A 115,470-nucleotide genomic window follows, 5' to 3' on the forward strand; every position below is an offset into this window, starting at 1 on the left:
AGAAGTGGACTCATAGGGCATTCTTACTAATTGCTACATTAACATGCTTTGCCAGGGTTGCAATTCTGTCTACATTTGGTAAAATTGCCACAAACCAGATCGCAAACAAGATAAGAGCTTAACACAGATAATAAGAGAAGAATAGAAAGTATGAAGAAAAATATTAAGGGTAAGGAGTCCCGGAGTAGCTTATTTTTGCTTTTAATGAGATTAATGATCATCTTCCTTTCTTAAAATGAACTCTGGTTCTACAAAGTCAATGATCAGGCAAAATATTCTCCTCAAATTGGTGCCAAGGCTGTGTGTGTGTGTGTGTTTGTGTGTGTGTGTGTGTGTGTGCATGCGCGCGCATGTGTGTGTGTGTGTTCCTTGGCATTCTCTGGTTCACATCTTTCCTTATACATTTAACTAGCTCCAATTAGCTTGGGTAAAATTCCAGCCACTGAGAGAGCTTATGGTCAATACCTAAGGGATTATAGTCAACATTTTTAAATACAGACTGTGAAGCTATTGTATCAGACAAAATTGCAGGCTATTATTCAAGAATCAAAGCAAAAAGTGATTGGTATTCTGTAGTACAGAAGCAAGAAAAAACAAAATCTCCACCTTATTTATCAGTGCATCGTTTGGAAGGGCAACTGAACAGTAAAACATATATTTGTAACACAGGAACCATATTATTCCCCAGGAGACATTCCTTTCGGGGGAAATATTGGGCTAAATCAATAGAACTTTCCCAACATGGTTGCCCTAAGTGATAGTTGAATAAGTATGATGAAAATTACAATCCAAAGTTTTATAAAGCAATAAGTCAATGGTAAAAATTACCAAAATCAAATATTAATTGAATATGTGTATCAAATGTATATGATCACCCATCTCATTCAAGATGACTTTGGGAGGTATACAATAAAACCAAGTATTAAAACAGAATATAAAATCAGTTAAAATGATTAAGTGGTTAGCACATGGGTGTCAAACTCATGGCATCATGTTGCCATCACATGACATTTCATGTTTTTTTCCCCTTTGTGGAGCTGGGGTGGGCGTGGCCTGCATGTGACGCATCTGGTTTGATAACTCTGGGTTAGAACAAGTTTAAAAAAAAGACTGCAAAGAGTTAATTACAATTTGATATATGGTGCAACTTACACACAGGCTCTCTGTTACCATAGGACCCCCAGTCCTGATTAAAAAAAATATTTAGAATCCTGGTGGTGCAGTGGTTAGAATACAATATTGCAGGAAAACTCTACCCAAAGCTTGGAGTTTGATCTTGACTGGCTCAAGGTAGACTCAGCCTTCCATTTTTCTGAGGTCAGTAAAATGAGGACTCAGATTGTAGGGGGCAATATGCTGACTCTGTAAACTGCTTAGAGAGTGCCGAAAAGCACTAATAAGCAGTATATAGGTTTAAGTGATATTGTTATTGTTGTTGCTTTACAAAAGGCGAGGGATAACTTCAACTCCATCAAAGGGGATGCTGTTTGGGTGGGGGGAAACCAGTGTGGTTGTAAAACAGAGGAGGTTAATCTCCTGGGACATATTAGATGGAATTCCTTAACTTATATTTCTTGTTTATAGGTCAAAGTTATTTTTAAAAAGTAACTTCTTAGCAGATAGCATCCATAACATGCCTGTCCTGCTGGACCTGAATAGATGGGTAAGAGTAAATGGCGAGAGACAGTCACTCAGATAATCTGGCCTCATGCCACTTAGGGCATTAAAATTAAAAACTAGCACCTTAAATTGTACCTGGAAGCAAACTGGTAACTAATGTAGCTCAGAGAACCAAAGTATCTTTTCTTCTAGAAACACCTATAAGTGTCCATGCTGCTGCATTTTTCACTGGCAGAAGTTTCCTTATACTATTCAAAGACAGTTCCATGTAGCGTGCATTACAGTAGTTTATTTGAGATAAGGCCAGGGCATGTGTAACTGTGAGTAGAGTGTCACAATCCAGGAATGGGCGCAACTGATGCACAACACAAAGTTGCACAAAGGCCTTCCTGGCCATGACTATTCCTTGGGCAAGTGTCATGAGTCTAGATTAGAAGGACCCACAGATTGCATACTGGGTCTGTTTGGGGCAATACAATCCTATCCAGTACCAATGATGGTAGAATCCCAGAATCAGAAAGTTCTTGTCATCTGAAAATGATCAGATCCACGTAGAATCCAAGCTAACTACTTTATTGTATTCTGCCTATAATACAAGAATCTCTTCAGTCTGCTTGCCTTCCCTTGAGAACAGGTAGATAAAATTTCATGGAACTTAAGAAGGGTTTGTCCTGGATCTCTTCCATCTGCACAACAATTTGAAGCTGAATCCCTGCTTGATTCCTCCTCCCACCTGCCTGGGTATTTCCCACCAGCCCTAAAAATCAAAAGTCACAGTTTTACTAGCTTTCAGCTGAAGCCTGTTGTTCCTGACTGAAAGGGGTCCAAATAATTCACTTCCTCCAGAATTCCTTGAAGCTACTGTATGACCAACCTACTTCCATATCCCCCTAGGGTAGCATAAGCTAACCAGGAAGGGCATGGGTCTAAAGAGCAGGGAGTTATGCTCACAGTCACAAGGATCCTCTCCTTTTCCTCAGGCCAAATAGGTTCAAATTGTTCCTATATAACTGGATAAGACTGTGCTCCGGATATCTTCATGGGACTTGCTCCAAAGCTGGGATTGGGAACAAATTTGAACAATTTTGCCCAACAGGCACTCTGAAAATTCTTCCATGTGGCCTTGTAAGGAAATCTCCCAGTTCCACACTCATGCTCAAAAAGGCTCAGGTCACTTGGAACAATGGGTAACAATCCATTGATGCAATAAGCCGTAGAAAATGTTGTCGCTTCACCACCCTAACTGCTACAAGGCAGACCTTAATAGCAGCTCTCACATGTGTTCAGTTAAGTTCATCCTTCATTGACTTCCAGCAACACTCTAGATATCTCTTCCCAGTTTCATACTCACTTCTGTAAATCACAGAGCGTGCCAGCATGCACAGGAAGGGAGAGATCCCATGGGTACAATTCAGTGGTGGGTTTCAAATTTGTTTAGAACAACTTCTGTAGGTGTGGCCAGCTTTGTGGGAGTGGCTTGCTGGCCATGTGACCGGGCGGGAGTGGCTTGCCAACCATGTGACCGGGTGGGCATGGCCAACTTGTAAAATGTGGTGAAACTCACTTAACAACGTTCTTGCTTAGCAACCAAAATGTTGGCTCAGAAACTCTGGCATTAGAAGCACGCAAGTCTTAAACTGTCAAGTTACAAGACCCTTGCACCCCTAAATCTTTAGAAAAAAACCTCCAGGGATGTTCAAACTTGATAGCTTTAAGACTTGTGAACTTCAACTCCCAGAATTCCTCCTCCAGTCATGTTGGCTCAGGAACTCTGGCATTGAAGTGTGCAAGTCTTAAAGCTGTCAAATTACAAGACCCTTGCACCCCTAACCCTTTAGGAAAAAAACCCCAGAGTGGGTGTTCAAACTTCACAGCTTTAAGACTTGTGCACTTCAACTCCCAGAATTTCTCCTCTCACTCTTCATCTTGATGATGTGCAGACGGGCGGGGGGAGGGAGCTGGAACTGGTTCTAAACGGCACTGTAGATTTGTGGAACCTCTTCTATAGAAGTGGTTAGAACTGGCAGGAACCCACCCCTGGTACAATCTGATCTAAGGCCACAGCCACCCTCTTGTTCCAAGTGATGACTAAAGGCCTTTGCCAGACCATGCGGCAGACTATCAGGAACAACCCCAATTTGCCTCTGGAAACTTTGCAGCTCCATCAGTTCCTGAGGGTGGACCAATTAATAATGTTATTAGATGCAGCACACAATTTCTTCTATTCTACCTTGAACGAAAACCAGATACTCCTGCTTTTTTCAGCCTCAGCCTGTAAGGAAGCGGACAATGCTAACACATATGCTTTTACTAGTGACAGTATAGAAACTCCATCACCACCAAATCAATACTGACTTTTCTAAGGCAGCAATTTGTTGCTACGGAACTGATGGATGGTTTGCCCTATTAAAAACTATGACCTAAACAAGAATAGCATCTGAAACAAAATGCCTGTATATGTTTTAAAATAATTGTTGCAATCCCAGTTTGGTTTTTAATGCAGAACCTAATGAATTTCCCAAAAATAACTGGAATGAAAAAATGCTCTTGTTCTAATAAATAAAACAGATAGCAACAAAATAAGTGGGGGGGGACTCTGCACCTGTTCTATATCCAATCCAATTTGAACCTCTTTAAAAAAAATCCTACTCTTCATTGGGATTCTTAAACAAGCATGGAAAGAATCATAACTGCAGGTTGTTTTCAGCCGCAGACTTGTTCATTCATTCATCTCCTATTCTAAGATTAATATAATGGTTCAAGTCATGATCCTGGTTCCTGATTTTTTATGAATAGGTGGAGAGATTTATGGAAGGAACATTTCGGCGCATGGTACAGTACACATAAAGCCAGAAACATGGCACAGCATTATTCATTTAAACAGTGTATTTCAAAAAGTCAGTGTTTCAAGAACCTGAATCCAAGAAGCTGTTTGGCAAATTGGCAAGACAAAACAGTTTTATGATTTGCACAAAGTTACACTCCGTTGTAAATCCAATATATATGAGAAACCTTTTAGTGAGTGAACTAATAGGCCTTATGTATTATTGTTATGTTCACTGAGAGGAGCAGGCATAAAAGAAAGAATGAAACAAAACAGAGTAAAAGAGCAAACGATACTATCTTAAATACATCTTTTAATTTAGGTATGCACTTTTAAGAATGTGAATACCACTGTGAAGGGGGGGATTCCTAGGAACATAGAAGCAAGAAGGATGAATTGTTTAATAGTTTTTTCAACAACTTGGCTTGGATCTTAAAAATCTTTCAAAACCAGTATTAGCTGGAACATCCATCATCACAGCTAGTGGCCTATTTTTGCTCGATGCAGTCTCAGGGTGATTTTTCTTAGGAACACAAGGGAGGAAAGAATGAAATTTCTTTCAAGTAATATTCACCCTCTCCAGCTGATGTTATCTGCATTAAAATGCTTTTGCTATGCAAGGATTCATTATCCATCTCAGCTACTTTGCAATTAATATCTCCGCTAATCTAAATATTATTTGGATTTTCATTTTTGAACCTTTTTCTAGTTGTAGGAAATGAAAAGAATGCAATGAAGAGAAGGGAGAAAGGGAAATGTGGTCTAAATCAGGGATCTCCAACCTTGGCAGAGTTAAGCCTTGGCAGACTTCAACTCCCAGAACTCCCCAACCAGCAAAGCTGGGAGAATTCTGAGAGTTGAAAGGAAGGGAAGGAAAGGAAGGGGAGTTGAAAGAAAAAGAAGAAGGGGGGAATTCTGGGAGTTGAAGTCCGCCAGGCTTAAAGACACCAAGGTTGGAGATTGGTCTAGATTGATATGGAGCAAAAGAAAAAGAAGAACATTGATAAGCAGCTTCAAGGTCAACCATTATGCTGGTTTGAGATGAGAACAGCTGTACTGGCAGGTGCTTAGTGGAAGCCAGACTGAGGAAGGCAGATGTATAAGTAGTCCTTGACTTACAATTGGCTGCCATACAGCACAAAGTTATGGCAGACCCCAAAAATGTGACTTAGGACCCAGATCCAAAGTTCCGACGCCCAAGTTTCCTCCTTAGTCATGTGACCGAATTTAGGGCACACAGCAACATGACCACATTTAGGGCTGTTTGCAGCATCATGTGGTTATGTGACCATGTTTTATGCCAGCTTTGCCAAATAAAAACAAACCCTGGAACTTATTTCCAGTTTTGGCAAAACGGCGCCCACAGCCAAACATCGGTTCAGTTAATGATTGCAGCAGTTGCTTAACAGCCATTACAAAAAAAAGCCATAAAATTGGGTCAAGCCTCAGGACAATCATCATGACACATGACCATAATGATCCAGGTCTGTTACATTCATATGTCAAGGACTATCTGTAATGAGATCTAGGAAAGAAAGAAAAAGGATTCAAATGCAAGGCAAAGCACGTAAGATTTATTATAATGAAAAATTCTATGGAACAGAGAGAAAGAGGTATTTGTAGAAGGTATTTGCTGTATAAAGGGAAAAAATCCCCAAGGTGCATTTTTAAAAACACCAATAAATGCATAATAGCCAGTGCTCAGTAATGTGTGCATTTACATATTAATGAGATGTTAATCAGAATTATGTTTCAATAGCTTTTCTGGTTATATGAACCCAATAATTTGATTCGCTTTCACTTTGCCAAAACCACCTTCCCTTTTTTTCTTAAGCAATACAATACAATACCAGAGTTGGAAGGGACCTTCGAGGTCTTCTAGTCCAACCCCCTGCCTAGGCAGGAAACTCTATACTGTTTCAGACAAATGGCTATCCAACATCTTCTTAAAGACTTCCAGTGTTGGGGCATTCACAACTTCTGGAGGCAAGTTGTTCCACTGATTAATTGTTTAACTGTTAGGAAATTTCTCCTCAGTTCTAAGTTGCTTCTCTCCTTGATTAGTTTCCACCCATTGCTTCTTGTTCTACCCTCAGGTGCCTTGGAGAATAGTTTGACTCCCTCTTCTTTGTGGCAACCCCTGAGATATTGGAACACTGCTATCATGTCTCCCCTAGTCCTTCTTTTCATCATACTAGACATACCCAGTTCCTGCAACTGTTCTTCATATGTTTTAGTCTCTGGTCCCCTAATCATCTTTGTTGTTCTTCTTTGCACTCTTTCTAGAGTCTCCACATCTTTTCTACATCATGGCGACCAAAACTGAATGCAGCAATACCATTGCTTTATTTTCATTTCAGGCTACTTTGGCCCGTCTGTTATAACAGATGATTAAGTTCTGCCCGAGAAAACAAGATGGTTGTATTTTAGTGGCAGCTTGTGTTGTTTTGGATAGATTTCCCAGTATACCCAGAGGTACTTACCTGTCTAGTTTAATTATAAGACCCATAATTTTGAGAGTTTCTAGGCTGCTAGAAATATAAGAAATCTGCAGAATGTTGTGAATTTGGTTTTCTTTTAATAAATATTCGATTAAAATTCTGTGTTCCACTGGTCGCAGGGGAGAGATGTATGCAGTGCATATTAAAGGCAAGGAGCCAAAAACACAAATATGAAGAGATTTTTTAATTTTTCAAAAAAAAAAGAATTTTAATGCAAACCTGTTTGTTTAAAGGGCTGTCTGCACATTTACAATGTTTGGAGTTTATTTTCAAGCCCAATCTCACTTCCCTCTCTTATTGTTTACTCCATTCACCTTGCTGCAATGTTAATAAAATGTAACAGGACTGAAATGACTGTACTATATAACTGAACCACCAGTGGTCATAACGTTTCATCCATACTGATCCAGGTTGAATGCTCTATAGAATAATTTATATTTTGCACGCTGCTGTTTTACTTCCATGTCCTACTGTCATAACACAAAGTCTTAAATTCCTGGAATATTGTAATGATACCTGGAAAATACCTTTGAAGACAGGAGGAAGAGATGCAGGCTAATCAATGATCAGACAAGCAACAGCTGAATCCAAAGAAGGAATGTGAAGATGTACTTGCAATAATCTGTTAATGTAACTTTATAATAAATAAAGATAGAGCAAGTACTTCTAGGTGTGCTTTTTGTATAGACTACCATGCAAAGCTAACAGATCTTGATCTTTATCATCTTATACTTCAACCCAATTTATCCAGATTTCATCCATTCCCTACATATATTTTCAATCCACCAATGCATTAGCCAAGCATTCAAAATTTTATTTATTTATGAAATTTATTTGTTGCCCATTTTATATCCAATGACACTGGCCAGCTTAAAAGAGAAGCATTAAAATATTTAAAAACATTAAAATTATCAATCATAGAAACACAGAAGATAAAATGATTAACAAATAAAAGCCTTAACACCAAATGACAACGGAGGAATCTGGACATATTGGGAGAGAAGGGCGATTAAATTTTAATTAGTCAACCACCTCCAGTATGAATTTCCACCATTGGGTCTCCAAGTCACCTGACAGATCCAGGTCTTAAGACTCTTATGAAAGGTCAGGAGGGTGGGAGCCAATCTCACCTCAGGGGATAAGATGTTCCAGAGGGCAGGAGCCACAGCAGAGAAGGCTCTTCTCCTGGATCTGCCAGTTGAAATTGCAGGCTCTACAGTGTACTGCCTCTGGCAGCACAGGTGAGGCAGGCCAGTACCATCAGAGTGAGATGGTTCTTCAAGTAACTTGGATCCATGCCATGCAGGGCTTAAAGGTGATGACCAACACTCTGATTTGTCCTTGGAAGCAAACCGGCAACCAGTGCAGCTCACAAAGCAGTGGTGTAACACAATCCACTCTAGGGGCCCTAAGAACTGCATGCACCACTGCACTCTGCACTAGCTGTAGCTTCCAAATGCTCTACATGGGGCTATCAAGGATAGCCCCATGTAGAGCACATTGCAATAGTCCAACTGTGAGATGACTAGGGCTTGAGTGAACAAGCACATAAATATCAAATATAGCTCTGCATGTGTGTGAAATGTATTCATAATACAGAGAATCCTACGGCCATCAGTTCCAATTACTACTTGATGCAGGAATCCAAAACAGCCTGCAAGAGAGCACACATTACCTTTCTGGGTACTCAGTTCCATCTTCAAATTGCTCTTGTAGAATTTTTTACTCTAATATTCAGGTTGATATCTGCCTTCCTATAAAGTCAGACTATTATTTTATGTCCTTCTACATGACAGCTTTTTAAATATTTAAAGGATTTTATCATATTACTTCTCAATCTTCTCCTCTAAACCTAAACAATTTGAGTACCTCCAATCTCTAGTTTCTAGTCTCCCAATCATCTTGTTACCCTTTCTCTTGTACTTGAGCTTGAGCCCTTCTTAAAATATAATGTCCAGAATTATACTCAGTAAAGAAATTTGACTGATACAGAACAAAAATAAATATTTTATCTTTGCTCTGTGAGAGACTTCAAATATATATCTATAGAACACCGTTGTTCTGCACTGATCAGTTTTTGAAAATGAGTTTTCTATATTACAGGGTTATCATGCATACAACAAATGCCTTCATTTTAAAAATGCATTTTTGTTTATCATTACTTAAGTTATTTCTTTTTATTTTTGTGATATCACCACCTTTTCACACAAATTATATGATTTTCATACTTCAGAAAGCATGATGCAACTGACATAAATTTCTGTTCTGAGCCCCCCCCCTTCTCCGTCCATGAACGAAAGCCAAAACAGACGTACGAAAGAATGTTTTAATCAGTCCAGACTCTTGTTGGCTGCAAGCCCAAAATAAACAAAGAGATAATCGCTCTGGCAAAAAGTCCTATAAACAAACACAGCACTGCAAACAGGCTTCTTCCAGCAAACCTACTTCTCCAAGTTGGTTTCTCTGAATCATGAACGTGAACGAGAACGTTGACTCCTGCAACCAGGGCGTAGCACAAACAGTCCCTTTTATAATCAGGAGAGGATCTTAATCAGCATCAGCTGCTCGTAATCACCTCCTGTAGTTACTCCGTTGTTCTTTATGCTGAGTAGCCCTGTGCCTGCGTGCATCCTGAAACAACTCCCAAATGTTTTCCTGAACACTCTGATCCAATGCTCTGCCACCACCTGGTGGCCAACCAGTCTCTCCTCGCCCTGCTCAGAGTCGACACCCTGTCCAGGGTCCTCCACCTCCTCCAAGGCCGACTCATAACACCCCTCACTGTCGGAGTCTGGCAGTAGCTCCAATGGCTCCTGCCGGGCCACAACAAATTTCATAGTTGCGTAATTTGTCCAATGACATCATGATACACATGCCATCATTTCAATATCAGTGTAGTTGTTGTAAATACCTACAGTAATGTCACACTTTGTTCTCTTGGAATATCAACCTAGCCAAGCCAACTAGACTTTGAATTAGGTAGACTCAAGTGTGTTAATTGTAAGAATGAGTGGAAGGTCAGAGAGTAAACAAGAAGTTGTATAGAAGTTGTAAATTTGCATTTGATTCTACAGGTCTGAGTCTTTAGAAAAAAGGAACAAATATTACCGGAGGTGTCATAAAGACTCTTTTTACAAATCCTTAGCATGATCCTGAATGTTACTAATGTACAAAGTGTCTCACTTTCCTGTTGCAGTAATGAAAGAAAACTCCACTTGATACCACTGAATCACTTGCAAAGTATGTAAATCCAGCTGATGTGAGCTGTTTTTTCTTTTCTCTAAAAGGAACGGAGAGCACTCTGAGCATTTTCATATGAAAAACTATGTTAGTTGGAAAGCAGTTGCTGACCTTTGCTATTTCCGAACATTGGTTGTGTTGGAAAGCTGGGCTGATTTATTTCTTAGTAGCTGCAGCTCATGTCAAGCAACAACCAAATCTATTTTTGTTGTTGTTTGAGATGCTCTCTGGACCTTCTTCAAAATGCTGTAAAGTATATGGGGAGTGAAAACACTGGCAGTGGTTGGAAGTGCTTGCTGTCTTTGGGAAAAACAACAAACTTTTCAACATGTCCAATTTCCGGAAAAACAAAATGCAGTCATTTTCTAACTCTAGCTCATGGATGCCCAACATTTTGGCTTATCTGGGCTACGTTGACTGAAAAGGAACAGTCTTTGGTCACATAACACAGTAATAAAATAATAAAACATAATATGGTTTTATAATATAAAATCACATAATCATGCTAAAAGTTTACAATCTTACAGGATTTCATTACAAGCTGTCCAGGGCCGTATGCAGCCCATGGCCCGTGGGTAGGACCTCCCCCCACCCTTTGATTAGTAGGTTTCAAGAATAGAATTCAATGATAATTTAAACAAAAAAATTCCAAAAACAAACAAACCTCAAACTCTAATATTTGCAAACCTTTTGAATATGGGGAGAGACAGGAACTGCATCATTAATTATTATTAGGGGTTGCAAACTAAAAGAAAAGTAAGTTTTTCATCTACATTTGCATAAATATTTTGCTTGGCTGCTTTATAGGAATGAAGATACAACAGCAATCATTTTGAGATTGAAAAGCTGTTATGAATATTGCAGCAATAAGACAGAATAAATACTTTTAAAATTAAACAACTTGCCTTTAATTCCAAGACCCAACTATTAAAATTTAACATCATTAGATTAAATTTCTATTATTAAGATAAATGAAATAATACCATTAACTGTATCTTTTCTATTTTTACAAGCAAATAGTAAAATGGGCACATTGGAGATGTGTTCACAGAATTCTAGTTATTACTCAGGGCTAGTTGTAGCAGTTTCTTCATATATTTATATGTCTTATACACAAATGTCATCTAGCTTTAAATGAATAATGAACTCAATCATTATTCTGCCTGGGAAATGGTATTCAGAGCATTTTCCTTAGTATGGATGCAAAACATTCAACAAAGCATGCTTCTCATCTTATTTCATCAAAGCCCCCCAGTCCTACACAACTGATGCACCTGGTTGTTTGATTTGATTGGCTTAAAACCAAGCCTTAGATATTTTCTTTCTGAATTAAGTTGTTTTGCCCAAAAGAAGTAACAGAATATGGTTTGCATGGAAATAAAACATAGAAAACCAAAGAAACTCTATGGAGGTATCTACTAGAGCAGTGTTTTTCAACCTTTTTTGTGCAAAGGCACACTTTTTTCATGAAAAAAATCACGAGGCACACCACCATTAGAAAATGTTAAAAAAATTTAACTCTGTGCCTATATTGACTATATATAAAGTGTTTTTCCCACGGCACACCTTATACTATGTCACGGCACACTAGTGTGCCGCGGCACAGTGGTTGAAAAACACTGCACTAGAGGATAAGATTACCAGATGAGAAGGCATTAGGGAAGAAGTGTCTTCCATGCATGGTTCTGGAAATGATGACACAGCTCCAAGAAAGTCTGGTCATCAATAGTATTGAAAAAGGGCACATATATTCAGAAGCACAAACCAAAGAAGACATGAAATAGTCAAAATGAAAAGCAAGTGTTGTGCATTGGATGTTTATGGAGTAAGAAAACTTAGGTAGACTGGAATTGAACTATTTTAAATCAGATGTTACCTGATATGCAATTTAGGGAATGAATATATTGTATATGAACAAAGGATGACCACACGCAAGAGTAGATATTTTAAAAAAGAACATCACTAAATATGTGCTTCATTATAGCCTGATAAATGCCAAGTGTGTGTACTTTCTATAAACACATTGCAAGAATTCTATAATAAACTGCACAAAATGTTAGATGCAACATCAAGAAAGGACGCCGTATTATAGATGATTGAATTGCAGAAACTGGAAACATTAAAAGAGTCTGAGTCACATTAAGATTTAAACTGAATAAATACAATGATGCAGGAGATAATTAACAGAGTTTTATGAAGAGAATTCTTTATTGCCAACACCTGTTTCAAGCAACATAAATGCAGATTCTATATCTGGACATCACTGGATGGACAATGTTGGAATAAACTGGAGTATAACAGGAAACAGAGGAGGGAATAATCCAAACCAGGGGTGGGTTGCTGCCAGTGTTACTGCTGGTTTGCTTCATGCATGCTTTGCTTGTACATACACAGTTGCCTGAAGATTGTTCTGCCCATGCGCAGAACATTATAAAATGACTAAAAAACATGCCAGCAATGGCATGGGCAACTGGGAAACCAGTTTGGGGGCAGGTCAGCTGTCATCCCTACCTGTTCAGCAACCCAGTTCCAATTTCTACTACCTGTTCACCTGAACTGGTGCAAATCGGTAGCAACCCACCTCTGATCCACTGTTCCCTCTAAGGTGCGTGCGTGCGCGGCCGCGCACATGGAAAGAAATCCCCGCGCAGAAGTTTCTAACTGCCGCGCAGAGATTTCTACCAAAGCAAACGTGGGGAAGTCCTTTGCAGGCGGCTAGAACTGGCCTCCCGCAAAGGACCTCCCCAGTCTTGTTTTGATGAGCCGCCAGTCCTCTTGCTTCTTCTCCTTCACCGGCAAAGCTCCCGCTGGCTTCCCGGCCCATGGCAGTGGTGCCACTCCCTCCACGCGGAGCCCCTGAGCTGGCTCCCGCGTTATCCCTCCCCCTTCCTCCTCTGCTGTGCTTTTGAGGCCGCGGGAGCTAGTAGGAAAGCGGCGGAGGTGGAGGCGGCGGCAAGGGTAATATATTTATTACATTTATATTCCACATTATATATTTGTATTGTTATTTTAGTGTATATTGTCAATTTCGATAGATATTATATTGATATATCAATACTGATTTTAATCATACTAAATAACAATTACTGCTATTATTTATCAGCATTAAATATTTATAGTTTTTGATATTGAGTTAATCATATTTTAGAATAATAGCATTATCTTTTAATAGAATAATTGGCAAAATCTAATTCAAATGTGATGGGTTCCAAAGGAATGTGAGAGGACAGGTTGCCTGCAAAATGCCAGGACCCAGGCTGTTGGTGCCATGTCTCTCTCTAGCCAGTCTAACAATCTAAAAGCTAAGCAGAGAGCCTTTTTTTTTTCAGGGTGAGCGGAAAAGTATAGTCTTTGAGTGGCACTTTTCATGCCTGGCATTCATCAGGCTGAAACCTCGCTAGCAATCGGCGCTTGACGCTTGGTATGTTGCGCAAATGTCCAGCAGACGTGACAGCAGTTCAAACTGTGGCTCTCTTAGGTGCTCAGGCATGAAACTGTGCCGCTCAAACACTATACTTTTCCGCTCACACTGAAAAAAAATTAGAGGGAACATTGCTCTGATCCAATCGAATCAGCCAGGACATTTACAAGTGTAGGTGTCAATATGATTAGCAATTGTCAAAGACATAAATCAGAAAACTCAAGAAAATAGGTGTGCACAGTATATATGACTTATGAAATATAGAATACAAAATAAGCATCCAAACAGACTCAGTATGCTTAGCTTATAAAGGAAAATCTAAATTGCTCTGGAAAGAAAAAAATCTCATCATGAAAAGCAAATCGGGAAAAAATATTTTCAGGATTTTAAGGAAAAAATACCCAAGTAACTTGCAGAACAATTCTTCATTAGAATTTGGGCAAAAGGGAATATGAAAATTCTTGGGCAAATATAAGAATATATACTGAGTTGTAAAGATAAGTAAGCACAAGGAAAGATATATCAATCAATGTTACAAACAACAGAAACCAGAAAAAGAAAATGAGACATGTTTTAAAGAAGATTAAAGAAATCAGAGGAAAAATGTAAAGTTAAGATAGAAATACTCAAGAGTTTTCACAGAAGAGATCTGAGAGTACACAGAAACCTTTTACAAAATGACAGATACATTTGTGGAATAAAATATATTCCTGAATCAACACCAGTCAAACACTTAGAATAAAAAACAATATACCCGCTATCACACAGGAAAGCAGTTAAAATACAAATTGAAGACTTCAAACAGGAAAAAAGAGGCAGTTAAAGTACTAATAGCTGTATGTCAACAAATATGAAACAGGTTTATGGCCCCTAAGATTGGGAAAGCTTGTTACAAATACCTTTACAAAAGAAGGCAAATGCAAGCAAAAGTGTAAATTACCAATACATTACATTAATTGTTCATGCAAGAAAAATTTTAATTGTGAGAAGTTACTTATGGGCATGTCTGATCTAAGTGGTGTCTCCTGGTCATGTTAGATCCAGCAGGAGAGGCATGTTCCAGGTCCTATTCACAAAACAGTGTCATCCAGCACAGGACAGCCCTCTCAGTCCTGCGAGAATATTATCAGAATACCCTTGGGAAAATCATTCCCCTTAAAATCAGATTTATCCTCATCAGAATAACAGAATTGGAAGGGACCTTGTAGGTCATCTAGTCCAATCCCCCCCACCCAAGCAGGAGATTCTACACCATTTCTGACAGTCCAGTCGCTTCTTGAAAGCTTCCAGTGAGGAAACTCCCACAACTTCTGAAGGCAAAGTGTTCCATTAGTTGATAGTTCTCACTGTCAGAAAATTTTTCCTTATTTCTAGGTTGAATCTCTTCTTGATCAGTTTCCATTCATTATTCCTTCTCTGGCTTTCAGGTGCTTTGGAAAATAGGTTGATCCCTCCTCTCTGTGACAGTCCCTCAAGTATTGGAATAATGCTATAATGTCTCCCCAGGTCCTTCTCTTCACCAGACTAGCCATGCCCAGTTCTTATAACCATTCTTCATATGTTTTAGCCTCCAATTCCCTAATCATCTTTGTTGCTCTTCTCTTTCTAGACATCTTTTTTATAGTGTGGTGACCAAAATTGGATGCAGTATTCTAGGTGTGATCTTACTAAGGCTTTATAGAGTGGTATTAGTACCTCACTAAAGAAGGAGGGAGAAAGAAGGAGAATACAGGGAGGTTTTCTATCTTTGCTTCGTTGACTGTAGCAAGGCCTTTCAACATGTGACTATGCCTGCCAAATGGAATACATTAAGACTAAAGGATGTGCCAGAACTTCTGAAGTTTCCTCTGAAAAATGTTTACAAGAACTAAATTTGCAAAAATGGATTCAGAATACAGAAGAGAATAAACTCAGCTTTGTAAATCACCTAATCCAACCCACTGCCCAGCATATAAAGTCAACAAACCATGCCCTACAAGAAAAACTTCAGCAAGGAAGAATCCATTACTAGTCTGGGCAATCTGTTCAGTCCTTGACAGCTCTTATTCTCAGAAAATTCTTCCTACTATTTAGAATAGAATAGAATAGAATAGAATAGAATAGAATAGAATAGAATAGAATAGAATAGAATAGAATAGAATAGAATAGAATAGAATAGAATAGAATAGAATAGAATAGAATAGAATTCTTTTTTGGCCAAGTGTGATTGGACACACAAGGAATTTGTCTTTGGTGCATATGCTCTCAGTGTACATAAAAAAAGTTATTTAACCTATTTAACCTAAATGCCCTTTATTTTAATTTCTATCCACGGGTATTTGTCTTCCTCTTGATTGCTAAACAGAGCAGGTCCTTTGCATCTGATACACTTTTAGGAATTTGTAGACCACTATCATATCACCTCCTTTGCAAAATAAACATGCCCAGTTCTTTTAAACATTGTTCATATAGTTTGATCTTTAAACCCCTTAATGTTCTGGTAACTCTCCTCTGAATCTAATTTAGCTTCCCCATATCCATAAAAAGAAATTATAAACTAAAAAAAAATATGTGCATGGGTTATGAAAAAAGACAAAGAAATACAGCTAAATTGTTTACATTAACACAATGTTTCTCACCTTTGGTAATATGAAGATGTGTGGACTTCAACTTGCAGTTTCACAGAAACTACTTTGTGCAAGGCAGCCATGATATTGTTACCAACACTACCCCTGGCAAGTTGAGAAACACTGCATAACACCATTCTCTACAAATCACCATACCACTTATTTTCAAGATCCACTCCTTATACCATCAAATAATGGTCTTGTTCTCCCATACAGAACTTTTTTGTTACATTTGTTGTATTTGTGCTGATAAATAAATAAAGGGAGACTAGTATAGATCTATTTCAAGCTATTTAGCTCTCATCAGCTAGCCATACCCTTACTGGGATTTGAACCTGGGCTATATTACATATTAGGCAAACATCTTAGCCATTAGGCCACAGGCTCTTATCCATTATCAGCCAAGCCAGGGTGAAAGGTATCTGTTAGATTTCACAACCACCGGTATGCCCAAATATGGGAGGAAAATCACTACTTCCATTCTCTGTCCTTCGGCTCGTCACAATAGACCATCCAGGCAGAAACCCAATATTTTTACTGTTGCCTTTTTTTTTTGTTACATTTGTTGTATTTGTACTGATAAATAAATAAAGGGAGACTAGTATAGATCTATTTCAAGCTATTTAGCTCTCATCAGCTAGCCATACCCTTACTGGGATTGAACCTGGGCTATATTACATATTAGGCAGACATCTTTATATATATATATGTATGTATGTATGTATGTATGTATGTATGTATGTATGTATGTATGTATGTATGTATGTATGTATATACATACACATGATGTACATATACATCATATATACATATATATACATATATATACATATATATACATATATATACATATATATACATATATACATATATATATATGAATGATGTATGTATGTATGTATTTGGGAGCAACACAAAGGAATGTTTCTCACGATCTAATCACATTTGAAAAATTATTTTGCAGGCTATATAAAACTTACAATGTATCGTAATGATTACCCCGTGTTCCACAATTTAAAGGACAGCCGACCACAATAGTAGCACTTCATAATTACAGCTTGGCAAAAGAATATCCCACAAGACCTCTAAAATCTTTCCAATTTTAAGAGCCACCAACGGGACTCTGGGGGGAATCGGGAGAAGACGCCAACTAAATAATAACAAAAACTATAACAAAAATGCACACGCACACACTCCGATGGGCTTTGTAATGGTTTTATTTTCAAGCGACTTAAATGCAAAAAGAAGGTGGGGGGAAGGCTACATAACATCAACGATCGGCTAACACACCCAGCAGAGTTACAAACGCCTTTCTCAAATCTTGATGTTTCTGTGGGATAGCCAGAAAACCAAGCCGTGGCCACGCCCCCTCGAACACAGAGGGGCCCGGGCAAAATAGAAAGGGCAGCGCCGCCCGTGACAAAGATGGCTGCGGCGGTTGTCAAGCCTAGGCTTACCGCACCCGACGGGATCCTACGTCAGCGCTTGGCGTCCGAAAAGACCCGACCAAGAGAGGAACGCCGTCGTCCACATGAGCCAACTCGGACCGCGCGGAGGGAGGAAAATGGTTGATAAAGCGGAGGGTTTGAGCATAGCTCAGCAGGTGAGGAGGACGGCACACTGCCTTGGCAACTAGACGACGACCCCGGGGAGGCACGGAACAAAGATGGAGGACTTGCCTGAGGCCTCATTAAGGGGTCAATGAGGGGAGGTGGTGAATTGTGCACCCAAAGGCCTGAAAGGACAACAAAGGTCGGGGCCCCGTGAGAAGGAGCTGTGGGGTATTGGGTGTAAAGGTGTGTAAGAGCTGAGGAAACCTGCCACAACTCACCCTGCCACATTACCCAATCTTTCTTGAAAGCTGAAATCAAATGTCATGATTGAAATGAAGTGTTTGAATAACAACGAAATGTATGTGATTTTTCTCCCCCATATTTTATCTTCCCTACTTTTTAAAGAAAGAAAAGTATGGAGTATAAAACAAATTTGACCCTTTGGATAACCCAGCTTGATATGTCAAATTTACAGCAGTAGTTCCAGGCTCTTTTTTAAAAAAAGAAATATTTTCCTTTTTAAGAAGCATTTATCTGAAATGGTGTAGGCAGGGTTTCCGGCCCGAGGATGGGGATGAACTAGAAGACCTCCAAAGTCCCTTCCAACTCTGTTATTCTGTTCTTATTCGTCTCTTTATAGATGAACAGATTGAAGAATAACGGAATTTTCACACACACACACATCCTTTGGGAAGGGTGAGTTAAAACAAAAAACAAGAAGACTAATGCAAGACTCCTCCTTCTGGACTCAGCCAGCAAAACACACTTAACTCATTCACACTGCAACTCATGCCAACGAAAGTAAGCCAAGTAGTATAGGGTAGCGTCTAATAACTTCCTATTTCATCTGCCATTTGAAATACTGATGGAGGTATGACCTTCATTTTGAAATGGACAATTCTTTTTTAAATAACACATTCAAAACAGTTTCTAAAAAAGTGTGCAACACAATAAAAACAGTTTAAAGCCATAATATGAATGAAAAATAAAACAAGCCAGCACAGATACTTGGAAGATAAAACAAGGATTCCATTTATTATCCCAACAGGAATAGGTAATTAATCAATTTTATGAAATTAGATTGCCTAACCTGTGGCTTCCTGTGACTGGATTTTGGCTCACCTTATCCCCAGCCAGGATAACCATTTGCCATGCTTGTATTTGAACAATACTTAGAAGACCATTTAATTTCTCCATACTGTGGTCACTATAAATTGGAGATTATAATTCAGTGCACTGGCTTCGATTTAAACTTAATGGGGCTTATTTTTGTTTAAACAAAACATTAGAAAAGATATAACATCCTTATTAGTTTGTGATCTTCTGAAATTTGTTTCCTGCACTACTGTATTACTTTAATTGATGGTGTTAAAGTAGGAGAATACAACATTGTCTTGGTAAAAATTGCAGAGTGTAGGAATTAGCAATCATTTTGGGTGGGAATCAAGAAATCCTAATTAGTTCTGATAATGATGCAATGTTACCTATTGGACATACTGAGCAACTCACTTTGGAAAAATGGCAAATGAATTCCTCTAATCTGCATGTGATGAACCCAAAGAGGATCATAATTGATGTTTGCATAGTATTGATATCAGAATAAACTATTTGGTTTCAGATTGTAGCAGGGGAGCAGTATCTTTTTTTATTACTTCTTCCATACTAAGCATTTCTGAAAATCATCAAAAAAATAATTAGGTCCTTTCTATCTGATCTCCCAGTTGTTTATTTCTATTCTATAAGTAGCATTATAGTCTATTTTGCCATTTTGGGATAGTAAAATAGGGATTAAATATGTTAGCCTATGGGAATTAGCATGGCTTGTAAAATTATTTCATTAGTTACCATTTTTGTATAAATTTATATTTTTTCAGTTTAAAAAAATAAAGTTTAGGTTAGAACCCATGCATATATTACTCTCTTTTTTGTTATAATAATGAGCATGCAATTTTACTATTTTTTTGTTTGGTCTGAGAAGATTATTTGATTATAGAACTTTATATGGGGGCATATAGGAGGAGAATTGACAAGAGCTTCCTCAGCATTCTTCCTCAGCTACTTAAACCATTTGCTTTTATTTCCATATTTCCTCTGTATACTCAAATGTTAAATGTCTATGCGTGTCTGAGACAAGGATGGAAATAAAATGTGGGTTCCTATGCATTATTTCTTGTGTGGAGGTAGTGTCAATATCAAAATATGTGGGGCTCTCTGTTAACTTTTTTTTCCTTGCTATGTTTGTTTTGATCACCATTTCTTCCTCCCAATGTTGGCTTAGAATTCAGGGTGTACAAAAGGTTTTGTAAATCAGATGATTCTGCTTTTTCCACAATTCCAGCAACCATTCCCACTATTGACACTTACAGTTTCAGGAGTCAACTCACTGTCATTCCTATACTGTGTTGTAAAACCTTCACCTGGCTGCTGCATTTCTTTTGAGCTTTTAAAAACTTGCCTCAATGAGAGGCAGTGATATGTTGATTTAATCAAAAGAACTTGCTGATCTGAGCAGAGCTACCAAATGTTCACAAATGGGAAATCCTGGAATGAAAATGTAAGGTTTCAAACTTCACTAATGAAAGTGACACAGCCTGTTTTGCAGTAGCTTTAGTTCTCAATAATACCGGCAAATGTTTTCCTTTGTTGCATAGAAATCTTGTTTAAATCATTGTACAAACTGTTTTTTATGAAATGTTTCCATCACCAGTATCCTGCCGATACAATAATATGAATTCTAATTCCTAGAGCAGTTTGCACCTACTAGTAAAAAGTATGTCTATATGAACAATTTATTAAACACACCATAAATATTAAGAGTGGAATCTGTATAAACAAATAGCTTTTAGGAATCTGAACATGTCTAATCAATTCCCAATGAACTATCAGAGTAATTTTTAGTTCATGCATCCAGAAAATTATATCTCACAGCAATCCCAGAATCATCATTCCTCCTAATAGCAAACTTGATAGCTTCATTGAATTAGAATGTTGGTTTGAAATGTACAAAAATAAATCTTTTTTAAACAGCAGCCTAACCAACAGCCAACCTTTTCCAATTTAATGTTGTCAGTATGTTTGAGCTACAGTTTTCATCATTCCTAGACACCACGTTCAGTGGTTAGGAACGATGGCAGATGATACCTTGGAAAAACATCTTCCAATGTAATGGAATTATGAAAGTTGTAGCCACATCATTCCTGAAATCAATCTAATGGGACTATGTAGTATCCCTGATTAAATTCAGAAGAGGAGTTTTGGAATATGCAGAAGCACAAATGGAACACCTTTCTACAACTCATTAAAAGAGCTGTATCTTTTTTATGAATTGTGGGGATGCAGTAATAATTTATTCACCCATAAATTATTCTTCAACTAATGTATTCATCAAGGTATCATTTGATGTCTACATCAGAGGGATTCTTCTGCTTTCAAGGGACTCCCACTCACTCTTTAATACCAGTGTATGTTTGCACTGACCTAAAAAAATACATTACTTTTTTCCTTGGTAATGTTGTCCAGTTGTAGTGGACATCAGCTTTTATAAAACCCAAACCACTACATACTGTATATTAGCCCTACTGATGGCAATCTGATGGTACATCAATGTGAAGGGTGCCAATTTGGCATCATTAATTCAAATTATGCTGTTATTTAGACAAAAGTTTAAGATTTTTTTGAAAAGTTATGATCCCTATTTTCTCATTAACAATACTTTGGAGAAAGGTATTACTAAATACAATGAAATGTATATCAGTGAAACAAAAATATGAATAATACAACTGGAAATGAGCTGTTATATGTTGGCAATATAGCATTTTGACTCAAAATACATGATTGTTTTGGTGTCTTCTACTGAGAGTAACATTTAACAATTTTCCCTATAATTATTAGACCTACCAAGGCCTCTTTTGAGTACAGAAGTACATCACACATTTCTCAGTAGATGGTTTCAATTAAACAAATAAAGAGAAGACAAAAAAAATCTAAATTTGAAGCAGGAATCCATTTTCCTCCCTGCTTTTACTTCTGTTTTTTGTGAGCCCCCACCCCAGTTATCCTTTTGCTGAATTTTAAATTGTTGCCTTCTTAGGAAAGTTCTTTTGTACTCTAAATAAACTCTCTGTGTGTTGAACGTCTACATAAATAGTAATAACTGACATTCTCAATTTTTGCCACAATTTCCCTATAAACATGAACATGTTTATTTCAAATGTTTATACTGATTTTTATGGCTATACTGTAAGATACTATCTTTATGAAAAATACTTCACCACAGTCATAAAGTCAACTAGATATTGAAGTATTGTAACATTATTCACATGATGTGGATAAGAGAAGGTTAAATAAGCATCTCAAATAAACTCCCTGATGGAATTGATCAAGCATTTAAACCTGAGTGGACTAAATTTAACTCCAAACATACCTGGGCTAGACAATCAATTCCCCGTATTGTATGAACTACTTACTAGAGGGTTGACAGCCCCTTCCAATAACTTTGACTAGAAAAAAGTTGTGAACAGGAGGACTAAGTCCTCCACCTCAGTGGTTGTTGTTTTCATTTCTGCTTTTTCCAATAGCAACATAGGGAAAAAGTGAAATAGAGGGGCAGGAAACAGAGTGTATTCACCAACCTCAATTTAGACAGCACTGATGTCCCTAGGGGAAAACTTCTTTTTCATGATCTGAGACGAATAAGAATGACTAGGATATCCACAATTATTTCCTGCTCCAACACAAATATGAGTAAATTCTGGTATATTATTGCGTGTTTCAATTCTCCAGTACTTTAGAAGAGAGTAAACATATTAATTTATGTCATGTAATTATTGTGTGATTATCACATTTTATGTACATAGTCAAATTAACATGCATTGTGTCCTATGGAACGTCTCGCCTGTCATTGATCCAATCTAAAATTGCTGTCCTTCAACAAAGAAATTATACATTCCTGATTCTTTCCCAAGATATTTTCCTTTAGTGTTAAATGTATGTGATTGTCATTACAGGATTTCTCCTATTGTCCTAACAAAAAGTAATACATTTGAATGAAATACATTAATGTTTTCTTATAAATGAATGACAGTATAGAGAACTAAATTTTCATTATCCTGGACAGATAACTTATTTTATATATGCTTACGTTTCACAATTCCATAGGAAAGGCAAAGCTATGTTTTCAGTAAAAAAAAAATCTTCCTTTTCCAAGGAACTGGTTTAATAATACATTGTATATCTGATGTATTGGTGTATAAGTTACAAAGGTATATGTTAGAGGGGATTTTTTATTTTTATTTTTTATTTTGGTGCATTCAAGTCAGTCTTGACTCCTGGTGACTGCCTGAACAAGTCCCTGCAGGTTTCTGGGTAAGACTTTACATATGGTTTGTTATTGCCTCTTTCCCAGGACTGTGACAGAATGACTAGTCCAAGAGCGCTCAGTTAGCTTTGTACCTGAAGTGGAAATAGAATTCACTGTCTCTGTTTCTAGCCTGATATTTTAACCTCTACACCACGGGTGTCAAACCCCACCCAACCCAACCCAGTTTTTTCCTCTACTGGCTTTGGATAGATCCTTTAATTGTCTTAATTTTATATGAAAGCAAATTCTTCACATTAGTCTTTGTCTATAGATAGTGATCATTTGTTTATTTAATGTACTAGCAAAATCCTATAACCAATGAAAATACACATTCATAAAAGACATCAAAACAAATGGCTAAAACAGCCCAGCATAACAGAAGTAAGAATAAAATCCCAATAGTAATATATAGTTACTTGATAGTGCCAACCCAGCATTGCCAACATCAGCTTACAAAGACACTGCTTTGACAGCTTTATGGCAAGCTATCGTAGTTCATGCTAGTCTGACTTCTGGTGAAAGGCTATCCACACAGAGTGACCAACACAGAATATCATTTCTAACTCCCCACTCATAGTTTGGGTATCCTCAGCATTCTAACCACAAATGAAGTGGATAGGTTGGTTTTGCCTGAAATGTAAGTTCTCATTTAATGACCATAATTGGGGCTGGCAGTTCTATTGGTAATAATAGTGATCACTAAGTGGGAAATCATGGGGTCTGTGCTTTCCATTTCTCCACTTTCCTAAACCTTTCAAATGTTCACCCTGGCACTGGAATAATTAGTATGGGATTAATCTTTGTATTTACATTCATTGGCGAGGAAGGGATTACAAAAGAGTAAGTAGACATACAGTGGAGAATGCACTGGCTTTGGCAGCCTGTGCAAACAGCTGATGTATTCCCCATTGTGTGCCTGCTTTTTAACTTATCATTCCTTCCTCTCCAGTCTCTGTTCTTCAGAAAGGGGGAATAGGAAACAAGCAATCCTTCCTGTGCCTGACCCAGTTTTTTCCTCTTTTATCATATTCCCAAGAGCAAAGAGATAGAACAAGGGATGACCATTGTGTGCCTGATTCCTCCTATAATCTCTTCCTCTCCAATCTCTTTGCTCTGCAAAGGGGAAAAATAATGAGTCAGGCACAGGACAATACATAGTGACCGTAATGATTAAATTGTTCCCAGAAGCCTATTGTGTTCCATGGCTGTAATGGCTCTCATACACCATTCAATTCAATGGTGAAGAAAGTAAGGTTATACATTTAGACAAGAAAAAGCAAATGCACAGGAATACTATAGGTGGTAACTGGTTCAATAGTAATTGTGAGAGGGATCTTGGAATCCTAGTGGACAATCACTTAAACATGAGCCAGCAGTGTGCTGCAGCTGCCAAAAAAGCCAACACAGTTCTAGGTTGCATTAACAGAAGGATAGAATCAAGATTACATGAAGTGTTACTACCAATCTGTAATGACTTGGTAAGGCTACATTTGGAATACTGCATCCAGTTTTGGTCTCCACTATATAAAAAAGATGTTGAGAGTCTAGAAAGTATATAGAGAAGAGCAACAAAGAGGATTAGGGGACGGGGGGGGGGGGGCTAAAAGAATAGGATTGCCAACCTGATCACCAACGTCTGATGATAGATATGGCACAAGAAGAAGAAGAAGGGCTACAAGTTATATAAAATGGTTGCTGGAATTCGGTATGTCTAGTTTAATGAAAAGAAGGAGGAGGGGAGACATGATAGAAGTGTTTCACTATCTAAGGGGTTGCCATAAAAAAGAGGGAGGCAAGCTATTCTCCAAGCACCTGAGGGTAGGACAAGAAGCAATGGATGGAAACTAATCAAGGAGAGAAGCAACGTAGAACTAAGGAAAAATTTCCTAACAGAACAATTAATCAGTGGAATGAATTACCTCCAGAAGTTGTGAGTGCTCCAACACTGGACGTTTTTTAAGAAGAAATTGGACAACCATTTGTTTAAAATGGCAAACCTATGGCTCTCTCTGCAGGCACATGAGTCACCCCAGCTCAGTTCTACCGTTCATGCATGTGCACCTCCCACTGGCCAGCTGATTTTGGGGTCTCTGCCATGCATGGGGGGGCGCCCGGGGGCATCACGTGCGCATGTATGGGGGGGGCGCATGGGGGGTGCTTTGCATTATGGGTGTGTTCGCACAAACGCATGCTTTTGGCACTCAGCGCCAAAAAGGTTAGACATCACTGGTATAGTGTTTCCTGCCTGAGCAGGGGGTTAGGCTACAAGACCTCCAGAGTCCTTTCCAACTCTCTTATTCTGTTTTACCAGCATGTGGGCAGCTGCACTCTGCACCAATTGCAGCTTCCAAGAAGCCTTCAAATGTACTATTTTGTATTTTTATATATTTATTTGTATCCCACCTTTATTTTTAAAAATAACTGAGACATATCCAACACACTTTCCTCTTTCTATTTTCCCCACAAGAACAACCTTGTGAGGTGGATTGGGCTGAGAGAGAGTGACTAGTGCATAGTCATCAGCTAGGTTTCATGGCGAAGGTATCCCCGGGTAGAGCACATTGCAGTGGTCTGGCCTAGTGATGGGAGGGGGTGGGGGTCAAATATGTTTAAGTGAGATATAGAAATGTGACAAATGTTGTTCCTTCTCACTTTATCTTGTGCCTTTCCGACATCCAAGCAATTCATACATTGTGATAGACTTGTTAACAATGGGAACATGAGGGAAAGCTGCCAGAAAAGGACATGGGCAAATATACCTAAGAGAAAAGCAGTTTAATTTCTCTTTTCAGAGGGTCAGAAGGTATGTAGCCTCATTATTTAATACCTTTAGATGTCAGAAAATGTGTGATGTAACTAAATGTCAGGTTCTTCATTAAAGAACGCATAAAAGCAGGAGAGGTTGCAATTTATTTTATTTTTTTATTGCTTTTAAAATGCTGACAGAGAAATGGGAAGAAACCCACAAAGATAAAAATACATGCATTGTCAAAGAAAACAAAGTGTTTTTAAGTGAAAAAAAGACAAAAGAAAAAAAATATCATTTTAGCTGTAAATAGTTACAATTCTGCACATGGTTATCTAATGCATTTAGTCAAGCACATATCTATTTCTAATGCATTTATATAGTCATATATTAACCTGTATTTTGCATAACTGAGTCCCATATTTTATTATATTTTATATTCCATACAAAGTCTACATCTATAGGCAAACACAATCAATCCATTGGGTGAATGGGGCCATAGATTTATCTTTCCAGTCTTGCAATAACAATATTTTTAGTTGTGGTAAGGGCATAAATCCATTTACATTTTCTAGTTGTCAAATTCCATGTTCTAGATACATAGTCCAGGGGATATTATCATCTGAACATTTTAGCTTTTGTCACACAATTCTATTTATATAATTTAATACTTTGTCCCAGAACTTGGTAATAAAAATGTGGTTTAGATAAGCATTAGCCTCAGAAAGCAAGACAAGAAGCAATGGCTGAAAACTAAGGACAGAAGCAACCTAGAACTAAGGAGAAATTTCCTGACAGTAAGAATAATCAACCAGGAGAATGGCTTGCCTTCAGAAGTTGTAGGTACTCCATCTCCAGAGCTTTTAAGAAGAGACTGGACAGCCATTTGTCTAAAATGTTATAGGGTCTTCTGCTTGAGCAGGGGATTGAACTAGAAGACCTCCAAGGTCCCTTCCAACTCTGTTATTCTGTTATCTCCAAGAGAATGCTGTTTTTAACAGTCCTTTTTTGTATAAATGTAATGGAATCCAGTAAATTCTAAATTTTGGGGGGTATAAGTCTTAATTTGAAGTCCATTTACACTGTTGTTATAGAAATTAAAACACCCATTTTCTAGGCAATATGGGAACTTATAATTATTTATTTCATTTATTAATATCTCAATATCAAATTGGTTTATTGATATAAATATATATAGAAACTAATGGTGTTTTTTTTAGTTTTAATTATTTAATAGATTGTTCACGTTCTCAGAAGCTGAAAATGCTGCTGCTCCAAACAATATTGTTAACAAAAAAGTAAAAAAAAATCAATTTCATTGTCTTATCAATTGTTACAAAGTTAATTTCCTTGCTTCTAATCAATTTTTCCATGTCAAAATTTTTCCTAATTTTTAAAATTTGTCCCTTAAAGTCAATTTAGCATGACCAAAAAATATTGAATCTTTTTTATTAGGCATTACATTCTATAGTTCTGATTAGTTTAAGAAAAGGGTTAGAATTTTTTTATATTGCAGAATTTTAATGGTGTAAGCTGCCTAAAGTCATCATGGATTGAGTGGCCATATAAATTTATTTAATAAATAATGTAGTGACACTAATATTAAAATCTTTATCACTATCACCATAAGGTAGGATGATAATTAGCACACTTGAGTATGATCCTTATCTACTTTTGGTACAATTCTAATATAAGCCATTTTAAATGCCAGTAATAAAATTCCCTTATCAAATATCACTTCATTTACTTGATAGTTTTGGAAAAGTTTTTCTTAAAATCTTTTCATGGCCTTTGTGCAAGGAACAGTGCTTTTTATTAATTAATTAGAAAGTTATTTATTTTGGAATCTCAAAATATTTGAGCACACATTCATATCATTCCTCAGTTGTGATGTGAGATTATTGGTCTTTTTACCAGAGATAGTATAAATTAATATCAGCATTAAGTGTACAAAGTACATCTCTTGGGGCTGTGAATTTTTTTCTGCTTTTTTGGTCCAGCTTATCTTTTGGGGCAATTGTCTCAAGATCCCTCAAGGGAATCCAAATTTCAGAAGTGGTCATTGTATCTGAACACATGTCTAAATACTTATTTCAAAAAAGTCCGTGGCGCTACTGCATTTATTCTGAATACTAATAGATAGAGCAATAGCAATATAGCAATAGCAGTAGACTTATATACCGCTTCATAGGCCTTTCAGGCCTCTCTAAGCGGTTTACAGAGAGTCAGCATATTGCCCCCAACAATCTGGGTCCTCATTTTACCCACCTCGGAAGGATGGAAGGCTGAGTCAACCCTGAGCCGGTGAGATTTGAACCGCTGACCTGCTGATCTAGCAGTAGCCTGCAGTGCTGCTTTTAACCACTGCGCCACCTTGGCTCTTAGAGATATACTAATTGGATGAGGTGTAAGCAGTAAATAGTATTCTATTCTCCATTCCCTTCAGCAGATTCTGGAGAAAAAAAAGTGGTAAAATGAGAAGGGATTTGCTAATCAGAATATTTCCATGTCTCATGACTGAGGTTGGGCCCTTCTGGAAGCCAAGTGTAGGGTTCAGCAAAACATGCAGCTGAAGAAAACAGTGACATTGCTAGGACTTTGAACTTGGAGAGAAGAACTGTGTGTCTGGGGATCATTAGACTTGTAGTCTACTAGAGGGTGTCAATTTAAGAAAAAAACATTCCTCTTTTCTTTGGATCTCCTCCTAAGTAGCTCTTACAGATGATGGGAATTAAGTACATATTAAATTAAATCCATATGAATTCTCATAATAGTCACAGAAATAGCATGTATCTGAGAACAACATCTGTTCTCAGAACAGGAGAATTTGTGGCAACATGGTCAAATTTGTGCAGAAGGGGTTTTTAAAGATCTATTAGATATGATGACACTCAGTTCTGGTTGCTAAGCAGCAAGAACAGCAGGAGTAGTTCTTTCCCTTATGTTTGTGTGCTTTCCATAAGTATTTGATCATTTGGGCAAGAAGGATGCTGGACTAGCTGAACCTTTGGTATTATCCTGAATAATTATTCTTTGTAGTCTATTTGCCTTTTGCAGCAAAAGCAAAGGCTAGTGGCACCTTGAAGATTTCTGCTCCTTCCATTATTGTTGTTAAATACCAGTACTTTACATAATAGCATTTCAACTGATGTATTTTGTCACTAGCTGTTAGATTACAAGGAAAGACAGTATTTTTTTTCATAGCAGCCTGCTTTTCTTGGCATAAATTAGTCCCCCACCTCTGTTTTTCTCTCCTGTCCCTTGCCTGAGGCTAACTTTGCTTTCTTTCCCACAGCAGAGTGTGAGAATTGCTAATTAGCCCAGAATTAACCCATAAAGTGATTAACCAGGGATCAGTAGAATTGATTTCCAAATATTACCTGTGGAAGGGATATGTGCTATGGTAGAAAAGGTCTGGCAGTGGTCCCAATTCCATGTATCTCATCAGGCTAATGGAAGAGGCTGACCAGGTGAACAATCACACTTTCCCTTGACTTCTGGGCGCATGGGTGATTCACTGTATGCAGTGAAAGGGGGAATTGGAAAGGAAGCCGGCATGGATTTGTCAGCCATTTTTATTATCTTCTCATCATGCCAAGTGCCCTTTCTAATCCTCCTGCAGGGGAAGGGACTAGTTTCTGGAGAAAGAACATGCCTGTATTCTGTGCAGAGCACAGAACTAAATAAAGAAAGGGAAAGAGCAAAACATTTGTCTGAGTGTGTGCATTCTGCATGGCTAGATGGACAGTAGTTTGAAAGTCGATATTCTTCTAGCCAGCAAAGACCATATTCTTTGTACCCAGAATTACAAAAATAGTGGTTTTACCTTGAGCTCCAAACCAGTGAGAATCCCTAGAGCCCTTTTCCCTTTGGCGTGACTTCTGTTCTGAAACGTCCTTTCCCTCTTCAAAACCTTGATTACCTATGCTGCCTGCTTCAGCTGTTCCTCTCCCTCTCTTGTCTTTCCACTTTACTGAAAAATAAATTAGCAGACTAATTAGATGACTATCTTAAGCAGCCAGCAGTTGCTTCCTGCCACAACTCCAGCTGAATACAAGATGATCACAGCAGTTAAAAGTATCCACTTGAGACTTAGAATTGCCCAAGTTAATTTGCCTGCTCCACCTGGGGCAACTCCCTGGGCCTCTTCCAATGTCATCTTTTTATTTTGAAGACATGGTTGCCTGAAGTTGTAAAAAAGTAGTAAAGGCAGTACAGGTGATGTCTTATTTCAGTGGGGAAAAAAGTCCAAGCAGTTGAACAGAAAAGTATATCAACATTCACAGGTTGGTCCACCTGTATGTTATTTAATGAATATGATTATATTCCATACATATATGTTGTAACATTTACATTAACGATAACATAGGAGTTTTCTTATTAATTATTTCCTTGTAGGAAAATATGCACATATTATCAGCTTCAAGAAGCAGAAGTATTTATTTTGCTGCAAAAATTGTGGACTGAGAAGCTGAATGCACAAATTGTTCTGAGTGTTTTAATCCCCAAACATCTGGAGAGCAGAAGTGAAAAACTGATGGAGATCCAGATGTGCATCCATATCAGCTATGCATTATTTTATGCTTTAATACTCTTAGCCAGATTGAGACTTATCTGAAAGGATAGCTTTCTTTGTTTCCGTAACTGGAGGTACACATTATATAAAGTAGTCCTTGGACTGCAAATATTCTTTTTGGCTCTGTGATTTGGCCTTTAGATTTGATTTCCAAATTTAAGATAGCACATGTAGGTGGCCCTTGACTTGCCACCATTTAGCAACTGTTCAAGTTAACGATGGTGCCGAAGGAATGATTTACAACCAATCCTCGCATTTATGACTGCCACAACTTCCTTATGATCATCTGATCAAAATATGGGCACTTGGCAACCAGCATGAATGTACAATAGTTGCAGTCACGTGATCACCATTTGCAATCCAGTTTTCGTCAAGTAAAGTCAGTAGAGAAGCCATATCCACTTAACAACTGTGCAATTCACTTAATAACCATGGTCAAAAAAGGTGATAAAATTGGGCTCAATCCACTTAATCATCTCACAACAAAGGAAGTTCTATTCCTAGTTGTAGTTTAAGTCAAGGACTACATGTATGTAGCTTTCCTGAAAAGATTACTGAACTTATACCACTTTCTCTAATTATATTGTTTGTTTCCATAGCTAATGACAACAGGAACTCAGCAATAAGAACTCTACATAAGGTTGCTGGAAGACTGAAAAATCCTTTTCTCCCTTCCTCTCATTCCTAGCAATTTAGCCTTCATTAGGTAGCTCAGGACTAATAATGTGTGATCTTTCTTAATTAATTTCTATGCCTAGTTTCTATATTCTTTGATTCACAATTTCTGTAAAAGCCTTGTCATTAGTCAAATAAATTATGATTCATGAGGAATTGGACTAAATGATTATTGGAGAGGCATCCACTACTCAAATTTGAACTACCTGATAATTTAGTCAAAAGAAATTTGTTCAGTTGCTGGTATATAAAACTAAACCTGGAGAACTGGGCAGTTTAGCCCCAGTTTAATTCTATTTGAAATTTGGCCTAAATTTAATTTTAGTTTTGAAAGCCTATTCCTGGATTCAGTGACTCTTGGAATGTTTAATTTCAGAGGTTGAAATCTTAACATTGATACTGGATTGATCCCAATCTGACTTTGCAGTCATGAAGTTCCACAAAAAAACCAATTTAACTTATTTAAATACTGCTAGTCTTCCATTATGACCATTTGAGACCAGAATTTCTTGTTGATAAGAGGAGTTAATGAGTCATGCCCAATTTTATGACCTATTGCCATGGTTAAGCGGATCACTGCTGTTAAGTGAATCTTGTGATCATTAAGCAAATCTGGTTTCCCCATTGTCTTTGCTTGTCAGACCTGGGAAGATCACAAATGAGAATCAAATGACCACGGGATGCTACAACTGTCAAATACATGCAGATTGCCAAACCCACAAATTTTGATGATAGTTGCGATGCTGTGATGGTCGTAAGTGCGAAGAATGGTTGTAGATCTCTTTTTTGAGAACTGTTGTAACTTCAAACAGTAATTAAATGAATGGTTGTAAGTCGAGGACTACCAGTAACCACTATTTTTGTTTCTACATTTCCCCATCTGTGAAAATCAGATGTGTTTCTAGAATGTTTCACAGAATGTATGTATGTATGAATGAATGAGTGAGTGTGTGTGTGTGTGTGTGTGTGTGTGTGTGTATTTGTTTTTGTAGATTGTCACAGGTGTAGGTATGTTGGTCTTGTTGTATTCGGGTCTTTTCCCGTGTAAGATTGAGATTGTCTTGACAACGTTTCGGTGAGGTCTCACTCGCCATCTTCAGGCTGGTGTTTTCGGCTTCGTGTTTGGGTGAGTAAAGCGTGGTCGGAGCTGCCGTCTTTTTATGCTCTGACCATCCTTTATTCACACAAACACGAAGCCGGAAAACCCAAAATTAGAAATTACATTTGGTCCAGACATTTCCCCCCATAAATAAATACCCAGGCAACGCCAGATTATCAGCTACTTTTTCATAAAATTACTCCACACAGATCAACTTAACAATAAACATTGGAAGTGCAGTTTGACATAGAGGTGGTGGAATGGAAGGTCATGGGCTCATTCAATATTCTCTGCCTTATTGGTAAGAGTGATAGTTTCAATCCAGAAGCTTTGTCTGTTTTGCTCAAAAACTTTGCAGGTCGCAAGAAATGTAATTGCAGCAGATCCTCCAGCTAAAATGCAAGGTATGCACACTCTGGTCAAGTGCTGCTGCTTAAGAGAATGGGCATCGATGAAATATCTTGTCATACCTGCTTGTCTAATGTATTTCAGGTAGAGAGCCTAGAAGACAAGTTGATGTTTTGCAGGCAAGCTTTGGAAGAGGTGGATTTTAAGCTACGCAGAGAAGAACTAACATCTGCACGAAGGTACTAGTAGAACTTGTCTTGGGTCTAACCATGCATCTGTAACTCTTGCAGTATGTTGGTTTGATTATTGTGTGCTATTCTGGATCAAGCAGAGATAAAAATGAGCTTCCAATTTCTTTTTAAAAGGAGTATATTGAATATAGAGGAAGAGGCAGAAATACTTCATTGAATTCTTCTTAGTGGGAGAAAGTTCATTTAAATGTTTCTGTGGAAATTGATTTTATTATGACTGGACACTTCACAGGTTGGATAAAAACTTTACACAGCACTGTATTATATCCCACATGTTCCTAATGCATGATTTCTGCTCTGTTTGTCCATAAGGCCGTTTTTTGCCCTCCGGAGGCTTCCCTGAAGTTCGGGACCGGACTTCCGGTTTCCTCATAGGACCATTTTTCACCCTCCAGAGCCTTCTGAAGGCTTCCCTGAAGGCTCCGGAGGTCGAAAATCAGCCCTATGGACAAACCGGAAATCACTTCCGGTTTGCTAGTAGGGGCGGTTTTTGCCCTCCAGAGCCTTCAGGGAAGCCTCCTGAAGGCTCCAGAGGGCAAAAAGCGGACCTACAGTTTGGGAATGGTGACTTCCAGTTTGTCCATAGGGCCGATTTTCCATCTCTGGAGCCTTCAGGGGCCTTCAGGAGGCTTCCCTGAAGGCTCCGGAGGGCAAAAACCAGCCCTACGAGCAAATCAGAAGTCATCATTCTTGAACTTCCAGGTTCCCATTTTCTGCCCTCCAGGCTTCAGGGAAGCTCTGGAGGGCGTCCGGGGGGGGGGGAGGCTCTTTTTGCCCTCCCCAGGCTCCTAGAAAGTCTCTGGAGCCTGGGGAGGGTGAAAAAATTGTGGCAAAAGCGGGGTGGGGTCACTGGTTGCACGCATGCATGCGGAGGGGGGGTCGCATACATAGCATTATGGGTGTGGCACACCAGCGCACGACCCCTCCCCCTCCCATGTGCTTCCCCCGCTTTTGGCACAGCAGCCAAAAAAGGTTTGCCATCACTGATATAAGGTACCTAGAGATTGCTTATTGGGGCTCCTATTTTCTACCATGTCTGTAACCTTCCTCTGAACCTGTGCCAATTAATTTACAATATATCTGACCTAAAGTACCCCAAACTGAACAAATGCTTCATTGAAGTTTGTGCTAGCATAGAATAAAGTGGGGCTGCTACTTCTAAGAAGAAAAGCTATAAAAGTAAATTAATTGGTCCTAAGTAATTTTAGAGATTTAAAGTCCTGTCAGTCCAAGCAGAAGCTATTCTGTTTGTAGTTATTCCCTTTTTATTATACCAGTAGCATCTTGTCACCTCAGAGTCACTTTCTGTGTCGTTTCTTATATCAGGGTGAGGAAACAGCTGCTGGCACTGTGGGCTTTCTCTCCACAAAGTATTAACATTAAAGGATGTGACATGATGAAATTGCCCATTATCATTCAAATCTCAGGACAGATTATGGCTTTTGGCAGTAGCAAACATTGAAAGGTAGCTGCACCATGATGAAATTTTCTGTGGGATTGGACTGAAGGCTTTATTCTGCTGTCGGCTTTCCTGATTGTGGGAAAGTTACAGAATTAATCTTCTGTTTATGTTCCTCAGCAATTTTATTCAGGGGCATTTGGTAATACTGATGAAAACAGTACACAGCCATCACAAATCATTTAATCCTCCTATGACACCCACTTCAGGAGGCATATGGACTACAAAATTGGGGTTCCATTTCATTCTAATTCTCAAATTACTCTTCATCTCAATATTTTTTTATATATATATTAGACACTCAGTAATTCTAGAATTGTCTGAATTTCTCTGCTTTGTTTCTTCAGCTGCACTTCCCAATATAACTTTATCCTGCACTTCACCCTCAATTCACTCTCTAATCTAGTTTGGCACCATTTTCACTCTGGCTCTTGTTTTGTTCTCTAGGGACAAACTGTATTGTGCTTACCGCCTTTCCTTTCCTAGTATAGTATACTAGAGAGCTTACTTGGAACTGGCAAACAAATAGCTAGCGCATATTTATTTCCCGCTATATCAGTGCTGCTGTGTTTTCTGTGTTGTAATGGAGCTGTTGCTAGAGATACTACTTTCAGATGCTTTGTTTTGTTCTCATGCTTTAAACTATGGATTAATTTTCCGCTAACAATATAAATCTTGGATTTATTCCTTCTTTTTTTAAAAATTGAGTTTTTTTACTTAGCTACAAGTTTTATAAAAATGAACCAGCATTAAAATATGTGCAGCATTTCACCAACATGCACAAAAATTTCAGGTTGAATGTTTCATGATGTAAAAGCAGCCAAGAGTTTTATGAGAGAACAGGACCAAAATTTTTCTTTAAGAGAATTTCATTGTCCCATTTCCAATGTTTTGTAACAACTCTTTTAAGGAGATGATATAGCAAATACTGTAACAATTCAAAAATCAATTATGTCACTTCCAAATCAGAGAAGGAATCATAAGACTGATTTTTTTTTAAAAAAAATGTGTGCAGGAAAATTAACATAGCAAAATGCAAGCATCTTCAGAGGAACACTTAGTCATATGACCACCTTTCAGAAAACTGAAGTAATATAACTAGATTGTCATCTCATCTGCCATTATAGAAGCTAACTACGGTATATCTTTGTGGGCCAGAAACCTTTATTTTTTTACTAAATATCTGTCTTTCCCACTTCCTTACAGAGAATCACTGGAAAAAGAGAAAAACATGCTAGAAACCAAGGCCGAAATTTATGGTAAGACATACTAGTATATGCAGTACATTTTCCTATTATGGTGTTCTTCGGGTAGCTTAGATGTCGCCCACCAGAATTCCCAGGCAAGAATTGCTGGAGGATACCACGTTTGGGAAGGAATTAAGGTAATTTCCTCTGAAACTAACAAAAAAAAAAATCATTCTCATTGCCTGAGATGGAAACGAGAGGTTTTTTTTTAAAAAAAAAATAGTACTATTATAAATGTGTTTTTTAAAAGTTTACAAATTCCTTGATACATTAGAAATCTCACCCTTTGTGACAGTGGTCATATATCTGCCTGTCTACACTTCTGTATAGTTAAATTTTCAAAAAAGAACTGCAAGTAAATAAAAACTACAATCCAGAAAGGTGCAGAAGAGACTGTTAAAATGATTTTTTTTACACATTTGGAAAGTTCAAGAGGTCCCTCCATTTAATTTGTAGGTGCAGAGGCAGATAAGGAAGTTTGTCAGCATATATAGCACAAGTCAGTGAAGAAGCGAGAGAAGACAGCTTGTGGTTTCTGCCTGTTGTAGCAGAAAACAGCTGTAACTGAAATACCTATGTAATCTCTGATGTTCACTGGCCGTGCTGTGTGTCACTTCATTAAGAGGAGATTCTTGATCTAGGACAGGACTGTCAAACTGGTGGTCCGTAGGCCGGATGGGTCATGCACAGGCCACCCCCACCCTGGCTCCGCAAAGGCAAAAAAGTCACGATAAGTCACGTGATGCAATCGAGTTTGACACCCATGGTCAAGGACCTTTTCTACACCATTGCTCCACTTATGAGGCTCCCTTGCCAAGAAACTCAAGCTTATTTTAATCTAGGCACAGTGTAAGTCTGTTTTATTTACAATGAGCCATTATAAGTGTTAAAAGACAAGAGCATCAATGGAGTTGTTTAAAAATGGGTTTATTACATTTTAAATTTGATTATCTTTCTGTCCAGGGCAATGTACAAAACAATTAAAGAATATTTAAATAAATATAAATAATATGCATGTCTCCTAATCTAGAAGATTGACTTCTCGGGACTACTTAGATTGATACATGCAGTGATTTCTTTAGCATTTGGATTTCTTTAAAGAGAGAACACTACGTTTTGTGCCCCAGTAGCAGAATTTGGAGATCATCTGTTCTTATTTGTTTACATGCAATATTTGTATACTAGTGAGTCTCTATGGACTTTCAAAGGCTTACAAGAATACATAGACAATTTATAATCACTAAAAGCAAGATACAAAATCTGTCCCAGTATTCCAACCAAATGATCACCATTTGTTTGAAAATCTTCAGTAATGTTACTTAAAATTACTTAATAAAACATCTCCATAAAGACTCTGTTTTTACTGTGCTTCTAAATATAATCAGGGAGAATGCCATCCGTATCTCTGTGGTTAGAGTGTTTCATAGGAATGGGACATAATACTGATAAACACCATGCTCTTGCCCTCTCCACATCTTATGTGGTGGGGGGAGGGGAGTGGGCCCTCCCCAAACCACATCCCAGCTCAAAACAAATGTATCTGAAGGCCCTGCAGGTGGTAAGCCAGAAAAATCTGCAGGGGTTAAAACCAACACTTTGAAGCATATTGGAGCCATTGTAGTGCTCACAAAAACCTCAATGCTTCTATACGCAGCACTGAAAGCTGTCATCCAGCAGCATGTGAGATTTGCATTTTGCATCAATTACAGCTTCCAGGTGGCCTTCAAAAGCAGCTCTAAGCAGCATTAAACTGTAGAGGTGATAATAGCCTCCAGATATTGCCTGCCTACACCTCATGCTCCAGAAAGAACTGGCACACCAGCTATAGCAGGGAAAAGTCCCCTCATCTCCACCTATGTATCTGATAAAGTGCTACATAAATAAAATGGGCCAAGCACTTTATAATATTTCCCAATACTTCTTACTGCTGTCTGAATAGGTATAAACCCTCCTACTATAGATTTGAAAATGACCACACTACTGAAATTAAATGGTACTTGGATATTAAGTGTTATGATATTAGAAACAGGTGCTTTTTATCTGTCTCGTTTATTTGGTTCTTCCTTTTTTTACATTGCTACAGGGCAATGCATTTCTGAGTACTTGTGCAGGACAAATGTAATTTGACACTTCAATATCTGAAATAATGTGTGCCACCAAATGTACTTGACCTCTTCTGCAGTGAGGTGATTTTAGTTCCATATCAGAAATAAGTACATGTGCTCTAAAAATACAAGTGAATTGTTGATTTTAATAAAGCTTTCTACAAGTTAAGGACATTAACCTATCTTGAGAAAACAGGCTATAGACTATCTTCAGAAGCTAAATTAAGTTAACTGCAAAAAAATAATCTTACATTGGGTCTTTATACTAAAGGGAGTACAAAATAGTCTTTTTTTTTAAATATAGTTTTTATTAAACACTATTACCTTTAAAAACAGAAAGAAAAATACAACAACATAAGAAAAGACAAAACATACATAACAATATAAAGTAAATATACAGCCTTTTGTATTGGCATTCATTAGTTATACATTTTTTTAAGCGTAGAACATACAGATACAAATACAATTTTAAACATACAACCCCCCCTCCCCTTCCCCCCCCCCCGCGGTGACAGTCATTCACAGCCCAACTTTTTTCTTTCCTTCCTCATTGTTAGGTCTCTAAGCCACATCTTCTCATTGCAAAGTTCAGGGATCTATTACAATACCCATGTTCACTTTTAACTTTCCCCATTTTAAGTCCCTGCTGTTCTCCTTGTCGCCCACATATACCATAAGTTCCAGCTAAGATAATGTTCCGTTTCTCCTTTGTCCCTCAGCCAACCCGTCATTCTATCCATTTCTGCACATTCATAGATCTTTTTAATTATAGCATCTTCCAACGGTATGGTAGTGGATTTCCAAAATTGTGCATAGGTTATTCTTGCGGCCACAATTATATGTAGGCTCAAATGCCATATTGAACTACTTATGTTTTCTGGTTTAATGCTTAGTAGAAGGTTCTCGGGTCTCCATTCCATGTTTGCTCCGGTAACCTCTTTTAGCCATTTTTTAATCCTTTTCCAATATTTCGTGGCCTCAGTACAGGACCACCAAATATGGTAGAATGTGCCATCCTTTCTTCCACATTTCCAACACAATGGAGATAACCCAGGGAACATCTTGGCTAACCTCGTTGGGGGAAAGTGCCACCTATAAACCATCTTGTATATGTTTTCTTTGAATGCTGTAGATATTGTAAGTTTAATGGTCTTACTCCATAGATCCCACCATTTGCCCATTTCAATTTCATAGCCAAGGTTTCTCTCCCATGCTATTAGAAGGCTTTTGTCCATCTCTTCATTAGCATCTTGGCAGGTCAAAAATTGGTAAATCTTCGATAACATTTTCTTGTCTCCACCAAACAAAATCTTATCTAGCCCCTGAGGGTTTGGGTAGATCCCAAAATGTATCACTTTTAAACCTGTTTCTAACCTGTAAATATTCCCACCATTCCAAATTCCTGCCCTGCTGCTCTAATTCCATCTTTGTTTTCATGTTGCCATCTTCTGTCATGATATCTTTATATGTTATGTTTCTTGTCCAATTAAATACACAGGGATGTGTTAAGGCCTCTAATGGTGCCAACCAGCACGGAACCCTAAGATAGTATTTTTTCCTCATCTTTTCCCAGACCCCCATCAAAGTCTTCCGAATATAATGTCCCATGAAATACCTATGGGGGGTGTCTCTTTCTTGCCAGAGGGAGGCATGCCATCCCTGAGGGAGGTCATGTCCCTTTATAGCCAATAGGCGCCTTCTACTCAACATCACCCAATCTTTCACTCATGTCATGATTGCTGCGTTATAGTATGCTTCCCAGTTGGGTACTCCGAAGCCTCCCAGTTCTCTACATTTTTGCAATATTTGGGCTTTGATTCGTGCTTTCTTGCCTTGCCATATAAATTGAGTCACTATTGTCTCCAAAGATTTTTAAAAAAAATTATCCAATTTAATTGGTGCCGTTTGAAACAGAAACAAAAATTTTGGTAATACATATGTCTTGACTGTCGCAATCCTGCCCATCAGAGACAGTTGTTTGCCACTCCAATTATTCATATCTTTAGATACCTGCTGTAGCAATTTCATATAGTTATCTACCTTGATAGAGGAACATCTCTCCGTGAGCCAAATTCCCAAGTATTGTACTTTGTGGGCCATGTTGATCCCTAACAGGCTTTGTACTTCCCTTTTCTGGTTCAGAGTCATATTCTTAATTAACAGTTTTGTCTTCTCTTTGTTTATACGTAGCCCCGCTATCCTACCGTACTCCTCTATTTTACGTAAAAGTTGTATCCCAGAAGCCATAGGATCCTCCAGGATAAAAACAAGGTCATCAGCGAAAGCCTGGACCTTAAATTCCTGAGCTTTAGCTCGTAACCCTTTAATTTGTGCGTCACTTCTCACTATTCTAAGAAGGGGTTCTAATGTGAGGATGAACAGTAGGGGGGATAATGGGCATCCTTGTCTTGTGCCTTTACCAATCTCAAATAGTCTTATTGTATCTTGGCACTTCTTTTGTCCAATAAAGGGAAATGGTTGTTTAGAGATACTTTTGGGGAGACTGGTTTGTACAGGATACACTTCTATCAACTTGATTTGTCCAGTATAAAGAGCTATAAATAGAAGCAGTAATGAGTCTTCCCAATTCTGGATGCCCCGTGGTGAGAAGATGCTTGCACTTACGTTAGGTTCTGCATAAAACATTAAAAAGCATAACTAGAGTAGCCTCCTACTCTAAAGCCTCCTGATAAAATAAGAGCATGACTCTTCCAAAATTGTGTTCATGTTTTCATTTGGGGAAGACTTCAGATAAAAAGGAAGTCATTAGGGTAAAGGTTTTTGGTTGAAGAGAAGCTATCTTTTACAAGTTGTGGCTTCCCAGATGGGTAAATGTAATTTAGTGCATTCGTCATCATTGGTACGTTGTGTGGCATTGTTGAGAGCTCTACTTCAGTTGCATCGGGAGAGCTGTGGGTTCCCAGCTCCTGGCTAAACTAAAATTTTAGTTTGTATCAAGACTACATCTTAAAATCTCCTGCCCCAGAAAGGAACACAATATCGTAGGATCAAGAGGTGATTGGAGACAGAGTTGAGTAATTGGCTGCGACAGCAGCAAGCGGTACAAAGATAAAGTCAATACAGCCTAATTGGGAAGAAACAGAAAAGTCTCAGAACTCCTGGAAAGGAATTCACAGTCAGTAGTTGCTGTGAAGAATCAAAATATCTCCCTTCTCCCAAAGTGTCTGTAGCAGGAAATTATCAAAGAACAGCATTAGAGTCCAGAATTCAGTTCAAAGGCATTCACAGGGAAGAGCGCTGACACAAGGCATCATCATGCCAGTGATGATGATTATTATTATTGTTGTTGTTGTTGTTGTTGTTGTTGTTGTTATTTTGCATTTCAGAAGGGCACAGACTAGTTAACATTGCCTACAGCTGGAAAGAATAATTGAAAAGTTAAACCGTTTTTTAAAACTTGTGTGGGTGTAAGCATACAGGAGCACACAGACTGTATTGGTCAGATGTTTATCATTGTAAATCAGCAAAGTTAATTGTAAAACACATTGCTAATTGAGCAACAGCTGCATTTTTCCAGTGATCAAGATTTGAAGATTAGGCAAAGCAAAATGAGTTTGTCCTGTTTAAAAAAAAAAAAAAAAGAGGCAACAAATTCATTTCCAGACCTACTTTTTTTTTTCTTTTTTTCTTCTCCTCCATAGATGCAGCACTGGGCTACTACCTTTGACAGAGTAAATACTGCCTTAATTCTTGCTTTTCTTTGCTGTATGGAAAGGTCCTAAAGCATAATTGTGTTTTCCTACTATCTGTCCTTGGCTATTTAGGTTGTACTGCCACCTGCTGGACTATCGAAAAATTCAGTATATTTTTCACGTTCTGTATTTGGAAATGTTTTTCAATACATAAGATTACATCTTAGAATCTAAAGTAGCACCTATATTTGTAAATGTCTGTAGCGGCCATGAAAATTAATTAGTTATTAAAAATCTAAATTACAAAATCTGGGGCATTTTAACTGAGTCATCTTATGTAAGATTTTAAGATATTGCTGGTCATTAGCAATATGTAGGATATTGCTGGTCGTTAGCAATATTTTCTAGGACCCAATTAACTTTCAAGATTTTCTATTAGTTCCACTACTATCTGAAATCTTTTTATACTATTCTTCCGTATATTCATGGTTGTTTGCATCTGTCTACAGTACAATTTTGTCATATTTATATTTTATCATGCTTTCATATCTATATAAAAGCTTCCTTGGATTTCTGTAAATTTCCAAAATAAATATTTAATCTTTCCTATGCAGTTATTTACTTTCTTTGCACTGCTTGTTTTATGGGTAACTTTGTCTCTTTTTGCTCATCTGTGGAACTTAGTACTTAGAAAGGCAAATAGCCCTGGTCCTTGCTGAAGCTACTCGGTTAACAGCAAATATATACTGTATGAAGACTTGTTTTTTAAAACCCTAAGAAAATTAATAACCTTGCTACAATATCATCTAGGTTTGGGATTGGATTTTTTCCCCTAACAAAATATTTGCAATATTTTCATGCCCACAATCAATATTACATTGCCAAAGAGTCAGCATTCAAAAGCTTCGGAGAACAAGGAGAAAGTATCCCATAATAAATCTAGAGCTGCCATTCAGCCAAGGGCTAGAGACCTTTTGCCCATGTTTTAATGCACTGAGCTCCTCTCACTAAAGCTGCCTCCTTTAGGGAGCTGGCAAATATAAAGGGACATCTGCCTGAGCTGTTATATTAACACCCAAGACTTCCCATTAAAATCATACTCCTCTGGCAGTCCCAGGTTGAACCGCACTGACCTTTTCTGCCACTGCAGTCAGTAACAATGATTCTGTTGTCAAATAAGCCATCCCCAAACTCTGACCTCTCCCAGAAATTACAAAAGCACTGAAATGGGCTCTGAATGGGCTTGATTGCTGTATAGCAGCAGAAAATAGATATATGAAAACGGTATAGTGCAAAAGTTGAATAGCCTTTGACTTCATTTTAAAGTAGCTTTTTTATTACATTTGTATGTCACCATTCTTCTGAGGAACTCCGAACATACAGAATGGAATCTAGCACCATTACTATAAAATGGGATTTCTTTTCCCCTGTGGCAAGTCCTCATAACCTAGATTATATAGATCAGCCTGCAGAATTCAGTCAACCACCTCCCTACAATAATTCCTTTTGAAGCAAGATTTTTTTTTCTACTCAAGATGCTTTGTGGCACGTAGGGTAAAATGCTTATGTATGAATGAGGTCAGATCAAAAAATCATGTTTAATTGTTAGGAAGGAATCTCATGCTATTCTATTGGTAACCTTAAAACTCTTGACTCAAAGGTTTAAGTGCTTTAAATTTGAGGGGGGGGTACTTTAATCATTTGTTATACTTTATTCTACTCCCATCCCCTAAGTTGCTGCCCTTAAAAATATATTTTAACCATTTGAAATTTCAACCCTGTGAATATTATGTAAAGATATATTCTCTGTAAATCAGAGTAATCCTACCATCAAATGTCTTCTTTAAATCATGTAAGGGCTTAAATTAAAATGCATTTTATGTTCTTTTTTAAAAAAAATTCTCCTCTCTATTTAATCTTAAAAGCATTAAGCAGAAGCCACAAGTTTTGTCAGTATTCCAGCTTTAATTATATAAAGATACTTTGAACATCTTGAGATTTCCTTTCATGAAATACAGTTGATTAACCTTGTTCATCTTTTGAGAGCAGTGTGTAAGATACCAGTCAAACAGTACATACAAAGTAAATTAAAAGCTCAACAGTATTTAGAATAAGACTCCTAGATTTCATGCTGAGCCCTATTCAGGTTGTTATGAGTCAAGTGCCATGGAAAATTTACCCATGTGCAAAATACATGACAGAAAAAGAAAAGTATAATAAGAAATTATACTACAGAAAAAGAATAGAATATTAATGATACTCCAAAGACAAGTGAAACTTGTTACTTAAGAAATGTTAAAATGCCCTTTGTTCTACAACTGCAACTGATGAGGTAATTTATCTCTTTCCCACTCTTCCCCCACCCCACCAAATCATGCCTCTTTTACTGTCCTGCTATATGGTACTTAAGAAACACCTAAAATCCTAATGCTATCGGTTTAGTAATACTGCAAAAGGCTTACGACAGAGAACCTTAATATTTAAAACAAATTAAATTTTATTTTGAGAAGTCTATAGTGTCTTTACAATGTGATGTTTTTTTTTTTTTTTTTGTCTTTCCAGAGAAAGAGCTCAAAATGCTTCGTCATGAGAATCGGAAGACTGTAGCGCTTTCAGCAGCCATCATACTCTTAGTGTTTGTTATTTACACCTGCTGGACCATGTAATATTTAGGTGCTGAAATCTAATGACTACTGTAGACCCTGATGATTCTACCTCCCTTCCCAAATTGTGCCAAGGGTAAGATCAGCTTTCCATACCAACATGCTCTGCAACGTAGACCATCTTAGCGTAGTCTTCCAAAAGAACTTCAGTAGAAAATTAACCAAGGACAAAAGGCAGGGTTAGTTGGACCTTCCAGCTGATGGCTAGGTAACGGGATTGTGAGGGCAGGTTAGTTGCACCCCGATTGTAGAATTGCCTTCACAGAGGCTGAGCTGGGGTCACTGCATTTTTTAAATGGCAGGCAATATATCTTTATATAGGCTTCTATGTCTTTCATTAAGTCCTTTTAATCATGTTTAAAATGTTTTTAATTGATAGATTGTTTTGTGAGCCAATTGACTACTTTTATCAAACTCTATTAATTTTTTAAGGGAAGAAGTTACTGTATAGTTTTGCCTTCTTTGAAAAAAATGTCAATCCAAGTGATTATTAATATTTGCATTTTGAACTAAAATAAAATGCAGAAATTTAAAAATAAATGTGCTTCCCTTTTTTCCTTTTCATTTTCCTCGGTCAGGTCTCCCATCAATTCTTTTATCAGGAACGCTTTGTAATTCTCCTTCCTTTCCTGACTTTTAAGTTTTTCACCATGCTAGAGTTAATTGGCTTGACATTTTCCTGACTGCAACAATGCCTCAAGTTCAGTACCTATTAGCAATACCTATTAGCACCTCCGTTGTTGAAGGAAGAAGGCATTCTAATGCTGTCAAGCTGCTTTGTTTTGCTTTGGAAATACACTCATGGTTCCTTTTAGTTTCTGCTTCAAATATGCACTCAAGCCTCATTCATTTTGTTTTCTACTTTGGCAATATAACCATGGCTCCCTCCTTTTGTATCTGTGATTCAATTACATCTCTCTGTCCAAAAAAGTATATAAATCACCTTTCAACTTTGCTGTTTTCAGTAAGAAAACAAATTCTGTTCTTACTTCCTTGCAAATAAATAAATTGCCCATGTGTGTCTGTTTTAAATCCTTTTTCTTTAACATAATGTAAATGTTAGGACTGCATTTTAGAAATGACTTGCTTCAAAGTGATCTGAGCACTTCTCTATACATTAAAGCAGCCTATTTTTCAGTCTCCTGCCTAAACCTAAAAAAGATATCACAACCTTTGGAGTCATCAATTCATCAGAAGTGACTATCACTCTTCAAGCAGCCTCCCCAACAATGTAATTTAGCATTTTGAAGGTAAAATTCCATTTTGCCTAAATATCAGTTGCACAAAGCGAAAGAACTATTTCAAAAAGTCTGTTAACACTAGCAAAGTACCCCTGCTTGAAGTGTTAAAGAAGCTGCCCTACTCTTCAATTACTCTGCATGCATGCCCAAGTGGTTGTATATAAGCAGACCTTCAGATGGCTTTTGAAGGAGCCATGTGGAGCCATGTGAGGCTTCCAAAAGATGTGGTAATTCAAAGCTTTGAGGAGAATTACTTTGCTTATAGTAGAGTGGACATTTATTTCAAACCTATATATATCCTAACCATATACTCCCAATGTGCACAAAAATAAAACAATTTTGTTCAATTTTGTAAGAAAATCCTTGGGACAATTCAATGAACATCTGTCTCTTTTCTGCAATCACTTAACAAATTATAAAGCTAGGTAGGAAAACTATGTTGATGTATTTATGGTATATATTGTAAATTAAAAAATGGCATATTTCACAAAATATGAGTTCTATCCAAAACAGCCCTTTTTCTATACAGTCTTCTGTCAACTACATTTCCTAAAATCTGACTACTACGGATTGGACATATTCTAGTGATGTTACACAGAAGCAGCCAGTTTTCTGATGGGGTTTTGGCTCTATAAGGGAAACACATATTTTTTGCCCCAAATTTAAAACAGTTTTAAAATAGTTTTTCCGTTTCCTCTGAATGTTATCCCCAGATCCACCCTATGAAGCAGGTTACTCTGAAACAGTGGCAGACCTAAAATCACTCCGTGAGCTCCAGAGTCAAGTGGTGACAGTAGTTGTTCTTCCTCAGCCCGGAATGTATCACAAAGAGCTGGAATGTTTATGCCAAAAAGAAAACACATTTTTAAATTATAAGGATTGTATTGGCAATGCAAAGAATGGACAAGAAATCATCACAACTGATACATGAGTTCAGAGAACACATACTGTAAACATTTCTTTCAGCAAGACATTTTACCTCCTTCACAGACCAGTAAGAGAACAAACAAGAACAAGTTGAACTATCCACTGATCAAATCTTTCTAATTTTCTCTTTGTACTCTTGACATTTGGGCTCTGAATCAACATGAAGTCGTTTTTTTCAGGACTGGTATAAATTTTGTTTTAAGGTTTCTAGGCACACACTCTCTTAATATTTTTAAATCCCTTAAATAGTTTCCCTAGGAGAAAGCCACAAAACAGGGCCTCTAGTTACAGCCAAAGTGAATTAAATCAAGGCAGATAAGTTGTGTACCACTGACTTACTCATATACAAGCGTATCTACCAATCACTCTTTAATAACAGAAACTAAAATCAATCTTGCAATGAAATCTTCCTTCTGAAATATTCTAACTTGTGATGAATTTAACTAGAAATATAATCTGAAAAATTGACAACATGTTGTATTTAAAGCAAAATGACTCTTTGACCTATTGGTTACATAATGATAGTCAGGTAAAAAGTGACAAAGTTTCTTATCAAATTATTTTAAAACCAACGCTATGAACTGTAGATGTCAGAGATTATTTAATCATTGTCACTTCCTATTGCAAATAAACACTCAATTTGCTGTTTTACCCTCTAGCCTGCTCAGGCAAACAATTGTATTGTATGGGAAAGCAATTTATTTTGAAACATTCTTGCCAAAAGAATCTTAAAAGCTACATCTTTGTTTTGGAACTCTCAGAGAGATTTAGCAAATCTCAGAACTGAATCTCCAATATTAAGTGCTTTTGTATACTTCAGCGTTTGAGAGAAATGGGGAGCTTTAAACTTCCATTCTTCCCAATATTTTTTCAATAGAGGAATCTAGAAATAAGATGGTATGAGATGTTGGCAATTAAACTACATAGCTGCTATTGCTAAAGTGCAATATTAACCTATACTATTCTTGAACTGGCTCTGAAAGCTAGAACTACTTCTTTTAGCCAAGATTAAGATTTACTGGCAATGTGCAAACATTTCTGAATTCAAAATATTGTGAGTTCAATACAGTAGTTTCAAACATTCTAAGTGTTCTGAAACATCCCATTGTAAGTATAAAACTATTTCAAACTTGAACAAAATTGTTTTCAGACTTAAACAGTTCCAGTAAGAACCACCATTCTAAACTTAGAACAATTCTTTCAATCACAAAACATCTTGAATTCAAATATTTTGCTCATTTCTACAGTATGTAGAATTTAAAATTTCTCCTGTGCTAGTCAACTTTAATGGAGATAAAATCTATATAGAAACTTCTGCTTTCCCACATCAAATCCATTTTTGACCATTTTCTTTAGGAGCTGAGACCTGGCTGATGCCTTCACTTACAGGAGAGTCGTATTTCTTTTAAGACACAACCTAGGCAACACTCTCAATTACAAAATCAATATCTTCTTGCCAATGTGTGCAAAGTTTCAGTTTTAAACTTCTGAAGGCCAAAAGAAGATTCTTTCTTTAGAAGTATGCAGCTCTTTCACGGGATCTAATTTATATAGTTCCTCTAAAGCCAATTCTCTAAATTGCAAATCTCCTTTACTTTCTGAAGGGAAAGTACTGGGTATAGAATTCAGAGAGGAAAATACTTGGACTGCCATATTTGAAGGTGGAGCGTGAGAAAAAGCATAATATATTCACTTGCATAGAAGCATGAAAGTCCAACTTTGTACCTAAATTACTAATTCAAAAACTTTAGCTGTCTGGTTCCTTCCTGCTAAGACCTGAACTCTCAAAAACCTCTAGGCTGCATTCACAAGCCAAATTACAAAAACCAAGTACACTTCTCAGTGGATTCACAGAGAAAGGAACAAGAAAGATTATTAAAAGTATATTCATTTTTCTGTCCTTTAGTTTTGTCAAAAGTTGTCTGGCCTTCCATTTTACAAAATGTCACGTGTTCAATGCATCCTCTTCTTTTGTTGCCTACTAGTAGAGCCCAGTTGTCCGGAGGAGGGGGGAAGCCCTAGAAGATCCAGTGATGATCCATTCAGAAGAACGTGCACTGCTCTAGTCTTAATGTGGCCAGGAAGCAGGTACTTATATACTGCACGGTTTCCAATCCAAAGCTTTCTCTTATTTCTCTTGGACCGAATCCTTATCATCCAATCGAACCACTTTGAAAAGTATTTTTCTCTGTGGCTCCCTGCTGACTATTCCACACCTGGGTCATTCCCCATACCCTAAGATGTGACGAGAGAGTAATCACAGGGTGAAATGTTGTCTGATGAAGGATAGAACAGTTTCTTTCGATAGTTTCTCTGAATCTTCTTTTTTCTGAGAGTCGTGCATTTTGATACCATCATCCCATTCCCAGAAGAGGCGACCAAAGTAACAAATGCTGCATGCAAAAAAGATACAAAAGAGTGTAAATATTTGGCCCGACTGATGCATTCATTTCAATGATAGATTTATAGTCATCCTTTCCAGCATGAAAGGTGGTATACGGCACCATCCAATTTTTCCTAGAAACAACTATAAGCAACGGGTTAGGCCGAAAGATCATGAATGGCATGCAGTCACCACTGGAACCTTCATAGCTATGGGTGTCCCTGGTCCTAAACTAACAGAATACCATCGACACTGATTGTAGGTATAAGGACTCCCAATCATGAACATTTCTAATTTCTCAAAAGTATCAGGGCAAATGTATGTGCCTGAGCCAAGTAATCATGGACTGTACCAGGTTAAATCAGAGAGACGCATTCTTGCAGGGCCTATTGACAAAAACTTTAAAGAAAATATAAGCATAATTATTTAATGAGTATTATGAGAATTGGCTCACTTACAGTACTATTGTTTTCATAAGCACAGCAATACCTATCACGATAAGCTAAGTATGATGCAGCAGGGGGCCTGAAATATAAAAATGCTCATCTGAAACCCGAGGTTCTGATACAAAAGAATTTAACATTTATATCACACTAAGGCTCTTTTTATAGGCCTTTGGCATGGTGTACATTTATTTTCAAAAAGAAACAAATTATATATGCTTAATGGTATCTAGCCATACTAATAAAGGAAGCTTAGGGTTAATATGAGGGGTCTTTGGTGCTGAGCTTGCTTGTTTTCTTGCAGACGTTTCATTACCCAAACTAGATAACATCATCAATGCTAGTGACTGATGATGTTACCTAGTTTGAGTAATGAATCGTCTGCAAAAATACAAGCAAACTCAGGGAGCACCAAGGACCCTTCATATCTACCCATTTGTAAATCTGACAAAATATGAAGAGTAGAAATTCTGTCTATAACTTCACAAATTAAATTATTTCTTATTCTGACGTTCAGTTAGTCTGCTAAATTTTTATTATTAAGACCAAGACAATCCCTAAACTTAATCAACATGTTCCTAAAAGGCTATAATGGATTAATGATAGTAAAGGAAAAGAAAGAAGGATGGGAGAGACAGAATTATGGATTATTCATATTTTTATTGTTTGTTTTTTAAACCTGAATACATACAAATATATAGAAGAGAATAGTCTCCAAAATAAAGGAAACAGTACTCTGAGGAATTTATTAAACTCTCACTTCTTCAGCCTTTATGGACACAGCAACCAACTCTAAAAACCAGGGGCAGGGAGACGAACCAGTATGGTTAGGAACTACGTTAGGTTGCATTACCTACAGCAGGGCCATTCCAGCATCTCCATTCTAGATAGCCTGATTGACCCCATTAAGGGAAAAGATTAGGTAATTAAAATCCTAATCAATGTCTACATGTATATATGTTTGTTTTTATACATTTCCAGATGTATTCTTCTGTCGCAGGGTCAGCATGTCAAGAGTGAAACGTTTCATTTCAGCTTGCCATCAGAATTGGGGGGGAGGGATTGCTTTAGAATGGATTAGTTTACAAAAGTGAAACCTATGATTCCGCTGAAGACCATGAGTGCCTTAAACCTTTTCAAGGACATCATGACGGGTGGAGTTGAAGCACACAGTTCCCATAACAAAATGAATAGCAATAGCAATAGCAGTAGACTTATATACCGCTTCATAGGCCTTTCAGGCCTCTCTAAGCGGTTTACAGAGAGTCAGCATATTGCCCCCAACAATCTGGGTCCTCATTTTACCCACCTCGGAAGGATGGAAGGCTGAGTCAACCCTGAGCCGGTGAGATTTGAACCGCTGACCTGCTGATCTAGCAGTAGCCTGCAGTGCTGCTTTTAACCACTGCGCCACCTTGGCTCTTATGAACTTGTTTACATGGACTATATGAGAACTTGGGGGTTTGGCTGGGGAAATTATCATTTAATTCTGGTGTCTGGGAACCTCAGAGTGAGTTTTGCTTTGACATTATCATGCAGTGTATTCAATAAACAGTAAGATTTTCAGAAACTGAATGGAAGTTTTATTTGGATTCTTGAGCTGGATGGTGACACTTACATACCTCCTATTGTTTCACACAATTACATTGACTTAATTTATTTTGTGGCATTAGCTTTACATTTCCCCAATGATAGTCCATAGTTAGCAAGGAGGGAGAGGAAATCTGCCAAGAACTGCAGTGGAAATGTCTATTTTAAGCTGGATTTGTAGACTTGCAGCATTAGAAGTCAGTATCTGATCAAAGATGGAGAATTTTTTGTCTTTACTCCAGCGCCTTAATTAAATGTCTAACTTCACCTAGATCAAATATTCTGCAGAATCAGAAGGACTGCTATTGCAAAGGCACCCAAACCTAGACATAGAAGATAAAATACCAAAAACTATTTTATTTGTATATCATGTCAGAAATAGATGGATGGGATGACAGTCCAAAATAGAAATCGAGAATTTTAAAGCACCTGGCAAGGGAAATGAAGTAAACTCCCAAGAATATATAAAAATGGATTACATAGAAAGATCTGACAAAATAAATGCAGTAGGAACCATAGCAATTTTCTAGATAAAAGAAACTCTGTAAATTCAGAACTTTTTATAGAATTGTGTGCTCATATAGGCACACCTGTTCCTTATTCTTACTGAACAAGTACTCCAGAGCTCAGATTCGCTTCTTGATTTGAGACTGCTGACAAATTGATAAAAACCAAGCACTTCCAGCAAGAAATGTAAAAGCAATTACTGGCATTTAATATTCAGTCTATTTAGTTACAGTATTTTAAGAGATTGATTATTGGACTCGAAACATTGTGTCAAGAACATATATCAGTGTCTAATTATAAACACACTAAAGCTCACATGGTAATGCAATGCATCCATTACTAAAACCACACTCAGAATAGTTCCAGGGCTCAAGAAGCTTCCTTCTACTAGTGAAGTATTGTCCGGAAAAGTATTTGGTGTGATGATAAAAGAAGAAAGTTTGCACAAAATATTATTTACTGTTCTTAGAGAGCAAAGAAAAGAAGCTCAAAGGGTTCACATTATCTGCCAAAAACCATCACTGAAAGAGGAGGAAAACTAGAAACAAATCACGGAGATCACAAATCTTGGCAGTCTTGGATGCGAGAACTATATTTCACCTTCATTAAAAGGAGAAACCAAAGAATAATATATTTACTATGCTATCCATCCATCCATCCAGTTACCCCTTTAAATGTTCCCCCCCCCAACTATTCTTTTAATTTAAAAAATGGGAAGCTGCAATGCTGCAAAGATAAGCATTAATCTTTAGGATCATGTTTCTTGAAAAAGTGCATCTGAATCTGCAAAAAAGAGGGATGGCTGCAGCTCACTTCTGTTTGAAATCACACTCATCTACACACTTTCTACACAGCAGAAAGCATGATGGAAACCTAGAAGTGATAGCAGGAAACAAGATGGTAAATAAATGAAAATTTTGTGAATATCCATAACCATGATGGCAACCTATCTCCGCTCCCACCCGAAATAATAGCAGTTTTAGAAGTGCGCCCTTACCATGTTCTCAAAATTTCAAAAGTGCAAATATCAACTAATTTCCTGTGCCTGGTTGAATGACAAAGATTGGTAAGGAATAGATGAGAAAACTTACAAATTAGGCACTAATAAAATTGTTTAAACTATTTTGAGAAAATTGAGAAAACAATTGTTCTAAAATTCTTACAGAAATTCACGTGAGAGATTCGGAGAAAACCCTGAAGTTACAGAGTGAGAAAATGGAAGAAAGATAATAGAGAAAAATAGAGAAAGTTTCATCAGAAAGTTATGAATGAGAAAAGCATCTCTGAGAAATAAATCTGTACATCTCTAGCTGACAGGAAAAAGAAAATCCAGCCTTCTTTTATGGCATAAAAGCAGAGGGAAGTGAACAGTTGAGCACATTTCTTACAGAAAGCAGCTGCAAATGTAAAGGAAGTCCACAAGATCAAAGACTCTCATCTCAAAAGAATTTCAGGCAAGTAAATCAAAACAAGATTTTTTTTTTCAAAAATACAAAACAGAAAGATTGTGAAGCTGACTGAAGGCTACAAGAAACTCCACAAATTTAAGATCATAAAGCATTAGGTTGGTTGTTGGAATGTTCACATCTTTGTTTCTTCCTTGACTGATAGAATTGTGTCCTGGTTGAATTCCTCTGAAGTACTGATCAGAGGAAGGGGTTTTTCTAAAAAAAAAAAATCTCCCAATAAAATAATGAATTAAATTTAATCAAGTAGAAAGACATCCCATATCCATTTCCAAAATACAGACTGAACAAGGCAATCTGCAAAATATATTTATGTGCAAGCTGTAAAGCAATCTGTACTTCACATGTTGCTTACAAGTATCTTTAATGTGTCATCAGATGCAGAAAGTCATTTACAACTACAAAAAAAGCTCAGACATCCAAGATGGTGCTTTGATAAAAGGAAGAATAATTGTAAAGGCATAAGAAAGAATTAAGGAAAGAGCTATGAGTTAAAATATAATGTAAGCTCATTATACAGTAAATTACAAACAAATTCAAATGGAGTTTATTTATAAATGATATAAAGAGTTTAACTGAAAAACAGTTGATGCAAATGCAAATAGCAAATGCAATAAGTGGTATAATATATAACAAACTAGCATCTGGACCTATAAACCAAAGTGATTTGCTACAGCTCAATTAAGACATTAGAAATGAGCAATAATGAACTGTCTTCTTACTTCTCTCTTAAAGTCTGAGGACTTCAAATTCACAACTCACTCTCTTTGACCCGCAGGTTAGACTGCAGGACCCAGCGTAGAAAAACCCTTTTGCTTGGAATAATGAATTAATAATTCATGTCTCTATAATCCTTTAAAAGGATGAAAGCTGACAAGAATCAGGATCCAAGTAGATACCTGTGCTGGAATCTAAAATATCTCACCAGGGCTTATCAGACTAAACAAATTCGGTTGGTAAGGAATGCAATGCCTTAGAAAGTGCATTGATTCAGAATTGTCTCATAGGTTTTTATTTGCTTTCTTTTTTTTTAGAAATTAGTATAAACTTTACAAAACAGAAGGGAAAATAAATAAAAAGTTCTAAGGTGATACTGCATCTAGCTTTCTCCTCGTGGATAAATTGCTACTATTTGCAAATTCAATACTCACTGAAATGGTGCTACAGACTCTGGAGGCAGTTCGTACGTGGCAAGCCGTGTTGCCTTATTGTAGAAAAACTTTCTGTTAGAGGTTTTGCTGAATGCCATCGTCCAGGGGTCTTTGAAGAAAACCAAGAAGTTGGAATCAAAAAATGAAAGAAGAGAAAGAAACACATCCAAATTTCTAACTGTACTGTTCCTTTGTACCATTCTCAGCAAACGACTTAACATATAAACTATTGTTTGGCTAAAACAGCATAAGAACATCAAAATAGAAAAATAGGTAATTTCCGTAGAACAGCAACCACACAATAATCACAGTACAGTACTTCATTTTTTAAAATTCATAAGCAACCCTGCTTTGAACTAAAAGGTTGTGAGGTGGTTTTGTGCCTGTTACTAATGATGGCTGGCAAGGAGCACAAATAGCATATGAAGAAGCTAATTACAGCAAATATATTTCAGCAGTTTAAAGTTCTTTTCAAGAAAATAAACAGAAGAATCCAAGAAGCTCTCCCTTGGCCTCTAAAATTTTCTATGCATTTTCTACCACCTGAGGTAGGAAGAAAAGAGATTAAAATATAATAAGGGGGCAACAAATCAAGAAGGAAATTCATGTTTGTTTTTTCTCATTCTACAAAGCAAAAATAATAATTGTCCTTACTTAATTTTCTCAACATTGCGCGCGCGCGCACACACACACACACACACACACGGACATTGACCCAACTACAGTGCTCAAATTCCAGGCCTCAGGCTAGACTATTATATCAGACTTCGCATGAGTAGAAATTGATTTACCGCTGACAGTCCGAACAATGTACAATCCAAAAGGTACAAAATGCCTGTCATCACGACCAGTGTAGGATAGCCGTGGGATTCCACCTGAACTCTTGATAACCTTCATTTCTAACCTAAGTTAACAAACATGTGAAGAGAAAGAGAGAAAGAATAAGAATGAGAAACAATCAGTATCTTTGCATAAACTGTAAGAATCACATAAGCTCTGACAGTCAATATGATTTGGTAGCAGGTAAAGAGGACTTGGACAAAGAAATCTAGTTTAAATTCTTGTTCAATACAAATTCAGGGTCGGCCAAATCAATTCAATACCTTAGCTCTCTATCACAAATAGTGATTTATCTCAGACAGATGCTGTAAAGATGAAGAAATCATAAGGTGGTTGGGGCCACAATTTTTGGATGAAGCTTGGTACCCTTTTTTTAAAAAAGATAGATTCTACTTTCCTCCAAGTATTGGAGTCTTGTTCCTAACATTATGATGCATTTTCCAAGTTCATCATGAAACCCTTTGATAAAACATGGGTTCTGGTTATGTATTCTGAAGCCTCAAGAACTGCAGAGCTAATAGAAATCCCAGCATCCATCCATAATTTGAAGTGTGAATTTTGAGTAATGAACATTGGCATACCTGGAGGGTCTTTCTCTGTGCGCTGCGGGAGAGTCCAAGCATGGGTTTAATTAATCTGGTTGCCCAAGGACTGAGGTCAAATTCTTTGGCCATGCCTCCTGTTCCTCCTTAAGGCCAGTTTTTTAACGATCCCTGGAACTGGAAGGTGCGATGAGATGGCGTGGAGATCGTCTGGTGGTCCTGAACCCTGTGCCTGCATGAGCCTTTGGGGCTGCTACCACTGAGCCTTGCCCTTGCCTGCCATCCTGCTCCTCCCTTTGGCCTTGTCCCTGATGTTGGTCCTTGGCGGGCCAGAACTATCATGTCCTGAAGGCCCCGGCTGCTCCGATGTGGTGGTAGGCATCTGTAGGCCGGATGGATTAGCCAGTTGAAGCCCTTTCACAGTAGCCAAGGGGGAAAAGCACTCCCGCTGGGAAACACCGCCCAAGCATGCCGCAGGGGTAAAAACACCGCCGCATGGTTCCTGCAGCCTCGGCAGCCGCGTGGTCACTCTTTGCCTTACTGGCGCCGCTGCGGAAGGTAGTGGCTGCGCGGCAATATCCGGTGGAGAGGTAGAGGATCTGGAGAATGACTACGCCAAAACAACACAGCCAAAACAACACAGCGGCCAAAACAACACAGCCACCCGGAAACAAAAATTTAAAGTGTGGGTGGTAGTGGCGCTGCCGGTGACCCAGACAATGCCCACACACCAGTGATCCTCCAGGAGACGAGCCACGCAGAGAGGCGTTGCCAACAAAAGGGCGCGAAGCGGAGGCTTACCATTGGCCACCGCGCGCAGAGGGAGGATGAATCCAAAATGGCGGCCGCAGCCACGCTAGCTGAAAAGGGAAAAAAGGATCCCGAGCTGGCTATTTTAAAACTCTGAGCAGGGGAAGCTGTCCGCAGCACCAGACACCTGCTGCGACCCCTCAGCTAGTCAAACCTCCGCCCTTAAGATATGGAGGCAATCACACACACCCTAACAGCTCACTCCTCCCGCTCTCACCTCCATAGCTCAAACCAATTGAAAAAAAAATACAAAGAAAATAACAATGTAAAACAATAAATCTGTGCTCAATTTGGAGAGTCCAAGCTGAATTAAATCAAAAGAGCTGGACCTCACTTAAATTCATCCTGAATGGACCAGACTGAATTAAAAAACTAACCTTGAGGAACAGAAGGCGTGGCCAAAGAAATTGAACTCAGTCCTTGGACAACCAGACTAATTTAACCCATGCTTGGACTCTCCAAGCAGCACACAGGAGAAATAACTTTCTCATCCATTTCCAGAGATTAGTAGAACCTTGAGGCCGTTACATTCATTGGAGATTGGGGGAATGCCTGCAAAGGCTTTGAATAAGGGTATTGAGGGACTCAGAATATTATAAAGTATAATAAACATAAAAACTGTGAGAGGAACTAAGGTCAAATTCTTCCATGAATCTCTGCCATAAAAGAAATTCATAGCTTACAAGAGGTAAAGTGATGAGGAATGTTGATGAATGGTATTTTATCCCTACGTATGACTGCATCAGTGGTGGGATTCAATTTTTTTTACTACCGGTTCTGTGGGCATGGTTTGGTGGGTGTGACATGGCATGGTTTGGTGGACATGGCTTGGTGGGTATGGCAGGAGAAGGATACTGTAAAATCTCCATTCCCTCCCCACTCTAGGGGAAGGTTACTGCAAAATCCCCATTTCCTCCTGATCAGCTGGGACTGAGGCAGAGAATAGATGGGGGTGGGGCCAGTCAGAGGTGGTATTTACCGGTTCTCCGAACTACTCAAAATTTCCACTACCAGTTCTCCAGAACTGGTCAGAACCTGCTAAATACCACCTCTGGACTGCATCCAGATTAAACTGATTTTTTTTTTAAAAACCAGACATTTTTTCCAATAGATAAGTATCTATTCCACTCTTGTTTTAGGCAAAAGTGACATCATCATACCACTCTGTGATTGTTTTTTTAACCCTATTGATTTGGCAACAAGGAATAAACGATTTTCCTTCCAATACACACTCTATACGGTTTCTTTTATTCTGGCAGGCTGGCCAATCAAACCTTAATAATACTGCTTTCCCAAACAGTACCAGAATTCTGAGTTTTCAATCTGAAAATTAAATTACATTTTTAAAAAAAATTCTGAGGACTTACCTCAGAAAGATCTTTTCCATATCCTCTAGCCTGTACACTTCCTTCACTCTGTGGGGAAAAAAATCAGTAAGCTAGATAAGTAAGCTCCAACCTTTAACTGTCTCTAGACTTCCTATAGCCCCCTTCTAGACAGAGTTGGGAACAAGCTATGGAACTTTTGCTGAATATTTGTAATACCTTGCCCTTTAAGCATATGATGATCCCACAAAAAAGGAAAAACTGCAGCCTTCATGATTAAAGAGAAAATATTGAAAAAGACTAAAAAAACAATATATAGTAAACCACAAAGAGTAACTGCACATGGTTTTTAAATATTTTTTCATTAAATCAAGATCATTATAGAATTGAATCTATAGATCTAAACATTTCTGGATGCAACAACACCAATTCAGTTGGTAATTCCAGATAGCAAAGTCTTTCTGCTGAGCATGAAACAAATTGTTATAAATTGTTGCTAAACAGAAAAATGCAGAATTATTCGTGTACAGAAAATTAAAACTGGCTTTTTGAAATTCTGTTCCAGCAAGTATTGTACAGTGTATGCTAAAAATCACAACCTAGGCTTGCTTTTGGGGGAGATGCTTTATGGTCAGTGGGGACTACAAGTGCCTTGACACATCATTGTAATGTCCTTGGCAAAGATTTTTCGGAAGTAGTTTTCACTGCCTGCTTCCAGGGGTTGAGAGAGATGGACTGATCCAAGGTCACACAGCTGGCTTTGTGTCTAAGGTGGGACTAGAACTCACCCAGTTTCAAGCCTGATGTTTTAACCACTACACCAAATATGCTTTCTTTAAAAAGCTTTACTTGATATAATCTGCTCTTCTAAGAGCTGCTTCTAAGGCGGCTCTTAGTGATGAACAGGCTGTGGTCTCCATTTAGCCTTCCTCTTTGCCATGGAATTTATATAGACCGTCTTCAGTCTCTCTTCCAGTTTATTCCCAATGTGAAAAAGTCCTCCCAAAGTGAACTGAAAAAGCTTTCTCAGCAGGCCAACCCCACCTCTACCCTTCGTCATTGTCCAACGGCAATAGAACATGTCAAAACTCTATTCATTATACTTCATCCTCATAACCTCAAAGCCAAGAAGAATCCAAGAGGACTTGTTCACCTGATGGGACTCATATCTGGGCGGCTAGGTTTAGAGACAGCTTTCACAAACTTTTCTGCCAACTGAATTCTGCAATCAGAAAGAGAGATTTATACATGGTACGATATTGGAAATGACAATTAGTAGAACTTATATAAGATTTTTCTGCAGTGTCTGCTGCGCAGATATTCCCAAAACAAACATAAAAAAATGATTGGATTTAATAATTCAGGCCTCTTCTGAAGAAAAAGTGATTAGTTGTTACCTAGTCTTCTTTCCTACAGGCATCTCTCCTTTGATAAAGTGGACAAAAAGAAAACACAAAGGTCTGCTTCTAATATTGATCTGAAGAACGGTCTTCAACAGTGCAGATGAAAAGTTAAAAGGAGCTCCACTATCCCACAAAAATATTTATGTAAAGATCTATCCAAACTCTACTTACCGCTGATTGAAATGCTGCTCTCTAACATTACTGCCATTCAGCACCAAAGCGTCCAGGATGTGGATGGCGTTGATTTTTCGCTGGGCTTTGCCCTAGAAAGAAAGGAAATTAGGAACATCTCAAAGTGCTATTCCTTGTAAAAAATGTGCATATCTGCATATAGTGGTAGTCCTCATGAGTGACCACAGTTTATTTATTAAATGTATATGCTGCACCTCTCACTTTTTTAAGCAACCGTAGGTGGCTGAATCTAAAATTTAGTCTGTTTCAATTTGGACCAATATCAGATTTTCAGCCAGAGGGATGGAGAGCTGGAAAATACTCAGAACAGATTGCAGTAAGTTGGGATCAGAAATTCAGTCATTAAGCGAAATCGTAACAATGCTTAATCTTACTTTGGGGTTGTTGTTTTTTTTCTTTACAGACCTGCAAAATTCATAAATGCAAGGATTTGTAAAGTTATTTTTCCATCACTGTCATAATTGCTAACAGTTGCTGTGTGAGCCAGTTGCTAAGTGAGATCCACTTGCATTCAATCTCACTGTTTATTTCAGTGAGATTAAATAGGACAATTTTTAATTGAAAGGTAGCCCTATAAATTTCTCCCCACTACCTTCTCTTTTATGAACCTTAAGGTCAAAAGCAATTTTATCTTCTGACTGACTTTTATATATTCTTGGGGATTTTTCCCTTTTATTGATGTTTTATTTTATGGTGTGGTTTTGGATTTGCAGACACGCTTAGAGCCAACAACATTATTTCTCTAGAATTATCATGCCTGCAAATGCAAAGTCACTCTGCCTTGGAAGTATGCAATCTGAATCTGTTCAGCCTCCAGCCACTGGGTCAACACTTCAACCGCCTCACCTGTTTGGCCTAGAGATAAGATGCATAACTGAGCTTTTCTCTCCCTCTGTATTTCAGCTATGTGGTGCTTATTTTAGGGATTACACTACAGGCTTTATGTGTTTTTTCCTACATCATTCAGAAGAAACATTGTCATTACTTTTTTGCTACTGCGGCCACAGTTACTCTACTTTTGGCCAGTGTTTCTCACCCTCAGTAATTTTTAAGATACGTGGATTTCCCTTAGTTCCTAGCGGTCTATGCATTTTAATGTTGCTGAGGCTGAGAAACTCCTAGCCAAACATAAGGAATCTTTTTTTCTGTCAAGGGCTAGATATCCTGAGGAGCAATTTACTGGGAGCTGCACAGTGGTTATAAATGGGGCCAGCAGAAAGATTGATTAGGGACTATGACTTTGCTCTCCCTCCCCTATCTTTTCATCCATCAGGGAAGGAAACGGGGCAAAACATTTTCGAAAGAAAACAACTCTGAAGGTCACCGACCTCTCCTTTCAGCTCAGGAACAATTTCCACACAAAGAAGTGTATCCCGTGGCAGTTCTATCTTCAATTCCAGTTTGGTCCAGCGATCCGATTGGCGACCAAGCCAAGTGTATATCTGAGACTTCTACATAAAAGCAAAAAAGAAGGTAGCCGGATTAGAGGCAGAAGCAGCCCACCAAAGAAACCATCTGCTCTCAAGCAGTTTGTAGTATAACAGGTGAGAGAAATATGCATCCAAAGTAGGATGATGTTTTAAGAAGGATATGGAAGAGATATTAGGGAAGACATTAAACATTCAGTTTACTTAACAAGCCTCTCTAGCTATTCCCAAAAATGTGACAACATAAGAAATATTAATTATTATAACCAAAAGTCAATCAAATAAGCAGAGGTATTTTAATTTGTCTTCAAAATGACAAGGAAAATCCACCAGTCATACTATCAACTTGGTAACTTTTTGTTTGTTTTGTGTGTCTTTGAGTCAGTGTGGACTCCTGGCGACTGCCTGGACAACCAGAAAGAAAAATATACCTAATCTAAACAAATTCGCTGTTACTTAAAACATACTATTTCACCTACTGATATTAACCAATATGTTTAATTATCACATACCCCTAATGACAGAAGGAACTTCTGCTCATTTCCCGATACCATGCATCTGTAATCCAGCACGGGTCGAATTTTGTGCAAAGTTTTTGAGTTGAGAGGAGTTGATTTATAACTAAAGATCTCTATGTTAGTACCCTAAAGCAAAATTGAAAGAGACAGAAAGAAAGAGAATTCCACGATTTATTTCAATATGGTGACCTCCAGAGATCTGATCTGTAACTTTCATCAGTCACGTCTACTGAGCATGGTGACCAAGCATAATGAGAGTATCTGAAAGAGACTAAATTGAGGGAAGTAAAGGGCTAAATCTACAACTGGGATTAAAATACATTACTATGCTTTATGTACTGAGATATCACAATGTGTTACCTTCAGAGGCTATCAGCACGATAAATGCTTATCAGCCTACCTATCTTAGCATAAAGTAACTTCCATGAAGCTTGTTCCCACTTTATATATCCCTTTTCCTAGTTTTAGAAAAGGCTCAACCAATGGCTTCTAACCATAGTGTCTAATGAAAGCCTTTCACAGTGCATTTCAAGCCAGCAGCTTTACAAGAATGTAAACCAAAGAGCAACTGACATTAAGTCTGGCCAGGTAATTTTTTTAATCTTTGCTTTCTATGAATGGCACCATACAGGGCATGAATGTCATCTGAATATCTCGACACAGAAAATGGGGAAAAAGTTCTTACCTGAGTTAGTTCATAGAATTTGGACAAGGGATCAGAAGAGGATGGAGCAATTCGGGCTTGGTCTGGAATCTAGAAAGATTAGAAATTTCGTTAGTTTAAAATTATAAATTGCCTACATTTCCCTGATTTTTGTATTATGTAAGAGAAAAAAGCACGGCATTTTACTATAAAGGAAAAAAAATCAGACAATTTTATTCTTGTAGATGCTATTGTTGAATCAAAATATTCTTTTTCCACATATACTTTTATCTTCTCAATCCTCCTTCCTCATGAATCCCACACAAAGAACAGTGGGGATTTTCTGTTATAATAAGATACCCATGTGGCCTTTGTCCATGCCTGCAAATTATCCAAAAGAATTAGGCAGTTCATTTAAACGTGAATGAGAATGTGAGTTCCTTTTCAAATCACTGAAATACTTTTCATACAATACATTATTAGCCTATAAAACATGCTGCAATAAAAATCCCCCAAATCCAAGATCCACACAGAGAAACCAACCTGCAATGAAACTATTAGTTCCCTTCAATTGTTAGCAATAAACTATATTTAATTCTATTGCATTATCTACTCTGTAATTTCAACGAATATTTATTATATTTGAAAAAAATACCCTTATATAAAAGATTACAAACCTAAAATTTTTCAGAGATCCTTGCAAATTCTCATCTATCAATCTCTATTTGGAGATATCATAACAATATTTTAAAAAAATACTTTGGGATAATTAGCCAAGAAAACACTGTATTATGATTCCTCGCTTATAATATACATGTTTTAATTGTGTGACAACACTGTTACTATAACACCTGCATCATTCAGGATGTCAAAAGTTTTGTGATTATATTCATGGGATAATTTAGATAGCCATTTTATTCTGGTTTCCTTTCTTCTAAAAACAAGGCGAGAGTGTTCCAACTCTCCTTCATCCTTCCAATCAACTGGGCCAGTCAGCAGTTTTTCTTCCTCAACACTGAATGCCGACAACCCATCCAGAGTTCCAGGAGCAAGAAATTGCAATCTCAATTCTGTGCTTTTTATAAAAAAGAACTCTTACTCTCACAGAAACTAGTCACCTGCCATCTGAGGAAGACACAGGATTTTCAATTCGGAGATGAAATGCTATCATTTTAACTTCCCAAGTCTACTCTGCAGTGATAGGAGTGAAAAGAAGACTAACTCACAAAAGGATGAGACTTCACCTGTAAAATAGTAACTTCCAGCTGTGTTTCAGACATATTAAGGAGGATTGTGTCAGATGGATGAAGACAATACAACTAGTTTAACAAAATCATAAATTATGCCAAACTATGTCAATTTGTACCTTCAATGTTATTAAAAATTGACATCAATTTTTTGATGGTTTTGAAGAGTCATCCTGAGCATACCTCTTGACCTTCTAAAGACAAAAGAATCCTTTCTGACAGAGAATATATGAGGTTCTTATTTGGACTGCAGAAACCTAGTTCTTATATTAAGAAAGTTGGGAACCACAAAATACGGTGGGTGTAATATTTTGCTTCTTTGTCTTACTTACCCCCCAAAGTCGGAGGCATTCTTTTCGGATATCAGCCTGACGTGCTTCATTCAAAGTCCTAAAAGAATATATAAGTATCTAAATCTTCCATCAAAAAGGTACTTGAGATTATTTTTATCCCATCTACTCAATGATAACTTATTACTATCCATTCATCTAGTCACTGAGCACATTGCTTGAATTGAGTGATCTTATGAATAGATAACACATAAAAAACAATACAGGTATCCTCAACTTACAACGGGTCGCTTAACAACCACTCTATGTTATAACAGACCTGCATTTGGGCTATTTATAACCCAGATTCAAACTTCCAGCAGACAGACACACACATACACACAGTAACATGACTGAACTATGGACACTTGACAACACAGCCACATTTTACAACCATCATGACTTACAACCATGATGGGCTGACTTCATTATGATCGTAATTTGAGGACTACCTGTAATTTTTGAAACCCAATGCTGCCTCACATATAAATTTGTTTCCCTACTAGTATGGCATTCTTGCTTTTGAAAAAAAAACTCAATCTATAGTAGCTCAAATAAGAAAAAGCCAACCTACCATATTACAGATTTGGGCCATAAAAAACACTGCTTCTACCGAAGGAAAATCAATAGAACAAATTTAGTGACAACACACTAGGTAGGGCCCAGTGACTTGAAAGACAATAAAATCCTACTAAATTTACTCTAAATCAGTCTCACTGTAATCATATCACGGCTAAATTTGTACCTTACCACTACCAATGAAGATTACATTCATGAGACTAACTATGCATCTCAAAGAATCTACACATTAAATTCCAGTAAAATCCTTAAGTATAGTTTTGTAGAACACTTTGAAAATATCAAATCTACTTACGTGTCTTGAACAAAGGCATGAATTTTGGCCAGGGCTTTAATCTGAACAGCACAGAATCTGCAAGAGAAAACAGGTCTATTCTAGAGCATTCAGAGGAACTTGTTAAATGAAAGTTTTATGAATCAAAATATGGATTAAAAAATAAGAGGCAGAACAAAAATAAAAAATGTAGATTTGTACCACATTTTAATGAATCGCACTGATATTGTTAGAAAATGAAGCGTATTTCATTTACACATTTTGCTCATGATATTTTTCACTGGGTGAAATTCAGTGATTACTGGATCGCTTATCTATAATATTACTGCACATTTTAAATGGGTGGTCAAATTTTTCAACTTCCAATTTCCAAACACTAGGAGTCCTCAAAACATTTGGTTACTTTAATATCATTTAGATGTGCTTGGTAAGTAACTACATAAATATCATAACTTTTTAACATTTTGTTTCATTTGCACAACAGAGATGTCTACCCCTCCAAAGATCTGAAACCAATGCTTTAGGCACCAAAATAGTAGCACCTCTCTGTTATTCATTAAAGCAGAACCTCTCTTTGGGCTGTCACAGAAGCATGAAAGAAGATTTGGCTACAGAAGACTAGAAGACTATTTAAAAAGTTCTATTCACATGAGTGCAGAGGGGTGTTTGAAGCATTTCTTTCAAATCGTTTTCAAGTGTGCACTAACCTACTGCAGAATAGGGGACACAATCAACCTCCCCAAACCTTGTGGTAGCTGGGCCTCAGTAGGTAAGGAATTTAATATAATATTCTATTTCATCACTTGCCTTTGCCAAACATAAACAATGATTTAGCTACTTTGGTTTAAGAAAAAAATAATGAATCTTGGAAAAGAGATATCTTGCCTATGATATCTAAAATTGAAGAAAATGCTGCAATTGGGAGCATATTCACAATAGGAGTTTAATTAATTCAAGCAGGAGGATTCCCTTATGTAAAATATGTCACAAAGCAAAGCAAATCTGGATACCTGAAATATGGTTTTCAGGGCTTCAATAGAAGCTAGCATCTACTAATGCTGGGTGTAAAGTTCTACTATTTAATCCAGCAGTTAGGGTTAAAAATAGAAGGGGATGGGAAAATATGTAATTAAAAAGTGTTTATCTTTTTCCACTATGTTTTAAAATTCAGACATTGAGTCTTCTTCATATCATATTTCTTTTCTAACTTTCCTTGCATTTTATTATTTGCTTTTTTTCCTCTGTGCATTTCAGTATTTTAACAACAAACACATGGATGAAAAAGAAAAAAAGTATCTTATAAAGTATGTTCTTATGTAACCTATTAAATTTAAAAAGATATTCAGGGAAGTAACTGATAATTTTCAGATAGTAAAAATAACTTGGTAAAATCACTAGCAAAAAGAGTGCAAGGGCAAATCCTTTATTTTTTCCTGCAGATGGTTTTTTTTCTCTCAATGTATTAACTCACCTTTTATTTGAGCAGATCATGTAGTCATAGAAATCATGATCGCCTCTGATTACTTCCAAAGGAACAACAAGATTAACATCTTGGTCAGAGTTGCGTAGCTGGTTGATTTTCATGTTCACTGTGAAAAGATAGTCCCTCACTTCTTCAATTCCAGTTTTTAAACCACGGCATACCACATACCTGTAGAGACACAAAATACTTTTTTCCTCGTTTTTTGTGGGTTTGAGTTTTTTACACAATGACTAATACCTTTTACTACATTATAAGGGAAACTCATGCATATATGCTTGTGAAGAAACATAGATCATGCAATTAGAATGGTACAGTATTTCCTGTAGTCTAGAGCTTTTGGAGGACAATGGATCCAGAATTGTCTAATGCTTTCCCTGAAGTTGCTATTTTTCCAAACTATTTGCAAGTGACAGAAAAGAAACTGCATGAACAATGAGCTTTGATTAATTGTAGATTATAGTAGCTTTGTTCCATTCATACTTTAATATGCCACCAATGTTAAGTTATTGTAGCTGACTATATATATATATATATATATATATATATATATATATATATATATATATATATATATATATATATATATATATATATATATATATATAAATAAAATTTTTAAAAATCTTATCCGGTGCCCCTTGCCTCCCCTCAACTGTCTTGTATAGTGCTTTCTCTGATTCCAAGAATGGAAAATTAACAGCCAAAACCAGACATAAAACACATGTCAAGATTGCAACTACATCAAATATTTTATCACTTGTTTCCTCATTCAAGCAGATTAATTGCCTTCACATTTCTCACTTCTCACCTTTCCGAATTGGCAGGACGGCTTGTCACAGGTTTGAAGATTGATACACGTTCAAAGCAGCAATACAACAAATACACAAGGCCAATACTGAACGGTGTGAATAAGTCAAAGGTTTTGCAGAGAAAGTGCCCTCCTGGAGGGGGAAAAAAACAATTAAAAGGGAAAAACGCATACTATTTTATATTCTATATTTCCATCAAGAAATTGAGTTTATCTTTCTGAAACCTAAATGAAAGCAAGACAGGATGCTTTGGCTGTAGCTCCTTAATGAGTTTATGCTCATCAAAGAACCAACTGTATGTTCTCTCATTGTGTCACAGGCTTTATTAGATAACCATCTGCTACATAATTTATCATAGCAGTAAAGGCTTACCCACAGACATCTTGAAAAACTAAACTGAGAAGATCTTGATTATCTAGTGATAGTCATGGCTAGGATTGCACAAATCCAACTTATTCCAATTGTGCCCTTTCTTGTTTCATGCAACCCTGTTCAGGCATATCTTATTCAGCTCTCATTTGGATTACTGCAATGCACTCTACATGGGGCTACCCTTGAACACATTCAGAAGCTACAAATGATCCAGCTTGCTGTGGCATAAGTAGTGATGGACACACAATTCATCCATGTAACACTATTACTATAAAGGTCTCTATTGTCTTGGTACATATATCTAAATACATTTTAGAAACAGCAATTCACAATGACAAAAAAATAAACAAAAAACAAAAAGAGCCCAAACTGGAGCACCTTGTCACTCATAGTCCAAAGCCTGCACAAATATTTTCAAGGGAAATGCTTCATAAACAGAGAAAGACAAAATAGACTGGAGAATATCTAACACCAAAATCACAGAGGAGGATAAAATACAGAGGTAAGGCAAAATGGGACAGCACCTGTCCGTATAACAGAGAGTCCTGTGAGGAATTGACAAAGTGTCAGCTGTTTGCTTAAGATCTCTTGGATGTTTTCCTGCCCTTCTACTGAGAAGCCCTGAAACAACAAAGTTAAATGTATAATTGTTTAATATCACCATCTATATAATTAAAAAATAATGGCTCGTCAGGTTTTTTAGCACTATCTTCCAACCAATCCACCCTCAGAACTAATTTGTCCTTCTCTGGAGTGCCAAGTTTCACCTTGGCCAATTGAGCAAAATATTGCTGCCACTTTCTCATCTATCTCCACCAATATGCTTGTTGCTTTTCTGCTCCCTTCATTTATTATAGCACCAAATTACAACTGAGATATTTGGGGTGGAGGGAGAGAACAGAAGAGAAAGCAAAAGCAGAAGCGAAGTATCTTCTACCTGGTTATAGGCTGATAAGCATCATCTGTCTAAAGCAATGGTCCTCAACCTTTTGGGCACCAGGGACAGTTCCACAGAGAAAGGCTTTTTCCGCAGACCACAGGGTGTGTGGCTTTTCATGCTGCCTTCATCCCAGAGGGGACTTTACTTTTTTGCAAAGTCAAGTTGCTCATAAAGGATCATATTCTTCCTTTCATCTAATTTTTCTGTATACTTGCAATTTTTCTGTATACTTGGCAATACTTGCTGAACATTCTGGGAGTTGCTGTCCGTATGTAGATTGGGGGTTATTTTATAATAGTTTTTAAGGAACCTCTGCTATCAGTTTTCAATAATGTCTAGCTCAGGGGTCAGCAACCCGTGGCTCTGGAGCTGTATGTGGCTCTTTCATCTCTCTGCTGTGGCTGCCTGTCCCCAGTCGGCACCAAAATTTTGAGAGGAGCTTCTGGTTTGAGGGGGGGGGGGGTAGAGCATAGTGTGCCAGGAGGAGACTGGGTTTTCTGGCCACCTCCACAATTGATAGGGTTTTCGGTTAGGACAGGTAGAGGAAAAAAGATGCCACAAAAAAGATGCTAAGAGGAGACTCTATGGTGAGGGACTTCCAGTTGGCTCCAGAATTGAATGAGGAGCTTCCAGTTAGAACCTTTGTGGCTCTTTGAGTGTTTAAGGTTGCCAACATCTGGTCTAGCTCAATGGCCAAGGTTATTCTCACAGAGGGCGGGTCTTATACACGTGAGGCATTTATGGAAAGGAAAAGGATGGAGTTCAGATTCCTATTCCCTCTAGAGAGCCCTTTGGAACTTGGACATTAATAGGAAAATGATAATTGACCTTTCATTGAGTTTCAAAGGCTCTTGACTCCCAAGTTTGCTACGTTATTAAATAAAGGCATAGCCCTCTGGGATAGATTGACTATGCATAATTAAGTCCATATAATCCCAGGAATCAAGTTCAATTCAAAGGTATTTTATAATTATAGCAGCTAGATAAAATTGGTCAACTACATCTCAGATCTTTCACAAAACGGCCTTCTCTTGGCCAAAAAAACTCTCAAAGAGTTTTGTTTCACTTAGGACATAAAAATATGTTTTATTAACTGTAAATAGAGGCTCAGTATCTACATTCAACAAGGTCAGCTATATAGTTACATCAAAGTTTCTCAAGGACACATATAACATATAATTTGGTGATATTCAGTAAATGTGTGGTGTCTGTGTGTGTGTGTGTATATGTGTGTGTGTGTGTGTGTGTATTTCATTTCCACAAGTTCATTAATCCAGTTCCAGGATAAAACAGAATGATCCATGAAGTAGCTGGCAAAGGAAAGCTAGTATTATGATTATTTTCCTAATTTGACTGCATGTCACTGCATGCTATGAAAGGTAAGCTGCAGATAACACCCACAGGATAAAAGGAAGACAGAGGAAAAAACGTACCCCATCGGCCATTAAGAAATGCACCCCCTTCTGATCTGTGTTGTCCAGCACAAACTGCTGAAAGGCAGATATGTTCTCAGGACGGGTGATGTCGCCATCTCCCTCAACACCCCCTTCACCTAAGTGGGAAAACAAGGATTTTGATTTTGAATCACATATATTAATACTATACTTACCAAGGAATAATTTTTTAAAAAAATGATTACCTAACTTTCAGAAGGAAAGTAGAAGGATGTTTACTAAAAGGAAAGGCATTTTTCTTATCCCAATACTGCAGGTTTTTCCTATTCTTAGATAATTAATGTTCTTGCAGAAAACCATGCATCCATTGAGGATGGACTTTTTTAATGAAAACAATTTTGTGTGCTTACCATAGTAAGGCTCAAAAAGCTCACTAGATGCAGCATAGAAATCCTCCAATTTGAAATCGTTTGGTCCTTTTAAGGTCATCCCAAAACCTTTTGCATGCCACTTCTTCCTCCAGAGGACATATTCTGAGAAACCACCAGGGCCAGCACATACATCAGCAAAATATAGCAGTTCAGCAGAACGCTCTTTAATTAGTGGTTTCTGCAAACAGAAAAGATAAGAATTCAATCACCGCAACTGAATCAATCTCCCAAGTAAATAGTTGCTGATATCAATCTGTTAAATTGCTTAGCTTCTAAGGTGCTTAATCAACTACCATTTCAATAAAGCTCTAAGGATTTTCCTACTCACTGTTCCCATTCAGAGAAGGCACCAGAGATACACAAATAAATGAAAACCCTCACCCCATGGGAATCCTTTGGGTTTGTAAACATGTAGTCGAAGACATAATCTATGTTTGCCATCTTCATTGCAGCTCTGTAAGTGTAAGATGGGCACTTGTTAAGAGTTTGCCCTTAACTGACCAGATATGTCGCAATGTGTAGTCTATTCACTGACCTGTTTAGGAAGAAGGCTCCGCGGATCATCTCATAGGGATTGGATCTTGTACGAGCTCGACGCATCTCCTCTCCATCCAGCACATCAAAAACAGTCTGCAAAAAGAAATTAGAAAATCTAATCTAAACAGGGAAGGGCACCTAAACAGAACATTTTTCTGTTCCATACTTGGAACTTTACAGAACCCAATTAGAGGGACAATTAGCAATGGACCATTCGTTCTTTCGTCGGAATGTAAGCTTCATTAAGTAGACAAGGCCAAAAAAATTCAACTCCAGAGAATTGCTAAAAATACTTTTATTGAGATTGGCTACAATAACAGAATAAAAGAGCAGAGCACAAAGAGGGTACACAAGTAGGCAAGGAAAACCAGGGCTGGGGAAGGGGAACTATGAAAGACAGGTTCTGGCATGGAAGGGGATGCTTGCTAGTGAGGAGAGTGCCAGGAACAAAAATGGCCCAATGTATCATGCTGCCAATTTTCATATGCAACCTCAAAGCAGCAAGTTTTTCTTCCATAGCTGGATCGCATCAACTTTCAGAGATGACAGTGGAGGCCTACAAAATGGCAAGTAGTTACACGTACACCTCAATCTTGGTACACAACTACCAAATATCCTGGATGATTAGACCAAGGGTCTTATAAATCCAAAATCTCCTGCCACAGCTGTTATGCCAGGTGTAGCATTTCCTCTTGTAATTCCACCAAAGGCAAATAAAGGTGACCATAATAATGCAAGAAACCATCCTCAGACTTAAATAGAGGTACAGTATTTTGGACTGGTCCAGGTTGCACTGGTGTGCTAAAGCTGAGCCTGAGTGAAATGGTTTCTTCCTGCAGGTTTCAAATATGTGCTGTCAAGAAGGTGGATGCAAAGTTTTCTAGCTGCAGGATTCTGGCTGTGAAGAGCATCAGCTCCATCATTTGAGAGCATGGACAAGGCATCTTCCCGTTTGCATGGGGCTGAGACACATAGATCCCAAAGTTGGAAGCATGAGAATAAGGCAGACCATCAAACCTGGCAATAACTGAGTTGACAGGCTGTGCATAGTTGCTCCAGGTTCTAGTGGTTGGATCATATATGTACTGGCCATAATGAGTCTTCAGATGTTGCTTCCAAACCTTGAAAGTACCCTTGAGAGTGAGCAGCTCTTCCAATATGGTGTCACTGATTACATCTGCAGTAGAGGTGATTCATTTGGCGTTGTGCCCTACAAGAGCAATGTTAGGGGCAGGCACTATAAAGATAGCACTTTATACTACCTTTATACTGGGGTCTGGGTGCTGAAGGAGTACGGATACAAACATCTCCAGTTATTGGAAAATGTCATTCGAATGGCTCTGTTTCACAGTGGACCAGAGAAGGAAGTAATGATATGCGAGAAAGCAGAAATAAACTTGTAAGAGAAGTTTGCAATATCTAGGAACCGCCACACATCATCTTCGACACTTGAGAATGTTGTTACATTGTTACTTGGTTTACTTGAACCTTGATAGATCTATGCCCAGGCTTTCAGGTGAAAATAAAATAGCCCAGGAGTGGCAAGATCAAATGTGCACTTTCCAGCCTGGAGTACAGACAATACTTTTCGAGACACTGCAGGATAAATTTGGCGTATATTCCTGTGGTACCCTTGAGTAGATCAAGATGTTGTCCAGGCAAATAATCGCTAACTGAAGACTTCATGAAAAGTTGATAGACCATCAGGATTTACAGAGTCTGAATGGCATGATCAAGTATTTGAAATGGCTAAAACCAGTGGGCAAAGTGATAATCCCCTTTCTTGATCTAGATCACAGTACACTCCATGATGCTCCAGTATGGTGATGACAATAGCAGAGAATAATTATTGTAGGAGATCCAAGATCAGCAGAAGAGAACATTGGTGGCAGAGAGTTATGTAATTTAGGTATAGTCATTACAAAGATGAAGCCCTCCCTTGCAAATTTATTCTTCAAAAATAGGACAGAGACTTCTGCTGGGGAGGTAACACGACAGATAATCCTGTTCTGCACATTTTTCTCAATGGATTCACAGACATCCACTAGCTCTAGCTCAGAAAGTACATATAGATAATATTTGGGATAGTTGCTCTGGGGACAAAATTTATTGTGCAACCATAGTAATGGTGTGGGGAAAGATGGTCACTCTGCTTGGTACTGGATACATCCTGGAATCCCACATTCTGCATCAGCAGCAGTTTGGGAAACTTTACTATGAATGGTACTTGAGTGGTCTATGCAGGTTTCCATATGATAACATCTGAGTGATATCCCTGCTCTATTATTACTTGATGCAGCTAGCAGTTGTGATTGCTAATATGGCAATGTGCCAAGAGGGCCCAACGGGCAGTGGGACACCAAAATACCTCTAAGCAGATCGCCATATTAGCAATCACAACTGCTAGATGAATCAGGTGATCACAAAGCATTCGGTTCTCTTTGTTATATTTTGTCAGTCAGACTGCATGGTGGTCATATGGAGAAATAGGACCAAAAGCGGTCCAGTTCCAGAGCATTTGGCCACCAGTGGTCTAGGAACATACTATACCACTATGCACAGGGCTTTATGAGGAGCTGGAGTTAAGCATACACTAGAGGTGTGCTTTGGGTATGTAGCTGGCAACCAGGAGATGAAGATCAGGGCATGAAAATAGTGCATATGCAGACCAGATGAAGAAAATAAGATGAAAAAACAGGAGTGGAGTTACTGGTAAGAAGACATGGAATGTGCATTTGCGTGCCAGGAAAATTCTGACAAAAAAATACATATTTGCATGTGAATTTCTGGTTTCTATAAATTAATAAGCCTATCTCGTATAAAAATTACCAGGAAGAGAATCCCTCCTCCTCCTCCTCCCCCCCCGCCCAAAAGTAGAATGTCAGTTAGAAGCCTCACATATCCTTCTAACCAAACCTGCTACCTAGCTCCAATGAAGGTGAAGTCATACCTAAACCAGATGACGAATCAAGTTCTGACTTTGAAGATGATACAAGACTAAAAACGGTTTTCTCAGGAGGAGATGAATGATTTGGTAAGAGACTTGAATCTTCCCAAAGATGCCGCTGAGTTACTTGGATCAAGGCTGAAAAGCAGGAATTTATTGTTGCTGAGTGTCATCTTCATGGTTCAGACATCGTGAAAAGTTCGTTCCTTACTTCGCCCAGGAAGACAAGTTGGTTTATTGCATCAATGTCGAAGGTTTGATGGGTCAATTTAAAATCCAATATGATTCAGAGCAATGGAGTCTTTTTATAGATTCTTCAAAAAGAAGTCTCAAAGCAGTTTTACTCCACAACGGTTTTTACGCTTCCATACCTGTAAGTCATTCCGTATACTTGAAGGAAACCTACGGGAACTTGGAATTGGTTCTTCATAAACTTAAATATGAAGACCATGGTTGGCAAGTGTGTGGGAACTTTAAAGTTTTGTGCATGCTGCTGGGGCAACAAGCTGGGTATACCAAATACCCTTGTTTTCTGTGTCTATGGGACACAGTCGAGACCGACAAAATCATTGGACCAAGAAGAGTTGGCAGCTGAGGGTGCTAACAGTCAGTGAAAAAAATGTCCTCTGAGAAACTTTGGTACCTTCCCATAAAGTTCTTCTACCACCTCTCCACATAAAATTGGGATTGATGAAGCAATTCGTAAAATCACTTCCAAGAGATGGAGAATGCTTCAAATACTTGGTCACCAAGTTTCCATGCCCATCGGAGGCAAAATTGAAGGAAGGTGTGTTCGTCGGACCAGACATTAGAAGGCTTATAGTTGATCAAGAGTTTGTCAATACCATGACGGATCCTCAAAAAAAAGGGTGGATTGCACTTAAAGAAGTCATACAGAAATTTTTAGGCAATAACAAAGATCCTCACTACAAAAAGATCGTTGGAAGAATGCTGAAAGCATTTCAAGCTTTAGGTTGCCTGATAAGTTTGAAAGTGCATTTCCTCCAGTCCCACTTTGACTACTTTCCTGAAACTTTGGGAGCTGTGAGTGAGGAACAAGGTGAACGATTCCACCAAGACATTAAAGAGATGGAAAGGAGATACCAGGGAAAATGGAGCATTACAATGATGGCAAACTACTGTTGGATACTTCAGAGAGACATTCCAGATGCTACTCACAAGCGTAAATGCACCAAGAGGCGCCTCACAAAGAAGAAGAATCGAGTTTAGCGTGTGTGGGTGAGCTCATTTCAGTTCAGAAAAGGATTTTCATGAAAATATTGTAATAAAACTTTAATTTTGTAAGTCTATTTCCATTTATTTTGAGGTACTGCCTTATTTAACATAGTTACATAAATTGTCAGGAAACGTGATGTCCTATGACAAAATGGAGGTCATTTTTGGATTCAGCGCACCCAAAAACATAAAGATTACGTAGAATAACCAAAACAGCTCTCGAAAAAAAAATTTTTGCAGACCTGTGATTAGAGAACAGGAATTTATGGCTACGTGCAACATTCCACTTCTCCTCTCACATATAGGAGACTTGCTATTTGAGGATGTGAAAAAGCAATATATTCCTTTTTCCTGGATGGACGAAAGGACCACATCCATAACCAAGTTTCATCCTGCCAGCTGAAGCTCTGGCCTGGCAAAATTATCTGATAAGAATCTTTCTATTTTGTAATATTTATTAAAATAATGTAAGAATAATATGTTACCCTGCAAATATTTTCTAAAGGGAAACTCTATCCAATCATTGCACCCATGGCATAGAGAAGGAGGAGTTGTATGAGTTGAAATATTCTTATGACCAATTTAGGTTAGGTTAGGTTAGGTTTATTGGTTTTGTATGCAGCCCACTCCCGAAGGACTCTGGGCGGCTCACAATAAACAGGGGAGGGAATAAATAAGACAATACAAACAATTTTAAAATCCACAACAGTCACAATTAAGACGGGGCTGGGTGCTTTAACAGCCCCCAGCCTGCCGGAACAGCCAGGACTTAGTAGCTTTACGGAAGGCCGGGAGGGTAGTAAGGGTCCGGATCTCCACGAGGAGCTCGTTCCAGAGGGCCAGAGCAGCAACAGAGAAGGCTCTCCCCCGGAGAAGGCCAAGCCTGTGCGATCAAATTGGGTCTTTGGGAGGTAATTGGCAGGAGGCCAATTCTCATTGGTGGGACAGAAAGCCAAACGTTAATTGGAATGGTATGCCTCAATTCAGATTTGTTAGAGTATATTCTAGAGCACAGCTTATTGTAGCCTGAATGATTAGGAATGGTCTTCTCACCGAATGACCAGAATTTGATAAAAAGGAAATCAGTTTTTGGATTATAGATCTGTGCCTGGAGCAATCATCAGATGCATCAATTCACACTTCCCCACTGGACAGCACAATTTTCCACAATGGCTCTCTTGTCTAGGGGTAAGCCCCAATAACCAGCCTGTATCACAAGCAATCTGAGAAACATTTTGTTAGCTTCCTACATACTATCCACAAAACGTATGAAAGGACATTCAAGTTCTTCTAAGTCAGATATTTGTTTGCTGGACAAGAACTCAACTACTATTCAATTGCTTGACTAAGATTCTCTTTTCCTTGCTGCCATCCTCTCTAGGACAGCGGTCTCCAACCTCAAGCCTCTTCTGGCTTGGTGGCCCAGCATGGGAGAGGGGAGGGAATGGTTCCATGCAAGTGGTAGGCATGTGTGCATGCAGCTCCATTTACGCTTGCACAAATGGAGCTTCACTCATATGGCCCGGTTCTGAACGGGCTGCGGCCCACTACAGCCCACATTGAGGACCCATGCTGTGTTTTTCAACCTTTTTTGTGCAAAGGCACACTTTTTTCACGAAAAAAATCACGAGGCACACCACCATTAGAAAATGTTTAAAAAATTTAACTCTGTGCCTATATTGACTATATATAAAGTGTTTTTCCCACGGCACACCTTACACTATGTCACGGCACACTAGTGTGCCGCGGCACAGTGGTTGAAAAACACTGCTGAGAGTCTAAGAGACCCACTATTGTGCTTTTACTCCCATTCTTTCGAATGTGGGTTCTTGTTCAGTGCAGGTTCCCTGTTAAGTCTCTGATGTCAAGGCAAGGAGTCGATCAGAAGCTTCTGAAAATAAATGGGGAACTGGCCTCCACCACAAAAGGAGGAATATCAAGTGAATATCAAATGAGTATCAAACAATACCAGTGCTTCACATAAAACCTGGTGATTTGCACTCATTTTTCCATAATTGGACTCAATAATATTGCACATAGATTGCAATTTCACAATCACATAACAACAAACTTTCTTAGGAGCACCCACTTCAATATTATCAGAGCGTCATCCTCAAGAGATTTCACTGACCGAATGCATTCTTCTACAGAAGTCAAAGTAGCTTCATTCAAAGAAGATAAGACTATTCTTGTATTCTGTTTGTTAGGCATAATTACTGCATTTTCAAGGGGGAAACTACGCGGAAACATACGCAAGTTTAAGATTGTTTATCTACAGCAACTCATCCAAAGTTCCTTCTGACTATTAACACTCAGTAGGGAAGGGGGAGAAAAAACAAATAGGGGAGCTACTTAAGCCTCCATGTTACTGGAAGCTACTCTATTCTAAATGTCTCAAAACCGTCAGCCCTCAGACTGTTCTGCCTTTGCACTGCACTGGTATTTCTTCTTCTACTGACAGGCCTGTTGTGGTTCCAGGAGATAAAATTCACCTTGCATTGGAGCATGCTGTGTATGAGTTCTTTTCCACAGAATTCCGTTTCATCATCAATCACCAGTTTCTTCTATAAAAAAAAATGTGGGGAAAATGAATCAAAATGTGTACTGCATTTGCTTTAAGTCCAAGACTGTGTAACATTCCCAACTCAACAGAAGAAAATGTGATCCAGAATCATGGAGGACCTACACATTGTATTTGATGGTACCTCTTATATCAAACGTTTCTCTTCCCAGGATTGCTGACAGCATCAGCCTAAGCCCAGGAGAAGAGACCCCTTTTTTATAATAAGTTGCTAACTGGTGCAACTTGCATGAATCATCATTTCCCATCTGAATCATTACACAGTCTTAACAAGATCATCACTTTTTTTAAGATATGGTATTGTTAACAAAATTTAAGACTGAACCAAAACAGCGAAGGAAGAACAATTTACAAATAATGTAAACTCCATTAAGACAATGTACACATTTTAGACACTGGGGCGTTTGGAGTGCTTGCAAATAAGAAATGTTCAGCCATTCAGCATGAGAAAAGGAAGCCCTGCCTCATCCTGATGTAGTTTCACAAACTCATCACTATCAGTGCATTGGCCGCAGTGTTCCTGATTTTGGAGCACCTGATCAGAAAGAGATGCTTAATCTACATAAACAGTCTTACTATAAAAACCACCATGGGGAGGCCAAACGTTTGCTTATCACATATAAATGGATACAAAAAGAAATAAAGCTTTGTGGGTCAGGGAGAAGGGAATCTGTAAAATTATCTTTGCTAACTGAAAATGTCCATGTATGAAGCTGACTCTTAAAGTATACTTTTAAATTTTCATATCCTATTAATATTTCACAATTACAGAATGAGTTATAGCAGCTGAACTGGAACAGAAGCATTCCTTATTCCTCCCTTCAAAGCCCCTTCCCTGATATGATCTCAAAATTCTACTTCACAGAATTCTGAGAGCAAGAGGGACAATTTATTAAGACTTTACATGAAATTGAGATTCATCTAACATACACAAGGCTAACAAAATATTCATTTTATACCAAGTTCAATGCATAGACAGCTCAAATTCAAACCTATTGTTCTATCTTATAGAAAAAACTCAGAGACAATACTAATAGTTTATATCTACATCTTGAACACTCTTGGGAGTTGGGCAGCATATAATTTTAATACATTATTTCATTATCATCTTCATCATCATCATTTTTATAATAGGAAATATGAAATATGAAATATTTATATTTTATAATAGGAAATACTTTCAGATATGGAAATAAGAAGTCTACCTTAATTGTATTTTTCCATACATGAACAATGACAGATCCATTCAGTGTTAAGTAGCAGGCATGGCATATTTTCAGTCTGAGCAACAGGGAGGAAGCAAGCTTATATAAACTCCCCTAAGAATATAGTATCTCAGCAGTAGTCAGCACATCATTTAACAATATGCCAATATCCAATGGAGGGAAAAAACTATTCATCTCTCTGCTATTACTTACATTCTGAGCTACACTGCCACCTTTTAGAATATGTAAATATTGAAGAGCAATGGTCTATGCCAGACAGACAAATGGCATTCTACAAAATGAGAATATCAATGGAGGAAATGTGATTTCCTATTGCTCTATTGAAGCAGCTTGTCGCATTATTCAAGCTTTCACAAATACAGTAATCAGAGGAGTGAAGAGGCACTATTATATAATTTGAAACTGACAAACAAGGGCAGCCAGCCATACACTCAAGTGCATCAAGATGCTTATTTCATAGGGAGTACGGGCTGTGAAGGGTCTCCCAAGCACAAAGCATGAATATGTATACCAGCCACAAAAAAATATCCACAACGCTTCTTTGGCACATAAGAAAATAAAACAATTCTGTTTACAAGTACTTTTATAAAATAACATTAAAGAATTATAATTATTTTCCAGGCTTTATGGATGCTCAGTCCTATGGCTACAAAGTTGACTTGGCAAAAATGAGCTAGATGTAAAAATAAAAATGGAACCATGTATGATATCCTGAAAGAACAGAATTAAAATATTGGTGGGAGGGGGAGGGAAGCCTTCAGTGGAAATTCATTTAAATAGAATTTCATTAAAATCAGACACTAAAAAATGTGAAGTGTAGGTCTCACCAATAATTGTATTTAGAGGTTACAAAGATCAAGGTATTCTACTTAAAATTATTAAATTTATTATTTTACTATACTTTCAGTTTCAATTTTATTTAATAAAATATTATTATATTATATTTATTATATTTGTTATATTATATTTATTATAATATATTTATTATATTATATTTATTGTATTATATTTATTATATTATATTTATTATATATTTATTATATTTATTATATTATAATTTTCCACCTGAAATATCTTTAAGCATACTTGGCCACCTTTCCGATTTTTAACTAGCACTTTTCATTCTTAACCAATTCAGCATTTAATTTTTTGTTTGTTTGTTTACCTAAACAAGTAAAGAAATTTATATTCATGCTATGTTGTCATTGATCATTAAAAATTATCCATTTATTTTTCACTCTTTTATTTCCAGGACTATGCTTTTCAGCAGATCAATTACATTTCTTTATCTCCTGACTGATCTTTCAGTAGTTTAAAAAAAATCATGGAACAAAAACATAACTATTTTAGTTTCTGTGTATCAGTGTTCTAACAATTTTTCAGGCCCTGCTTAACAATCTTCATTATACATTAACATATTTTATCTTTCTTAGAACTTTTTTATTACTTCTGATTATAGATTTCTTTATCTACAATATTTTTGCTTTGTTTTTCTGTAAACATCAGTAATAAAGATTTGGCAGTGATTATTTCCTTTGTTGTGCAATCTGAATACCTTTCCTATCGTCATCCAATCCTTCATTTCTTCAGCATCTGGAATTTCTGTGGTACATTCTGGGCACCAGTCCACCTGCTCATAAGCACTAGCCTGTGCACAAGAGAAAGATGATTTCAAAAGAGAGCCTATAAGTATAATATATCTGGCTCAGCGTCTACCCATAGATCAGAAAACCAACCTCATTCCAATTTTTACTAGAGTGCTTGGAGAGAATCAGATTTCTTACTCTTATTATAGGTATCGAAACATTCTCCTCATCCAAGAATAGAAATCAGTGTCTGATTTTAGATAGTAAATCCTCAAATGAGAATTTTTATAATGAACTTTACCTGAGTCATTAGTACAAAGAAAAATATCTATCAGATCTCTTCACAATAGGATATTCTGAGAACAGAATATCAGGAGGAGATTTAAAGGAAAAGCAATTACCTCTGGCTCATCTTGCCAGTTGATGTTCATCTCTCCATCAAATCCTTTCAGAATGAGTCCCAATCCACGCCTTCCTTTTTGTTGGGAGGCTTCCACAATCTCTTGCCTTCCCTGGCCATATTTGCCAAGACCTTCACCTTCTCGAAAGCCCATCTTAGCCTACAAGGTAGTAGAAAAGTTATTTTATGTCCTTCTGCTACTTTTCAGCAAAGAGCACTTTGATTAAAAATATTTTTTACAGAAGATTTCCAGATTCTCCTTTCAAATATATTCAACTTAGCCAATAGGAAAATTATATCTAGAAAATGAAGCAGAAAAAAACAAATTATGAAATAAAACTATTACAAATAAAGAACCTGCAGAGAACACAGTAGTTATTTCTTACTATACTTGCGAGGCATCTTCATTTAACTATATTCAGTTGTCTTCCTTCAGTGCCGAGTTTCTTCTGGAACCTAACATTTTTATCCAGAGATAACAATATGACTTCCATATGCCAAATTACACTTAAAGAACAATATGCCCATTTTGTGTAAGGGAACATAAAGATCCTATCCTATATAAAATCCAGAACTATCTTCTAAAACCCTAACAAATACACAGACTCAGCCAACACCCTACAAGCACACTTACAAATGAGTGTTTTGCAAACTAAAAAATCCTTTTAAATCTATTTCAAAAAGTCATCAAGAAATAATTAAAACAGATAATGCTATGGTCCATGTTAGGAATATAATTCTAACGGTTGGGTTGGCAATATATAAATCATATAGCAATGCTGTACCGTTTCTTTAAATCATACTATAAAATGTGATTGGTTGCTGTTTTCCTCAATCGGCCATAAGAGGGAGCCAAAATGACTGTTAGCTCTCTGTTTGTTAGATGCTGGGATGATCTGATCTGAGTGTTTTAGAAGCTGGCTGTTAGAAAGTGCCGTGAGCTATTGTACGTTTTGCAACTGTTAGCAAACTTTAAGTACCAGACTGATTATATGATACTGGACTATGTTATTTGGATTATCCCTTAACTAAAAGACATTGATGACTGACTGTATTATCCGTGTATGACTTGGACTGTTTGATGGACTCTGATACCTCCATTTCCACGAAAGTAAAAGCCTATTTAAACTGCAGTCTCTCTGTATGCTGGTTTGTGTGTTCTCCAACACAACTCTCGCAACGCTTCTCTGAACGTATTCGCTCTCCCAACAGGGATCTTACCTAACACTGGTTATGGGCCCAGAGTGTACCAGATGTAGCTAAAGAGAGTTGGTTGTTGATACGCAATACCGCATATAGACAACTGTTTATTTAGTGATTGCACTATCCTGGAGAAGATGGCAAGCGACCCATCAACAAGTCTATCGATGATAACCCGGTTGGATGGAACAAACTATGTTTCCTGGTCTATGAAATGCAGTCTACTCCTGCGTAGGGAAGGTTTATGGGATGCTGTACAGAATCCACCGGATGTACTGCTTGGAATCCAGATAACGATGATGATGCCAAGAAAATAGCAGATTTTCAGCAATGCAATGAACAGGTGTTGTGTATTATTGGTCTAACACTGAATGACCAACATTAGTACATATTTGTGGAGAAAATTCTGCTGCAAGATGTTGGGAGAATTTGAAGAGGATTTATGTACGTGACACTGTAGGTGCACACATACATCTTACACGCAAACTGTTTAGGGCATGTCTTCTGAAAGGTGGAGATATGTTAGCTCATTTAACTTTTATGAAAGGGGTTTTCCAGGAGCTACATGAAAAAGAACTAATTTTTTCTGAGCTACATCAAGTTTATATCATACTCTCCTCACTGGATGAGAGTTATGATGTTTCTGTATCATCTCTTGAAGTCCTAACCCAAAATGAACTAACATTGACTGACATTACTGCACAACTGTTGGAAGAGTCAAGAAGAAGGATGGAGAGGGAACAACTGAGAGAGAAACCATCACAACATGAAGAGTCACATTCTACTGCCTATGCCATTCAAAAATGTTTTTCTTGTGGGGCTAAGGGACATATAGCTAGGTTCTGTAAAAAGGCAAAACAACAGAATGCCGGAAGAGCTAGAAAAAATGCTAATGTCAACTTAGCTATGTCTACTTTGGCTATGTCTAGCAATTCACCAGTATAGAATCATGGTTTACTGGACCATCACAGTGCATTACTAGAGATAGAAAAAGGTTTGTAAAAATGACCACGAGCAAGGAACATGTATTTTTGGCAAATGGATGGAAGGTGAGGGCGTCTGGTGAAGGTAATGCATGTTGTTCATTCCTAAATGAGCAGTTACCAATGTTATATGTACCTAACCTGAAATTCAACCTACTATCAGTTAGGGCTCTGGTTAACATTGGCTATGTGGTAACATTTAGGGGAGACATTTGTATTATTGAAAAGGAGGATAACAGGGTTACTGCCATTTTAAAAAATGGTTTGTATGTTATACCAGATGGCCAGATGGCTAACACAGCTTATCATAATGTTAAACCCCATGACGAATGCATGCATTTACTACATAGATGCATGGGGCACATTAATTTCAAGATGCTGCAACAAACAGTTAAGTTGACAAAGGGAGTAAAATTAAAACTATGTAGTAAATATTTAAACTGCAATGTTTGCAATCAGGAGAAAAGCAAAGTTACTCCAGCAAACAGACTGAATGGTTTTAAAACAAAGGGACCTCTGGAAGCTGTTTTTGCTGATTTAATAGGACCTTTTAAAACCCAGTTTGGCCTGTTATGTTTTGAGTATCATGGATCATTATTCCCGATACAGTTTCTGTTACTTAATCAAAAACAAAACAGAAACATTTCAACATTTCTTTAATTGGCTGAGGTTTACGGAGAGAAAGATGAAAGCCAAGGTTATTACTGTAGTTACTGATAATGGGATGGAGTTTACAAATTACAAACAATGTTAAGAACAGCTAGAATCGAGCACAAACGTTCTGCTCCTTATAGGCCACAACGTAACTTGTTTGTAGAACGAAGGGGGCAAACATTACAGTCCATGGCTCGAACTATGATAGCTGATTCAGGTTTGCCGGAAACACTGTGGGGTGAAGCTATGATGTGTAGTAACCATGTTTTAAATAATGTAGTGAATACAACAACCGGTGAATTACCATTCACTAGGTAGCATGACAGAAAACCAGATCTGTTACCTACATTCATTCGGAGCCCCAGCATGGGTGCATATTCCATCACAAGTGAGACTGAAAGGGCAGAAAAGAGCTCAATGGTTATTTTTTGTAGTATATGAGGTTACCCATAGATCATTTAGGTTTTGGGAGAAGGGCACAACTAGGATTTACTGCAGCGCTAGTGCTAAGTTTATAGAACACGTGGGGTGGAATAAATTAGAAGCAAATGATAATCTAATTATCGACACCCAAGTAGTCCCTAATGATGAGGTAGGAAACCCAGTAATTAAAGACATTAAGGAAGAAATACATGACGAACCAGAAGAACAAGAGCAGGTTATCCAGGAAAGTACACTGGTGAGTCTTGAAATACCTAGATGTTCAACTCGTGTAACTAGACCACCTGACAGGTATAAGGCGTCCATAGCATGTCAGGCAAATAAGGTTCCTGCTAATTACCAAGAATTAACTCTATATCCAATTGAGGAACAGGAAGCTTGGAAAGATGCAATGGAAAAGGAATTGAAATAATTGCAAAGGTTAGAGGTGTATGAAAACGTAAAGTTACCACCAGGTAAACATGCCATTGGTTGTAAATGGATTTTCAAACTTAAAAATAGTGTAGATGGGACTGTAACCCATAAAGCTAGGTTAGTTGCACAAGGGTTTGCTCAGTCAGCAAATGACTATGATGAGGTCTTTGCGCCTAGTTTAAAGGCTACAACGTTACGTGCAGCATTAGTGTGGGCAGCTAAGAATGAATATATAGTTAATCATTTAGATGTAGAGACAGCATATCTTCATGCACCGTTGCAACATACTATATATTTACAGAAGCCTGCAGGATTTAAAACTGATAGTAAAACTGATTGCTGGAGGTTGAAAAAGAGTCTGTATGGCTTGAAGCAATCAGGATATGAATGGAATCAATGTATAGTTAAAGAGTTAACTAAGATAGGTTTTAAAACTGGCATGGCGATTCCATATTTGTTTAAGAAGAAAAGTAATGGTGTGATTTCATTGTTGCCATTGTTCACTGATGACATAGCATTAATCACTAAAACTGAGCAAGAAGCTATGAGGATTATAACACTGTTAAGGACAAAGTTAAGTATAAAACATCTCGGTGAGATTAGGCAATATCTTGGTTTACAAATAGATAAAACTAGGGGAGGATACAAAATCTCACAAACCGAAAAGATTAACCAGCTACTCAGAACATTTAGGATGGATTTGTGTAAACCAGCTAAAACTCCAATGGGTGAGGAATTTAGCCAGGATGATGTAAAAAGCCCTGTGTTTGATAAAGGTATTTATCAATCATTGATTGGTAGCTTATCGCATCTGAGTAATTGGTCAAGGCCCGACATAGCATATAGTGTAAATCAATTAGCCAGGTTTAATGCTGAACCTACTGAAAGGCACTGGCAAGCTGCTAAGAGGATATTAAGATATCTTAAGCAAATGATGCATTATGCATTGTATTTAGAACCTAGAAGTGATCTGAGCTTAACTGCATATGCTGATGCAAGTTTTGCTACAGATGTGTCTACACGGAAATCAACATCAGGGTTTGTTGTATTTCTGGGAAAGGCACTAATTGGATGGCGGTCTATTAGACAAAAACATTTAAGTCTATTGACTATGGAGGCTGAGTTCTCATGTCTGTCATTATTATGTACAGATGTAGTTTGTTATAAACAACTTCTACTGGATATGGGGATTGACATACGAGAGCCTATGATTGTTTATGAAGACAATCAAGCAGCAATTCAGATGGCATCCAATCTTGCTGTAAAAACTAGATCAAAATACACTGATATAAGATATCTGAATGTACGGCAAAGTGTGAATAGTAAATTAGTTTCACTGGAGTATTGTATGTCTGAAGATAACATCGCAGATCACTTTACTAAAGCCCAAGGTACTATGAAACATAAACGTTGTTGCAAGGATATGAATTAAGATTGTAAGATTTATATATTGTCCTACCCAAAGGGGAGAATGTTAGGAATATAATTCTAACGGTTGGGTTGGCAATATATAAATCATATAGCAATGCTGTAGACATTTTAGACATTTAGACATTAAGACATATTAAGATTTATAGGCCGCCCTTTTCCCTGAGGGGACTCAGGGCGGCTTACAATCACAGGGAAGGGGGTGCAATATCAAAGACAAACAATGTGCAACAGAAGAAAATAATAAAACACAACTTTCATTCAGCAGTCAACACTCGGGCGGGTAAATTGGGAACCTATCCCCAGGCCTGATGGGAGAGCCAGGTCTTGAGGGCTGCGCGGAAGGTCTGGATGGTGGTGAGGGTACGGATCTCGACGGGGAGGTCGTTCCACAAGGTCGGAGCTGCAACAGAAAAGGCTCTCCTCCGTGTAGTCGACAGTCGACATTGACTGGCGGATGGAATTCGGAGGAGGCCCAGTCTGTGTGATCTAATCGGTCGGAGGGAGGTAATCGGCAGAAGGCGGTCTCTCAAGTACCCAGATCCACTACCATGGAGTGCTTTAAAGGTGGTCATCAGTACCCTGAAGCGCACCCGGAGATCGACAGGTAGCCAGTGCAGCTCGCGGAGGATGGGTGTAACGTGGGCGAACCGCGGTGCGCCCACTATCACTCGCGCGGCCGCATTCTGGACTAACTGCAGTAGCCGGATGCACTTCAAGGGCAACCCCATGCAGTATTCCAGCCTAGAGATCACAAGGGCTCGAGTGACTGTTGCGAGAGCCTCCCGGTTTAGGTAGGGCCGCAACTGACGGACCAGGCGAACCTGGGCAAATGCCCCCCTGGTCACAGCCGACAACTGGTGGTCAAAAGTCAGCTGTGGATCCAGGAGGACTCCTAGGTTGCGGACCCTAGCTGAGGGGTATAAAATTTGACCCCCCCCAGCCTGTACCGTTTCTTTAAATCATACTGTAAAATGTGATTGGTTGCTGTTTTCCTCAATCGGCCATAAGAGGGAGCCAGAATGACTGTTAGCTCTCTGTTTGTTAGATGCTGGGCTGATCTGATCTGAGTGTTTTGGAAGCTGGCTGTTAGAAAGTGCCGTGAGCTATTGTAAGTTTTGCAACTGTTAGTAAACTTTGAGTACCAGACTGATTATATGATACTGGACTATGTTATTTGAATTATCCCTTAACTGAAAGACATTGATGACTGACTGTCTTATTCGTGTATAACTTGGACTGTTTGATGGACTCTGATACCTCTATTTCCACGAAAGTAAAAGCCTATTTAAACTGCAGTGTGTATGCTGGTTTGTGTGTTCTCCAACACAACTCTCACAACGCTTCTCTGAATGTACTCGCTCTCCCAACAGGGAGCTTACCTAACAGTCCAGAAAGATACAAATAGGGTGACTTTCCACTTCAGGTAAATTTATTGCCTTCTGTTTTATTGCCTTTTTCCCAACCTTAGTTTCAATTAAAAATATGTTTTCTTCCCATAGTAAAACTTTTCATTTCTCAGGCTGTAACTGTCAAACCTCAGTGAAATAAGCTAATCATAATATTTTTACATCAAATAATGTAACTCAAATATTTTTGCAGATTATGAAAACTGAAATTGAATGGACTAATTTAAACACTAGTCATTTCAATAAGAAAGTTTTGCAGATTCAAATTTTCTGATTCAAAATCTTTTGAGAAATCCAAATTTCTAACTCCATCCCTGTTAATCAAAGATTATTTTGGCAAGGGTGTAATCAAATAGTTCATATAAAATCAGTGCTACATGTTTATCATCTCCAATGAATTTTCTGAGGAATTTGAAAACGTTACAAAACAGTATTTAATAACTAATACTAATGTAGCTTTATTGCTTTATTGCCCATTTTTCTCAAGACAATAGCAAAACCTAATTTCTTATGTACTTGTGTGCTGTTAGCTGCCAGTTTACTACATTAGAACACTGGAAGTCTGATGTACTTCCTTGGATCAATAATATTTTTAAAATTTAAAAAAAATTAACAAAGTAGTTTGTTTCTGAACATTTTGTTTCTATAAAGCAATTGTACAAATTGCTTTTATATATATTCTTACACTGATTAATAATGCTGATCTTTAAAAAATGTTTAAATAAAAATACAATTGCATAAGAATATTAAAATACCAAAAAATATACACACTGCAAAAATACATCCAGGCTTCCATAAAGAAAAATGAGAATTTACTTTTCCAAAAAACAATCTCAACATAAACACTGCCGCACTTCTATCCCTTTCCCAGAAGGATATCACACCCCAAGTCACAGTGGTAAAAACAAAACAAACAAAACAAAACTGGCATAAGTACTTTTCCACATTAAAACAAGCTCAATCCATAAAATCCCTATAGAAAAATTACACCATAAAAAGAAAATATTCCCAAAGACAAGTAAAACCGTCATTTACAGTTAACGAAAACACTTTGATAACGACTACCAGAAGAAAATAAAATAAAACTATTATTTCTTTGCTCAACCTCCAAGACTCATTCTGGTTTGTTTAAGCAACCATGACTGAACAAATCCCAATTTGCATAAAGCATCCAAATAAAGCTGTTCCCCATCACTAACTAAACCATAGCTTCTTAAACACAGTGGTTATATCGAAGATGCAAAGTAACTATGGCTTTTAGGAAGTTCAAGGCTCATTTTCTACCAATTACCAACACAGAAGTAATCCGTTATTCTGCCTAACATACTAAAATGTTTGTTAATATACATTGCAAGTATATTACATTTGGTACAAAAATATTACTTTATGTAACGTTTGAAAGATCATATCTGACTTTTTCATAAAACAGACTTGTTTTGCACTTCATTAAGATTTTTAGTGCTTGCCTAAAAGGAAATATCCTATATTTCTTATATTTCAAAAAGGTCATGTAAACACATATTTCCAAGTACCAAATACACATGTATATAAAAATGTGTTATATACAGACATGCATATTTATAGGAAATACATTGCCAAAGGTCCTAAATAAAGAATTTCATTTATCTTTAAAGATTCACTGAAGTAGGAATGTATTCTGTACTTCTATCATTCAGATTCTTCTGGGATAATTTAGTTTATAAAAGACAACACTGTCTATTAATTAAAATATTAAAATCATACGGGTAAACTCGGTTCACGTCTAATCCATGCCCTCTATAATACTAATAAATGTACAGAGTTAAATACATACTGATAATGTATGTAGCACAGAGATATTCAAGATGCTCACTTAATTGTCTCCTAAGAGCTAATGAAAATCCTAGGACTAATGCTCCTAGGTCTTCAATTATGCTTTGCTTTTTAAAACTTTTTTAATGTACATATTTTGGTGATAAGGCATCCTTTTAAAGGGTGACATACAGTCTGTGTAAAACACAAACAATATAAACTACAATAACTAAAAAATAGAATTTTCAAAAATTAATTTAAATACTATAAAACAACCCAAAAATTAAGCAACAAATCAATTGAAATTATTTGAAAATTAGGACAGAAAAAAATATGAAAGGGAAGTCAGTTTAGTGTGCTGAACTAAAAAATAAAATTCTGATTTCCCTAGAAATTCCCTGATTGTTCTTCAAGTACGACTTAAAACAGTTTGCTTAATAACTGTTTGAAGTTACAACAGCACTGGAAAAGTGACAAGATCATTTTTCACACTTATGACTGCTGCAGCATCCCCATGGTCATGTGATTTACATTTGGATCTTTGATAACTGACTCACATTTATGACAGTTGCAGTGTCCCGGGGTCATATGATCCCCTTTTATACCTTCTGATAGCAAAGTCAATGGGGAAGTCAAATTCACTTAACCATGTTACTAATTTAACAACTGTAGTGATTCACTTAATAAATGTGGCAAGGAAAGTCATAAAATTTCTCATTAGCAACATAAATGTTGGGCTCAATTATGGCCGTAAATTGAGGACTACCTGTAAAATTGAACTAGAAGTTTATTCCACACAGATTGCACTGAATTTCAAAATCCTTGAAAGTGAAAACATATGCCCTCATATCAAGCTACTAGTTCCTGGAGGTAAACAGAAAATGATAACTAGTAGATCCTGAATCATAACAGCTTAAACTATTTTAACCCTAACAGGCTTTATGGTTGAAGACATAACAAAACCAGGGAAACACCAGCAATATGTAACTAAATGACAGAACATTAAGGACGCTCCACTAAGAGGCTATTACATTATTGTGACATTCCAAGAATATAAAGAAGTGCCCTAGTAGTGTTGAAAATCAGGATCACTAACAAATGAAGAATGATAAACTCTAATTTTATTCTCAGGATCAAGCTGACAGATCCTACAGAGCAAGAGGTATTCTGACCCACCATGAGCTTCTGGGACACACTGTTGTACATTGAGTAGCGGGAAGATGTGCCCTCCACAAGAGAATCTGCATTGAATTTATTGCTGAAAGTGCCAAGAGTAGGCCGCCTCGCACTGTTCTCACTATCAGATTCACTGCTGCTTGTCGTGGAAGAATCTGAAAAACAAACAGAAGAAATAGAAGCTTCAAAAATCAGCACAACATATATTAGTCATGATCTACAAACATAGATTATCTTTTATCAGATTGGACTATCAATACTGTCCCATTATTGGGCAGCAGTTCTCTGAAATTTTAGATTTCTAAAATGTCACATTCTGAAGTTGATACCAACTGCATTCACACTAGGTGGCCTAATACAGAGCTATGGATCTGGAACATGCACATCTTAGGATATATCTTTCCTCTGTTTCCAAACACATGAAGATTGAGAATAATCAAACAGAAATGATCTTTTGAATAGAGAGAATGTGAGAAAGGGACCCTTTAGCTGCAGTCTCCATTTGAAACAGGATCACATAACACCTAATTTCTGTAGTGTAACTGCAGTCCATTATAATAATCTATTATAATCCCAAAAGCTAAGAGGGGTACAATGGGAAGCCATTGATATGTCAAAAGAATTTATCAATCTCCAAGCATCCCAGCTTAAGGTGTTGATGTCTATTAATCAAAATGCTTTTTAATAATTTAAATACTTTAAAATGTTTTCTCCTCATCCAATCATCTGCACAAAGATGCAAAGAATACATAGCTGGCCTCATTTTTCCATATATCTGTCAATATCCTTAGGTTGCACAAGCTAAAAACACTCTATTTTACACTAATTTAGTTTGAAGGGAGTTGACTCTAGAAGAGCAAAAGTGAAGTTGAAATACTTTGTGTGTGGAGGGGATTAACACAGCTCTTCCCTAGGAATCCTCAGAGTGTATGTTTAATGGTACAAGTAGTCTACTTTAGTTTGGAAAGATTTCTGTATATAAGCAAGGAACAATAAAGAAAACTGTTTAGAAGAAGCTCAACACGTGATTTTTGGAACCTGACAGGCTTCCTTCTGTCATTTGTGATTCACAATACTGATACCTCATAGTATTTTTATTACAGAGCTCTCATTAATAACAATTCAACTAAGAACAGTGGGGAGATTGCTATAAATTCAATGCAACAAAATTAGAAATAATTGTTTGAGCATGGGAGTTTTAAAAATGTCATAGTTGCATTTTCCATCATACAATGTTCCCCAAGATGACTGAAAGCTTCAGGAATGTATGTAATGATTGCATCAATAAGTACCTTGAATTGCATGGTTAATATTAAGTTGGGTTTCATCATCTGATGTGGAACTAAGAGTCAAACCCAACTCTTCTATCCTTTTTTTCTGCCTTTTCTGTGGGCTGCCATATTCAGGGTCTGTTCTTCTCTTCATTTTTACTGTAAGAAAATAGAGTATATTTTACCAACAAATTCATATACATCACATAATTCTAAGGTAATAGAATATTCTAGTTTCCAAACTTTTTATAAATATTTAACATGGAAAATTGGAGTGCCTCTGTGCATTTTAAATACTATTCATTTAAAAGAAAAAGAGTAGGAAAGGAAAAAATAAAGCTCTACGCACTGTCTGTTTTCAAAGATAACATGTCTGAATAGGCCCTACAATTACCTTCCAAAGATTTTTGCTTCCATTTAGGGCATTGGTTATTTTTTAAAAAAATATTTTACTTATTTCAACAAAATGTTATTTCTCCTGAATAATTTAACAAGGTAAAACATTAAAATATTAAGCGTGTTTATTGAGATGACACCAATTCGTTAAGTTTCTTTCTAAATCATAAACATTTTCGTTTTATTACTAAATGATTAAAACTTACTTTTGTACAAAATATACTGAATTCAACATTTACAGGTTAAGACCATCTAAAATTCATTACACTATGCTTTTTTATTGGAAAGCATAAATATTTCATAATTGGCCAGAAAAATGATATCAAAATTAATTAAATTGATGTAAAATTCAGTTAGGTTTGGAAACTATTTTAGATTTATAATCCAAGAAGTGATTGGATTATAAATCTAAACTTGGTAAATTTCTCCTAACATCAGAATATTTTTATGATTTATAAATTGAATCATACTGATATAGCTGTCAATTATTTAGTGTTTTACTTTAACATTGAATCCAGCTTTCAAACTGATATAGTATACCCATTTTTTCTATTTTTCTTGTTTCTTTCTCTGATCATATTGTATCATAATTAAAAATAAAAATTAAAAACAGTATATTTGTGACTAGAATCATAAATATTTTTATATGAGCCCCATTTATACAATGGAATTGACTGCTGAATCAAGATTTGTAAAGGTTAGGGACAGGCCATACATTTAAAACCAGAGAAATAAGAGGGATAATAAACATACAACCAGTTTAGCTGGTATTTATGTATTTATAACATGTACCAAAAAATCTATAGTTTCTAAAAAAAAGTTGAAGCATTAAAAAAACTACAAATATTAAAAATGCTGATTTCATTAATACAAAGACACATTAATGCCAATAGAGGTATCCAAAATATTTTGGCATGGAACATACAGCTGCCTGCTGTAGCTGGATACTTTCAATTGAGTGAAAAATTCTTACATTGTTATTCTTTTGATAATATCTAGAAAAAGTATAGTATCTCCTACATTATATACATTCCTTCATGAAAGTGAGGTGAAATGCCTTATATTTTCTTATTAACGAAGATGAATTCCATCACATTCATCCACACAGAAATAAATTACATAGACTCTTAAAAGAAAAAAAATGCATTAACTGTAGAATCAGATGAACAGCTGCCTATTACAGAATATACTCAATTCAGAGAATGGCTCAACATTTAACTCCTCTGTAGTCCAGTTTTATATAACAAATTCAAGTCCCATTTCATTCAAAAGGCCTCATTCCAGTACAATGTGATGGAAAAAAATAAGCAAAGAGAGCACTGACTTTTATTAACTTTGGAACATAGAAAAATTTGCTAGAATACATGGCTATATTTTCCAAAATAATGAAATATAATATCAAAACTTTATTCTGATGTTTTTTGGCCTCAATGCCATGCAATGCCTAACCTCCCAATGGAAACAGAAAAGTATGAATTGGATGGTCACTTTTTAAAGTATGAGGTACTCAGAATAATAAAGATAGAATTTTAATTGGGATATCAGTTCCTGAGGGATAGAAATACTGCCAGCGGGGGAAGGAATGCCTTTACTGAATAAGATACAGACATAAAAGAATAAACAAATAGCACTTTATACATAGAGCAAATAATGTAATAGGGAAGCCCCATGGAGAAACTTCGGAAGCAAAAGGTGGACGGGGAAAAAGTTTAAAGTCAACTTAGGCAAACTCAAAATGGGCAACCTTGAAAGCAGGTGAGCCTCCAAAACAAAACACCGCTGGGTCTATTCCCTTGGAAATAAATTTGGATAATCCCAGGCTAATTTAACAAGAGACACCCCCCCCCCCCAAAAAAAAGCTCAGGCGGAGGCAAAGAGAAAGGCGAGGCGATGGAGGCAAGGTGAGGAGTGAGAGGCGAGGGGCAAACGGCCAATGGCATGCGGGGCGACTGCGGTGGGAAAAGGTCATCATCGCCATGCTTATAACGGGCACAGAAGCAGGCAGGGGAGAGTGAGAGCGCGAGCGATGGGATCCTCTTGTGTGGCGGGAACGAACCGTGGGAGAGAACACGAAGGGCGGACCGGAGGAGCCGGCCGTGCACCGCCAGCCCTCACCTTCCTCGGCTCGCTCGCTTTCCCGCCCCGGCCTTTGCCTGCTACACTCACAAGGGAGGGGAAGAGGGCTCTGCCTCGGGCCGGAACAAAGAGGAGAGAAGGGAAGAGCAGGGCTCGGAGCTGTCCACAGGTGCGGCTGGGCTTGGCAGGGAGGAACGGCAGCCCGCCTCCCCCCTCCGCTCCAACTCTATATACTCCGCCACAATTCACTTTCGTTTCCCGGCAGCTCCTGTCTGGGGCGGGTTCTTCCTACGAGCAGGCGCGCACTGATGACGCAAAGCAAGGACGAGGTGGGGGGGCAGGGGAGGTTAGGGCAGGCGCGGCTGAGAGTGGCGCCCCTACTGGCGGGCGGTTAGAACTGAGCAACGAAGCAGCTTTATTTCCGTTCCCGAAGGCAGCCGAAGCGGCAGGTGTGCCAGCGGAACTAAGAGCTTTATTTCGTAAGGTAGTGTCCGTATACTTGTCAATTTCTGTAGCCTACGGATGATGCAAGTTAGGGCATTTTTCGCCCCCGTTTTCTAAACAGCTACTAATTCCCTCCCTCCGTTTTATGAAACCGAGTGAGGTATTAATTGTAACCTTGGGGATGTAGATGTAACTGCATGGATGGGAAACACTGTGTGGGTGTTCCATTGTTAATAAATAATTCCAGTAATTTAAATTAAATACTAACATTGAGGTTTTTAAAAAATACATCATCCATCGCCTTGAAAAAAAATGTCTATCCACTTCACTTCCATAACATTGAGGGTATGATAGTCTTTAATCAAACTGAAATTATAGGTACCCATCATATTGTTACTTGGATGTTTAGGCATATTAGCTTTTTAATAAAGGTGATGTTAGCATTTAGCAATGCATCCATATCTCCTTTTGAAGTTTATGAAATAATTTTTTTGTCCTTTGAGCCAAAACTATTTCTTTCTTTTACATTAGCCTCTTCAGCAACTAATCAGCAGGAGCAGATTCTGGAAGCCCTCAAATAAATTTACAAGTTTTAAGAAACATACAAACCTTGCAGGAAAGTAACATCACTCATGTAAATTTGCTACTTGTGAAATTTTGTCTAGAATCAGTGTTTACTGTGTTCAGTTCTCGCATGTAATCAATATCTGATCACTTGCTTTCTAAAGTAGCACATACACTGTTTGTAGGTGTCATTTGTTTCTGTCCCCTATATAACTACTTGAAAATCCCCTTTAATAAATGCTTCTTACTTTATCTGGATTACTTAGTGATTCGTATTTTCGAGTGGTTAATAAAGCTCCTTTGCAAAAGTAAAAGTTTTTATCTCCCAAATTCAAGGAGTAGGTCTTCAGCTCCACATAAATGCAGGGTGCTTGAGTTTCAAGGCAACAAGAGGTACTATGACAAGAGTGATCTGTTCTGATAGCATCTGAATTAGATTGCCTAAAAGACATTGCTCCTGGGGAGGAAAGCTATGGCAAATCTAGACAGCATACTAAAAAGCAGAGACATCACCTGCCAACAAAAGCGTGTATAGTCAAGGCTATGGTTTTTCCAATTGCAATGCATGGCTGTGAAGGTTGGACCATAAGAAAGGCTGAGCGCCAAAGAATTCAAGCCTTTGCTGGAGAAGATTCCTGCAATTCCCTTGGACTGCAAAGCGATCAAACCGGTCAGTACTAGAGATCAACCCTGACTGCTCTTTAGAAGGCCAGATCCTGAAGATGAAACTCAAGTACTTTGGCTGTCTAATGAGAAGGAAGGACTCACTGGAGAAGAACCCAATGCTGGAAAAGATTAAGGGCAAAAGAAAAAGGGGATGACAGAGAATGAGGTGGTTGGATGGAGTCACTAAAGCAGTAGGCGTTAGCTTAAATGGACTCCAGAGGATGATAGAGGACAGGAAGGAATGTTGGAGGAATGTTGACCATGGGGTCGCAGTGGGTCGGACATGACTTCACAACTAACGTTTGTTGTATGTGAGGACACCAAAGACACTTTGGAAGCTACAGCTGATTCAAAGCAAAGCGAAACACAGGAGAATGCTGATGGGATAGTTCACTAGTGGAATATTTTTAACAATTTTACATCTTCATTGGTTTATTCTCAGTCTGCTTCAAATCCAGTTCAAGATGCCATTTTTGCTCTTTAGAGCCCTTTCCAGCTTGTCTCTTGAGGATCCCATGCTTTTCTATCCAGCTGTCTGCTTCTAAACAGTTTTCACTAAAAGCCCTTAAATTACACCTTTAGAGACACGTAGCAACAAAGAGGAGTTTTTCCATATCAGTGGTCTTTTAAGAAAGAACCACCTTGCTCAATATATTTATAGTAGGTCCTTTCAGTCAGCACCTAGGCCACTAAGGACCCCTTTTATCTACAGTATATTACCAGAATTTAGCAATCGTTTCTTGAGTTGCCAAAAAAAAAATCAGTGAAAGTTTTCAGTCATTTTAAAAAAGTACAGTATATGAAAAAATCTATGAAAAAAACATACAGTGCACAGAACAATGACATGCAAATATTGCTCATTTTATACTTTTCCTTTTTTTAAAAAAAATCACTGTGATATAGCCCAGCCTGCTTACCCTTGCCCTGCAATCCTTGTCCCAAACAAAACAACTAAGTGTAGCCCCCAGCCTTGGAAACAGTTCTTACACTATTTTGAAAACATTTTGCACTTTCAAACGCCTGGACATTTTAAGTGGTTGTTTTTAATTTTTCCTTTGTTGCTTTTCTATCTTATTGATTTTGATAGCAGTATACCAGTGGTGGGATTCACTTACCTTTCCTACCAATTCACAAATGTGAGCGCATGCGCAGAAGGTTGCGCATTACATGAGGGCGGGTAGGCAGAGCCTCCTGCAGCTGCCACTACCAGTTCGCCAAACCAGAGAGAACCGACTGAATATCACCTCTGCAGTACACCTTTTGTCACTAAGTTATTTCTTCTACTTTTAAAGTGAACTCTAAACTGCTTTGGGTTAAGATTTTCTGAACCACAATATTAAAAAAAAAAAAAGAAACCTTTTAAAATGCTATGATGCAACTAAAGTTTCCAGAATATAACACAATTATTTAAGCAAAGATATTAAGTAAAGTTGAGTCATAAATACAAAGTATATTAAATTCGGTTAGAGGCCAGAGAGAAAATAATTTTTTTTCAAGATATTTCATTTATGATTTTGTCGTCATGTTAGAATATTCATATACATCTACTCCAGTCAGAATTCAATTTACTACTGAAGTTGTCACATGAGTTTTCATCTGTCTTTTCCTGTGGCATTTCCTTTTTCCATTTGCTTATTATTTATCACTCTATTTGCATTGTACCCTTTTTCATTTAACATGCATGCAGCCATCTAGCCGGCTTTCTGGGGCTGCGAACTGAATGGAAATTCAGCATCAGTAACAAAATACATCTGGTTGAGCATTATGAGGTATTCTAAATTGAAAAAGTCCTTTTACAGCACATTTTTTCCATCTTCTGTATTTGCATTAAGGGATTCTTATCTTACCTACTTTGGGACATAATGATCAGATAGAAAAACTCAGAGACTTTAGTGGCAAAGTTATTCAGGATAAACCCCTCTTGGATCGAGTATGATGGTAAAAATAAATAGCATCCTTTTCAAGTTTGATAGATGGAACTTTCTTTCAGATAGATGGAATTTGTTCGCAGAACACTCTTCTGATAGCTGACCAAGAACACTAAAAACCGTCATAAAAATAATAGCACTAAAGAAGCTTCTTGGATGAGAAGTGAAACATCTTCAAGGAAAAACAAAAAAATGCAATTGCCTCTTGAAAAAGCACCTTAGGTATGTATAAATATTTTTAATCATTTATTAGGACTTGTGTGGAGAACATATTAAATTTTAGGTAATATTTATGCAGAAATACTGAAAATTCAAAAAAAAGTGTCATACACTTTTAAATATTACTGTATCAGGGGAGGGTCCTGAACCAGTTATTACCAGTTCACTGCTCACATGCTTTGCTCCAATACCTGCAGAAACCACCTCAAATATGCATTTCTTATAACTGCCTAGCAGCTCTGATATCACCTGGGAGGAACTTTTTTCCCATTCCTCCAGATTTTTTTCAGCTGTGCAATGTTTTGAGGCGTTTCTTTCATGCACAGCCATTCCAAATTGCCCCACAGCACCCCAGGTCCAGCTTTTGACTTGACCATCCCTCTAAATAGAACCCTCTATTTTTCCCTCAGCTATTCCTTCACATGTTGCAAGGTTCACTTTTAGTTGAGGTTTAAGCTTCAAACATTACATTAGCCTTAAACGCCCACTGACGCAATGAAGAATTCATAGTAGATTCTATGATGAACTACCCAGTGCAGCAAATCACACCCTAACTTTAACCTAATTTCCACCATCATGCTTTACAGTTGGTGTCAGGTTCTTCTGGTATTATATTAGGTTTTCAGTAAACATGTTTTCTGGTACTGTGGCCAAATAACTATCTTTGTCTCTTCTGTCCAAAGGACATTGTTCCGGAAGATCTGGGCTTTGCCTAGAATCTGTTCATGAGCAAACTTTAGTCTTGCCCTGATGTTCTTGCTGAACAGCAAAGTTTTCCTCTTGACACACCTTCCATATAGATCTAATTTGTGCAGCTCGTGCATTTTGATATCAGCAGTAACGGCAGCTACTTATAGGTTACATTATGAAATTTTGGGATTCTTGGAAACTTCCTTCAGCAACTTGTGTTCTGCTCTTTGGCTGAACTTGATGAGACAGCCAGGCCTGGGCAAGTTGGCAGTTGTTTGAAATATTCTCCATTTGTAGATGATCTTTTATACAGTGGAATGATTAATATCCAATTTTGGGGCAAGCTTTCTAAATTGCTTCCTAAAGTCATAGACAATTTCTTTCTTTCTGAAAGTCTTGGAGACATCTTTTGATATAGGCCCATGATACCACACACTTCAGCAACTAAGAGTAAAGCAAACCAAATGTCTCAGGTTTGAATAAGACAGGCTCCTTCCAAATCTTCTCTAACAACATTCTAATTATTTGCACCAGATGTGGCGGACCTCAGTCTAGTTTTAGGTATTTGAGGTGATAAAAGTAAAGTCTACTTACCTTACCAATATTGTTAAAATGAAGATCAAATGTTGAAATATGTTGAAAAGGTCAAACATTTCAGTGGGGGTGTACTTAACTTTTTTCACATGGCTGTAACTTCACCAATAAATTCTGGGCTGAGTAGTCTGAATAGGATCTTGTCACATATGAGTTTTGCTACAGTAATGTTTTGACAACTATTAAGGCTGCTTACAATTACTTGTAATGTTGTTTAACAATTACATTTGCAAAATCCAGTTATTAAAATGTAAAATTAATCATTCTTGTTAAAACTAAAATAGGTAGACTGAATTGACTGTACAAAAATTCATAAACAAAGAAATTAAAGATTCTTTTTTATATCTTTCACCTTAATAAATAGATAAAACATTGTCTTTTAAGTAGTACCAAAACAAAAAATAAGGCATAGTCAATTGCTTGATGGTTTGAATGCAAAGCCTGGAACATGGGTGTTGTACACTTATGACAATAACATTCTAGAACAGTAGTATTGTGCGATCTTCCATTTGTTCAGATATGCACCTTCTCCATTCTGCTTTTTCAGGTGATTTTCTTCACTTTAGTCTCAAGGTATCCTGAGTAAGTTATCTCCACCCCCACCCCCCACCCCAAAAAAAGTTTTGGATTGATTTTATTCTATTCCGGCAACAGAAATTGACGAAAACAATTTAGATCCTTTTATGGAAAAAACAGTGCAGTTCCTGCAAACTTTAACAATTATCTTCAACATTTTTTAAAATTATAACTGAGGCTACCATTCTTATTCTTCTTATGAATATATATATATATATATATATATATATATATATATATATATATATATATATATATATATATATATATATATATATATATATATATATATATATATATATATATATATATATATATATATATATATGGCTGTCACAAATGATACATAGTAGTATATACTTCAGTTGACCAACTATCAATGTTAAAGTTACTGAGAGAAAATTCAACCTTGTGATATTCAAGCTTGTGCGTTCTCACCCACAATTTTTAAGCTATGAAAACCTTTTAAAAAATTCTGCTTCGTAACATACAGAAGCATGTACGAAGCACTACTCTTCTAATCAATAAACAGCTATGTTTTGCCAAGTTCATGTGTTTGCTGTAGAAGCTGTTCCTGCTCTTTTCACTTGACTGTAGAAAAGGAAGAGCATGAATTTGGAGAAAAATACATTAGCAGCTTCATTGATTCAAACAAGACTTTTTCATTATGCATTTTTCTATGCTCTGAGGCATCTTTCAAATAGGTTTGCATAGCCCTAGTTTTCATAGCAAGAACAGACAAGGTTTAAACACCATGAGTCCAGCGTAACAAGTGAGTCATAAAATTGAAAATTTGGACTTTTGAGGGGGTAAAGATACCCATATATGCAATGAAGAAAAGAATAGGATCCTGCAAAGCTCCTTTAATCCACAATTTAAAATTCGACATCTTCTTTGTTCCAAATACCCTTTTCCCCCCACAGAAACCATCTTGAGGAGATTCCAAAAAGCTGCACACATGCAGAGCAGATTTTCATATCAAATGGGGACTATCGGAGTCACCATCATAATCATCACTTTCAGAGCTGCTTGTGAAAGTGCTACTAAGGGAATGCATAGATGGAAGGCTACTGCTCTCACTATCTAATGTTGAGGTAAGACTACTGCTCTCACTGTCTGAAGAAGAGGTAAGACTACTGCTCTCACTGTCTGATGGTGGGCTTGGTGGAACAATCTGCTTTCCTGCAATTAAACACACAAAAATACAGTAATTAGTGTATGCAATGTTTGTGTGACGTAGGCTGATACAGATGCCATAATATACAAAAGTTATATATAATTTTAATAAACTTATTTCAAATAAATCTCTGTCAAAAGATTACATACAAAAATATGTAATGCACAAGGCCATTTCATCAGCAGCAGTCTTATATTAATGTTGTGGAGATACCAACTGGAGAACTTCCATAATTAGTCACAGGCCAGTGATTCTTAACATTTTCTTCACCTGGTATTCCCTTTAAACATCTTTTGTGACCACAGACTATTGCTATAGACCCCAAGACTTAAATCAAGATTTAAATCATAACATTTCTTCAAATCCCTTGTAACGACAAGCCTCCCCCCACTCTCCATAGGGATCTGCGGATCAGAGATTGAGAACCACTGGTAATAGATATATAAATGTGTAAGATAAGGTGGGGAAGACCATGATTTCAAGTCAGATATAGACATACAGAGTAGAAATCTATTAATCTCATGAATAAACTTATTCAGATACGCACAGGTTTCCTGTTTCTATGTAAATTCATATGGGTTTGCTCTAATTTTAATATTTTATTACCTACGGCTGATACCGTAGATAATACCATTTTATATCCTAATGAATGTAACAGTATTTATGGTTCTATTTCCATAATGGAAGAAAGTGAGATACAAACAAACAAATAAACAAACATACGTATTAAAACACATGTATTAAGCAATGTGGATTAAATAGGGAGTTAATCTATTTCACACCTATTTTCTTAAACATTCTGGGAAGCTTTGCAATTGTACAACTTGTAAAATATCTGACAAATTTTCTGTATTGTTCTCTTTTCAAATTTGAGCACAATTCAATCCTAAAGCTATAGTAGAAATGCAGATAAGCGATTTCATCATGAATAAAATTAAGTTCTAGAAGTATGATAAGCTTACTATCGATGCATTTCTAAATTACTCCCTAAAAGAAGCTATTGACAGATACGTTTCAACTGCTAGGAAGGGAGGACCCACCTCTCACCTTTTCTCTCTTGGATAAGGGACAGGCGACGGTGCCTTGTCTCAGCATCCAAGTTTTCCACCATCCGGTCAATACAGTTGTCTAGAACCAGCGACCGAGTCTTGGATAATATTGTCCCTCTACATATCGGACACTCCACCTTACGTTTCATCCATTCATCAATGCAATAGGAGCAGAAGCTATGAGCACAGTTCAGAGTGACTGCCTATTAAAAAAAAGAGTGAAAAAAAAGGGCCACTTGATAGAAGGTCCTTCTTTTGCTCATCAGTTTCTCGGGGAAGAATTAATTGTATAAAAGAGAAACATAAACCTGGCACTTTCCAAGGTTATTCTGCATATTTCCACTGTGCAGTATAACAGATTTTGTTACATTTCCTCCATAGTGCAGGTGGTCCTCGACTTACAACAGTTCGTTTAGTGACCAAAGTTACAATGGCATTGAAAAAGGTGACTTAGGACCATTTTTTCACACTTGTGACGACAGCAGCATCCCCATGGTCATGTGATTTACATTCGGAATGCTTGACCACTGACTCACATTTATGACGGTTGCAGTGCCCTGGGTTCAGGTGATCACCTTTTGCAACCTTCTCACAAGCAAAGTCAATGGGGAAACAGGATTCACTTAACAACCATGTTGTTAATTTAACAACTACAGTGATTCGCTTAACAAATGTGGAAAGGAAAGTTGTAAAATGGAGTAAAACTCATTTAACAAATTTCTCACATAACAACATAAATTTTGGGCTGAATTGTGGTTGTAAATTGAGGACTACCTGTACTATCTACATTTATATTAGCGTTATATTTTGAATCATTTGAAGAAAAAACAAAACTTCAAATAAAAAAAATGTAAATACATAAAAAGTGTTCTATAGTGTTAAATCACTCCTGGTTTAGTTGATTTACTCTCTAAGAGATTCTTGAAGCGCTGGGGGCCTGGATCAGGCACAGCAGGCTTTCCTTCAATCCAAGCAAGATCAACTAGGACTATGTTTTTGGACCTTCTGGTTCCAGGGATCTTCCAACTTTGGGTTTGGATGGGTGGCATTGCCCAGACAGATCCACTGTTGCAATCTGGGATCCTCCTGGACTCATGGCTCCTGCAGATGGCAGCCGTGGCTAGGAAGATATTTGCACAGCTTAGGGTTGGGTGTTAGTTGCTCCTGTCCTGGACTAAGGGACCCTAATCACAGCCGCTCATGCTCTTATAACCTCCAGATCTGACTATTGCAATTCACTTTACATGGAGCTGCCCTTAAAGAGTATTTGGATGCTTCGACTTCAGTTTGTGCAAAATGCAGCAACATGGGCGGTTGCTGGTTCCAGTCAATCGGCACATGTGATACCACTGCTCCACAAGCTGCATTGGCTTCTGGTATGCTTCCGGGTGCAATTGAAGATGCTGGTTGTCACCTTTAAAGCCTCTCATGGCTTAGAACAGGTTACTTGTGGAACCATCTCTCCCTAATTGTTTCTACCTGTCCTGCCAGAGCTGGCAGGAAAGGCATACTATTAACTGGCTGGGCCCAGGAGGAGAGCCTTCTCTGCTGTGACATCTGCCCTTTGGAACATCCTCCTCCTTGAGATTAATATTAGCCCCATCAGTGGTGCAATTCAAACATTTTTACTAATGGTTCTGTGGGTGTGGCTTGGTGGGTGTAACGGGAAGGATACTGCAAAATCCCCATTCCCTCCCGATCAGCTGGGATTCGGGAGTCAGAGAATAGATGGGGTGGAACCAGTCAGAGGTGGCATTTACCAGTTCTCCAGAACTGCTCAGAACCTGCTGAATACCACCTCTGACCCCATCCTTGTAGATCTTTTGTAAAGACCTTAAAATCTTGGCATTTTCCCCAGGCTGGGGTCCTTGAAGTGGGTTAAAGTCCATCTCCTGGCTGTGGCAATAATATATTACATTATGCCTTGTTGATATGCAGTTTTATTTTTTATTTGCTTTTATATTGTACAATAAGGTATAGCAGTGGGCACATGGAGATTCAACATTTTGTATGCCATCACCTGAAAACACACTCTCACAAGTATCTGTGTCTCTAACCTGGAAAAATGGGGCAAAGCAAAGGGAGGCACCTCAGAAAAACATTATCTATTTCTGGTATTCTCATGTTTGCCTCAATTTACTTTTTCATTGCTCCAGCAGTTCTAGATTACATTTTTTAAAATCCTTTTTATAAGATCTTTGGTGTCTCATTTAAGCTTTCCTCACAGGGACGCTTTAAGCTTCCCCCTCGGTTTTCATGAAAATATGAAGAACAAACTTGCACTTTCCTCTAAAATGTTCTCTTTTGAACCAAACAATACTACTTATTTTACCTCAATAAAGTGTTCAGAGCAAATTGTACACTGCAGCTCATTCTCCAATACATCGTTCATCTGGTTCAGTGCCTCCTCTTTTTGTGCTCTTGCTTTCTCCTTCTCCTCCTATGGCCAAGACAGAACACAAAAACACTAGGAATACAATTGCTGAAGCTAGGAAAGGGACAACATGCTTCTTACGATGAAGTATTGTGTACTGAGAAATACAAATTTTGCCTATATGATTAATTAAAATGCTGCTTTTCAATCCACAATCATATTTAAACATAAAAAGGAAAAAAAGAGGGCAGTTTACACTGTATCGGTGGAAAGGAAGACAGGAGCTTCCTGAAGAAATTTTATAGACACTTAAGAGGATTGTAGAATGTCTGCACTATCCATTTTTCCATAGGTTCATAGGGTCTATTCATACCTTGGTTTCTTTCAATTCCCTATCCTTGGCTTTAATTATTTCTTCAAAATCTTTCTTATTACGATTCAGTTCTTCCATCAGGGCCTGATGCTAAAAATTAAAAGCAAACAAAAACAGTTTCGGCAAAATAATTTGATATGCTGCATTAAAATTAATATCTTTGAGGCTGGTTGCCACGGAAATACTATTCTTCAGAATGTGTTCCATAAAACGTACAAATATTTGCCTATACACGATTATCAAACCATAAAACACTAAAAAAAGTAGAAGCCTAAGATAACACAGAGCTATTAACTTTAAAAATACGCAGCAGACAAAATGATGAAAACAGTATTGCATTGTTGTGTTGCAAATTCCACCCTTTTGTATATGCATGTAATGTCACAAGACGCACACAAAAGCACTGGGTCCTACATCACGGCATTGTTTTCATCATTCTGCCTTCTTTGCCCCCATCCCTGCAGCTGCTGCTGAATGGGTATCTATAATGCAGGTACACATATACAATATATTAAAGAAATACAGGTAGTCCTCGACTTACAACAATTCATTTAGTGACCAAAGTTACAATAGCACTGAAAAAAAGTGGCTAATGACCATTTTCCCACACTTTTGAGCAGTGCAGCACCCCCATTGTCACGTGCTAAAAATTTGGATGCTTGGTAACTGATTCATATTTATGACGGCTGCAGTGGCCCAGGGTCATGTGATCCATTTTTACGACCTTCTGGCAAGCAAAGTCAATGGGGAAGCCAGATTCATTTAACAGCCATGTTAACTTAACAACTGCACTGATTCACTTAACAACTGTGGCAAGAAAGGTTGTAAAGTGGGACAACATTCACTGAGCAAATGTCTCGCTTAGCAACATAAATGTTGGGCTCAACTGAGGTCATAAGTCAAGGACTACCTGTATATACATTTGATATATAAGTAAACTGTCTTCATTGCTGTCTTCTGCTGCTGGTGGTTCATCAGCTTGGACTAGTGCCCTCCCACCCTCTCAAATCACCAATGAAAACAATCTCTGAAAGAGAAAAGGAAAAAGCAGCAAGCAAAGCAAGAGACCATCCTTAGCACCACTACTACATACTTACGATAGCCTGTTTCCCCATAAATAAGACCTCCCCAGGTAATAAGCTGAAATGGGCTTCCCTGAAAATACTGCAACACAGCAGCAGCCATGCAGTGACCACACTTGCCGCCTCCTGCACCTCAAAAATAATAAGACCTCCCCGAAAATAAGGCCAAGCGCTTATTTTTGGGGTCAAAAGAAAATAAGACCCTGTGTTATTTTCAGGGAAACACAGTACATACATATATGCATACATATTCTTTATTTAAGAACTCTTATTTTTTATTTCAATAACTTGGCACAGTTCTGGCATTAACATTACTGGGACTTGATGGCTGAAGCATAGTGTAAAATGTTGTTAAAAGATGAATAAATAAAATATAAATGGTAACCAAGAACAATTCCCTCAAAACAAGAAGTTGGCTACCTTTATCTCATAGGAGAAGCCAACACTATAATGACTTCCACTACATCAAGATACACAACTAATGTCCTAGCAATTTTTCAGTGGTCACATCTCCGTTATCTCTGAATTATATAAACTTCAGGGGGGGGAAAAACAAACTTGATAAGAAACAACAGTACAGGTGGGTATTCTACCAGTTGAGATCAGTTTGCCTGAACCGGTAGCGGAAATCGCGAGTGGCCACGCCCACCCGCCCCGACTCTACGGCATCCCATTTAGGCCCTTTTTTCGCCAAAAGTGCATGCGCGGAAGGCTGTGTACATGCACTTACATTTGCAAACCAGTAGGGAAGGTAAGTGAATACCACCCCTGAACAGGAGGCAATATGGAGATGGAAAAGAAACAAATATAAAAAACAAAATAGGATGAATTCTGGACAAGTATCATGTAGGTTGTCAAAACAATGCAAAATTGGCAACTTGTTGACAGGTCTATGAAATACAATAGTATTAAAACTGTCAACGCAGAATTACAGCTATCAGGAACTAGCTTTTTTAGTAGGGCAAGATAATTGGTCTGGACATCAAGTGGACAAAGCAACTGCAACTACGGAGCAATTAAACATGCTGCAGTCCCTCCCTGGAGGAACTCTAAGTGACCACAGCTTCAGAACTGAATTTGTGGCCAAACAAAGATTTTTAGCTGTGTTCTCAATTTTTGACCAACAAAGTAAGGCCTATAATCATGTGGTGGAGATATTTTTATGTAAATAAGGCAAAAATAAAGTCTTTTAAGAATACAAATAGCATAGGAATGCCAAAGTCAGGTTGGCCCAAGAAAAAGATGAAGCTGGGAACAAAAAAGTAAAATCCTGAGTGAACACAGAGAGGATAAACAACATAAAATAGAGCAGTGTAAAACCAACTCCATGGGGAAACGAAGAGATTTGTATGAAACTAATAACTAAGTTTTCTTGTTTAAGTGATTAAAAACATTAAAATTTCTAAAATTACCTGTAATAAAACCTGAGCAAGTTGGTCCTTCAGTCTATCTTCTCCATGTTCTTCGTTTGTTGTCTACATAATAACAGGATATGAATCACGAGCAGAAAAAAAATATTAAGAAAATAAATGTCAGTTTGCTGGATATCATGTACAAAGTTTTTTCGCCATACACTTAAAAGAAAATGCAGCAGAGGACAATTACTGGTTGTGAAAACTGAAATGTTAAAATAAAAATAAATCCTGAAAAATCATCTTCACTTTTGTCAATGAAAAGTATATCCTGCTAAACATTATACTGTACTTTTAACATCAATACTTCTATTGTTGAATGTTTAAAATGTTCTTTTGTTCTCTTCTAGGGTAACCCTCTCTCTTCCACTCACCAAATAACAAATTTAAAGCAGTGAAACATCAATGCTTATCATACCAGAAGAAGAAAAAACACCTTCACCTAAAAACACTTGAACCTAATAGCTGTTATTGAATTTTCTATATTAATATGTTACCTTTTCCAAAAGTTTTGTTGAGTGAAAACATGCAACTTAAAATATGTTACAAAATATCTCCCCAAAGAATAACAGGTCTGGAGAACTAGAACCAGTAATCTATATAAATGAAAATGTAATGGTTGTTTGTTCAAAATCGCTAATCTCCAAAAGTTCTCCGAACGTTGCATTCGAATACGCGAATGTTTTTATATACGTATATTACATAGATGTCACACCTGTGACAGGTAAAAACATAATTTTCTGTAAAAACATGCTTTTTTTGAAAACCAGCGCCATCTGGTGGACGTAAAAGCAACACACGCTATACTAAATATTTCATGATTCCATTTCAATGTTTCCGATTGCATTGTTATATTGAATTTTCATAGATTTCAATTTATTTTCATTTTGATTTAATTATTTCGTGTGACATTGCTTTGGAATTGAGCTGTGTCGTTTACCATAGGGTTCATTTAGTGAGCATAGTATATTCAGAACAGTTCGGCCTCTCTCCAGCTTCATCCCGACGGTCCCTTTATGTGTGTGGCTGGGCTGCGGCCGCACCCTTTACCCTTTCCTCCCCTCCTCTGACGAGCTTCGGCCATTTCCGCCAAGGGGAGCTGAAGCCCTTCGGCCTCCCCCCTCCCCTCCCCTCCCGCCGGGCCTTTGCTGTCTGCAGCAGGGCGTCACTTGCGCCATCCCTCGGCTGCCTCCCCCGCCCTTAAACCGGCCTACCCCCGGCCAGCCCAGGAGGAGGCGGCGGAGCGTCTCCTCAGCCTGGCTGGCCATGCGCGCCCAGCTACGGCCTCGCCAAGGCGGCTCCGACGGGCAGCGGCGGTATCAGCCTGAGGTGCAGCGGGGCTGGGGCAGCCCCTGGGTACCCCGTGAGGCGGCACATCAAGGACTTCTCCTCCTCCGAGATCCTGGACGTCTCACTCTCCCAGGCCATCAACTTGGGGGAGCCCAAGCGCAGCTCCTCCAAGATGCTCAACAACTTCCATGAGGCCGTCAGCCCCAGCGCCATCTCCCCCAACCAGCCTCGCCCGGCCCAGCAGCCCCGAGTCCTGACCAACGGCAGCACCCACCCGCTGCCCCACTATGGCCAGACTGGGCCACAGCAACGCGTTGCCAGGTACAACTAGTCAGAATATATATTCCATGAATATTAAATATTTATTTTTCATCAAATGAAATTACTCTTTTATCTTAATGGAGGATCCTTTGTAATTGAAAACTGTATTTTAAACAAGAATAAAAGATAAAGAATAAAGAATAAAAATGCTGTTTTATTCTTGAAAAACATCCCAGGGAACTACATCATTTCCCACAGTGGCACACATTAGTCCTTCAAATTGTAATTTTAAAAAAATAAACATTCTAAAATTCCCTAGAATTGTCATATTGCCCAAGACTGAAATTTGGAAAACCTATGGAGAGAGGAAACCTTTCACATTTTCAAGTTCTGTGGAGAAAGGAGAAGATCACTGAAATTGGGTGATGGTGACTAAAAATCTGAAAAGATTTGCCAATATTGAAAAAGCTGACCTTCCCCTCCCTCTGTTCATTCGTGTTAGGGATGATCATTTTTTAGGAAGCCAAAGGATGTATCCTTTCTTTGAATGAAGTGCTGCTACTGCACTACAAAAGACAGCAGGTTATGCATAAAATAGGTTTAAAAAGTTAAAAATTATATGACGCAGCTAAATTTACCAAAAAGTTACCTTTTTCAGAAGTCCACAAATGTTACTTTTATTAGACTACTACTTTACCCCAAATATTGGCATTTCCAAGTACATTACATTGCCCCCACCCTCCATCCCTTAGTTTCGGTTTATCCTAAAAGCTTGACTATTTTAAAAGATAAATGAAAGCTTATCATGGTTATCCCTACCTGTAGTTCATTACAGAAAGTTTTCTCCAACTGTTCCACTTGTTGCTGCTGTTGCTGCTGCTCGGTACATAACTGTTCTTGCAGTTGTTGCAGCTCCTGCTCCAATACCTGAATCTCTTTTGGAGCAAATTTGGGTTTTTGTTTTACAGTCAAGACTGCTGTCTGCTTCTCCTGCACTTTGGCTTTGAGCTTTGTCATGCCTTCCAGAGTTTTTATTACTTGTTCTAAACTGTTCCAAGACTGTTCCAGACTTGGTGTTTTTTGTTCCTTAGAGATGAGAAATACTTGATCAGGCTGAACAGAGTTACAGTGGTTTTTCTTCTTCTCCTTTTTACTTGGTTTTGACGACAGTAGTACTATGGTTTCTGTGTTTTCCGTTGGTGGTTTAGACAGATCTGTACTGCCTTCCTGAGATTTTCCCAAAGAGTCATTATCCGAGGATACTCGATCTCTCTTGGATCTAGAATGGGAAGGCCCTTCGGCTCCAGATGTCTCCGATTCCTCCAAGCTAATTTTACGTTTACTTCTGTCCTTTACTTTTTCTGTCACCTGGTCATTTTTCAGTGCCAAAAATGGGCTAATTATCTTCCTTTCTTCCTTTATCAGTGTATATTCATACTCGGCAGTTTCTTTGTGTTTTAAAGGCACACCTAATTGGATAAAGTCCCCCTCTTGTAAAATATAGGCCCTTGAAGGGTCAATGCGTTCACAGTTCAGCCAGACACCATTTAGGCTCTATAGAAATTAAAAACAAACATATTTTTTTAAAAAGCTATGGAAACTTTATGGGGGAAAACAAAGAAAAGAAAAGGAAGAAAAAAAGTGATCCAATGGATAAGCAGATTTAATATGGCTATTAAGGAATGTATTTATTTGTTTAAAAAAAGTAATTTATTTAGCTTGGCTTCTAATTAGCTAATTAATAACCAGATGCAATATAATACTGTTCTATGAGTTTATGACAATTCACCACAGCCAACTTGATAAATTGGCCACAGCAAGTAGGCCATGGTGAGTTCATAATAAGTTGGCTGTGGCGAGTTGTCCATACTGTACACCTCTATTAGAAGCGAAAGGGCCTAAACAGAAATCTGCTACCAAGATTGAAATCTCAAAAAAAACCAGGCATTAAATTCTGATTACGTAATGCAAGCTATTCTAACAGCTATTGCTTTTGACTTCTTGGGAATCTTAACTACTTGGTCAAGCAAATCACACTGGATCATTCCCACTCCCAATAAGTGCGGCTTCAGAAGATGCAGTGTTATCATGTGGGCATCTTCACTGCAAAATAAAATACAGTTAATTTACAAGTTTGATTCTATACATAGGATGCTTCTAATATGTAGACGTGACTTCTGTCTACCATAACATCACAGTTACAGAGATTGCTTTCAGAATACTGTATATTGTTTTATAACCTATAAAATAACTGAACATTAGCTCAGAGATAATTAATTTTTTTCTAGCAAATTTCTGCAAGACAGTTTCAAAAACAGTCTAGTGCTTACAAATGCTTGTTATATAATATCTGGAGCTAAGCAAAAAGCCACTAGCCAACAAATATTCTAGGCAGTGTGAACGCAGCAAAACATTAATTACTTGGGTTGAAGTAGTACTTAATGGAAAGTAGAAGCCCAGCAAAGCAAATTGTAATTAATTGTTCCTAGAGTCACCACCTCTACAGTAGATTGGCTGTCCAATTACTTCCATTATCTGGAAAAAACTATTGCTGTTGGCTGATTTAATTTAATGGATGACAAAATAATTTCTTTTTAAAAAATCATTCTGTTTATTATAAATCTTTTAAGATTATAGAATACCTGTTGTAGATATCAAAGTGCCAAGGCAACTTATAATACAAAATAGTATTCAGGAAAACTCCACACCCACTTCAACAGGAAGTGGCCAAAATTTATTAGTGAAATCAAAACACTTCATCCCACTGTATGTTTTTATTTTATTGCCTTCACTGTAATGTTTAGTATAATATTCTGTCAAACCATGCATGGATAGTTTTTATTGTTTATGATTTAAAATATGCTCTTTTATATGGAAAAAAATATGGTACTGCCACAATAATTTGGGGGAGGGGGGAAAATCTCCTAAAGACCAGATTCATATACAGGTAGTCGTAACTGCAAATGGTTGCAAAACAAGGTGGTCTCTTTATGAGAGCTACCTGTATCACAATAAACCACATTTCTGATTTATCCTAAACCATAAGACAGATCTAAGATTGCCTCAAATAACATATTGGGTTTGTCAGAGAGAATCCCCTTCCTAGAGCCTTTGAAGCATCTTAGCCTCAAGACGTTTCTTGAATACTTTGGAAAAGGGAAGGCTCAAGGGACAGAATTAACTAGCCCCCAAGTAGATCACTAATACAAGACCTGGTATAAGACTAGGAGACCTGCATCTTTCCATCCTAAGATCCTACAGAATTTCATGAGAACTAGGATAAAATCTATTTTCCAGAAGAAAATGATGGATTCAAAGATTGGCTATTAGTCCTCTTCCTCCCTCATCAATGAACAATTCACATTTCTTTCTGATTGGCCCACACTTTATGCCTTTTCTGTTTCTCCTGTGGCATTAATACAGGTAGTTATTTAACATCCACTAGTTCAGCAATCACTTGAAGTTATGACAGTAAGGGATACTTACAATGGGTCCTCATAGCTGCAGTCACTGCAGCATCTCCACAGTCATATGGTCATGATTTGGGCACTGGGCAACTGGACTGCAGTTACAACATTGCAGCATCCTCTGCAATGCAACATGATCACCATTTGCGACCTTCATTCCCATTTCCAACAAGCAAAGTCAATGGGGAAGCTAGTAGGGCACAAATACTGGTGACCATTGGATGCTGTAGCCATGCAGGATTTACCTAACACCAGTAAGTGGGGCTGCCAGAACTGCCATCATAAGTTGGCACAGTCATGTGGCATTGTGCCTTACAACCGTGCTGCTTAACAACAAAGCTCTGGTCCCAATTACCATTGGTAAGAGAGTACTTCTTTTAATGGTAAGTCAGCTCCATTAGAACCGCAGCCCAATTAGAAGCCCCATTTCCTTTTCCTTGGGAATCTGAGGAAATGAAGCTACTGGGGATTAGAGACTTCCCAAAAGCAAGGTGAATACCAAGCAAAAGAAAAGAAATCAGCAGAAAATACGCTATTGTCATGATCCCGGGCATGCAAATAGCTGGAAGAGCACTCAGCCATTTGTGGCATCTGGGCCAAGGCAGGGTTTGAACTGGAAAAGAGAGCTGTCTTCTTTCACAGGAACCAACATTTTGTCTTTCTATCTCTGCTTTTTTTTGGGGGGGGGGGGGGGAAGAGGGGAAAGTATCCATACCAGAATGCCCAAGCTCTGAGGGGAAAAACTGCTTACGCAGGATTATTTAAAGAATTGCACTAGATAAAACATGACATAAGCTAGGAATAATCTCTTATGCATTAGACCTTCCCAATTCCCCTGCATTGTTCCCAAAATTTTTTAAGGCAACAGGGGTCTCGTGCACAACCTGAAATTAATCATGTCAGCTGAGGGAAATTAAGTGATAAGGGGCCTTCCAATCACATCAACCTTTATTGTCCATTGAATATCTTCATCAATTCGACCATTGTATCCTTCTGTGACGTCTGGAGGAGGTGGGAGTGGGAGGCACCGTTTTACGGTGGTTCTCCTCTTACCTCTCCGGTAGGTCGCAGTCGGTGTTGGTCGGGGGACAGAGGTCGACCCCTAGGCCCCTCAATTGTGGGGTGCTGCAGGGTTCGGTCCTGTCTCCCCTCCTATTTAACATCTACATGAAACCACTGGGTGAGATCATACGACGGCACGGGATAAAATACTATCAATATGCAAATGATACGCAATTGTATCTATCTGCCCCTTGCCAGCTCAGTGTAGTGGCGGACGTGATGTGCCGATGCCTGGAAGCTGTCAGGATCTGGATGGAGATGAACAAATTGGTGCTCAATCCCAATAAGACCGAGTGGCTTTGGATGTTACCCCCGAAGGTCAGTTCAGACAGTCCGCCCTTGATCCTGGGGGGGGTGAAGACTTACACCCCACAGAGAGGGCCCGCAATTTGGGGGTCCTCCTGGATTCACAGCTGACACTGGAACACCATCTGTCAGCTGTGACCAGGGGGGGGCCTTTGCCCAGGTTCGCCTGGTACACCAATTGCAGCCCTACTTAGACCGGGGGGCACTTCAAACGGTCACTCACGCCCTTGTCACCTCAAGGCTGGATTATTGCAATGTGCTCTACATGGGGCTACCCTTGAAAAGCGTTCGGAGACTATAGCTAGTCCAGAATGCAGCCGCGCGAGCAATTTTGGGTGTACTGAGATACACCCATATTACACCTGTCCTCCGCGAGCTGCACTGGCTGCCAATTGGTCTCCGGATGCAATTCAAGGTGTTGGTTATCACCTTTAAAGCCCTACACGGCTCAGGACCAGCGTATCTGCGAGACCGCCTACTGCCACACACCACCCAACAGCCGATAAGATCCCACAGGGTGGGCCTCCTTCGGATGCCGTCAGCCGGACAATGTCAGCTGGCGGGCCCCCGGAGGAGAGCCTTCTCTGTGGCTGCTCCAACCCTGTGGAACCAGCTACCCCCAGAGGTCCGGACCTTACCCACTCTCATGGCCTTCAGAAAAGCTGTTAAAACCTGGCTGTTCCGGCAGGCCTGGGGCTGTTGACCTTATTGTTAAGGTCCAGCCCCGATCAGAAATGTATGCGTGTTGGGAATTTTAAATTATTCTTTATTTTGCTTTTCTTTTTTCTTTCTTTGTAAGCCGCCCGGAGTCCTCCGGGGTTGGGCAGCCTATAAATTTAACAAATAAATAAATAAATAAATTCTTCAGCTAAGAAGTGAGCTATGAATAGCCCTTCAGAAGTTAACAGATTACAGTTGCCTGTTATCATTGACCATGCTAGTTAAAATTGATGAAATTTAAAATGCCCTTGTCATCTTGCCAATCCCCAATCCAGTTGATAAATTTAAAGTATACTGTAAAACATAATAATCTTGCATTCTGGATAACATTTTCACAAACAAAGTTCCTGAACCTGTTGTTGTTTTTTTATCATAGCAGGCCACGTTCCAAAAACTGCTTAATTTTCAAAAATTGCCTACAACATAAATATATATTTCTATTATTAAAACTTACGGCTTTCCATTTCATTTTTTCAAACTGGTTTCCACATTCAGCATCTTTCACTTTTTCTGATTAATTTACCTTATTATCCATCACAGTCCACTCGCCATTGGCATTTTGCTTGAAAATGCAATGATTCCGAGAGATCATCAGTGGACAGGATTTTGATGTCAGCTGGTAAGTGACACCACCTCCTCGACCTACAGTTACCTAAACAAAGAAATAGACAAGGTGTTTTTAAAATTGTAATCTAATGAATTATTGTAAGCCAGGAGGGGACAACTTTTTTTTTAAGTATGCGGGATATTTTCACTTCATTGAAAAATACATTACCACCCACAAGGACACGTTAGGAGCAGTGTGACATATTTTCTTACAAAAACTAAAAGGGCAAAGCTAAAAAAAAGGGTGCGTGTGACAAATCTGAAAGCTGTTCACGAGGATTTTTTTTTAAAGTAATGTTTTTATGCTTCAGACTTTGCTTTATAAGGGAAAATCCAAGACAGAGACCAAGAAAGTAATTAAATAAATTTAAAGGGCAGCTCTCCGAAATAAGAGAGAGCTGTCCTTTATAATGAAGAGCACTTGGTCACTGTAATTGACAAAAGACCTTACCAAAGGTTTGCTGAAGTCAAGGATACTACACCTGGACTGCTGTTTTTGAAACCAGTAGTTGTTAAGTTCACAACCTGACAACTTCAAGTTGTGAAGTTTCAACTCCCATGTATGCTGGCTTGGGATATTCTGGAAGTTGGAAGTCCATTCATCTTAAAAGTTGCCAAGTTTCAAAAACACTTATCTGCAGCATTCCTTTAATACTCTACACCAAAGTAGTCATTGTCATAAAAATAGGTTACTCTGGCACGGAGGGGGGGGTGTCCCCCACCCCCAGATCCTCACTGGCAGTTCCAGAATGTTAATTCACTTAACGCAGCCAAGTGGGTTTTCACGGTGTGATCCTCAATGCGGACCACTTAATTTAAAAAACAAAAAAAAAAGGTGGCAGGTTCCCGGGAGCATAGAACAAGGGTCTCCAACCTTAGCAACTTTTAAGCCTGGCGGACGTCAACTCCCAGAATTCCCCAGCCAGCTTTGCTGGCTAGGGAATTCTGGGAGTTGAAGTCCGCCAGGCTTAAATTTGCCAAGGTTGGAGACCCCTGGAGAGGAACCCCGCGAATGTAGGTCCTAAGCAGCCGCCAGGGGGCGCGGGAGGAGCGCTTTCTCCCTCTTTTCGCCGTCCCTCCCTCGACCCTTCAAGCCCTGTTCGAGAGAAAAGGCCTTCGGCCCTCTCACCTCGCTCCCATCCTCCAGCAGCAGCCACTGTTCATTCATGCCAACTCGCCTGAGGCACCAAGCTTGCCCCAGCCATCCTGAGGGACGAGAAATCCGGTCGTCGCCGCCAAAACACTCCGCCATCTTTTCATGGTCCGCGCCACTTACAGGCAGAAGCAATCGCTCGATTTGAAGCCGAACGGACGCCGGCTCCTCCTAACGTCGGGCAAAGAAATCAACGTCTTGCCGCCTTCAGACGCCCCCCACAAAGATGGCGCCCAAAGTGGCAAAAGTAGCAGGCCAGACTAATCGATAACCGGAGATAGCCGCGGGCGCTGTTGTTGCGTTTAGCCGATTCGTCAGTCCGTATCACAAACCCAATTGACCCCTGTGCAGGATTGATTGGGCGCTGCGTTTTTACGAGGAAGGGGGCATTTTTGCCACAACGGCTGGTCTTTGGGCGCAATAACGCTTTGCAAACAATCACGAACTTTTTTACTTTTTTCGCCTCGAGTGGATTTAAGAATTACTGACTTTT

At 38.0% G+C, this 115,470-nt stretch overlaps 3 protein-coding genes across 5 annotated transcripts; 1 reads left to right on the plus strand and 2 right to left on the minus strand.

Moving 5' to 3' along the window:
• The first annotated feature begins 17,651 nt into the window (after positions 1-17,651).
• Positions 17,652-44,486, plus strand: CCDC167 (coiled-coil domain containing 167). Its single transcript, XM_014054113.2, has 4 exons — positions 17,652-17,815; positions 32,713-32,807; positions 35,485-35,537; positions 43,846-44,486. The coding sequence occupies exons 1-4, from the start codon at positions 17,744-17,746 to the stop codon at positions 43,947-43,949; spliced, it is 324 nt and encodes a 107-aa protein (XP_013909588.2). The 5' UTR covers positions 17,652-17,743; the 3' UTR covers positions 43,950-44,486.
• A 1,563-nt stretch (positions 44,487-46,049) lies between these two features.
• On the minus strand, positions 46,050-93,237 carry CMTR1 (cap methyltransferase 1). Its single transcript, XM_087717921.1, has 24 exons — positions 93,004-93,237; positions 90,514-90,651; positions 89,222-89,376; positions 79,727-79,885; positions 79,295-79,387; positions 76,425-76,496; positions 69,748-69,842; positions 69,594-69,666; positions 69,192-69,390; positions 68,821-68,939; positions 66,972-67,068; positions 66,075-66,207; positions 65,255-65,434; positions 63,805-63,861; positions 62,934-62,991; positions 61,397-61,465; positions 60,706-60,837; positions 60,095-60,217; positions 58,746-58,837; positions 58,325-58,393; positions 57,214-57,261; positions 54,446-54,558; positions 53,655-53,763; positions 46,050-48,507 (listed from the first exon to the last, which is right to left on the minus strand). Exons 2-24 carry the CDS (start codon positions 90,644-90,646, stop codon positions 48,372-48,374), a joined length of 2,514 nt encoding a protein of 837 aa, XP_087574047.1. The 5' UTR covers positions 90,647-90,651; positions 93,004-93,237; the 3' UTR covers positions 46,050-48,371.
• Positions 93,238-99,488: 6,251 nt separating this feature from the next.
• RNF8 (ring finger protein 8) lies at positions 99,489-115,101 on the minus strand. 3 transcript variants are annotated; one of them, XM_014075362.2, is made up of 8 exons: positions 115,003-115,101; positions 113,742-113,870; positions 108,483-109,217; positions 106,113-106,175; positions 103,619-103,708; positions 103,204-103,311; positions 100,870-101,074; positions 99,489-99,827 (listed from the first exon to the last, which is right to left on the minus strand). In XM_014075362.2, the coding sequence occupies exons 1-8, from the start codon at positions 115,027-115,029 to the stop codon at positions 99,619-99,621; spliced, it is 1,566 nt and encodes a 521-aa protein (XP_013930837.1). In that variant the 5' UTR covers positions 115,030-115,101; the 3' UTR covers positions 99,489-99,618. The 3 variants fall into 3 exon arrangements, with proteins under 3 accessions (XP_013930837.1, XP_013930836.1, XP_013930838.1); XM_014075361.2 differs by having other exon boundaries at positions 114,954-115,101; XM_014075363.2 differs by having other exon boundaries at positions 99,649-99,827; positions 100,863-101,074; positions 114,954-115,101.
• Between the last annotated feature and the right edge of the window lie 369 nt (positions 115,102-115,470).

Source organism: Thamnophis sirtalis, unplaced genomic scaffold (genome assembly GCF_051295495.1).
Source record: "Thamnophis sirtalis isolate CommonGarterSnake01/CBP01778 unplaced genomic scaffold, rThaSir2_p1.2 scaffold_6, whole genome shotgun sequence".
NCBI classification, from domain to species: domain Eukaryota; kingdom Metazoa; phylum Chordata; class Lepidosauria; order Squamata; family Natricidae; genus Thamnophis; species Thamnophis sirtalis.

Coding starts and splice junctions, on each gene's coding strand:
- CCDC167 (XM_014054113.2), top strand. CDS start 17,744: ATGAGCCAACTCGGACCGCGCGGAGGGAGGAAAATGGTTGATAAAGCG. Junction 32,808..35,484: donor GAACTAACATCTGCACGAAG/GTACTAGTAGAA, acceptor ACTTCCTTACAG/AGAATCACTGGAAAAAGAGA. Junction 35,538..43,845: donor AACCAAGGCCGAAATTTATG/GTAAGACATACT, acceptor TTGTCTTTCCAG/AGAAAGAGCTCAAAATGCTT.
- CMTR1 (XM_087717921.1), bottom strand. CDS start 90,646: ATGAAGAGAAGAACAGACCCTGAATATGGCAGCCCACAGAAAAGGCAG. Junction 69,667..69,747: donor GGAGCCTTCTTCCTAAACAG/GTCAGTGAATAG, acceptor TTACACTTACAG/AGCTGCAATGAAGATGGCAA. Junction 67,069..68,820: donor ATTTCTTAATGGCCGATGGG/GTACGTTTTTTC, acceptor TTGTTGTTTCAG/GGCTTCTCAGTAGAAGGGCA.
- RNF8 (XM_014075361.2), bottom strand. CDS start 115,076: ATGGCGGAGTGTTTTGGCGGCGACGACCGGATTTCTCGTCCCTCAGGA. Junction 106,176..108,482: donor CTTTCTGTAATGAACTACAG/GTAGGGATAACC, acceptor GTTATTATGTAG/ACAACAAACGAAGAACATGG. Junction 99,828..100,869: donor CCTTATCCAAGAGAGAAAAG/GTGAGAGGTGGG, acceptor GTTTAATTGCAG/GAAAGCAGATTGTTCCACCA.